At 40.8% G+C, this 144,179-nt stretch overlaps 3 protein-coding genes and 1 non-coding gene across 7 annotated transcripts; 2 read left to right on the top strand and 2 right to left on the bottom strand.

Annotated features, from left to right (window-relative positions):
- Nucleotides 1–388: 388 nt before the first annotated feature.
- ELOC (elongin C) lies at nt 389–24,037 on the bottom strand. 4 transcript variants are annotated; one of them, XM_027561206.1, is made up of 5 exons: nt 23,831–23,871; nt 22,224–22,270; nt 12,907–12,960; nt 10,748–10,891; nt 389–4,756 (listed from the first exon to the last, which is right to left on the bottom strand). In XM_027561206.1, the coding sequence occupies exons 3-5, from the start codon at nt 12,908–12,910 to the stop codon at nt 4,566–4,568; spliced, it is 339 nt and encodes a 112-aa protein (XP_027417007.1). In that variant the 5' UTR covers nt 12,911–12,960; nt 22,224–22,270; nt 23,831–23,871; the 3' UTR covers nt 389–4,565. The 4 variants fall into 4 exon arrangements, with proteins under 4 accessions (XP_027417007.1, XP_027417006.1, XP_027417005.1 ...); XM_027561205.1 differs by lacking the exon at nt 23,831–23,871 and adding an exon at nt 23,658–23,736; XM_027561204.1 differs by lacking the exon at nt 22,224–22,270 and having other exon boundaries at nt 23,831–24,037.
- A 5,692-nt stretch (nt 24,038–29,729) lies between these two features.
- Nucleotides 29,730–37,765, top strand: TMEM70 (transmembrane protein 70). The gene is made up of 3 exons (XM_027561207.1): nt 29,730–30,031; nt 31,331–31,436; nt 36,906–37,765. Exons 1-3 carry the CDS (start codon nt 29,831–29,833, stop codon nt 37,361–37,363), a joined length of 765 nt encoding a protein of 254 aa, XP_027417008.1. The 5' UTR covers nt 29,730–29,830; the 3' UTR covers nt 37,364–37,765.
- Nucleotides 37,766–44,654: 6,889 nt separating this feature from the next.
- Nucleotides 44,655–77,573, top strand: LY96 (lymphocyte antigen 96). Its single transcript, XM_027561208.1, has 5 exons — nt 44,655–44,903; nt 60,416–60,505; nt 66,055–66,183; nt 76,446–76,498; nt 77,442–77,573. The coding sequence occupies exons 1-5, from the start codon at nt 44,792–44,794 to the stop codon at nt 77,538–77,540; spliced, it is 483 nt and encodes a 160-aa protein (XP_027417009.1). The 5' UTR covers nt 44,655–44,791; the 3' UTR covers nt 77,541–77,573.
- Nucleotides 77,574–135,467: 57,894 nt separating this feature from the next.
- On the bottom strand, nt 135,468–135,540 carry TRNAE-UUC. Its single transcript has one exon. It is a non-coding gene; the product is annotated as a tRNA-Glu (tRNA).
- Nucleotides 135,541–144,179: the final 8,639 nt, after the last annotated feature.

A 144,179-nucleotide genomic window follows, 5' to 3' on the forward strand; every position in this document is an offset into this window, starting at 1 on the left:
ATGGATGGAGGAGCCTGGTTGGCTGCAGTCCATGGGGTCACTAAGAGTCGGACATGAGCGACTTTCACTTTTCACTTTCATGCATTGGAGAAGGAAATGGCAACCCACTCCAGTGTTCTTGCCTGGAGAATCCCAGGGACGGGGGAGCCTTGTGGGCCGCCGTCTAGGGGGTCGTACAGAGTTGGACACGACTGAAGCGACTTAGCAACATGCTGCTGGCATGGTAACTGGTTGCATGAGAAAGCTACTCTTAATTCCTTTAATTATGTATCTTCTGCCTGGCCACTCATCTTTATTCAGTAGTTTTAGATCAAAAACACTGACTGTTGCAAAACATTTAAAGAAAAGAATCTAAAAAAGAAAGAAAAGCATCTCCCAACACTGAGGCTATTCAAAAGAACATTTATTATAAGCTCTGAAGTCAGTTCCAGAAACATTTTTGAGCAACAATAGCCCTACTAAGTGAAGGATGATGTTCATTTGGATAGAAATGTCATATACCTTAAAAAGCATTTATTATAAGCATTTATTTTAATGCATCGCATGCATTAACTCCCTATCCTAATTCCACCATTTCAATAACATGACTTTTCTGAACGTAGCATTCATAGGATGTTTCTAGAATCTAAGCACCATGTTTGTTCTAATTTGAACTATGATCTGGGTCTAGAATCGCACTGTAAATTAGCCTGTAACCTTGGACTAACCTAACTAATCCTCACTAAAACAAAAATCAAAAAGGAATATATTGGCTGATTCAAATGGTTGCTATAGGAAAAGAAAGAAACATGCATTTTCAAAAACAGCTGTATAAAATTATGGAAAGACAAAAATGGTCTTTAATGGTCTGAAGAAAATGTATTTTACAATTCAAAATTATACTTGAGATGGATGCACAGACTCTTGAAGTTTTCAAGAGCAGAAATGATACAGTATATACTAATTCAAAAGAAAAATACATTTGTAAATTTGCATCAAGATTTCATATGCCTAGTTAAAATTCTGATGTATTAAAAAAAAAATCATAACACTGGACCTGGGCCAGTTGGTATGCATAGGCAGATTTTATCACAAGCTTTACTTCATGATATAAAAGGTTCAAACGGAAAAATTTTAGACAATTCTGGTTAAAAAGTCATGAAATTTGAATTTTTCTTATCACAACCTATCATCTTATGCATACTTCTGTAAATAATGAAGCAACAGATGCTGTCACAAATAAAGGTCTTAGCATATATATATCTAGATAAATGTAACACTTTTGTATTAAAAATGATGTAAGCATCTAGAAAGGGGAAAACTCCAAATACTGATACAGTTGTGTCCTACATTAAGACCAGGAAGTTCTACCTCAAAGCAACTTAAAAATTTTCCAAATTAAAAAAAATGTGTGTGTGCAGGGGGAGGAAATGAGAAAGGAAATGGAGTATTCTACAAGGCATTTTGAAACGGTCTTGTTTTCAGCTAAAGAAACATGGCGCAAGTAAAAAAATTATGTAACTAATTCAGGATAAATTAATAAACTTGAGCATAAATGAAAACTGAATTTTGGATTGACCTGGCATTGCATATTACTGTTAGGGGAACAGCATATAAATTTCCCTTTGTATCACAAAGTTAGTGATGACCATAGCTAAAATGGAATTTTCTTTATATAGCAGGCAATAGAAAACAAGGATTCTAAATTAATCTAGGTAACTTATTTAGTACTGATGTGTAATATTTAATGCCTAATCAAAAGCAGCAAAAATTGAAATTTATAGACTGCTACTTAGAAAATGCAGCAAGAAAGCTTTTTTCTAATTCTTCTGATCTTCTGTAATGTTACAATTTTAGATTTAAGCAACATCAACAAACACAATCTTGTTTGTTCATTAAAAAATGTGGCCAACATAACCTTATCGATGTGTGGTCTCCTAATTTCCTAGATGTGAAATTAAGACCCAGTCACTTGCTCAAGATCACATGGCTTATCAGCACAAGACATTAGACTTTTTAACTCTTAGTTTGGTGCTATGATCTACCAGAATCTTTTAGACCCATAATTTGTTTAAACCAACAAACCACTGGGTATCATACTTAAGAGTTTAATCTAATAGGAATACAAAATCTTAGCACAAATGACTGGCCTGGAATTAAACCAGATTAAAAATTGCAAGTAAAACACTATATAAAATTGATGGTATCTATTGATTTCCAGATCTTATGTTTTACCAAAATTAGATAAAACTAAATAGAGGCTCAACTTAGCACTGCGAAGTCTAAATATATCCCAGCTTTGTTAATTTGTACGAATTTTCCTCTACATAGGTAGGAATTATGAGGGTTAAACACTCTTCAATCTTTAACAGCAATTTTACAGTATTTCTCAGAATATCTGTACTATTTTGAAAGAATAATAAATTCAGCAACATGATTCAGAGCTAAGATGACAGCTCCATACATAGCATGATGTCTCTAAACGTCTATTTTAACAAGAGCTAAATTTACCGCTTATAGTAAACTGTATCTCTCAATATTAACAGGTCTTCAAGAGGAGACTGTTATCTGCCAATAATAATTGTAAGAAAGATAAGCAATCTAAAAGCATAAATAATCTAGACAATACAAAATGAAATACTAACTGAATAAAACAAGAGGATTTTGTGGTGCTATTCTCTGTGCAGAAAAAAATATCGGGGATTTGCACATAATTCGAAAAGTAAACTAATTACCAAGGTTAGAAAACCATTAAGGTTTCAATACTATATAAAATCATCTGTTAAATTTAACCAAATAAAAATTCCTACTATCAGTCATGTGACAGATGTACTGAAGCAAATAGTTTCATACATCCTCAGAAAAACAGAAAATTAAGGCTAAAAAGATCAAACACCAAGTGTTCATTAAACCTTTCAGTCAATAATCTTTATTAACATGCAAGTGTCATTTGCCACAAGATACACAGTTTTCCTAATCTTTCAGTTCTTTTTCAATATTTTAAATTTGAGGTTACTTCTGGATCTAACATACAAAGTAACCTACTAAAGTGGGTCAAAGTTAAACTTTATTCTAGCTATTACCTTGACCTTTAAGATCATCACTTAGGTTTATAATTGGCATTATTTGTCACCAAGTAGCAGAATATAATTCTTGTACTTGATAATCTTCTATACTAAAATATGTACCAGTATGTCTTAAGAAGTTACTAAAATATATGCAATTAACATTTATATTTAACTGCTTTCAATAAGCTGGAAAGTACAATGTTAGGTCTTCTAAGTGGAAAAATTACTTTTATAGATCTTGGTTGTTTGTGGTCTTTGCAAGTTCCAGAAAAACTGGTCCATATTAAACCAGTCTCAAAGAAGCTAAAGGTTTTAATTTATAGACCCTGTAGTGACAGCTTTGTTTTGCTACTAAGATAAAGACTATAGTAAATCCAACGCTAGTGCTTCTTTTCCCATGACTAAGCAGAGACACTCTTATAGTTCTTAAAAAAAGTTTGTCTTAGTATAGAAGCTGAAAGGCCTCTCTTCTAAGTTTGACTTCAGCAGAAGACCCAGATTATGACATCCTGTCTACTGGGAAATGCGTTAAAAGAAGATGATAAACCTTATCAAAGTGCATTATAAGATCTGCACTGCATCTCTTCAGGTTTCAGTATTTTATAACATTTCAGCCGAGTGGAGGAAGACTAAAATAGTTCAGAGAAGTCTTGTTCTTAGGATCTAGATGAAGTTCAGGAGTCTTTTAAAGCATATTTAAATAATGAGAAGTGTACCTACAAGGGACTATTTAAGAATGAATATTGTAAAGGAAACTTTATAGTCAGTGAAAGTACAGTACTTTGGATTGGCCGAAATGCACAATGTACATGAAACCAAATGCACGTGTAATTTACTTGTTGACCATGTGGCTATGGTTCAAAAAGTCCCTGCTCCAAAAGCTGTACCTAGTACTCTTTCAAACTGATTTTAAATAAAGTTTTTTAATTGTAGCAATAAACAAAAAGACAAGATACACTTAAAACAATACTGCAGTTTATCAAAAGACACATAAGAAATTTCAACTCTCATGTCTTTGACAGTTATAAAAATCAGTATTTTGGCTAAGTTATAAACATGTTTATAATGCAATTATATGCAATTGCATAACTCTAGTAATGCTAATGACAGCTATAAGATCAGAATAGGTTTTTTAAAAAAAACACTAAAAACATAAAAATATGTAGCCCCATTATTTACCTGTAGAACGTGTTCAGTTTATGCCTAAATTTCAGCATTTATTTTATCATCACTTCTCTAATTAAAAAAAATCACATCCAAAGGATAAGGCAAAACCACCTACGAATTGGTATATTTGTTTATTTCTCAATTTGTGAAAATGTCCTTAATTCGTTGATGTAGCAAACAAACTTCAACTCTGATTGCTATGCAAAAGAACAGAAGATAATCTGCTTTGCAATGAACTTTAAAGTTCAACTGCACACAGGCAACATGCTATATATGAAAAAATTACTAACTGAACTACAGGTATTAAATACTGAAAAAGAGTTAACAGTTTATCATTATAATTTACTTTATTTAACAATCTAGGAAGTTCGCAGCCATCAGCAGTTCCAGTGCAATTTCAGGTGCAATTGGGAATTCAGGAATCTCCGTGGAGCTGTTAGTGTAGCGAACCTTGTAGGTAAAATACATGCATACTTTCGATAGCACATGTGAAGGGATCTCTCTAAAATTGACTTCATTAGTTTCATTCTCCGCAAACTGACCTGGAAAAGAAAAGGAATTTGTGATATATGGGCTGAACTGTGTTTTCCTCCAAATTTCTATGTTCCTCCAAAATTCCTAACTCCCAATACTTCCAAATGGGACTATATTTGGAGACAAGTATTTAAGGCCCTGGACCAACTTAATTGGTATCCTTATCAGAACTTTTCATGTCATGTTTTGACTTTAGACTTCCACCTTGTTCATCTGCAAAGAGAATTTTGGCTGTTTGAAAATTCTTAACTTTATCATCAAAGTGCTAATCCAGTAAAACAAACCAAGAAACTTCCAGTCATTTGGAGAATGGAGTAAGAAATGGCAACCCACTCTGGTATTCTTGCCTGGAAAACACTATGGACAGGACAGCCTGGCAGGCTACATTCCGTGGGGTTGCAAAGAGTCAGAGATGACTGTGCATGCACACGTACACATATGGAGAAAGAGATAAAGTAAATTAAAATTCCCCAAAATAAAATATGGCAAGAAACTTAAACTCTATAGACATTGCCAGATAGAATGTAAAACAGTATAAACCTCTTTGGAAAACAGTCTGACACTATCTTATAAAGTAAAATATATACTTATAGCCCAAAGAATCCACCTGCAATTCGGGAGACCTGGGTTCAATCCCTGGGTTGGGAAGATCCCCTGGAGAAGGGAATGGCTACCCACTCCAGTATTCTTGCCTGGAGAATTCCATGGACAGAGGCGTTTGGCAAGCTACAGTCCATGGGGTCGCAAAGAGTCAGACACGACTGAGGGACTTTCACTTATCAGAACGGAAGGTTAGGTTGCAGACACACAGAGGTTAGACAACAATGTGAAGACAGGGAGAAGACAGCTGTCTACAAGGCAAGGAGGGAGGCCCCAGAAGAAACCAACCCTACCAAATCTTTATTCCCATCCTTTGGAACTGTGAGAAACTAAATTTCTGTTTAAATCATCCAGTCACTGATATTTTGTTATGGCAGACTAATACAGTGCAAAAAGGATAAACCCAACTTGCATCAAATGAAGTAGCTAGCTCTGATTTCTGAGCAGAAACATAAAAAAAATACTATTAAGATTTAGTCTAGGTCAAGAGTCCCCAACTTCCAGGACCTGATGCCTGATGATCTGAGGGGGAACTGATGCAATAATAATAGAAATAAAGAGCACATTAAATGTAATACACAAATCATACCCAAACCACTCCCCCACCCCAGCCCCCAAGTCTGTGGAAAAATTGTCTTTCACAAAACTGGTCCCTGGTGCCAAAAAAGTTGGGGACCACAAGTCTAGGGAATCGAGTATTTATGGATAATCAGGAGCTCTGTGCTATGTTGCCATGTAAATATAAACAATAAGTGAAACACTAATTTAAAAAAATCTTTTCAAGGAAGTAAATCCACTGTTTTCCTCTTTAGTTTTTAAAAACATGACCATGTTAATGAGATCTCATAAGCCATTATATTTCTCTTTAATAACAGTTCATAAATTATTTTTAGTGATCTCTAAAAATTTCTTTAGCTATACAAACTTAAGATAATTTACCCTTTATTATTGGGATAAAATATTTTCTTGACCGTCTAGCATTAGCACTGTGCACTGAATAAAAAAAGACAGGAAAATGTACTTTCTGAGAAGAGAGCATTTTAAAAGTTTTCTATTAACGTCTATTGGTTAGGGGTAGGCTGAGGAAAAAGGAGAGAAGGAGCCAACAAATAATTCACAGCAATGAAGTTAGCTTTTCTTTCCCAATAACTACAACTCTCTTGCTTGGACATATGCATGAAATATTACCAATAGGCAGTTGTTAAGCCTTTGACACCAGATCACATTAGTGCTTTTTTTTGAGGTGAAATGCACATAACATAAAAGTCCCCATCTAAGATGTGTAATTCAGAGTAGATTCACAGTGCTGAGCAGCCAACCACTCTTATCTGGTTCCAAAACATTTTTGTCACCCCAGATAAAACCTTGTACCCTTTAAGCAGGGCTTCCCAGGTGGCAGTAAATTCTCCAGCCAGTGTGGGAGACCCAGGTTCAATCCCTGGGTTGGGAAGATCCCTTGTGTAGGAATGGCAATCCACTCCAGTATTCTTGCCTGAAAAATCCCATGGACAGAGGAGCCTGCTGGGCTATGATCTACGGGGTACAAAGAGTAGGACACGACTGAACAAGTGAGCACACATGCACACACCCTTTAAGCAATTATTTCCCACCCTCCACCCCCAGTCTCTGGAAAACACCAATTCACTTTCCGTCTCTACGAAATCATCTATTCTGGATACTTCATACAAATGGAATTATACAACATTTGATCTTTCGTGTCTGGCTTCTTTCACTCAGTATAATGTTTTGAAGGTGCATGTATCAGCATTACATTCCTTTTCACGTAAACGTGAAAATTGGTTTTAAGTTAAAGGAGATCAGGCCTACAAAATAAGCCAAAATTCTCTAATCTTAAGTTTTAACTAAGATTTTGTTGGCATTCATGAATTTCCCCCCTCAAGTACATCGTCGTTCTGTCTCGTAGAAAAGTCTAAAGCCATGCAACTCGGGAGCAACAAGTGCCGCTAGCACCCACAGTGGGGTCTCTAAGTACCATTTTCCACTTAAAAAAAAACCCAACCAACCAAAAACAAAAAAATCAGGGCTCTCTAGAAAAAGTTGCTTTCAGGATTGAGAAATAATGTACAAAATGAACCTGAGAACTGTTGTTATTACAGAAAGCAGTGGATATCCAAGACTAATAAAGCCATGTCACAAGGACGCAGAAGCCAACTTGATGTGCCCCCTGTGGCGTAAAAATGGAGCAAATGGAGCAATCTGAACATCAGTGAAAATGACTGCACAGGACTGAAAAATATCCAATATATATGCATACATGCAAACAAAACAAACATTCTTTACTATTGGAAGATGCTGGAGAACCAATTTGCTACTCTGAAAAATTACAAGGGAAAAAAAAATTAAGTGTTTATCCGTTTTTCCCCCCTGTACAGATTGTATTTCAGGGTAACCAAAGAGTTCTTTATTGGAGAATTCTAAGTAATAAATGTAGAAGAAACGACAGAATTAGAAAATCCCTGTTTTATAATTCTGAATGAAGTAAATTTCAGCAATAGCCCCAGTGAATGCTAAAACTATTATATGAAAGACTGACTGGGGAACTGCTCATGGACCAATCAGCTTGATAACTCTGGAACCCACTAACCAGTCTTGGCATTGCTAAAAGACACAATACAACAGGAATACAAGACTTCTACCTATAAAGTACTCTTGTTAGAGAGATGAACTGGATTTTAATCAAGCCTCCAGAGATCTAATTTTGAGTTTTCAAGATGAAACATGACTTAAGTCTAATCTGGATGTCGACAGTATACAAATAACCTGTCTCTAGTAAGACAAGGAAAGAAAAAAAAGAGTTTTGCAGGGGAACAATCATAGATTTCTGCAAGTGAAATGGCATTATGTCAGGAGTTTGCTTGAAATACTCTTAAAAAAAAAGTCAGAATAGATGAAACGAGATTGGCAAAATACTGATAACTACTGAAGCTGGTTGATGGGTACAGTAAGGTATGTTATGCTATTTTCTCCACATCTGGGTTATGTTTTAAAATTTCCATAGTAAAAAATATAAAAAAGGGATTGCAAAGGATCCCAAATAGCCAAAACAATTTTGAAAAAGAAAAAGGGGCTTAACACTTCCTAATTTCAAAACTTACTACAAAGCTGCAGAAATCAAAACAGTGCTATACTGGTATAAGGATAGATACATATACCAACAGGAAAGAATTGAGAGTCCAGAAATGAACCTACACACTTACAGTCAACCGATATCAACAAGGATGCCAAGACCATTCAATGGAGTCAAGTATGGTCTCTTCAACAAACAGTAATGGAATGTCCACAAGCATGAATGAAGCTGATTCATACTATATAAAAAATTAATAATATCAAGGACCTAAATGTTAGAGGTTAAACTACAGAGCTCATAAGAAAACATAAGGGTAAATCTTCATGACACTGAATTTGGCAATGGATATTTAGACAGGACTCATAAATCACAAACAACGAGAGAAAATAAACCGGACTTCATCACAATAAAAAAGGTTTAGTACATCAGAAGACACTATCAAAGGACTGTCCTGGTGGTCCAATGGGTAAGACTCTGCCTTGCCAACTTGGATGAGAAGGAAGTTTGGGGGAGAATGTATACATGCAAACGTATGACTGAGTTCCTTTGCTGTTCACCTGAAATGATCACAACATTGTTTGTTAACTGGCTATCCCCCAATACAGATTTTAAAAGTTTAAAAAGAAAAAAAAAGAATCCGCCTTGCAATGCAGGGGATGAAGGTTCATTTCCTGACTGGGGAACTAAGATCTCACATGCCTGTGGAGCACTGAAGCCCAGGCACTACAACTGCTGAGTCTACTAAGTCCACATGCCACAACTAGAGAGTTTGTGCTACAACAAAAGATCTGCCATGTCGCAACGAAGATTCCATGTGCTGCAGTGAAGATCCAATGCAGCAATCCTCTCAGAAAAAGATACTATCAAGAAAAAACACGGCCTACAGAATACAGAAAATATTTGCAAATTATGTATCTGGTAAGGGTCTAGTGACCAGAATTTATGTGCTGTGTTTAGTTGCTTCAGTTGTGTCCAACTCTTCGCGATCCCACAGACTGTAGCTCACCAGGCTCCTCTGTCCATGGGGTTTCTCCAGGCAAGAATACTGAAGTAGGTTGCCAAGCCATCCTCCAGGGGATCTTCCCAACTCAGGGATCGAACCCAACCCAGGGGTCTCCGGCATTGCAGGCACATTCTTTGCCAGGTGAGCCACCAGGGAAGCCCAAGAATACTGGAGTGGGTAGCCCATCCCTTTTCCAGGGGATCTTCCTGACTCAGGAATCGAACTGGGTTCTCTGGCATTGCAGGCTGATTTCTTTACCAGCTAAACTACCAGGGAAGCCCCCCAGAATTTATAGAGAACCCTTAACAACTCACAAACACAAGTCAATTAAAAAATGGGCAACAGAATTGAACAGATGTTTCTCAAAAGAAGATATACAAATGACCAAAAAGCACATAAAGGTATGTTTAACATTGTTAGTCATTAGGGAATTGCTAATCCAAACGACAATGTAAAGAGATACCACTTCACACTCACTAAGATGGCTAGAATCAGAAAAATAGAAAATAACCAATGTCAGAGAGGATGTGGATAAAGTAGAACCCTCAAACACCGCTGGTAGGAATGTAAAATAGTTCAGCCACAGTGCAAACAGTTCAGCATTTCCTCAGAGTTAAGCATAGAATTACTGTATGCTCCAGAAATTCCAATCCTCAAGAAAAACTTTCTTGAGGTAAAATGTTAAGAATAGATATTTGGGGAAAAAAAAAAAAGAATAGGTATTTGGGAGGCAGTAACTTAAATAAACTTCACATGTAACCAGGAGCACATATCACCACAGTCCTTCTATGGTGAACTCACCATGGAAAACTAACATAGGGAAAATGATCCTTCCTGTTACAAAATAAACAATTTGGTCTTAATAAAACTGCAGTAAATGACTGAAAACAGGAAATAGCAGATGCCATTTTCCCCCCAATGCAACGTAGAGAAAGTGTTAGCTGCTCAATCATGCCCGACTCTTTGCGACCCCATGGACTGTAGCCCGCCAGACTCCTCTGTCCATGGAATTCTCTAGGCAAGAATACTGGAGTGGGTTGCCATTCCCTTCTCCAGGGGATCCTCCCCACCCAAGGATCGAACCCAGGTCTTCTGCAGTGCAGGCAGATGCTTTATCATCTGAGCCACCAGAGAATGCAACATAACCATGCAATAATTAATGTTAGAACAGTTATTGTTCTAACTTTTAATGTTAGAACTGTTCTCTCTTTTAATGTTATGAGCTATTTAATTCAACTTAAATCACACTCATCAAACACTGAAAGTGAAGATACAGTATATTAAGAGGAAATAAAGAAATGTACCTACCTGGGCCACTCAACATGGCTTTTATTGTTCCTGATGTTAGCGCATGTTCTCTCTTTACAATAAACTCATGACCATCTGAAGATATCAATTTGACATACATGGCATCAGGGCCCTCACAGCCACCATAGGTTTTCTCTTCTCCATCTAAAGTAAGGAAGTAGTAAAATGATTTCTGACTCACAAAATGGATTAAAAACAAACAGGTTTACCAAAGTTAGTATTTGAATAGTTCAGACCTGGACCATTTCCCGAGATTTTAAAGTTTTTAACTTCTTGTATAACTAGTCTCTAAATATTTTGGCCACACAGTTTGTGGGATCTCAGTTCCCCAACCAGGGATTGTACCTGGGCCATGGCAGTGAAAAGTGCTGAGTCCTAACCACTGGCCCATCAAGGAACTCCCAAGTATATTTACTTTAGATGAAAATGTACCAGTGTTTTCAAGGGAATAGTAACAATTTGTGAACATAGCAGCACATTCGAATTTAAGACTAAAAGAAAACATTCAAATAGTAAAACTTTAAACCTGTCACTTGAAATACTCATTTTAAAAATAAAATGCATACGGTGTTTTGGAATAGATGTTTGTAGGCCATGTGAGTGCAACTTCTGACAAGCCCATATTCTCAAAATTAGGGCTTTCTTTACTTAAAAAATGATCAAAACATTTTACTGCTCAGTTTAAATTATTGCATGAATACTGAAGTAATGAATATAGGCAAGTATTTTTAAAAATTCAAAGCACAGGTGAGGTAGCTAGCAGCTACCTCCACTACCACCATGCTGGCTTTAGCCAGAGGAGTTTGTGCAATATAATTTTTTGAGGGAGTATGTACTTTTATACATCTGTTTACAATCTTTTCTCACATACATAATTTTACAAGTTTGTATTGACAGAAATTTAATTTTTATGATTACCAATATTTGAAAGAAAACATCTTAAGGCTTATTCTAAAAACTCAGGAAGCCTTAGTGAGAAGTACAGAAGCTGAAGCACTGTTTAATTACAAACATACATTTACTCATTCATCTGTTAATACAAATTCCTAAAACTGAGATTAATAAAGATCAAAATTACTTATGTTCTACCACTGCCAAAATTGTTTAATCTGAATATAATTGGGAGGAACCATTCAGACAAATCTAAACTTAAATGTGCCAGGAAAGACTTCACTCTTCACCCAATCTCTAAAGTAGGAAATTATTTAAAGGAGACAAAGAGATAAATAAATACAGTAAGTAATCCTTGACTGGATCCTTGATTTAAAAACTGTGAAGAACACTATTGAAGAAACTGAAATTTTGAATATGGACCAAATTAGGAGATGTATGCTTAAGGATTTAGTATGGAGTTTTATGTGCTGCATGTTCAGTTGTGGCCAACTCTGTGACCCCATCGACTGCAGCCCACTAGGCTCCTTTGTCCATGAAATTCTCCAGGCAAGGATACTACAGAGGTTTGTCATCTCCTACTCCAGAGGATCTTCCCAACCCAGGAATCGAACCAGAGTCTCCTGTAGCTCCTGCATCGGCAGGCAGATTCTTTACCACTGAACCAAATGGGAGGCTCCTTGAGTATTACATGTACAACTAAATAAATAATACAGGCAAAAAGGCTTATGTGTGTTTTTGTATGTATATGTGGGTATATAAACACACACACACAGGAAAAGCAAATATGACAAAACATTAACTGGTAAAGGCCACAGTGTATTATTCTTACAATTTTTCATAGTAAAAAGCTGGGGGACTCAAAAATGCAAGTAACTTCTAAATCTTCGACTATTCAAGCATACAGATTTTTAGCAGTTTTTGCCAACCTCTAAGAACAAAAATAAAAATAATTATCAAGTATTTAAATTTATACGTTTAGTGGTTTTGGGTTTTTTTTTTTTTGGAAACAAAACCATTTTCAATGTCGTTAGGAGAATTTCTAATTTCTTAAGTAACAATTACTCACTAGCAATCACAAATTAAATCTGGCACAATAATGTTACTGATCTGGCTTTCAGAAATATATAGTAAACACAGCTGTTGATACGAACAACTAATTTTCAATCCACTCTATTTTCTTACTTGCATTCACCGACTCTGAAGGTCTATCTTTGAGAAGAAAGCTTCAACTAATTGAATGACAAAATTACTTTTATATAACTTACCCATTATGTTCTTATGAAATTCTACTTTGCGTCCACAGGAACTTTAGTAGTTTCCTGAAAATATAACAATGCTATATTGAGATCAATGCCAGAATAACATGTTTTCGCCCATTATTATTTAATACATCATTTCGTGTTACAAGTGCAAGGACTCGGTCTCTCTCAGCTAGGTAAATTTCCCAGTCACCACAATAGGGAAGAGTATCAAGTTTCTGAACATCTGAGAAGATGATCACCTGCAGGACAGGGAATTCTAAATACAGATTTGTCTCCTACTCTTTTAAGGTAACTATTCTGACAACAGTTTAAACATACAGATGTTGTTCATTAGGAGCCGAACTGAACTTGAAAGAGACTCTTGGCTTTAATCATCTTTGTATATTATATCTGCTAGACACTGGTAGACACCAAAGCAAGTATTTGCTAAATGAATGACAACATGATCAACCCAAGGATGTGACTTTCATGAGAATAAAAAAGATAAGGCCTGCTCTCTTCTTAGGTAAGCGTGCACATCTATAATACATGTTCCATCCATTCTGCACAGAGGCTACCAAAGTTCTGAGATTTAACAGTGAAGGAGTTTAAAATTAATTCTTGAGAAATCTTAAATTTTACAAAAGAAATAACTGCTAAAGGAAAAGAGCTCATATTTTCAGCAATTTGTATTTTAACAGCATTTCTTCAAAGAAGATTTTATTTGTCCCATTATTTTTATGTCATTGCCAGGAAAACAGCATATTCTAATTACCCTGTTCTCTAAGAAATTTCTGACCAATAAACCTATGTCAAGGTAAAGTGTTAGTTGTTCAGTTGTGTCTGACTCTTAGCAACCCCATGGACTGTAGCCTTCCAGGCTACTCTGTCCATGGAATTCTCCCAGCAAGAATACTGGAGTGGATAGCCATTCCCTTCTCCAGGGTATCTTCCCAATCCAGGGATCAAACCTGGGGCTCCTGCATTGCAAGCAGATTCTTTATCATCTGAGCCACCAGGGAAGCCCTAAACCTATGTAATCCCTCACCTTAAAAAAATGATACCATTGACGTACAGCGAGGCTGAATGATTCGTTCCAGGTAGTGACAAAGTAGGAGTAAAAATTAAATGTTAGTCTAGAACCCTCTCCAAGAATGGAGGGAGATATTTAAGGGGCTATGTCTAAAGCAGGCAATATAACATTATTACCAAGTTGAGGGTCTAATGAGTATAAACACTGCACTAAATGCCTTGCATACGTTATCTTATTTTAAAACAATACTTCCACAGGGAAACTATCATTACCATTGTAGAGACTAGCAAACACTAAGAGGCTGCTCTACTTGCTCAAGGTTTCCACAGCTTAAGTGGCAACATGAGAATTTAAACCTAGATAGGTTTGCTTTAGAGCCCACATTCCCTTCCATTATTCCATAAAGCCATGGTAATAAATTTCGGCTCCTATTAAAACTTCTTTTCGACTACTGCTGAGAGGTGCCGATATAAATCCTTAGATAAGTTATTTAAAATTTAAAACCAGTACTATGTCTGCTACTGCTAAGTCACTTCAGTCGTGTCCGACTCTGTGCGACCCCAAAGATGGTAGCCCACCAGGCTCCCCTGTCCCTGGGATTCTCCAGGCAAGAACACTGGAGTGGGTTGCCATTTCCTTCTCCAATGCATGAAAGTGAAAAGGGAAAGTGAAGTTGCTCAGTCATGTCTGACTCTTGACCCCATGGACTACAGCCTACCAGGCTCCTCCGTCCATGGGATTTTCCAGGCAAGAGTACTGGAGTGGGGTGCCACTGCCTTCTCCAGTACTATGTCATTACGGTAATAACAGTAAGCTATTTAAAGAAGTTTTCAGTCATTATTAGTTTCTTCTGTTCATTTTATGGTAATAATAGTAAGCAATTTAAAGAATTTTTCAGTCATTATTACTTTCTTCTGTTCATACTGCTTTGTACTCATCCTAAAAAACACACACACACACACACAAAAGGAAAAAATGCTAGAAAAGGTAGAATTTCAAGTGCTAACTTTTCTTTAAAAAATCTCCAGAGTAAAAGCTTTAGGATGTTTATTTAACTAGCAGTAGCTAAGCAACCATGAAAAGTCACACCTCAGAAGCCTTCTGGGTAGCAACAGTTTTTCTATGGACTTCTTAATATAGTAAATAAATTCCATAATTTATACAAGGGTTAATGGCTGAGTGGGAAAGGGAGCTCCCCATGACTAACAAAGAGTAAATCAACATCAACAAGAGTAGACTCTGATACCTAAGAAGTTAAAATAATTGAAATGATTAAATTTGGACTTAACCCACAGATAACCTATATAAATCTAAGTTTGGGGTTACAAAAGCTCAGTGTGAACATTTACTCTGTAACTGAGCAAGTTTCAAAATAGGAATTAGGTAGGTAAAAGGAAGAGATTAAACAGTGGAAGACATGAACAGTGGAAGACATGAACAAAGGCTTGATGTCATTGTGTTTTAGAGAGTCATATATAAAATTACTTTTAGCATTTTTTTTTTAATGTTTTGGTAAAAAAACAGAAATTCTGGTGAGCCTAAGGCCTGTACTGAAGCCAGTTTTCAGCCTAGTGTCACTGAACACCAAAAAGATCTTTTAACAGCCCATCCCTTATTTGAAATGTTACCTTTGTCATGCACTATATTACTACATACACTATATTACTACTATATTACTATCATACGCTGTATCATACACTATATTACACGGATTTCTAGACTGTATTCTGTTCCATCAATCTTGTTTATACCTGACCAATATTCCCACTGTTTTAATTACAATAGTGTGATAAATATGCTTTTGCTAAAGAGTTGGGCAAGTCCCCATTTTGTGATCACACATTTCTTGTTAGGTCTACTTTTAGCACTTTACAGTTCCCATTATGAATGAGATCTGTCTTATACTATACTTTCTGAAAGGCTATTGCTGGTGTTTTAAAGAAAACCTTTTAAACTCAGTAAGTTGATCTTGTATTCTAGCATCTTAACCGAACTCTCTTACTAGTTCTAACAGTTTTTCAGCTGACTTGCTTGGATTAGCTAAGTAGATGAGAGCAACAGCTGCAAATCTACAGCTCTGTAGATGTCTAACGCATTACTCACAAGAATATAATAGCAATTAAAGAACCAAATGTTAAAACAAACAAACACACACCCACTGAACTCCAGAAACATATCAGAAGAAAAAAATACAAATAGCTCACAGACCCCTATAAAAATGTTTGGTTCCAAAGGAAACATGAAAACTAAAATATTACACTGATGTATAGAACAGTCTTTTGGACTCTGTGGGAGAGGGAGAGGGTGGGATGATTTGGGAAACGAGTGAGTCGCCAGTCCAGGTTCGATGCGCCAGTCCAGGTTCGATGCACGATACTGGATGCTTGCGGCTGGTGCACTGGGAAGACCCAGAGGGATGGTGTGGGGAGGGAGGAGGGAGGAGGGTTCAGGATGGGGAACACGTGTATACCTGTGCTGGATTCATGCTGATACATGGCAAAACCAATACAATATTGTAAAGTTAAAAAATAAAAAAAAGAGAAAAAAAAACAAACTTGCTAAGAACCATGATTTGAACAGGAGGGGAAATGGGTAATATGAAACAAAAATAGTATAAACTTACAAAATATTCTGGGGCAGTGAAAAGGATTAAGTTAAATATATGTATGTAATAACATGGAAATACCACTAAGATAAACTTAACTTTTCTAAAAGCAGGTAAGAATGATAGGTATAGTTTTATGCCATTTATGAAAAATAAATGATTTCTTACCTATTAAACTCATGTTTTCTGCAGGAAAATATATAAAAATGACCCTGAATAGCCAAAACAATTCTGAGAAAGAAGAACAGAGTCAGAGGTGACATATTCCCTAATGTTAAACTACACTACAAGCTGCTGTGCTGCTGTTTAGCCACTCAGCGATAAATGGAGTCTTACATGTACGATGCAGAAGGCATGCTATGCTATGCTTAGTTGCTCAGTTGTGTCTGACTCTTTGCGACCCCATGGACTGGAGCCCGTCAGGCTCCTCTGTCCATGGGCTTCCTCAGGCAAGAATACTGGAGTGGGCTGCCATTTCTTTCTCTATACTACAAACTACAGTAATCCCAACAGTATGTAAAAACAGTCTCACAGACTAATGGCAGAACAGAGAGCCCAGAAATGAGACCACAGTTACATGATCAATTCATCTATGTTAAAAGCAGCAGAAATATTCAGTGATAAAAAGACAGCCTCTTCCATAAATGATGTTGGGAAAACTGGGCAGCTTATATGCAAAAGAAACAAAACTGAACTTTCTCACACCATATACAAAAATAAACTCAAAAGTGCATTAAATACTTAAAACGTAAGACCTGAATCATAAAGCTCCTAGAAGAAAACATAGGCAGTACATTCCTTGACACTGGTCTTAGCAGTATTTTGGGGGATATGTCTCCTTAGGCAAGGAAAACAAAGCAGAAGTAAACAAATGGGACTGCAGCAAATTAAAGAAAAAGCTTGTGCAAAACAAATGAAACTGTCAACATAATTAAAAGGCCACCTATTGAGTGGGAGAAGTTTGTAAACAGTATGTCTGATAAGGGGTTAACACCCCAGATATGGGGTTGGCCAAAGCTGAAGCTCCAATACTTGGGCCACCTGACGTGAAGAGTCAACTCACTGGAAAAGACTCGGATGCTGGGAAAGACTGGGGCAGAAAGAGAAGAGGGTGACAGAGGATGAGACGACTGGATGGCATCATCAATTCAATAGACATGAGTTTGAGCAAATTCTGGGAGATAGTGAAGGACAAGGAAACCTGATGTGCTGCAGTCCATGAGGTCGAAGAGAGGAGGACACAACTGAGTGACTGAACAACAACAAAAAAGTTCACTAACATCTTATGGAAAAACCAGAATGAACTTTTTGGCCAATCCAATATTTAAAGAATTCATGAGACTCAAAATAAAAAACCCCCAACCAACCCAACTGAAAAATGGGAAGAGGACCAGAATAGACATTTTCCCAACGAAGACACACAGACAGCCAAACAACACATGAAAAGATGCTCAACGTCAAAAATCACCAGGGAAATGCAAATTGAAACCATAATAAGATACCATTTGAGACCTGTCAGAATGGCTATCCTTATTTTTGACAATGAATAACAACAAGCACTGGCAAGGATGTGGAGAAAAGGGAACCCTTACACAGCATTGGTAGGACTGTAAATTGATGCAGCCACTACGGAGAACAGCATGGAAGTTCCTCAAAAAATTAAAAATAGCACTACCATAGATCCAGAATTCCACTTCTGCAGATTTTTTCTAAAGTCAACAAAAATGCTAATTCAAAAAAATGCATGCACCCCTGCATTCATTTTAGCATTATTTACAATAGTCAAGATGTGGAAGCAATTTAAGTGCCCATCAACAGATGATAAAGACAGGACATACACAATTCAAGATTACTCATACAAAAGAGTATTAGTCATAAGAATGAGATCTTGCCACCTGTGACAAGATGGATATCACACTAAGTAAAATAAGTCAGAGAGTGAAAGACAAAAACTGTATGATCTCACTTACATGTGGAATCTAAACACCAAAATGAATGAACAAACATAACAAAACAGAACCAGACTCACAGAACAAACCAGTGGTTGCCACATAGGAACTGGGTGGAGGAATGAGTCAAACAGACAAGGGAGATTAAGAGGCACAAAACTTGGGAGGGGACATACATATACCTATGGCTGATTCATGTCGATATTTGGCAGAAACCAACAAAATACTGTAAAGCAATTATCCTTCAATTAAAAAAAAAAAAAAAGAGGTAACAAACTTCCAGTCATGAAACTTCTGGTCATGAAACGTGGATAAAACGTAAAGCATCGGGAATACAGTCAAATATTTTAACATCTTTGTATAGTAACAGATGGCACTAGACTTATCATCGTGGTGATCATTTTGTAATGTATAGAAATACTGACTCATCCCTGGTGGCTCAGACAGTAAAGAATCTGCCTGCAACGTGGGAGACCTGGGTTTGATCCCTGGGTAGGGAAAATCCCTTGGAGGAGGGCATGGCAACCCACTGCAGTTATTCTTGCCTGGAGGAGCCCCATGGACAGTATTCTTGCCTGGAGAAGCCTGGTGGGCTACGGTCCATGGGGTCACAAACAGCTGGACACAACTAAGCGACTAAGCACAGCACATGCTGTACATCTGAAACTAATGTATTATTGTAGGTCAATGACACTTCAGTTTTTTTTTTTAAAGAGCACTGAAATACATGTCTGAAAGTACTAGTTATCTCTAGTCATTTAGAAAACTATAATTTAAAACTGATTTTTTAAAAAGAAACAAGTATGTGGAACTAAGCTGCTTTTGAAGGAAACAATGGTCAGTCAGCCTGATAATTTGTTCTTAACAATAATGTGTAAGAATATGACTGATTTGAAAAATGAAGTAAATTACATTAACCAAAAATTATCTAATGTTATTAGAGAGGCTTTGGCCATTAATACAAATTGACAGAAGTTACACAATTCTAGTTTGTAAAAAGACATTAGAATATTTTGCCTAGAATATGCTTATAGTGTTGCTGAATTTATGTCTCAGGATGATATAAAATGCTCATTCTGGGACTTCCCTGGTGGTCCAGTGGTTAAGACTCTGAGCTTCCAATGCAGAAGACATGGGTTCAATCCCTGATAGAGGAACTAAGATCCCACAGGCCACCCAACACAGCTGAAACATTAAAAAAAGAAAAAACATTTTTTTTCTATCTTGAGACTCAGATAGGTTTAAGTAATAAGACTTCTGTTTCTTCATCTCCCAAATGAGGAAACTGGACTAAACTGTGTCTAAAGTCCGTTCCAGCTCTACTATTTTATGACTGAACCCATCTGAAATTCACCCTCCCTCTACAAGTGCCCATAATTCCCAATTTCTCATCTTTATTAAACAGAGTGGCTCCCACACAGCACAGAACTCAAGAGCTTCAGAGCGCTGTGTGTTCCACTGAGGCTGTCCTGTCTGCCACACCCTGTAACCAATCTAATCTCCCTCTCAGGCAATGATGTCCAAACTCCTTTGTCTTAGTCTAAAACGCAACAGCAAAAGGGCTTCCCTGGTGGCTTAGTGGTAGAGAATCAGCCTGCCAATACTGGAGACACGGGTTCGATCCTTGGGTTGGGAAGATCTCCTGGAGAAGGAAATGGCAAGCCACTCCAGTCTTCTTGCCTGGGAAATCCCACGGACAGAGGAGCCTGCCAGGCTCCAGTCCACAGGGTCCCAAAAAGCGGGACACAGCTTAATGACTAAACAACAATTATACATTCTATGCACTATAAAAACCTTTCAACGATGGACTAAAAATAAAAAACAAATACAAAGGAAAGCCAGAGCTTGCTTCACTCCATTGTTAACATGAGGACTGGCACCATACACACCTCACAGTCTTTATACTTAACTCCCTGACCCTCCTCTGATGTAGTTAACCCACCCAAAATCCCAATCCTGGCCAAACCCAATTCTCCACCTAGCTCAGGCCTCAAATAAAAAAGCTCAACTGGCTAAAGAAAAGTCACAACCATTTTGACTGGTCTCTATTTTAAACCTATTTTAAACAGGGACTTGGTATCACAGTAATCCCCTTAACTAACTATTAACTGGCTTTCCTACTCAGAAAATTTACAGCTCTTAAACCTCCCACATTCCTCTCCTCCCTACCCTAACCACTTCACTTATGTCACCAAGAAAACAGAACAAATCACTTCAAATGCCTTGTCTTTTCCACCTTCATCCTACCTGCATACCTATATACCATATACTCTGTCCATTTTCCTGTTTCAAAAGCTGCATAAAAATCATCCTTCCTACCACAGTGATCCAAGAACTTTGCTCCACCCCTATTCCCATCAACACATCAAATGCTGTAACATCATCAAGACCACCCACTTCTCCATAACCCACAATAATCAGTCTTTTTAGACTACTAGTCCAATCAAAGTGCTCTTGTCAGATTTCAACTACTCAGTCACTAGGTCAATTTTTAATCTTCATATTACTCTTTTATAGTTGACTCCAACCTCTTTTCTTCCATTAGTATTACAGATGCCACACCCTCCTGGCCTTTCGGTTCCCATCACTGCTCCTCTAACCAGAGTGCTCCCTTCCCAGCCATCTGCTTCTTCTCCATTAATACTCTTGATGTCCTCTGGTCTGTAGTTTTAAGTACCACCAATAAAACACGACTCCAGGATTATCTCCCGAGCCTGACTTCCGCTCTGAGCAACAGTAGGGGTATTCTATTGCCTACTACTGCACATATTCTGAGCTGTATAAAATTATCAAATTTAGTACACTCTATACAGAACTCCTGTTTTATCCCTTAGAAACCAGTGCACCCTCCCCAGTCTTCCTCATTCCAGGAGATGGTGCTACTGTTCTCCCAGATGTTTGGGCAAAACAAGGTGATTCTTCCAGATTTTTTGTCCTGGGGTTAGTAAGACCCATTTGGCTCCATCTTCAAATTATACTCCGAATCAGACCGCTTCTCACTTCCAACTCTACATCTCTAGTTCAAGCTACTACAGCTCAACTACAGCTCAACTGAACTACTACAAGCTGCCTTAGGAGCTGGTTTCTCCACTTTCCTCCAACTCAGTTTGCCACTCAGCAGTTAGTCATCAAAAGCATTCCCCTATACAAAATCCCCTAATGGCTTCTCATTACAAACAGAACAAAGACAATAAAGTTCCATTTCATTTACTGCTTGCTAACCATTCTGTTCTCACCTCCCATCACTCTTCCTTACGCTCCAGCCACAATGACCTTCTAAGTACTGTAATGGGTCAAGTTCATTTCTCTTAAGGTCTATGCATTTGCAGTTACTGCTCTCTCAAAAACTCTTCCTTCAGCTCTTCATTATTTTGGTCTCCAGGCAAAACCTTAAGTCTTCAGAGAAGCAGGTCTTCCTTGAGCACTTCTCTTTCAAAATGACACACTCTCACCCTAGTCACCCTAACTTAATCTAACTCTAAATCTAGTTATATTCTCTTTACATTTATCGCCATCTGAAACTATGTTTGCTTACTTAATGTACAGTCTCTTTCCTCAAGCTCCAAGAGGGCAGGCTTCATGTATAGTGCCTAACATATAGAAGATGAAGATGCTCAATAAATATTTGAGTGAATGGCACTGTAGTTTTCTTAATCACCAAAGCTTGAAATCACTGATGAGATTTTTCTGATCTTATTTAATAATAGAACAGTAAACATTTAGGACGGATTAGCTAAAATGCATTAATACATACCAGTGTAAATACAAAGACTTTTCAGATATTTTCTAATACTGAAAAATCTACAAAAAGAAAAAAAAGATAAACAGTTACACCTTGTTTTCAATGTGTGGTTGAGTGCCTCTATTTTTTTCATGTTTTGAGTGTATTTCTGATTTGTAGAAGTGTCGAAACAGGTTGTGTGCTGGAGTTCCTTCAAGACAAAAACAAACCCAGCTTGGTCTAGGCCATTACCTGTTTCCCATCTGTAGTTATTCGATGAAGTCATGTACATGACCGTTCTGTAGCAATAAATGCGCCATTTTTATTAAAAAAAAAAAAAACCAAAAAAGCAATTTATAGGATACAAATACTTTAGAACTTGATATATAGAACTGACTCTAACTTCTGACTACAAACTATTGCCTAATCATATTACAGAATTACTATAATGAAATGAAACTAGCATCTTCCATTTGAAATAAATTTATATATATATAACTTGGAATGGTAGTTACTGGTTATTAGGTCGATCTCATACTTAAGGAAAAAAGGACAGTCATTTAAAAATTAAGAGGCCAAAATCATCACTGGCAATAAACACTTAATATCCACGATGACAGGGGCCATAGTTGTCTCTTTGCCATTGTATCTCCGAAATGAATGAATCCACGTGTGAACAGTGGTGTTTTAACATCATGAATTATACCACAATTACAATGTAAACGAGATCGGAGATGTCTCATTTTAGTCCACTAAACAAAACAGGAAAACTACCTGGCGATGAAAAAGCAAATTTGGTAGTTTGAAAATAAGGTTTTAAAACTCTAAAGGATTTCGGTTGTTTTCTATACTGAAGGCGACGCAGAGTAGAAATGCTCGCACTAGTAACTCGAACTCCATAAACTAAAGAGGTCCACAGGAGAAACTTAATGGCCACCGTACTTGACACTGGAGGCCTCCATCAGATAAGACTGGGCGGCAGATGCTCGACAGACCCAAACCACCAAGTCGGGCAGAGATTACCCAACAAGTTGCCCCGAAAGTAAAGTTCTCGGGGTCCCGCTACAGGAAAGAGCGAAGGCCCTCTTCTGTGAGTGGGGACCGGCTCCAAGGAAAGGACGAACCTGAGTGCACCCGGGGAAAGCAAAAAAGGAAAAGCCACAGGGCTGCCATGTTCCTAACTCCACCCTCCTCACGCTCAACCCAGAAGAGGCCCAGTCTCGCCAGCCGCCGCCCCTCCTTCCTCCCTTTTCCAAGCCCACCGAGCGGCGCCAGGGAACGTCCCGCCGCCCTCCTCTCCCCTCCCCCAAACCAGGAGCCGAAGCGGCAGGGCAAGGTTAAGCTTCCGTTCCTTCCCCGCCCAAATGGGAAGGGGTGGGAAGTGGGATGGCGAGAGCACTCAGTACGAGCCTCCCCCGTCCGCCACGCGGGCCCAGAGCTCCGTTCCCACCCCAGCCCGAGACTCACTCGTCAGCTCCGCAGCTACCGCAGCCACCGCACCGGGTCCCCGCGCACCGCCACAGCCCCTACACCAGGGCCGCCCCCCCACCCCCAGCTGCCTGCCGCCGTGGGTTCCGGGGCAGCAAGAGGAATCACTTCCGCTGGGTCACAGATGCCTTCTATGCGCGGGAGATTAGTACCTGGTGAGGCGGAGACGCTCCGAGGCCGTTGCTTGCCGGCGTCTACAGGAAGTGCGCAGCGCCCTCCTCCCTTCTTCCACGGGCCAGCCTACGAGGACGGCGGTGCCGGGAAAAGTCTCAGCCAATCCTATTTTGGGTCTTCTGATTCCCAGCATGCAGCGCCGACCCTAATCTGATTTCCGAAGGGACCTCATCCTTGAAGCGGTGCTGGGAGTGGAGGAGGTCGGGGGTCCGAGGCACCATTGCATCCTGGGATTTGTAGTTTCTCTAGCGGGTACTGCCGTGTTAGGCGGAGTCAGCGCTGCAACCTGGAACTTGTAGTTTCTTACGCCGAGTCTTAAAGAGTCTGGTAATTTTGGAGGTTGTCCCTACCCCTCCTTTGCGGGTAAGCCTAGACGTAGCAGACGTCCGCAGAAGAAAGGTCGGAAAGTGGGGGTGCGGTTTCTGTGCTAACAAGACCGTGCTCTTTATGAAGCACTTTCTGTCTTTTGTGAAAAGTTGCAGAGCTTATTGAAGAGCATCTCGGCAGCTCGCGAAATCGCTGGCCTCATTTCCTCTCTTCCCGGTACTTTTCAGTGTTTACTGAAAGCAACCACGCCCCCCACCCCCACTCGGAGGCCTTCACCCCGTCGCCTGTCTCCCCCCCAGGCAATCATTCACAGAAACTACGGCCACCAGTACCCACTTCTGACACCATCTTTGTCATTGCACGCCCCCTCTGCCTCTCCTTCCTCTGCTCTCTCTCCCGCTGTCTCCTCGGCGCACCATCTCCCCACTCCTCCCATCTGCCTATCCTTTTTACAGATCTTACCTCCACTTAAGATGGGGTTCTATCCTGAGAACTCATGGGAAGTTGACAATATCAGTGGAAAATGCACTGGATAGACGTAACCTATTCAACACAGTTTAGCCTACTTATATCCAACCTGCAGTTGGGCAGAGATCATCAAATACAAAGCTTATTTTACAATAGAGTGTTGATTATCTCAGGTAGTTTATTGATTACTGTACTGAAAGTTAAAAACAGAATGATTGTAAATATATAGGTGGTTTACCCTCCTGATTGGGTAAGTGATTAGAAGCTTCAAAACCGAGGAGAGAGTATTATACTGCATCTTTCATACTGCATATAGCCCAGGAAAAGATTAAATAAGATTCCAAATTGTGTACGGTTTCTTCTGAATCTTACAGCTTTTTCACCATCATAAAGTCAATTATAAATTGAACTATCATAAGTCAGAGCCGCCTTTATCTGCTTTCCTGTGGTGAAATTTAGGCACCCTTCCAGGAAGAGTGAAACAGCTAAATAAAGTTCGCCCTCTGTTTACCGGACTGAAGCATGAAAAGAATGTAGGGCCAAGACTCTCACCATTGCAAGTTGCTCAACTAGGACTGTTGTGTAATGATGTCCACAAAAGGAAAACACAGGCGACCCAGAGTTTGTTGACCTAATTAGTGACTTTTGCCTGAAAGACACTTTTACTTCATTTGGCAGATTAAAAAGTGTTGCAAAAGCAATACCGGACAGACTGTTGGAGGTTAATTTTTCCCAGCCTTTGCAAAAATAATTAAGGTTTTTTGGTTATAAATGGCACCCCACTCCAGTACTTTTGCCTGGAAAATCTCATGGATGGAGGAGCCTGGTAGGCTGCAGTCCATGGGGTCGCTAAGAGTCAGACACGACTGAGTGACTTCACTTTCATTTTTCACTTTCATGCATTGGAGAAGGAAATGGCAACCCACTCCAGTGTTCTTGCCTGGAGAATCCCAGGGTTGGGGGAGCCTTGGTGGGCTGCTGTCTATGGGGTTACACAGAGTCGGACCCGATTGAAGCGACTTAGCAGCAGCAGCAGCAGCTCAGAGGAGAGGCAATGGGCTAAGAAGAGGAGGCTGTGGGCTCATTTTCGACTGAACTTTTCCTCCTTTACTTCAGGAGTGTTGTTTTCTCCCCTTAAAACTTCCCTTTCCTCATTGCCTTTGTTAGTTGCCTAGAGAATGATAGAATTTTTCAGGTGAGGATGCTGAGGCTAACTAATGCCAGATTTAGGGCTAAAATCTAGTCAAGGATTGTTTTTTAAAAATGCAAAATTTACTTAGGGCATTATTTATTATGTAAATAATAATTTATTATTTACATATAGTAAATGTATAATACATGGTTATAAAAATGTAGAAATTGCAGATACATTTGGTGTTTTAATATACTTTTACGTAGACTATATTTACATGTATTTACATGGTTCTTTATACTATTTATTTTCCTACTTAACAAACCTCAATAACCCACACTTTTGTAACCCAAATCTCCACAACATCATTTTTAATGTCTATAGAATTACATTGTCTAAATGTACCGTGAGTCACTTAAGTACTTCCTTAAATGTTGGACATTGACCTTATTTTCATTTTTAAGTCACTTTATGTAATGCTGTATTCAGGATCTGTAGAAATCTTTGACCATGTTTCCGTTTCTTTAGAATATGAACATTTTAAAAGTTCTTGATTATCTACTGACAAATTCTTTTGCTAAAAGACTCTCCTGGTTTAACTTCCAACCCACTATAAAGAAGTATTTAGGGTTCTTATCAAATACTGGCTTTACCAAAAATTTTCTTTTCTTTTTTCCATCACACAATTCTGTCCTTAAGCTTAAATTAAAGGAGGGGAAAAGGCGTGGTGGATGGGAAGGAAAGACAGCTAAAAACCCAACAAAAATTACATGTAATAATGGTGGCCATACATTCTACAAGGGATACCCATTTTCAATTTTTCCATGAGCCTCCATCTTAAAACCCTCTCAGATGGTATGAATGGCGAAATCAAGGATTATTTTGTAAACAGCCTTAGTATCATTCTAAAATCCCACTCAAGTAGTATATATTTAAAAAACATCTCTGAACTACTAGAACTGGGAAATCTTTAACCATGAATAATAGTTTCATATAATTCTATAGCACAAAAATTTCAGAATATGATCTCATTTCAGCTATTTAGAAACTCTGAGCAGACCAAGTAGTATTTCCATTTGCCCACAGTTTCTGTAGGAAGAAACTAAGCTTAACAGAAGATAAAAATTCAGGTTCTCTTAATATATTGTTGAAGTAATCATACAAAGAGGCATTAGACTGAGATGGCTCTGATGTCTTGGTAGATTAATGAGCAACCCCATATTCAATCCTGTGAATACCTCAAAAGTAGGAACAACCAATCAAAAACATCCAATGAGATTTTTCTCAAATAATGCAACAGCATAAGCTATAACAATCAATTTCCTTGCTTTGCATGTGCATCATCTTCTAGCTCCTGTCAGTGGAGTGCTCATGACTGTTTCAAGTTTGATGTACGATTGGAATAAAGTTTTGCTCAAATAAACTCTCAAATTTTAGCGTGCCTCAGTTTATCTTTTTAAAGCTATTAAAACTATTAAAAAACACTATGTGAACAGCAAGTTTAAATATGTATCAGTACAAGAATGGCTAATTGATGTTTGTAATATGCACTACACTAAAGAATATTTTGGGTTTTTTTTTTTTTTTTTTTGGTCTCAGGTGATCTGGAATCTTAGTTCCCCAACTGGGGATAGAACTGGCAGTCCTTGCATTGGAAGCACAGAGTCTTAACCACTGGACCCCCCAGGAGAGTCAAGAGACGTTAAAAGGTAAGCAGAAGATAAAGAAAATAAAGTTACAATAGCCAAGCCATGGAAACGACATGTCAAGAATACAGGAGTGGGTTGCCATTTCCTTCTCCAGGGGATCTTCCCAACCCTAGGATGGAAAACACATCTCTTGCATTGCAGGCAGATTTTTTACCACTGAGCCGCCTGGGAAGTCCACAAAGGAATATTACTCATTCATAAAAAAAGAACAAAATAATGCCATTTGCAGCATCATGGATAGAACTAGAGAGTATCATACTAAGTGAAGTGAGCCAGAAAGAGAAAGACAAATACCATATGGTATCATTTATGTGCAATCAAATATATGGCACCAATGAACATATCTATAAAACACGCTCAGACAAAACTACTATATTTAGAATGAATAAATAACAAAGTTCTACTGTATAGCACAGGGAACTATACCCAGTCTCCTGGGATAAACCAGAAGGGAAAAGAATATGAAAAAGAATGTATATATGTGTATAATGGAGTCACTTTGCTGTACGGCAAATTAGCACAACACTGTAAATTGGCTATACTTCAGTAAACGAAACAAAAAAGAAAGTGAAATTATCCATAAAGAGATAGTATTATTTTATCCTTCTAGATACCCAGAAAAAGGTAGACAGGATTTGGAGTTGTGAAGGTGGTACTAGTTTAGACTATTAGTTTGTTCCTCTCTTATGCAAATAACATTTTGAGTAAAACATATGGTTCTGAAATAAACAAAAGAGCGTATTGACTAGTTGGATGCTCATCTCTCGATACTCAGCTGAACCTGAACCTCTGGGCCTTCTCAGGCTAAATTAATCATTCTGCATCTTGGGCTTCTGTAATATTTCATAAATTGGTATATTTCAATTATAATAAAACATTATATTTCAACTTATTTTTTAGGGTTGCCTTCACTATGTGTTAGGGGAAGCATACTGGCTGAAACTGCCCACCCTGGCCAGGCACTATAGTAACCATTTGTGTGAGCTGTTTTATGACACGAGGTCCTGGTAAGGAACGTGGAACTAACAAGCCACCACGACCAGAAGAGTTGGGGAAAAGTCAGGAGACACCACATGTCTGACCACTTCCCAGAGTCCTTCTTCCTGGCATCCATCTTCCTTGAGCAATGCCTGAGCCACCAGGAAGGACCTTGAGTCAGAATGATTGGCCAAAGACAACCTGGAAATTTATCCTATCACCTTAAAACCCCAGACTGTGAGCCACATGGCAGAGCAGTTCTGGGTTTCCTTACCCTACTGCTCTCCACCCAGATGCCCCTACCCAATCATCTTTTGCTTTCCCAGTTCATGCGTGTCCTCGGGCAATTCATTTCAGTGTTAGACAAGCGCCCTCTCTCCTAACTTGGAAGGGATTCTACTTCCTGCAACATAAAGCGCTGTGGATTCCCAGTTTTATTCAGTATCTTTATAGCCTCAGCTTCTGAGTTAGTCCTGGCAATAGGCAAGGCACTCAATACCTCTTTAACAAATAATAAACTATCCGGTACACGAATAAGAATGATTTCAGAAAACAAATTTGACAAGTATCAACAATGAGCAAATTCTACTTATCTTCTACCAACTCATTGGTTGGATCAAATTACCATTCATTTTTGTGCAAACGTGTAATGTATTATTCCTCTGTGCCAATAGATTAGAAACATTTTCCATAAAGAAAATGTTTAAGGGAGCCTAGAAAATGACACCCAGGAGAATGAAACATTTAACTCGGGCTTCCAGGATTTGTCCTTTGAGCATGGCTCTCCCCTCTATCCTTCCACACTGTTATAAAGAGGCCAAGACTCTAGCCTGCCTGGCATCTCCGTCCACGCCTAGAGAATCCCAGGGACAGAGAAACCTGGCAGGTTACAGCCCATGGGGTCGCAAAGAGTCGGACACGACTAAGCGACCAACACACACACACACACTCCCTTCAGTTCTTCCACACTGTTATAAAGACACACACACACACACACACACTCCCTTCAGTTCTTCCACACTGTTATAAAGACACACACACACACACACTCCCTTCAGTTCTTCCACACTGTTATAAAGAACCCCACACTCCGACAAGGGGAAGCAGCATGGAAGCTGGGCGTGTGCTGGTCCCCGCAGCAACGGTCTGATCCGGTGCAGAGCTCAGCGCGGAGGGAACGCGCGAGGTTGGGCACGTTGCAGGCGTGCCGAATGTTCTGCGCACGCGCCGGCGGCCAACCCTGCCGGTGGGCCTTCTGGGGGATGCGCCTGCGCGGTTCATTCCAGCCGGGACTGGTGAGAAGCCGCGGTTTAGGGTGTCGCGGTGCCGCCGCAGTGCGGTCGCCTTTCCTGGTTGGGTGTGGGATGCTGTTTCTGGCGTTGGGCGGCCCGTGGGCGGCCGGACTGCGGCTCAGCGGGAAGAGGACAGCGCTGTGGGCTTCCAGCGCGCTCCGAGACCCCAGGGCGGCTGTCTCGAGGGCGGCCTCCTGCAGAGGCTCCTCAGGGCGCGTCGGGGGCACGGGGCTGTCGGCTGCCGCGCCTGTTCTGCGTCGGGTGCGAGCCCAGGTCGGCGGATAGAGGGCTTCGGACCCGTGTGAGGGCGGGGAGGGGGGCGGGTGGTGGAAGTAGCATCCGGCCTGGGGAGCCCGGCTTCCCCGCAGCTTCTCCCCTACTGCCCCGCGGCTCCTGTACGGAAGGAGCCCAGTCCCAGGCTGGCGGGAATAGTATGTTTGGGCCTCGGGACCAGGCCGGTGCATCCCGGGGTTCACAGCACCCGCGGATCCAAGTGCCCCTTGGAAAGTGATTATTTTCTGGGCGGTTCCAGTCACTTTACAGATGGTTGCAAATCCAGCGAGGACTCAGTTTTTTCTGTCCTTGAGCCTTTTCTGTCCTTGAGCGCAAGCTTGTAAGAACTAATCTTCAAGGAAGTTAGATGTGCCACGTGGAGATGGAACTGAAAAAACTCGGAGAACCTCTGAGTTTTTTCAATTTTTTATTAGGTGGCCCTATTTTTAGGAGTTACTATGCTCCCTGGCGGGGGGTGGGGGGTGGGGGGTGGGGAGGGCGGGCGGGAAACGGGATAAAGACGTTAATCCTTCTTATTTTAATCTGAATAAATTGTCTCCTAATCCTGCCCTGTAAAATATTAGGATTAGCAAACATGCCGAAACTTGGAAAGCCAGTGCGGGAATTGAAATCTAATTAAATTTCAGCCTAAAGGAATTAGGCATGCCTTTTACATCTTCAAGAGGGTGTGTAGTGAAAGTCATTTTCAGAGGTTCTGGGAACTCTTGTTCCTGTGAAATTTGATGTAGGAGTTCAAGTGGAAATTTTTCCTTATAAGGAACAAGGAATGGATATAAAGAGTTTGGGGAAAGAATATATATATATATATTAATAATAGCTGTGGTATAAATATTTTAGAAGTATTAAAAACTACCTGGGCTTTATAAACACTGAATCTGCAGTGTTTTGCTTAAATAAAGTGATGTGTGTTTTTTTTTAAACAAAAACTAATGTATTTAAATCTTTGCAATTGAGTGATAGTGACATGCAATAGAAGAAACTACTCCACTAACTTTTTACTTGTTTACGGTCACACTTTATCTAACAAGCTTCTAGCTGGCATGCAAACGTAGGTCTTTAAACTCCCAATTCAGTGTCTACTTGTGAGTGGGATTAAGGAAAGCCTTTCTGTTACTCAATTTGAGTTCTTTAGCTCTAGATTATTTGGAAGAATTCCTTAAATCACCCCATATGAGACATTCTCTTTATTATATTTTTCAAAATAAACTTAAAAAAATTTAAAAGTTGGTCTAAAATGCAATTTATTATGCACTCACATCATGGTCTCTCTTTCAATAGATACCTGTTTGTTGGGAAAGAGGTGTTCGATGTTCACATACACAGCTTGACAAATCAGAAGATGGAAGGCTGATTTATACTGGGAATTTGGCCCGAACAGTATTTGGTGGGTAATCATAAATGAGGGTACTTCCTTTTTTCAACCTTTTGAATATAAAAAAGGTTCTGAGCATATGATACTTACTATTTTTATTGTTGTTTAGTTGCTAAGTCCTGTCTGACTCTCTTAAGACCCCATGGACTGTTGCCTGCCTGGCTCACTGTCCATGGGGTTTCACAGGCAAGAATACTGGAGTGGGTTGCCAGTGTTTCAGGGGATCTTCTTGACTCAGGGATCAAACCTATGTCTCTTGCATCTCCTGCATTGGCAGGCGGATTCTTTATCCCTGAGCCACCACCTCAGTTGCAAGACAGAGGAAAGGTTATAAGATTTAATAAAGGATTTGGAGGTTGAGACCTTTGCATTTTTAGGAAATTTAAATTTTTATTTATCTATTCATTTATTTATTTGGCTGCCTCAGGATCTTTGTTGTGTCATGTGGGATCTTTTCTTGCATTTGGTCTCAGTAGTTGCAGCAGGCCCCCTGCAATTGCATCTACAGTCCCCTTAGTTGCCCTCCCTGCATGTGGGATTGTAGTTCCCCACTGCGGATTGAACCTGAATCTCCTACATTGCAGGGCAGATTCTTAACCACGGGACCACCAGGAAAGTCCCTTTAGGAGGCTTTTAAAAGGTTTTTGAAGACTCTTACGACTTTGTGGTCTTATGACTGAGCACAAAGATTCATCCTTTGGTCACCTCTCAGGATGTTTAGCAACAAAACGTATATTTATATAATGTTTGAATATTCAGAGAAGCAAATATGAATGAATACTTAGTAGTTATTTTGGGTGAGTAGACATTTACTCTATAGAGTAATTATGATTCAAAGATATATTAAGTCTACATTTTTTAGATCTTAGAATTTTCAGCAAATGTATTTACTTAGTGACTTTTGCACATGGTAGGTAGGGAGTTATGGAGTAGGAAAAGACAGTGTATTAAATAACTACAAATTTAAAGTTGTTTTGTCTCCTTAGGTCATAATTCAGTATGTAGTATGGGATAATTTAGAAACGAAGAATGTAGGTATGTGGTTTGTTCAGGTTTCTGAGGTGGTATTTCATTTCAATAATCCTTATATAAAAAAGTATAACCTGAAATATTTGGAGGATTACCTTACAGCCACAAGATTTCAGTGCCCCATTGACATGTGTGTTTTTGATCATGTTGATGTTACTTGGTTGTCTGAAATTTAACCTGAAAATCTGTAAGTTCCCAAGTGTGTGTGACATTAAAATTGAGTATATTTAAAATACAACTTCAGCTAATTTAAAACTTTTTGGGAATAAAGACTGATTATAGTCACTGTTGGGAGGAGTTCTTGAAGAATCAGTTTTGGATGGTAGTAATTTCTTCAGAAGTTACAACATGAGTTGGTCTTTGAGCCTGTGTCAATCTCTGGATTGAGCCTTGGATACCTGGATTGATGCCCTTGAGATGTGTCAACTGTGACCCCCATGATACCCTTCTTTATGAACACAGACACCATTCGTTCAAATGAAGGGAAGGTTTATCCATTTATTTCATGTCCCCGCTTGACTCAGTTCTGAACTGAAGAGAATATAAATACGAATTAATTTTAGTGTGTGTGCTAAGTTGATTCAGTCATGTCTGACTCTTTGCAACCCTATGGACTATAGCCTGCCAGGCTTCTCTGTCCATGAAATTCTCCAGGCAAGAATACTCGAGGGGGATGCCATGCTCTCCTTCAGGGTATCTTCCTGATCCAGGGATCGAACCCACATCTCTTATGTCTCCTACATTGGCAGGCAGGATCTTTATTACTAGCACCACCTAGGAAGCCTCCTAATTTTAGTATGGTTATAATACAATATTTGTGGAGCAGCAAAATTTTGCATGGTATTCAAAGTTCTAGAATTGTAGCAGAATTTGATGTTTGAGTTCCTTCCATATTAAAATAGAAAGTCATTATATATGCTTATCAGGAATTAATAATTTTTCTGTGTAAAACTGAGTGAGAGGCATTGACATAGAGGTACCATTCCTGGAAATTCTTTAAACTACCAAATTGGATCCTACTGTAAAGACATTTGAGGGGACTTTGAGTTGGCAGTTCTTGTTAATTCAGCAACAAAAATTACTGATGTCATTGTATTCTCATTTTAAGATGAGTAGAATTTGAACATAAAGAGGTGTGAAAGCGGGACATCCCATGCATGGAAGTCGTATGAGCAAAGACATCAGGATGGGAAAACCCAGAATATGTTTAGAAATAGCAATTACTTCAACCTGAGCAACTGATGCTTGGCTTCCCTGATGGCTCGGTAGGTAAAGAATTTGCCTGCAATGCAGGAGATGCAGGTTTGATCTCTGGATCAGGAAGATCCCCTGGAGAAGGAAATGGCAACCCACTCCAGTATTCTTGCTTGGAGAATCCCATAGACAGAGAAGCCTGGTGGACTACAGTCCATGAGGTTGGAAGAGTTCGACACAACTTAGTGGCTAAACCACAACCACCACCAGGCATAATAAAGTATATGTATGTATTAGTTTCCTAGGGCTTTTAAAATTCATTTTCACACACTTCGTGGCTTAAAACGGCAAAAATTTATTCTCGCAGTTTTGAAGGCCAGAAGTCTGAAATCACAGTGTTGGCATGTACATGCTCTGAAGGCGCTAGGGAAGAACTCTTCTTTGTCTCTTGCAGCTTCTGATGGCTCGCAGCCATCCTTTGTGTTCCTTGGCTTGTAGTTGCATAACTTCAGTCTCTGCCTGCTACTTCACAAGGCCTTCTCTGTGTCTCTGCTTGTCCTGTTCTGCCCTGTTAAGGACACTCACATTGGATGTAGGGTCCACCCTAATCCAGGATGATTTCATCTCAACTTTTAATTGTCTGCAAAGACCCTGTCTCCAAATAAGGTCACATTCTGGGGTTCTGGGTGGATGTGAATTTGAGGGATACCACTCATACTACTATAGTGTGAAAAGAATAATGGGGAAACAAGAGGTGGTTTTTCTGCAGAAGACAGCTTCAGATCAGATCAGATCAGATCAGTCACTCAGTCATGTCCGACTCTTTGCAACCCCATGAATTGCAGCACGCCTGGCCTCCCTGTCCATCACCAACTCCCGGAGTTCACTCAGACTCACGTCCATCGAGTCAGTGATGCCATCCAGCCATCTCGTCCTCTGTCGTCCCCTTCTCCTCCTGCCCCCAATCCCTCCCAGCATCAGAGTCTTTTCCAATGAGTCAACTCTTCGCATGAGGTGGCCAAAGTACTGGAGTTTCAGCTTCAGCATCAGTCCTTCCAAAGAACACCCAGGGCTGATCTCCTTCAGAATGGACTGGTTGGATCTCCTTGCAGTCCAAGGGACTCTCAAGAGTCTGGTCCCCATTAAATCCCATTTGTACCAATGTCATGACAACTACTTGTGAGAAGAAGAAATTATTTTTAGATTACTGGTACAAACAAGAAGCCTTCAACCAGCAGTGATGTATGAGAGTGACTGTTGTGTTACAGCCTCATCAACATGTATGGTATCAGATTTTTTTGTTTTTGCCAATTTGGGGGAAAAGTAATATCTCACTGTGGTTTTAATCACATGTTTCTTATGTTAGAAGTTTAGCATCATTTAATCTTTTGCAATCTTCCCTGCTGGCTCGGATGGGAAAGAATCTGCCTTCAGTGCAGGAGACCTAGGTTCTATCCCTGGGTTGGGAAGATCCCTTTGAGAAGGGCATGGCAACCCACTCCAGTATTCTTGCCTGGGGAATTCCATGGACAGAGGATCTTGGTGGGCTATAGTCCATGGGGTCGCAAAGAGTCAGACATGACTGAGCGTCAACTAAAACACACACACACACAATCTGTTTAAAGGCCATGTGCATTTTTTGTTTCATTGAACTTACTCATTTGTTTATTGGGTTGTTGATCTTTTTCTTCTCATATACTGGCAACCTTTTATATCTTGGGTATGTTAATCCTTTGTGATACAAGTTTGTAGTATTTTTCTCATTCATTTCTTTATTTTGTTTATGGTATTTATGTCTGTGTACATTTTAAAAACGTGATCAGATTTATCAACTTTCCTCTTGATTGCCTCTGTATTTTAAGTCATAATTAGAAAAGTTTTTCTGTTCTCAGATTATAAGGCCTTCACAGGTATATAAGGCCTTCACAGGGCTTCTTATAGCTTTCTTATTTTATACACCTAGATCTCTGGATTATTTGGAATTTTCCAGGTATATGATATGAGGGATCAATTGAATTTTATTTTTTTCTGTGTGGCTATCCAGTTGCCCCAGCACCACTAGTTTTAAATTATATCTTTACACTAAATTTCCATACGCAGTGAGGTTTCTAGATTTTGTGCTTTTGTTCCATTGATCTGTTCAGTACTGAGCCTATACAACACTATTTTAATGTTTTAGTATCTAACTCTCCCTCTCTTTTTTGCTTCCTTTGTTGTTCCAAATTAACTTTATAATCAGCTCATCTAGGATTTCAGCTTGTCCATTTTCCAAACAGATGGTGTTCAATCATGTTAAAATTATACATTCAAACTAAGAAAATTTTCATTTTAAGTTATTTATTTACTGTGGTAAAGTAGACATAATGTAAAAGTTACCATTTTGACCATTTTTAAATATATAGTTCAGAAGTCAGTGATTTAAAAAAAATCTTTCTAAGTAAAAATATGTCACTATTTTAACTTGAGTGTTTTTCCTTGATAAGGAAATTTTACCTCTCCCACACGTTTCTTAACCACCAGTGGGGAGTTTTTGTTTTTAAATTTGCTATTTTAATGTTGGGCACTTAGCCTGATAAAGTTAGGCCTGTATTTGAGCATTTTGTTTTAGATCTGTGGAAGTACTTGTTAACGGAGCATTTTATTTGATTATCTGCTGACTGGAGTAAGTTTTATAGTATTCATAAGGATTTTTGAGTAATATTAAATCTTTAATTGGGTAGTGCATTTTAATAGCCAACAGACTCGACCCTAGAGTCAGATTGTCTGGGTTTGAATCCCAACACCACTATTTGGTGAGGCTTCCCTAGTGGCTCAGACGATAAAGAGTCTGCCTGCAATGCTGGGTCAGGAAGATCCCCTGGTAAAGGGAATGGCTACCTACTCCAGTGTTTTTCCCTGGAGAATTCCATAGACAGAGGAGCCTGGTGGGCTATAGTCAGTCCATGGGGTCGAAAAGAGTTGGACATGACTGGTGACTTTACATTTTCACATAGCTATTTGGTAGCTTTGTGACATTGAGCAAGTGCCTGATATTTTCTCATCTTTTAAATGGGAGTGATGATGATGATAATTATACATTTATCTTACAGGAATTTTTTGTAGATTTCATGAATAAAATATGCAGAGTGCTTAAAATAAAGCCTGGAATATAATAAGCACTATATTGGTGTTTTGGTTTTGTTGTTTTGGTAATGATATGGTAGGAAGAAAGAAGAATTAATGGGATGGTATTAATCCTCTCCTATTTTCTTTCTTTAGGTGTGAAGTGTTTTTCTTACTCTACAAGTCTGATCAGCCTTGCGTTTCTACCATACATTTTTGCACAAAATAATGTTATATTTGGAAGTCTCCCTTTGCAAATCTTATTTTATGGCACCATAGGAAGCTTTACAGTGATCACTCCAGCACTGCTTCACTTTCTTACAAAAGGCTATGTCATTCGCTTGTACCATGAGGCCAGAACAGACACTTACAAAGCCATTACTTACAGTGTTGTACTTTCGGAAAAAAGTACAGTATTTCACCAGAATGATGTGAAGATTCCAAACAGCACGCATGTGTTTACTACGTTTTATGCTAAAACGAAATCATTGTTAGTTAATCCAGCACTCTTTCCAAACCCTGAAGACTATAACCATTTAATGGGTTATGACAAACCATTCACTTTTGATCTGGAAGAAGCCAGTGAAAAGAAACAGCTTAAAGAAGAGAAATGAGTCTGCTTTTTGTCATGCCACATGGCATGTGAGATTTTAGTTCTGCTACCAGGGACCGAACTGATGCCCCCTGCATTGGAAGGGTGAAGTTTTAACCTCTGGACTGCTGGAAAAGTCTTGAGTTTGTTATTTTTATGTTTGTGCTTAAACGTGATTTGTGTTCCAGTGTACGATAATTGCCTTTATGTTTGATTTTGTTAGTGACTGATTGTTAAATAATTTAAGTTGTATCAGAACTTTTAATTCAGAGACTTGTGTTCCTTTATAATAAAAAAAGTTATGTTTGAAAAAGAAAACATGTAACATTCTACCATTTTGTTTAAAAGGGTGTGAAATACATGTATATGCTGATGTATGCATGGTTAATTTTATATAATAAATGAGTCTCACCTGGGAATTGGGTATCAGAAGCATGTGGGAAAGTTATTTTTCCTTTGTGTATGAACTTTTCTAAGGATATAGATACTACCTTTTCCCACAGTAGAAACTCTAAAAATTCACACGTTATAGAAAGCAAGTGTTAATCTGCTTCCTTTGGCTCTGAATACAGGTTTTTGCCTATCTTCTCTGACATGGCTGCCCATTTTAAAGATTGTATACAGTAGAGTGTGGTTAGCTTGAAGGCAAGTGGTTACCTGAGGAGTTTGTCTTCAGTGGTTCTGCTTGTCTCTCCACATGTACTCTCCTTTGGTACACTCTATCACACATAGGGAAAATCCTATCTACTTTGGTACGATCGTACCCATACAGATGGATAGTACCTTTTATAAAATAGCAGTCTTCATGCTAACTTACCACGTATTGGCATTTTAAGATTTTTACCTCTAATTGTAGAAAGTTGGTTCTTGTGAAGGATTTTCAGCCAGGAACAAATGGCCTCACATCGTTATTTAGATTGGTAATGCTGATTATGTGCCTAGAATGCATTGGGTACTGAGCAAGTTGCCAGAGTCACAGTTAGGAACAAAACACCCAGTCTGTATAAAGCTGTGTAATAGCCATCACCTGCCATGATGGTTAATCTAATCTTTATGGCTTAACTGTGTATGAGAGGGAGGTGAACACTGAGTCTACAGAGCTACCCAAGGCCTCCTATCACCTGCTACAATAGTAAATCTAATTTTTATGATTTCCTTCTGTGTGAGGGAAGTGCATGGAGAAGCAGTAGGAGCATCACTGCTGCTGCTGCTGCTGCTAAGTCGCTTCAGTCATGTCAGGAGCATCACTAGTTCTTGGAAAGATGAAGTGTCAAGTTGTTAGAAGGTTACAGGAGACAGCTTAAGGTAGCAAAGTGCTCTTTCTGAGATTTAGAGCCTGCCCTCTGCTAGTATCAGCCAGCCTGTGGTCCTAGTAGAGGGCGGGCTGTATTCTCAGAGATGAACAGGCTGCCACCACCTCTGGCCTCTGCTTGGACTTCTCTGCCTGCCTGCCCTTCTGTCCTCTGTCACCTAGGTATACATGTGTTGCTGTCTTAACAATTAATGTGGTTTATATCTTTCTGTAAAAAGGTATTCCATAGTCAAATACTCATTATCAAACATTAGATACATAGAAGAAAACAGCACTGTTAACATTTTAAAGTTTTCTCTTGAGGGTCACTTTTTTCATAATTTGTTTTGAGTACATCATACCTGTTTCTTTAAATGTCCTGTATGCTGCTGCTGCTGTTGCTAAGTCGCTTCAGTCGTGTCCGACTCTGTGGGACCCCATGGACGGCAGCCCACCAGGCTCCCCCATCCCTGGGATTCTCCAGGCAAGAACACTGGAGTGGGTTGCCATTTCCTTCTCCAGTGCAGGAAAGTGAAAAGTGAAAGTGAAGTCGCTCAGTTGTGTCCGACTCTTTGTGACCCCGTGGACTGCAGCCTACCAGGCTCCTCCGTCCATGGGATTTTCCAGGCAAGGGTGCTGGAGTGGGGTGCCATTGCCTTCTCCGAAATGTCCTGTATACGTGCAGTCATTTTGTCTCCTGTGTAGTGGAGTGAAAAAACTTATTTTTGTTAGTATCAGAATAATTCCTCAGAGGACAGCATGGTTGCTTAAAAGACTGCATGAGAAAGATGTCTTCTCAAGGGCACGATTTGGACTGAGACCAAGCTTAGAAAAGGATCAGCATATGTAGGATACCATGATGATTCATCAGTGAAATAAGTCTGCAGAAGCAACTCAGGCCAAGATAAGGGGAAAATACATGCACATCCCTCCATGCCACTCTACTACCCTCCCCCGGCAGAGTAATGCTGGAAAGATTGAGACCCTGATGAATCTCCTACAATCTATGGGAAGGATATTGAGTAAGGTTTATTTGAGTCTCAGAAGACAAGGTGATTCCTTTGAACATCTGGGTTACATCAGATAGCATACCCTTGACAGTAAAATGTAATCCTTCCCCTCGGTATATTAATAATTACATCACGTTGAAAGATAATAGCAAAAGTAACAAAATGGTCATTAGTTATGAATGACTCGTTTGTTAAAATTGTATTAGGATTTTTTCAGAAAAAGGATGGTTATCCAGATTCAGCAATTACCAATTTGTGGTCAGTATTGTTTCCTCTAGACCTCCTGCCCTCTACTTTTATTTGGGAGCAAGTTGCAGACATCATAGCATTTCTTTCTTAAATATTTAATTTTGTAATTCTACAAGTGAAAGTGTTGGTCACTCAGTTGTGTCGGACTCTTTGTGACCCCATGGGCTATAGCCCATCAGGCTCCTCTGTCCATGGGATTGCCCAGGCAGAATACTGGAGTGAGTTGCCATTTGATTCTCCAGGGGATCTTCCTGACCAGGGATTGAACCCAGGTCTCCTGCATTGTAGGCAGATTCTTTACTGTCTGAACCACCAGGGAAGCCCCTTATCTACAAGATAAGGACTTAAATAGCAATACCATTATACCTAAGCTGTCCCTAATCCCAAAGTTATCAAATATCCAGTCTACCAATTTCCAATTGTTTCATAATTTCCCCCCTCTGTTTGGATTAAGATCTAAGTAAAGTTCTCACCTTATTTACACCTACTTTTGAAATGTCTTTTAAGACTCCTAATCCGTGGGCCCTTCTATTTCTTTCACTTTGTTTTTAAGCTGTGCCACGTGGCTTGTGGGATCTTAGTTCCTCAAAAAGGAGTCAAACCAGGACGGCCAGCAACGGAAGTGAGGAATCCTGACCACTGGACCAGCAGGGAATATCTTCTTTTTTTCTTCCCCTTGCACGTCATCTGTTGAATAAACTGAGTTTTTCGTCCTATACATGTTTTCACAGTCTAGATTTTTTTATTATATTCCCAAGGTGTAGTTAATATTTCTCTGTCTACTGTATTTGCTATAAATTGGTAGTTGGACTTTAGGCTTCATTAGACTGAGGTTTGATTAGTTAGACAAGAACTAATTCATAGCTGATGTTTGTATTAATTATCTATTGTTGTATAACAAATTGCCCCTAAAATGTGGTTTAAAACAAACACAACTGCACAGTGTCTGTTGGTTGGGTATTTGGAAATGACTCAGCTGAGTGGGTATGGCTCAGGTTCTCTCATGGGGTTGCAGTGAAGATATCAGCTGATGCTCCTGTCATCTGAAGAACTGCTTCCAAGGTGGCTCACATATGTGACTGACACATTTTTTTGTTGTTTAGTTGCTTAGTCCTGTCCGACTCTTTTCGATCCTATGAAGGGCAGCACGCCAGATTTCCCTGTCCTTCACTATCTCCTGGAGCTTGCTCAAACTCATGTCCACTGAGTCAATAATGCCATCCAACCGTCTCATCCTCTGTTGCCCCTTGTCCTCCTACCCTCAGTCTTTCCTAGCATTAGGGTCTTTTCCCATGAGTCAGCTCTTGGCATCAGGTGGCCCAAATATTGGAGCTTCAGCTTCAGCATCAGCCCTTCCAATGAATATTCAGGGTTGATTTCCTTTAGGAGTGACTAGTTGGATCTCCTTGTTGTCCAAGGGACTCTCAAGAGTTTTCTCCAGCACTACAATTCGAAAGCATCAATTCTTCGGTACTCAGCCTTCTTTATGGTTCAACTCTCACATCTATACATGGTGCTGGCCTTTTGGGAGGAGATCTGGTTTCCTACTGCATGGATCTCTCTTTAGAGCTACTGTTTGAGTGAAGTCACTCAGTCGTGTTCGACTCTTTGCAACCCCGTGGACTGTAGCCCGCCAGGCTTCTCTGTCCATGGGATTCTCCAGGCAAGAATACTGGAGTGGGTTACCACTTCCTTCTCCAGGGTATCTTCCCAACCCAAGGATCGAACCTGGGTCTCCTGCATTGCAGGCAGACGCTTTATCCTCTGAGCCACCAGGGAAGCCCATAGAGCTACTGTTTGCCCCAGAGCAATTGATCCAGGAGAACAAGGTAGAGGCTTTTATGATCTATTTTGGAAGTTGCACTTTATCATTGTGCAATATTTTCTTATTTACTCAGTCACCCTTATTCATTGTTGGAGGGGACTACACAAGAATTTGCATACCAAGAAGTAAGGATATTTGGGGGCTGTATTAGAGATTGGCTACCACCCTGTTCATCCATTGAGAGGTATACGATGTGTTCTTATCTCTCTTTGTGATATTAGCAACCTCTGATGTGTTTTCTAAGTTCACTAATTTATTAGATATTACAAAATGGTTCTATTCTATCATTCCTTTTTCATGTACTAGCTCTAATACTTCTAAAAGAGAAAAGAGCATGAGAAGGCAAGGGAAACGTGCCTCTCTGTACTATTTGGTTACCAGTAGTTCAATCTCCATAGAAAGGTCAGGATAAATGCTTGATTCTTTCCCTTTATCAGTTTTCAAAATACAATTAGTTTCCTAGTACCATTGGCTGATTAGACTTTAAACAAGTATTATGAGCTCATGGATTTGAATACATTTGATGTATTTCAATACACCAAAGTTACTGTCTTATTAATGATCATACAGTCTACAGGCAGGCTGAATGTTTAAGTCTGGAAGCTATGAATGTTACATTAAATGCCAAAAGGGATTTTATAGGTGGATCTTGTGTTGGGAAGATTGTCCTGTACTGTCCAAATGGTTGCAGTAAAATCACAGGGTCCTTATAAGAGGCAGGCAGGAGATCAGGGGAGAAGGTGATGTGATGACAGAAGCAGAGATGATGCAGTGCTGAATTTTGAAGATGGAGGAATGAAAGGATTGCAGCCCACAAGCTGAAAAGGCAAGTTAATGAATCGTTCCCCTGGAGATTCCAGAAGAACTAGGTATGTTGACTCCTTGCTTTTAGTCCACTGAAAGTGATTTGGGAGGGTAGCACTGAAACGTGTATCTTATCATATGTGAAGCAGATCGCCGGTCCAGGTTTGATGCATGAGACAGGGGGCTCAGGGCTGGTGCACTGGGATGACCCTGGGGGATGGGATGGGGACAGAGGTGGGAGGGGGGTTCTGGATGGGGAACACATGTGTGCCCATGGCTAATTCATGTTGATGTATGGCAAAAACCACTACAATATTGTAAAGTAATTAGCCTCCAATTAAAATAAGTAAATTAATTAAAAACTGATTTGGACTCCAACCTTCAGAATTTTAAGAGATTTTTTTTTTCCTGGCTGCTCCAGGCGGCTTTAGGATCTTAGTTCTCCAGCTGGGGTTCAAACCTGGGCCCTCAGCAGTGAAAGTACAGAATCTTAACCACTGAACCACCAGGGAATCCCCCATTTGCATTTTTTGGGGGGGGATTTGTGCTGGGTTTCTGTTGCTGCGAGGTTTCCTCTAGTTGCAGGGACATGGGGTTACTCTTGTGGAGCACCAGCTCTAGAGCACATGGGCTAATAGCTGCGGCTCCCCGGCTCTAGAGCACAGGCTCACCAGTTGTGGCACACAGGCTTAGTCACTCTGTGGTGTGTGGGATCTTTCCAGATCAGGGATCAAACCCATGTCTTCTGCACTGGCAGGCAGATTCTTTACCACTAATCCACCACGAAAGCCCCCATTTGTTTTGTTTTTAAGGCATTAAATTTGTGGCTATTTGTTACAACAGCAATAGGAAACCATTCTTTGGTCAATGGGACTGTCATCAGATTGGTTATCTAATACAGTAAGATGTTCTAGGTATATGATCTTCTTATACCTTTTCTGCCTCAGACCTGAAACAGCACTTTCTCTAGAGTCTTTATTCCTTTTAGTGGAACTAAGATCATACCTAGTGTGTCCAGAAAAAAAAAAAAATCGGTTAAGATGGTAAATTTTCTGTGTTTTTTCCATAATATAAAAATGTATTTTAAAAGTCGGGGGAAGAAAGAGGACACACCCATGCAGGCTCCTAGTCCTCTCAGAACACACTGAAAGGAACAAAGACTCTAGTGTTAACTGTATTTGCCTTGTTGTGCAATAGGTCTCTAGAACTTTTCATCTGGCCAACCTGAAACAATACCAGTTGAGCAACTCCCCGTTTCACTAGCCCAACCCCTACCCCATGAATTTTTGCCTTAAAAAAACCAAATGGTAAAGTAGGACCATGCCTCAGTTAAAAAAAAAAACTTTTACAAATATGATTATTTTCCTCTAAACTTGTAAATTTGAAGGCTCTGACTCTATGCTATTTTTGGCTACTAATCCACAGGCCATTGTCCTTTAAAGGATTTCAGGTAGCAAAGTATCTAAAGGGTTAGCTGTTTTTCTAGAGCAGAGTGAGAGGTTTGGAATGAAATACATTCCACACCCAAAATGATGACTATTTCAAGGTATTCCCTTGAAATTCCCTGTAGTTGGCTAAAGTGAGGGCATTCTCAAGCATGGTGGGACCCATGCCCATAATGCAGGACTCTGGCTAGTGTCCTGTGTCTGAGGTCTCATCCAGCCAGTCTCTACCCTTTGGCTCAACCTGTCGCCGAGCAAAAACACTGTGCATGAACACTGTTCAGTTCAGAGCTGACGGTCCTGCTCTCTGGGCTGTAAGAATTGATGTATAAAGATCGTGCGGGAGGGAATTCCCTGGCTGTCTAGGACTTCATGCTTCCAAGCCAAGCAGCACAGCCATAAATAAAGAAAGAATAGGAGGGTGTGCTTAGGGTTTAAAGAAAAAAGAAAAAGAACTTGGGAGAATAGCAAGCAACACAGAGGGATAAAGAGTGCTGGGCTTTTGAGTTTCTAAAGAAGACAGGTTTTGTTACTATTGACCAGGAAGTACCTCATTTTGTTTTTAAAGCTCTGTGCTCTCATTTGTATCACATGGTCGAAGAGTACATTCTAAATCATTTTCCTCTCCTCTCGCAGGAAGTGCTCAAATATTAAACACACACACGCGCGCACACACACATTCAAAAGAGGAAACAGTTGGATAGGAACTCAAATCATGTGACTGATGACTAAGTTACATTTTTTTCCCTTTACTAAAAATAAAGGGGAAGAGTCTGAAGATTAGTTACAGATTCTCCTTACATTTTTAAAGTTTTGGAGAGATTGAATCATGTTTCCATTTGTGCTTTTTTCCACCCTGTTTTCTTCCATATTTACTGAACCTAGGGAGAATCGTTGGGTCTGCAACTCCTCTGACGCCACCGTTTGGTACGACTACTGTGGTAAGTACAAAGGCGAAAACAGGTCAACCATTCCAAGGGTGTTTTCACAGGAACCTTCCTCTGCTGTCACCAGGACACAGGAAACGACCGTGTGTTCCAGCTTTTGGGGAGGCTGCTGGCAGCAAAAGGGATGTCTGGTTCCTGCCCTCTGTGGATTTTCTCCATCCATCATAGACCTCATGAGTCTCTGAACTGCGTTTCTCTTGACTTCCAAGCACTTCTGTCCTTTCCTTTGGTCAGCTATCTTTACCTTGAACCCAGTTTCAGATTCTTCCCTGTTCTGGCAGAACATCTGCTTCTGAGATTTTTGTCTCAGCCCAAGACTGGGGGCTTCCCTGGTGGCTCAGATGGTAAAGACTCTGCCTGCAATGCAGGATACCTGGGTTCATCCCTGGGTTGGGAAGATCCCCTGGAGAAGGGAGTGGCTATCCACTCCAGTATTCTTGCCTGGAGAATTCCATGGACAGAGGAGTCTGGCAGGCCATAGTCCATAAAATTGCAGAGTCAGACACGATTGAGTGACTAACATAAGATTGACTGGTTCTTCTTGAGAAGGTAGAACAGTCCTAGCTGCTTCTTGGAATTGGTTCTATCTCCAGGCTTTGATTTTTTTTTTTTTCCTCTAGCACCGTGTTGGGTGTATAACAGGCGTGTTCAAGTGTTCCAGGCTGTTGTGTTAAAGGCTTTTGGTAGAACCTCCCTAATTGGGTGTAAGGCTGATTCTGTCAGTTACTATCTGTGAGATCGTCAGCAAAGTCTCAGCCTCTCTGTGCTCCAGCTTTTTAATCTGTAAAGTGAAAGTGATTTTCAAACCCATTTTGCAAGGATTATTTTGAGGTAGAATTTTCAGCCCAGAGCCACATAGAAACAATAACATTAATTACTTAAAAAAAGAAATCAGCCACAGTCGAATGCTATTCACTGGTTGGATCACTGTTGTTTGTTTTGTTCTATCTTGTTTTGCTTCCCCCCTTTCTCTACAAATATCTGCTGGTCTGAAAGCACAGCTTTGGAGCTTGACCACTGTTTTGGTTTGGTGCTTTACACCAAAGCACCATGGGTTGGTTGGCCTTTTCTACCGACTAGCAATATCAGGAAGTCTTAAAGGGATGCTCCTGAAAATACTGGTTAGTTGAAATTCTCATGGGAAAAAAGGATTTATGGTCTAATCATATGGGGGAGATTTACAAATGTACTTTGAGTTCTGAGAAGTTCTGCAGTAAATAAATCTATTTAATCTCCCAATTTTCAGTTTTATTTTCTCTAATTTTTTGAGTGTGCCAAATACACTCTGGCAAATATTAATATAAAGTTACTCCTGGGGAATTAGAAGTAATCCCAGATGTGGGAACAAAGTCTAAGTGTGTGACCAGTCTCAGACTGATGGCTTTTTTCCTGTTTGTGATTGTACTGAATTCCTGCTCAACTTATCCCTGAAAATTCCCCATCCCGGGAGGTCAGTTCACACTCCTGTGTCCCAGGACCTCCTCAGTGCACTCAGCCCTCTTCTCTCTGCTTTGGTGCTGAGAGAACCAAAGACAGAACCTTCTCTCTGCTCCACACACACTGATTATACCACCTTTTCTGTGCTGTGTTTCATATGGCCTTTATTTATGTAACACTTTATACTATCTATCTAGCTTTTTTAAAAAAATATTTTTTGGTGTAGACCACTTTTAAAGCCTCTATTGAATTTATTACAATATTGCTTCTGTTTGTTATGTTTGGGTTTTTTGGCCTCAAGGCACGTGGGATCTTAGCTTCCTGACCAGGGATTGAACCCACACTCCCTGCATTGGAAGGTGAAGTCTTAACCACTGGACAGCCAGGGAAGTCCCAATTTATTTAACTCTTAATCTTCTAGTAACGCTAACTCAATTTGTCTTTTAATTTGATTTTTTTGAGAAAGGATCTTCTTTTCTTAAAAAAATTTATTTTATTTATTTATTTGGCTGAGGCGGGTCTTAGTTGTGGCACTCGGGGTCTTTGATCTTTGTTGCGGCATGTAGGTTCTTTTCAGTTGCAGCATATGGAATCTAGTTTCCTGACCAGGGATCAAACCCAGGTGCCCTGCATTGGCAGCTTGGTGTCTTAGCCACTGAACCACCAGGGAAATCCCTTGAGGAGGGATCTTACCTGCTTCTCTCCAATGCTGAGAAATTTCATGGTCTTTTTCTGTTGCCCCACGGATGTAGGGATCATGGGGAGCAGGTTGGGGCACACAGCTACAGCAAGACTCTCCTGGCTGCCAGGCCTCTCTGACCCTCCTCATCTGTGCCAAGATGGAAGCGGATCATGTGTTAGAAGCATTGATCCCTCCAGTGTTATTGTCAGGATGTTGGTGACAATAACTCAGTCCTTTCTGTGAGCATGATTCCCATTTGGCCTAACTACTGGGCTTACATGGTGTACCTGTTTGCCAGGGCTGCTGTAACTAAACAGCACAGACTGTGTGGCTTAATCAGCAGAAATCTATTTCTCACAGTTCTCGAGGTGGGAAATCCAAGTTCAAGGTTTAATTTCATTCTGAGGACTCTCTCCTTGGCTTGTAAATGACCATCTTCTTGCCATGTGTTCATATGACCTTTTCTCTGTGTGCGCTCATTCCTGGGGACTCCCTGTATGTCTAAATCACCTCTTCTTCTAAGGTTACTGATGACATTGGATTAGAGCCTACTCTAATGGGCTCATTTTAATTTAATCATCTCTTAAAGGCACTGTCTCCAAAGACAGTTGAAGAAGGAAATGGCAACCCACTCCAGTATTCTTGCCTGGGAAATTTCATGGACAGGGGAGCCTGGTGGGCTACAGTCCATGGAGTTGCAAAAGAGTCAGATTCAACTTAGCAATTAAACAACAACCAAAGACAGTCACATTCTGAGCTTCTAAGGATTAAAATGTCAACATATGAATTTAGGGAGAGCACATTTCAGCCCGCAACATACAGAAATGGGAATAATTGGCTGTTTTATTCTCCAGCTCTGGAAAAGGCAGAAAACATGGCTGTGCGAGTCAGTCCACACAGTCCTGGACAGGCACTGTCCTGTAGCCTAGAGTTGTTAGACTCAGTTGTAATGTGTTTTTGGCTGTAGGTCATCCTGAAATGTAAGGAATTCATGGATTATTTAATTTAGCCAGTATTCACTGAGCATCTGGCATGTGCTTGTTCTAGACATTGAGGATAATGTAGCAGTGAACAACAAAAGTCCCAGCCCTCCTGGAGTTTTGATCAGTGAAATATTCAGCATGTCAGATGGTGGTGACTGCTATGAGAAAAGAGTAAGGTGAGGGAGGGGATAGAGAGTGCAAAGATGGGAGTGGGGGTTGCATTTTAAGTTAGGATGGCCAAAGAGGGCCTCACTGAGGAGGTGACACGTAGCCAGGACAGGAATAGTAAAGGGAGTGAGCCACGACCATACCCAGGGGAAGGGGTGGGGGAAAGAGCAAGCCCAGTGGCCTAGAGGTGGTGAGGAAGGAATAGCAAGGAGGCCAGTGTGGGTGCCATGGAGTGAGTGCTGGGGAAGCAGTAGGAGATGACCTCATAGAAGGGAACGGGAAAGGAACGACAGCTTTGTAAGTCAGGAGATGACTTTACCTTTTACTGTGAGCAAAGCTTGGTCTGTCTCATGGATTGGTAATCTGTAAAATGGCAAAGGTGGAAGCAGACAACCTGTGGGGAGACTTGCAATAGTCCAAGTGAATGAGAGATTGGTGACTCAGGCCAGAGCGGGAGCAGTGGAGGTGATGAGGTGGGGTTGGTGCTGGAAGTCCCCTACATTCAAACCTTCAAATTGCAAACTTTCAGAGATGCGAACATGTGTTCCATCAATGTCAGGCATGAGTGAAATTGCAGCTTTCCCTCCATCTCCTGTTGCTGACATTCCTTCAGCTCTGATGTCTCCCACCTCCTCTCCGTCCTCAGTAACTCTTCTTGCCTGTTCACTCAGTGCCAGCTCCTATATGCCAGCCGATGTATGGTACTACTGTACTTTTCAAGGTACTATGCTGCTGCTGCTAAGTCACTTCAGTCGTGTCCGACTCTGTGTGACCCCATAGACGGCAGCCCACCAGGCTCTGCCATCCCTGGGATTCTCCAGGCAAGCACACTGGAGTGGGTTGCCATTTCCTTCTCCAATGCATGAAAGTGAAAAGTGAAAGTGAAGTTGCTCAGTTGTGTCCGACCCTCAGCAAACCCATGGACTGTGGCCTTCCAGGCTCCTCCGTCCATGAGATTTTTCCAGGCAAGAGTACTGGAGTGGGGTGCCATTGCCTTCTCCACAAGGTACTATACTACAAGATAAAAAATGTTTTATTTTTTGTTTGCTTTTTATGTATTATTTGTGTGAAAAGTATTATAAACCTACTACAGTACAGTACTTTATCACCAATCATGTTAATTGGGTACCTAGGCTAATTTTGTTGGACCTAAGAGCAAATTGGACTTATGAATGCACTCTTGGAACAGAACTTATTCGTATGTAGGGGACTTACTGTCTTCTGAAGATGGAGCCACTGGACTTGCTGACTGATTGGATATGTGGTTGCTGCATGGTCCTCCCAGCTAACTGTGTGTATCTTGGCATCTGATCTTCCCTCTCTTCCCCCTAGCTCCCGACTCCAGGCAGGCCAGCCTCTTGACTGACCTTTATTTATATTTCTACTATTCTCTAACCTGAAATATTCTGTATCTTTCTGTTCTTTGGAAACCTTTGAGGTCCATTAAAAGTCCTACTTGCCTTACAGAGACTAGTCAAGTAAGTTGAATTTAATTCAGTTTATTAATGTCTTTAATAGGCATTATGTTTAGTTATTTTAGTTATTATGCTGAGGAATGCTGAAGAGGCATATTAAGTTATAGCTGGTATGGGACTTCTCTGGTGATCCAGTGACTAAGACTCAGGGGGCCTGGGTTTCATCACTGGTCAGGGAAATAGATCCCACATGCCACAACTAAAGATCCCATATGCTGCTACTAAGACTTGGTGCAGGCAAATAAATATTAAAAAAAAAAAAACCAATATAGCTGGCATCCTCAAGGAACTCCTGACTTTTGTCTTACTTATGGGTGTTAGTGTAATAGAGGGCTTCCCCCAGTGGCTCATCGGTAAAGAATTCGCCTGCATTGGAGTAGTCACAGAAGATTGTGGGTTCGGTCCCTGGGTTGGGAAGATCCCCTGGAGGAGGGCATGGCAACCCACTCCAGTATTCTTGCCTGGAGAATCCCATGGACAGCGGAGCCTAGTGGGCTACAGTCCATGGGGTCACAAAGAGTTGGACACGACTGAATTCACACACACACACACACACACACACACACACACACACACAGTGTAATAGAGCACTGTTGTGTGCATCCCTTGGTATGTGGCCGGTTGGCCTTCGTGGTTACTTGCCTCACCCGCCTCTGAGTTGACCGTTAGTGGTCCTGCTCAGCCATTGGTCGGTGCCGCAATGGCCCCGCCTCCAAGTGACCAAATCAACCAGTGACCATTAGTGGTCCATTCAGCCAACAGGCGGTGGAGTGGCGGTTGTCTGGCTGAGTCTGAGGTAAGAGGCGGATCCCAGCCTTTTCCCCTCTCCCTTGGGGGCCCTCTAGCCCACCCAGCCTTGGGCCAGAGTGAGAGCTGGGACCCAGGAACAGGCTGGTGGCTGTGTCCTGCCAGGCTCCAGAGTCCTCACCAAGGCCACGCACTGGCCAGGCCTAGGCCTTGAAGCAGCGGTGAACCTCTCCTGCATCCCCATCCCTGTGGCCTCGAGGCAGCAGCCGTCTGCCTGGGATGCAGTCTGGGGACTTGCCCCCTACGCCTGGGCGGCCTGAGGGCAGATTGGATTCTGGGCGTTTGCCTCCCTCAGCGATGGCGGCTGGGCAGCATCTGGGGACCTGGCCTTGAGGGAGCCTGCAGCTGAGATTCGCCTCCTTTCAGCCAGGACTGGACTTCGGCGGGGTAGGAGTTGTCTGGGGACCTGGCCTTTCTTGTCAGGACAGAGAATCACATTCATTTGATGGAGGTTTATAGGAACATGCTTACCTGACCATTACCTGACCTGAAGAGCAAAGGCTCTGACACTAAGACCTTTGCAACAACTACCCACAACCCTCCTTCTCTTTTCTTAGAAAAGGGCTTTCCTGAGAGCTTTCAGGGAATTGGGATTTTTAAAGGCATGAGCCACCCGTCTCCTTGCATAGTCCTGCCGTAAACTTTTTTCTGCCCCAGACTCCAACGTTTTTGTATTTACTTCAGTTCAATTCAGTCGCTCAGTTGTGTCCGACTCCTTGCAACCCCATGGACTGCAGCACACCAGGCCTCCCTGTCCATTATCAACTCCCGGAGTTCGCTCAAACTCATGTCCACTAAGTCGGTGATGCCATCCAACCATCTCATCCTCTGTTGTCCCCTTCTCCTCCTGCCTTCAATCTTTCCCAGCATCAAGGTCTTTTCAAATGAGTCAGCTCTTTGCATCAGGTAGCCAAAGTATTGGAGTTTCAGCTTCAACATCAGTCCTTCCAATGAACACTCAGACTGTTTTTGTATTATTTGGCTTCATTGTGCATTGGGTGCATGGACTTGCATTTCAGTAACAGTAGGAAGGTTAACTATACATATCACCAGGATTCGTCTATTATTCTACAGACTCAGCATTCCACTGGGAAGTCTAATAGCCGTTTGGAGCTAGGACTTTTCATTTATACTCCTTTCCACATCTGTTTCTTCCGAAATCTTCCTCATGACATTATCCACCTAATTCCTTAGCCCCCAGACCAGAGGTATCCCTAATTATCTCTTTCCTGTAACTTTCACATTGGATTTATCAATGACTCCATTTTCATTTTCCCCAGAACATATTTTAAAGCCAACTACATTTTTTTTTTGGCTGTGCTGCTTGTCTTGTGGGATCTTAGTTCCTCAACTAGGGATTGAATCCTGGCTGCAGTAGTAAAAATACTAAGTTCTAACCACTGGTGCATGTATGTGTTCAGCTGCTGGCTTGCCAGGGAATTCCCCAACTACCTTTTTTATAAATTTAATTTTTACTTTATATCAGAATATAATTGATTTACAATGCTGTGCTAGGTACAGCAAAGTAGTTTGGTTATATATATACAAATATTGATTCCTTTTCAATTTCTTTTCCCATATAGGTTATCACAGAATATTAGGTAGAATCCCCTGTATACAGTAGGCCCTGTTGATTATCTGTTTTATTTTTAGCATGTGTATATGTTAATCCCAAACTCCTAATTTATCTTTCCCTCCTACCTTTCCCGTTTGGTCATCATAAATTTGTTTTCACAGTCTGTGAGTCTGTTTCTATTTTTTAAATAAGTTCATTTGTATCGGTTTTTTTAAGATTCCATATATAAGGGATATCATATGATATTTGTCTTTCTCTGTCTGACTCACTTCTCTTAGTTTAATAAATGTCTTAAATCCATCCATGTTGCTGCAAATGGCATCATTTCTTTCTTTCTTATGGCTGAGTAATAGCCCATTGTATTTATGCACCACATCTTCTTTATCCACTCCTCTGTCAGTGGTCATTTAGGTTGCTTCCATGTCTTGGCCACTGTAAATAATTAAAGCCAACCATTTTTCACTGTCCACTGCTCACCACTTATGCCATCCTCATCTCTTTTCTCTGGCCTCTGCAACATCCTCTTAAACTGGCCTCTCTCCATTTTAATTCCTTCCCCCATACAATCAGTTCTCATCATGGAGACCAGAGAGATCTTTTGAAAATGTAAATAAGTTACATAAGACTATTTTGATTGCTTAAAACCCCCAGTGGTTTTTCGCTACAGTTAGAGTGAAACCCCAACTTTATACCAAGGCCTCTAAGACCCTTCAAGATGGCCCTGCCTACCTGTCTGATTTCTATGATTCCCACCACCCCCCCATTATTTTCCATTTACATTGACCTATATTATTATTATTACTATCATTATTTGTATTACCAACATAATAAAACTCACACTTTTAAAGTGTACAATTCAATGATATTAAATACATTCACATTGCTTTGCAACTATCACCAATTTTCAGAATTTTTCATCATTCCAAACTGAAACTCTGTACCCATTAAAAAGTAACTCCCCATTTCTTCCTCCCCTTAGTCCCTGATAACCTCTACTCTACTTTCTGTCTCTGTGAATTTGCCTATTATGTGTATCTCATGAAACATTATTTGTATATATATGCATGTATGTTTATTTTTGTGGCTTGAACATATCAAAGTCATTGTCACCTCTGAGTCTGCGTTCCTGATCACAGCGTCCACAGAGTTGGTTGCTTCCTGTCACTCACTTAATGGATACTATAGTTGAGGTATCTCTACCCACTGCCACTCCCCCAACTTCTCTACCACATACTCAGTCTTTCTCTCATGGCCGGGTTAGATTTCTTTACTAGAATGTGCATTTATCAATTGTTCATTGTTCCTGTAGTGCCTAGAGCAATATTTGGTGCTAAGAAGTAAATAAGCACACATTTATTATTTACAGTGTGCTATGTGCCAGAGTCATGCAAAATGAATAGAGACGTGCTTCCTGCCCTCAAGACTTGCACTATTTTTACGAAGAAGAATGATGTGTGAGCAAATAACTGTAGTAAACATTTTGAATGACCATTCAAGGATGATCAAGTACTGTGAATGACAGTGTGTTTGTGGCTGTTGGGCTGGGAAGGTGTGGAGGAGTCAAGGAAGGTTTAACAGAATTGTTGATATTTGAGTACATATTGAAGGCATATGAAGGAGTTTACAGACTGATGAGGACAAGGGCATTCCTGTCAGAAGGAACTGCGTATTTATGTAATGGAAATCCTGTTAAAGGAGTAAAATGAAGTGCTGTGATAGTTCAACTCCAACCAAGGCTTTCTCTTGTGATCTCCAGTGGTACTTACTGCCAACACTCAGAGTGGCACTGATTTCATTTCATGTGCTAACTGCAGTTGCCTGGGATGTTAAGAAGGACTCTTAAGGCAGAACTCAGGGGAAAAGTGCTACGATGGATTAGCAATGCTGATACATTTGCAGGGGAACTTAGAGGCTCTTATTCTATGCTGGACCTGGTCACTACTTTCTATATTTATTAAACCAAATGTAGAATTTTACCATAAACATGGTGACTTTAAAGTAATAAAACTATTTTCCATTAGTTCCCAAACCTTTGCAAATAAATGAAGAATCACTTATTATACACTGTTATGTGATTTTTTTTTGACTCTTACATCTAATTTTTTTTAAATGTATGGTGGTCTTGTCTTTCTAGAAAAATCTTAGGCTTCCTGATGTAAAGATTAAGGTTACATTTCTATACTCCACCCTGCCTTGCTGTGGTGCTGGCTCAATACTGAGCACCAATAGGGGTATTCTGACCATTTGTCTGATTGGATTGACTTGATAGTTTCATCATAATCAGACCAACTTCAGACATTAGGAACCTTAACTGAAAGTAGAGAATTGCCCTTATGACAGTTGGTACTGGTAATTCACTGCTTTTAACTTGTTCCCAGCTTTACTCCAGGGTCTTGATGGTTTTCTACAAGCTTATCACTGAGAAAGAAGAGACACATTGCACTGTGCTTGGCAATGCATATGAAAGTGCCCATGTTGATTCAATACCATGTCAACCTTTTCAATGGCAAGAAAATAAATAAGTATACTAATTATGCAAACCTTCAAAAATCTAGGTGGAAAAGAAGACAATAAGGCACATAAGTCAATCAGTTAAGAGTTAACCACTATGAACAGTTTGTTATTTTGGTAAATATTCTTTTAGATATATAATAACATGTTAAAAATAGTAAAAATGGAATCATATTGGGTATATTGTTGGGTAACCAGCAGCTTTAAAACCTGATAGTATGCCACAAACCTCTATATCATTAAATATCTTAAAAATTTATTTAAATGACTTTGAAAGTGAAAAGTGAAAGTGTTAGTCACTTAGTCTTGTCCGACTCTTTGTGACCCCATGGACTGTAGTCCACCAGGCTCTTCTGCCCATGGAATTCTCCAGTCAAGAATACTGGAGGGGGTGGCCATTTCCTTCTCCAGGGGATCTTCCCAACCCAGGGATCGAACCCGGGTCTTCTGCATTGCAGGTGGATTTTTTACCATCTGAGTCACCAGGGGTTTAATGACTTTACATTAATTCAATAAATAGATGCACAATATTTATTCAGTTGGGTTTCTCTGGTAGCTCAACAGTAAAGAACCCGGGTGTCAAAGCAGGAGACCCCTGGATCAGCAAGATCCCCTGGAGAAGGAAATGGTAATCCATCCAGTATTCTTGCCTGGGAAATACCATGGACAGAAGAGCCTGGTGGGCTACAGTCCATTAGGTTACAAAAGAATCGGACGTGACTTAGTGACTGAGAATTAGTATTTATTCACTCACCTCTGAGCATTTTTTAAAAACTTGAGGTATAATTGCTATATAACATTATAATAGTTTCATGTATACAATGTGATCTGATATCTGTATAGACTGTGACGTGAACACCATGATAAATTTAGTTAGCATCCATCACTTCACATAGTTGGGCTTCCCAGGTGGCGCTAGTGGTAAAGAACCCACCTGCCAATTCAGGAGACATAAGAGACACATGTTCAGTCCCTGGGTTGGGAAGATCCCCTGGAGGAGGGCATGGCAACCCACTCCAGTATTCTTGTCTGGAGAATCCCATGGACAGAGGAGCCTGGTGGGCTACAGTCCATAAGATCGCAAAGAGTTGGACATGACTGAAGTGACCTAGCACACACACCTCACATAGGTTACCAGTCTTTTTTCTTATGCTGAAAACTTTTAAGATCTACCTTTTTTTCTGAAATTCCCTGGCAGTCCAGTGTTCAGGACTCAGCACTTTCATTGTGGTGACCCAGGTTCATCCCCTGGTTAGGGCACCAAGAATCTGAATGCCACAAGCATGTTCCTCCTACAAGCCCCCAAAAGATCTATTTTCTTAGTAACCTTTAAATATGCAAAATAGTATTATTAACTATAGTCACCCAAGCTATACATTATATCCCCATTACTTACTTATTTTATAACTGAAGTTTGTATCTTTTGACCCCTTCCACTCATTTCTCCCACCTTCGGCCCCCTGCTTCTGGCAACCACAAGTCTGTTTTCTGAGTTGGTTTTTGTGTGTTTTCTGTGTTTGTTTGTTTTTCAGATTCCACATAAAAGTGAAGTCATATAGTGCTTATCTTTCTTTGTCTGACTAATTTCACTCAGCATAATGCCCTCAAATTTCATCAGTGCTGTTGCAAATTCAGGGTGTTTTTCTTTGGTCGTAATTGTCCCAGGAATGAGCATCTTTCATCAAGTATTTGTCAACATCCATGATTTGGTGAAATGACTGTTAATATAGCTCCTTCTGTGAGAATTTTATTGCAGGGAAACTCAATTCATTGAATGAGAGATGTTAACATTAATTTTTAAGGGTTGCATTTAGGGGCAAATTAAATAAAACTGGTTTAGTCTCTTTCTCCTCCTCCTCGGTGCTTTTATAAGTTCTTCTTGAAATTTCTTATTTAGGAAGATTTGTTTATTAACTCATTCATTCATTCATGTATTCAGTCTCTTAACATTTACTAGAACTCTACTTGATGTGTATTTTCTATTTTTAACCAGTGAAACATACAAAAAGGTGAGGAGAGTAGAGAAAAGAAGAGCAATGTAGAAAAGAACAGGCTAAAAAGTATGAAAATGGAACAAGTAATTTTATGAAAATATGTTTTGAGGAGTTCACCCACTTCCACACAGTTTAAAGTAATTCACTACCTTCAAACTACACCTTAACAATATAAGGACCAATGTAAGGGCACTAAAACACTAATCTATTTACATTATAGGGAGTTTTTTTTTTTTTGGTATTTGTATTTGTACAGAATTTTAAATTTTATTTTACTGTGGTAGGAACACTTTACATGGACTCTACCCTCTTCAATTTTTGAGTGTACATTATTGTTGACTGTGGGCATGAAGTTGTATAGCAGATCTCTAGAGCTTAGTCACTTGCTTGACTGAAACTCTATGCCTGTGATTAGTTACTCCCCATTTCTCCATCCCCTAAGCCCCTGACAACTACTAGCCACTCTCTGATTCTATGAATTTGACTGTTTTAGATACATGGAATTATGCAGTATTTGTCCTTATGTGACTGGTTTATTTCCTTTAGCATAACGGAGAAGGCGGTGGCAACCCACTCCAGTACTCTTGCCTGGAAAACCCCATGGATGGGGGAGCCTGGTAGGCTGCAGTCCATGGGGTTGCGAAGAGTCAGACATGACTGAGCGACTTCACTTTCACTTCTCACTTTCATGCATTGGAGAAGGTAATGGCAACCCACTCCAGTGTTCTTGCCTGGAGAATCCCAGGGATAGGGGAGCCTGGTGGGCTGCCGTCTGTGGGGTCGCACAGAGTCGGACACGACTGAAGCGACTTAGCAGCAGCAGCAGCAATGTCCTTGAGGTTCATTCATATTGTAGCATATTGCAAAATTTCCTTTTTTAAAAAAGATTAAATAGTATCCCACTGTATGTATATACCACATTTTCTTTATGCATACATCTGTTGATGGACATTTAGGTTGTTCCCACACCTTGGATATTGTGAATAGTGCTACAATGAATGTAGGAATGCTAATGTCTCTTCAAGATCCTGATTTCAATTATTTTGGATAAGTACTCAGAAGTAGGTTTGCTGGATCACATAGTAGTAATATTTTCAATTTTTTTCTGAGGAATCTCCATATTGTTTTTTATAGCAGTTGTATCATTTTGCATTCCTACAAGCAGTGTGCAAACATTCCAGTTTCTCCACATCCTTTTCAACTTTTTTTGATAGTAGCCAATCTGACTACTATCAAAACAAGAAAGAGGAGCGAGGTGACATCTCATTGTGGTTTCATGATTTGCATTTTCCTGATGCTTAGTGACAGGCATTTTTTCATATACCTGTTGGTCATTTGTATATTTTCTTTGAAGAAATGTACATTCAAGTCCTTAGCTCATTTAAAAATCAGATTGTTAGTTTCATTACAATTGAATTTTTGGAATTCCTTATATATTTTGGAGACCCACACTTTATCAGATATATGGTTTGCAAGTATTTTCTCCCAGTCCATAGGCTGCCTTTTCACCCCGTTGATTGTTTCCTTTTCTGTACAGGAGATTTTTGGTTTGATATAGTCCCACTTGTTTATTTATATTTTTGCAGCCTTTGTTTTGGTGTCATATCCATTAAATCATTGTAAAATCCAATGTCATGAAGTTTTTCCCATGTGTTTTCTTCTAGCGTTTTTATAGTTTTGAATCTTATGTTTAAGTCTTTAATCCCTTTTGAACTGGCTCTTGTTTGTGGTATAAGATAAAGATCCAGTTTCATTCTTTTGCATGTTTTCCCAGCACCATTTGTTGAAGAGACTTTCCTTTAAATATTGTGCATTTTTGGCATCCTTGTCAAAGATTAGTTTGCAGAATATATGTGGATTTATTTCTGGGTTCCCTGTTCAGTTCCACTGGTCTATATGGCCATATTTTTGACATTACCATACTATTTTGATTACTATAGCTTTGATATATAGTTCAAAATCAGAAAATGTGATGCTTCCCGATTTGTTCCTCTTTCTCAAATTTATCATCCTTATGGTTCCATATGAATTTTAGAGTTGTTTTTTCTATTTATGTAAAAAAAAGTCATTGAGATTTTGATAGAAATGTATTGATTCTATAGATTGTCTTGCATAAAATGGACATTTTAATAGCATTACCTCTTCTAAACAAGGAAGTGAAGTGAAAGTCACTCAGTCATGTCTGACTCTTTGCAACACCATGGACTGTAGCCTGTCAGCTCCTCTGCCATGAAATTCTCGAGGTCAAAATACTGGAGTGGGTATCCATTCCCTTCTCCAGGGAACCTTCCCAACCCAGGGATTGAACCCAGGTCTCCTGCATTGCAGGCAGATTCTTTACCAGCTGAGCCACAAGAGAAGCCCAATGAACATAAGATTTTTTTTTATTTGTTTGTGCCTTGTTTAATTTCTTTCATCAATGTTTTGTAGTTTTCAACATACAAGTCTTTTACCGTCTTAAGTAAGTTTAATCCTAGATATTTTATAATCTTGGTGATAGTGTAAATGGCATTGTTTTCCTAATTTCCTTTTTGTATAGTTCATCACTAGTATATAGAAATGCAACTGGTATTTTGTATTTTGATATTGTATTCTGTAGCTTTACTGAATTTTTTTTATTAGTTCTGACAATTTTTAATGGAGTCTTTAGGGTTTTCTTTATATAAAATTTTCCATCTGCAAACAGAAAATTTTACTTTTTCCTTTCTGGTATGGATGCCTTTTATTTATTTTTCTTATGTAATTCATCTGGCTAGGATTTGCAGTACTGTTGAGAGTGAGTATCCCTGTCTTGCTCCTGATCTGAGAGGGAAAATCTTTCAATTTTTCATTGTTGGGTATGATATTAGCTATGAACTTTTCATATATGGCCTTCATTATGTTGAGGCCATTTCCTCTAATTATAGTTTGTTGGGAATTTTTATCATGAAAAGGTGTTGAATTTTGTTGTCTATTGAGATGGTCATGTGATTTTTATTCTTCAGTCTATTAATGTGGCATATCGGTTAATTGATTTTTGTATATTGGACTATCCTTTGCATCCCAGGTAAAAATGCCTTTTAGTCATGGTGTGTAATCCTCTTAATGTGCTATTGAATTCAGTTTGCTAGTATTTTGTGAGGATTTTTGCATGTAAATTCATCAGGGATGTTGGCTTATAATTTTCTTTTCTTGTGGTGTCTTTGTCTGGCTTTATAATGCTAGCTTCATAAAATGAGTTTGGAAGTGTGCCCTCTCCTCCATTTTTGGGGGGACAGTTTGAGAAGAATTGGTGTTAATTCTGACCTAAATGTTCGGTAGAATTCTCCTGTGGAGCCATCTGGCCCTGGACTTTTCTTTGGGAAATTTGCAGTTACTGATTCAGTCTCCTTACTAGTTCTAAGACTGTTCAGACTTTATTTATTTAGTCCACTGGGGATCTCCTTGGAAAATTTGGGGCTCTGAATGCATAAACCATCTCTTCCCTTCTGAGTGAAATTAAGGGGTAGGGTATCTCTTCCTCATTATGCTAAGCCAGGAGCAGTGTCTCTGGTGAGAGATGTCTTGAACCTCACTATTGACTTGGTGAGTCTGGTTTTACATTCTCCGGGATGCACGAAACTGTTGGCTGGTTTCTGATTTCTCACAAAGGGAAATTGTCTATAAATTATTGCTGTATTGGTGTGTTTGTAGGGGGAAGGAAGACTTTATCTGCCCTCTGGCTGACTTCACTCTTCTGGGGATGACGATATTTTTAACTACTCTCAATTTTGCTCATTATAAAATTTTAATGGAAAAGGTAGTTTTGAGGAGGGGGCCCTGATATTCAGAATACTTATCATAAATGACGTAAAATTATTTTAATTTTATTGACATTTTCTTTATTCTATTTAGATAACTTGAAATTTCCTGTTTCAATACGTTCTGAGCCCTGTATAACATTGAAGGGAAGCCGTGGAATACTCTATCTCTACTACATTCCAAGTAAGTCCAAAATTTTGTTCTTGTAGATCAATTAAAGGGGCTCCATAAATATCAGTGATAAATGATGAAGTTCTAAATGTACGTGTATTAGTTTTCTATTGCTATGTAACAAATTATCATAATTGTAATGGCTTAAAACAACGTATATTCTTTATCTCACAGTCTTTGTGTGTCGGTAGTCTGGCCATGGCTTAGCTGTGTCAGCTTTAGAAGGTCTCTCCCCCAAGGCTGCAGTTAAGATGTTGGCCAGGGTTTCTTCTGAAGGCTCAGCTAGAAAGAACCCACTTCTAAGCTCAGGTGGTTGTTGACAGTGTTCAGTTTCCATCTGGCTGTTGGCCAGCTTTCAGTTCCTTGCCCTCTGGGCCTCTGCAACATAGTTTCTTGTGTCCTTGAAATTAACAAGGGGGACAGTTAGCTAACAAGATAGAAGTCACAGTCTTATATAGCCTAATGATGAAAGTGCCACCCTATTATCTTTGCTATTTTCTAGTTTTTAGAATCAAGTCACTAGGCTTGCTCACACTCATGTGGAGGGATTATATAATGGCATGGTAAAAATGGAAACAATTTGAAACTTCTAACCATCTACTATCTATATCCTTGGTCAGTTATTAGCTATTCAGCTGATAAGTAAAGTTGGGTTTTCATTAGTCAAAGATTTGTATATGAGCAGTACTCTTGCCTGGAAAATCCCATGGACAGAGGAGCCTGGTAGGCTGCAGTCCATGGGGTTGCTAAGAGTCAGAAACGACTGAGCAACTTCACTTTCTCTTTTCACTTTCATGCATTGGAGAAGGAAATGGCAACCCACTCCAGTGTTCTTGCCTGGAGAATCCCAGGGATGGGGGAGCCTGGTGGGCTGCCGTCTTTGGGGTCGCACAGAGTCGGACACGACTGAAGTGACTTAGCAGCAGCAGCAGCAGCAGCAATCCAGGACTTCTTTTTTCCCAAAAGGTGAACTTAAAAAAAAAAATACGGTGATGATGATATGAAAAGAAGCAATGCTCTTTGTTTTGTTTTGTGTTATTTCTTCTTTTTCCTCTTTATGATTTTATTTGCTATCATCTTAGTAAAAGTTAATTGGATGATGGTGATAGCATTGGGCTGGATCTAAGGCTCCATGAAAATACACAAAACTTTCTTCCTGGGGCTTCTCTGGTGGTCCAGAGGTTAAGAATCTGCCTGCCAATGCAAGAGACACGGGTGCGATCTTTGGTTGGTCAGACAAGATCCCACAAGCCACCGTGCAACTAAGCCTGTGCACCACAACTACTGAATCCGTGCTCTAGAGCTTGTGAACCCGTATGCCTCTAGGGCCCATACTCTGCAACAAGAGAAGCCACTGCAACGAGAAGCCCCTGCTTGCCACAGCTAGAGGAAGACCACGTGCCGCAGTGAAGACCCAGCATAGCCAAAAAAATCCCCCTAAACCAACTTTCATCCTTTCCTACCAGTCAATTGTGGCCTGTAAAGATCCCAGGAAACTTCAGTTGTAATCATCATCATTGTCATTATTGTTTTTCATCATCACCATTATCATCTACGTCCTAGCTTATATTTGGAGTTTATACTTTAAAAAATTGCTTTTATATATATAAGCTTAAGAAACATTTATTCCTGAGTTTAGTTCTCCAGCTTATAGGAAAAAGGGTAGTTGAGAATCCAGAAATGATAGACAATAAACTTACATTTTAATTTTCCTGCATCTAATCATTTAACCTGTATCCTGACACTGTGTTTCTGCATTAATTTATTCATTTAAAAATACTTAGTAATTGTGTAGTTTATTTCAAATATTATGATATGTACTGTGAATTCATTGATAAATAAGACATTCTCTTGACCGTCAAGAATCTCTCAGTGCAGTAGGAGAGACAGAGCTGTAGATAATATATTTTGCTATTGCTATTTGCTAAGTCACTTCATCGTGTCCGACTCTGTGCGACCCCACAGACGGCAGCCCACCAGGCTCCCCCGTCCCTGGGATTCTCCAGGCAAGAACATTGGAGTAGGTTGCCATTTCCTTCTCCAGTGCATGAAAGTGAAAAGTGAAAGGGAAGTCGCTCAGTCGTGTCCGACTCTTCTCGACCCCACGGACTGCAGCCCACCAGGCTCCTCCACCCGTGGGATTTTCCAGGCAAGAGTACTGGAGTGGGGTGCCATCGCCTTCTCTGAGATAATATATCACCGTAAATGAAATGATAGCAATAAGGCTTAGTGGTAGCACAGAGGAAATAATAATGAACTGTTTGCTCTACTTTCTTAGCCAAGGGTGAAAGCAATAATCTAAACTTATTTTTTTACTAAAGTGTAGTTGATTTACAATATTATAGTAATTTCAGGTGTACAACATGGTGTTTCAGTACTTTTATAGATTATAATTCATTTAAAGTTATTACAAAGCAATAGCTATATTTCTCTGTGCTGTATGGTATATCCTTGTTGCTTATTTTACACATAGTAGCGTGTATCCCTTAATCCCCTAAAATAATCTAAATTTTTGCCCAATGAAAGCTTTACAATTTCTTCCTCTTTTTCTCAGGTTTTGTTTTCTGGTCTGTGTGGTGTGCTCTACCCCACAGACCACAGATGCCTTTGTGGTATTTGTGTGTGTTTGCAGAAGTGATTATTTACATAATGAATGACCTCATTTTCAAGTAAGCCCATTGCCCTTAGACACAGGAAGCAGACCTTCCAGATCCAAGTGATAATAATACAACACAGTTTTACTTAGGGTTCTCTGAAACTCAGATACCAAGAAAGAATTAGACATACAAGGGATTTTTTGCAGGGTATGGGGGTGGAGGAGGGAAATTCTTATGAACAGTAAAGGAAAGAGGAAGCCAGAGCAGGCAAGGAGAAGATTCAGACTGAGATATTGGATTGGCCTAATAGTTTTGAAATGAGAGAGAAGAAAGGAGAATTTGATAGGATGATCATCAGATTAAAATGAATCCTTGAGACACCATCAGCAAGGTAAGTGGGGAGCCTTCTCCATGTCACACGTGTCCCATGACAGGCTGGAGTGGACTGGTTCTAGTGCCACCGTCATTACAGGAGCCGACTGTGAGCGTCTGGTCTCTGAAAGTGCAGTAGCTGGAGGCTATCTGCCTACTGCCCTCCTCCTCATAGATTCTTTGGAAGGGAGTTTTGAGCAGTACAGCTCCAAGGCCACCACAAATACTTTAATCATTTAGTAGATATGACATTTATGTAACATTATATTAATTCAGTAATTAAAGTATTATTTGGTCATATTTTTTATAATGCTTTCTTTTTATGACCCGCGTTTCCCTAGAATACACTAGAACATCTATGTGAAATTGTGGGCCATATTAATAGAAATCAACCATATTTTTGTGGCCCTATCTCTACTTAAATTCAGTAAGAGCTATAACTGTAATCTTGAACCAAAAATAGGTTAGGAATGGAAATTATTTATTTTAAGACTTTGTAGCCTTGCTAATAGAATTGTGTGTCACTATTAACTAATTGACAAATACAGCTGGATCATACACCTTCCTCAAAGTTATTTCCAGAAGTTCCCAAAGTTGTCATGCTGCTGCTGCTAAGTGGCTTCAGTTGTGTCCGACTCTGTGTGACCCCATAGACGGCAGCCTACCAGGCTCTGCCATCCCTGGGATTCTCCAGGCAAGAACACTGGAGTGGGTTGCCATTTCCTTCTCCAATGCATGAAAGTGAAAAGTGAAAGTGAAGTCACTCAGTCGTGTCCAACCCTCAGTGACCCCATGGACTGCAGCTTACTGCAGCTTACCAGGCTCCTCCGTCCATGGGATTTTCCAGGCAAGAGTATTGGAGTGGGTTGCCATTGCCTTCTCCGATAGGTGACCTCAAAAAAAGTCCTCTTCACCGAAGCCCCAAGAGCCACCATGTCCCAATCTCTCACTCCAATATCCATACTGATATCCCTGATCTGCTGAGGCACGCAAGTGATACTTCACTTCAACCACTGTTCACAGTGACCACCGTGAACTCTAACATGACCACAGTGATGTCTAAGAGCAAGAAGCTTCTCAAGATGTAAAGTATCGAGATGTCAAAGCAACACTTTCTTTCTTGGAATCACTGAAGCGTAGAACCAGTGTGTTCCACACACAAATGGAAGAAGGTTCTCTGTTCTGCATCATCATTGGATGCCATGCTACCATGTGCCTTTATCTCAAGACATCCCCCATGGAAATAGGTCTTCAGCTTCCATAGTCATTCCTGCTTTGAGAAAGGTTCAGGTCCAAGTCCATGGAGTGGACCATGGGGGCCACTATTTGAAACAGACTGTATGATGTTCTCCTTCTCTACATTTAACCCTGGAAGTAGAGAAATGGAGACAAACAAGGAAGTTTGCTGGTACTATAGGCTCAGAGTAATGAGGACCTGCATTAAGATAGTGGTAATGGGGATGAAAGGAGGCCAGTAGAATTTACCAGGGAGGCCAGTAGAATTTACCAGGATTAAGAATTCTAGTGATGATTTGGTAATGAAGATGAGGAAATCAATTTGAGATCTATTGGGGGTGGTAATAAGTGACATTTGAGTAGAGATACTGAATGAGCACAGAGGACAGGTGCTCAAAAGAAAAGCTGAAACAAAACACGATGATTTAGAAGTTATTACCCTTTGTGGTATTTAAAGCTGGGAAGAGTGTGCAGTGTGAAATTAAGAAGCACTGAAGTTAAAACCCTAAGAACAATGAGTCAATGAGCTAGACTGGGGAGAGGAGTCAGAATAGTTCAAGGACGACACGGAGAGAGTGGCAGCACCAACACAAAAGGAAGAACAGTGTTTTGAGAAAGGAGGTGACAGTTCTGTTAAGCATAGTCAAGTTCAAGGTAAAGATAGAAAAATTTTTGTTTTACTATGGCTGCAATGAGTCATGGTGACCTTATTAGGAAAGTATTTTCCACAAAGTAGTGGTTACAATACTTGTTTTCATTATAAAAAAGATTGTACATCTTGTCCAGTTGGGCCAACTGAATAACTTAGAAGAGATGAGCCAAATGCATTTCTTCTTGGAATTTTCCATGTTCATTGGTAATAAGGAGATTCATAAGGAAATAATAAAAAGTTCATCTATTTAAGTTGTAATCAACGGGTTCAATTTTATCCTCCAAGAAATCTTTCATCAAAACTACTAAAACATGGGCATGAGTTGATTATAATTGTTATTTCCTCTCCCTTCCCTTTCTTTTGAATCTCCTAGTGAAACTGTGACAACAGTTGGAAATTTTGTATTTTCAGTTTGATAGTTTTCTCAAAAATATAGATTCTTCTATTGTTTGGCATAGCACAGATAATTCTCACTGTGGAACATTCTATTTGATTACAATCGACTAGTGGGCCTCTCAGAACTACAGTTTTCTCATCTACAAAATAGGATAATGATATCCATATTACGGGTAGTTATGATGATTAAGTGAAATAATGTAGGAAAAGCACAAGGCATATTTTAAGTATACAGTCAGTGTTGGTTATTAAGCATTTATAAAAAAATACCTTATTTGAAGGGCTAATGAATTTTTTTTCTCTTTAAGGAAGAGATATAAGGAGCTTGTATTTCAATATCTATCTATCTACTAAGTCCATGAATTTCCCATTGCGCAAAGAATTTATTTGCCGAGGATATGATGATGATTTTTCCTTTTGCAGAGCTCTGAAGGGAGGTAAGCATTCAATTCACATTACTCTCAGAATAGAATATAATGTCTTATGAGAGTGCTGTGAAAATTAAATACTTTAAAAATGTGAAGTTCCTTTTCTAATAATAATTGTTCATTTCCACCCAATGTTTTTCTTTTAGCAGGCTAAACAACATTTTACAATTATGTTATTGGATTATTATTAAGATGACACTTATTTCGGTGTGTTTGAAGAGATATTAAAATTTTTACCTTGTTTAGATTAACACTGTACGTTTACCTTTCGTTATGGCTCTTGTTTTCTAAACATTGCATTTAGTATTTCTCATAAAAACACAGCAGCTTCTTCTATGCAGTTACAATGATTCCTTCAATGTCTTTTCTTCCTCTTTCTCACCTGGAGTTAGTCACAGAATCATAAAATTTCAAAGTTTAGGACCTTAAAGATCACTTATTGCAAACCTATGAATTTTTCCATAGTAATTTTTAAGGTAGTATTTTAAATAGTTAAAAAATTCTATATATTATATTTTCACATTACTTAAAATTGGAAAGCATAAACAATTAGAAAAGTCTACCCCAGGTTAGGGAACTAAGATTCCAAAAGACAGCAGCATGCCCCCTTCCCCAAACAAAATGTTTCTAAGTGAATCAATCTCTTGCTACACAAATGAAGCTTTAAAATGTGTCTCCCAACCAACCATCTCTCCTCATCTCTAACTTGTCTGCCACCCCCACGCCACATACAGATTGTGGAGGTGGCATTGTTATGAGTCTGGGTTCAGAGTTATAAAGACCTGAGCCAGTGTCCCAGCTGTTCTGCCGACCAGCAATGTGGCCTTGGGTGTTATTTAACTTCTCTCAACCTCACTTTCCTCCTCTGAGAAATGGGGACAAGGAAACCTATTTTATGTGGCTTTAAGGATAAAATTAGAGAATCTGTGTTTAAAAAAATTTTTAGTAGAGTGCTCAGTGTGAGAATTCAAGAATTATGGTGATTAAGTATGCATTTTTGTTCCTGACTTTATAGTCCTGTCATTTTTATAAGGGAGGAAACCAATGTCTGCAGTGGTTCAGCAATGTGCCCTTGGTCTTTTGGAGATCTGGTAATGGAGTAGCCTCTAGAACTGCTTTTCCACTGGACCATACTTTCTTTCTCTTTGAAAGAAATCCCTGGGAATTCTCTGGTGGTTCAGTGGTCAGCGCCCTGCACTTCCACTGCAGGTAGCGTGTGCTTGATCCCTGGTCAGGGAACCAAGTTTCCACAAGCTGCATGACATGGCCAAAACCCACCCCCCCACCCCACCTCCCACCCCACCCCCCAAAAAACACCAAAAAAGCAACAATGACAACAAAAGAGTGAAAGATATTCTCTTGGCAGATTACTGTTTATAAAGTGTCCTTTTCTCTCATACAACAGTTTTACAATTACTTAATCTCTGTGGGATTATGTTGACATTTATATGAATTTTCGAAGTCTCACTTTTTTATGATTGAAGATGTATCAGACTCAACCCAGACTGCCTGCTTCTTCCCACTTCCCCTCCTTTCCTTCCACAAACATCTGTTGAACTTAATCTGAGAAAATCATGATTTCGGGTGTGGTGATTCAAAGTCTATGGGTAGGTTCTCTTTCTTCAGGTCACCTTGTTCTGGGAAAGATAGTCATGGTAACAAATGTTACAATGAAATGTCATAAATGCTAGTAGATTATATGCTCTTAGTTTTAATTGCATAGTTATCAATTTACTGTGACAGGAGAACTTCATGAGGCTTCAGAGACTATTTTATTAGAGTCTTAAATCTAAGAACCCTAGAGAGTAAGAAAAAAGGACATACCCTGAGATGAAACAGCATATGCAAACTTGTTTAGCCAGGAAAGAATACAGTTTATTTGGAGAGTAGCTTTTTCAAAAAAGTTGATATTTAATTATTTGGCTCACTGGGTCTTAGTAGTGGCATGTGGGATCAAGTTCCCTGACCAGGGATCAAACCCAGGGCCCCTGAATTGGAGTCTTAGCCATTGGACCATGAGGGAAGTCCCTGGAGAGTAGCTTTTTTGTAGCTCGAGCAGAATGTATTTGTGGGAAATTGGAGATGAACCTAGAAAAGGGGCCAGGGTAGCGTAAGTCATGGGTTAAATACCAGCCTGAATCTTGTTGTTAGTGGGTAGGGGTGACCCAAGGAGATTTCCGTTTTTGCAGATAACTAGTGTCCCTGTGGAAGTGTTAGCCAAGATAAGAGGCTAGGCAGGAAATTCGGGCAGTCCTCACTGGGGCTCCTGTTGCAGCCAGGGGAAGTGAAAATAAGTAACAAATTGCTTTGTTCACTTTCTGAGGAGGGGCCAGCTGGTTCCTTATATGCAGTGAGAGTAGACGATCCCCTGGAGAAAGGAATGGTTACCCACTCCAGTGTTCTTGCTTGGAGAATTCCATGGACAAGAGGAGCCTGGTGGGCTACAGTCCATTGGATAGCGAAGAGTCAGACACGACTGAGCACCTAACACACTGGGGTAGGACGGAGGAGTTACTTACGTAGTTTGCCTACTCCTTTGGTGGTGTTGAGTGCAGGGGACAAAAGCAGAATACCCTGTTTTTGCTCCCAACATCCTGTTTTTGCTCCTGGCTCTTCAGAAGTGGCAGTTGGGTTTTTTGGCCTTTTTGTATCCTATTGTCCATAATTTGCCCCAACTGTGCATGCCTGCAATTATTTTTAGTCCCGTATAGTTTCTGTCTGTCTTGTTTCTAGAGGAGATATTTGTCCAGGTGTAGGTACTACAGCAAAGGTTCCCAGGTCCCAGCCTGTCTCAGAAGGAGGTGGGTTTTGGCTGAGGTAAGAAACTTGGATGGAAGGAAATGCAGCTGGGAGGCTGTGTAAGGGACCATGAAGGAGGCCCTGGGAGTAAAGAGAAGGAGACGAAAGAGTGTATTTTGGGAGACAGGAGTGGTGGGACTGCTGACTGATTTGATGTGGCAGGTAAACATCAAATAAATCAAGAACTGCTCCAGGGTGTTGATTGGATGGATAGAAGTGCCATGATTGGAAATGATGTGTGTAAAAGGAAGGGACAGATTTTTAAAGAGAAAGACAGTGGGTTCTGGTTTGGCATGTTGGGCTCAAGGAATTTGGGAACATTCAGATAAAGAAACTCACTTGGCAGCTAAGTACATGGGCCTAGAGATCAGGACATTCCGATTTAAGAAGCACTGATGTTATCAACAGACCTTTGAAAATTTGCAAATCAAATGAGTAAGGAAAATACTCAACGACTTGTTGCTGTTACAAAGGTCCTACATTTTTAGGATGTGATACATAGAGAATATGGGCAAGTGAATAAACTGTGGAAAATTCTTAAAGAGATGGGAATACCAGACCACCTGACCTGCCTCTTGAGAAATCTGTATGCAGGTCAGGAAGCAACAGTTAGAACTGGACATGGAACAACAGACTGGTTCCAAATAGGAAAAGGAGTATGTCAAGGCTGTATATTGTCACCCGGCTTATTTAACTTATATGCAGAGCACATCAAGAGAAATGCTGGGCTAGAGGAAGCACAGGCTGAAATCAAGATTGCTGGGAGAAATATCAATAACCTCAAATATGCAGATGATACCACCCTTATGGCAGAAAGCGAAGAGGAACTAAAGAGTCTCTTGATGAAAGTGAGAGAGGAGAGTGAAAAAGTTGGCTTAAAGCTCAACATTCAGAAAATGAAGATCATGGCATCCAGTCCCATCACTTCATGGGAAATAGATGGGGAAACAGTAGAAACAGTGGCTGACTTTATATTTCTGGGCTCCAAAATCACTGCAGATGGTGATTGCAGCCATGAAGTTAAAAGACACTTACTCCTTGGAAGGAAAGTTATGATCAACCTAGATAGCATATTCAAAAGCAGAGACATTACTTTGCCAACAAAGGTCCGTCTAGTCAAGGCTATGGTTTTTCCAGTGGTCATGTATGCACGTGAGAGTTGGACTATAAAGAAACCTGAGCGCTGAAGAATTGATGGTTTTGAACTGTGGTGTTGGAGAAGACTCTTGCGAGTCCCTTGGACTGCGAGGAGATCCAACCAGTCCTGGGTGTTCATTGGAAGGACTGATGTTGAAGCTGAAACTCCAATACTTTGGCCACCTGATGCAAAGAGCTGACTCATTGGAAAAGACCCTGATGCTGGGAAAGATTGAGGGCAGGAGAGAAGGGGACGACAGAGGATGAGATGGTTGAATAGCATCACCAACTCAGTGGACGTGGGTTTGGATGGACTCTGGGAGTTGGTGATGGCCAGGGGAGCTTGGTGTGCTGTGGTTCATGGGGATGCAAAGAGTCGGACATGACTGAGCTACTGAACTGAACTGAACTGAAGATAAAAATTACACATAATCTTTCCACTTCTTACACATAAACACACACACACATCTTCATTTCTTTCAAAAACACATTTTTGAATAAATAAGGGGATATTTCAAAGGCATTTTAAATTTAATGTCTGTTAACCCTGTTTTTGGAGAAGGCAATGGCACCCCACTCCAGTACTCTTGCTGGAAAATCCCATGGATGGAGGAGCCTGGTGGGCTGCAGTCCATGGGGTCACGAAGAGTCGGACACGACTGAGCGACTTCACTTTCTCTTTTCACTTTCATGCATTGGAGAAGGAAATGGCAACCCACTCCAGTGTTCTTGCCTGGAGAATCCCAGGGACGGGGGAGCCTGGTAGGCTGCCGTCTATGGGGTCGCACAGAGTTGGACACGACTGAAGTGACTTAGCAGCAGCAACCCTGTTTTCAGGATTTCGCTAGGGTTTCTGTAACAAAGTACCAAGAATTGGATGGCTTAGAACAGATTATGGTCTAACAGCTCTGGAACTAGAAGTCAGCGACCAAGGTGTTGGCAGGATTGTGCTTCCCCTGAAGCCTCTTGGTTAGGAAGGATCTGTTCCAGGCCTCCCTCCTAGCTCAGGGGGCCTGAGGAGATTCTTGCCTTGTAGATGACCATCTTTCTCCTGTGTCTCCTTGTGTGGTCTTCCCTCTATACGTGTTGGTCTGCCTGTCCAAATTATCCCTCTTTATAAGGACACAGTCATATTCAGTTAGGACCCACCTTAATTACCTCATCTTAACTTGACCATCTGCAAAAATCCTATTTCCAAATAAGTCTGTGCTCAAGGTACTGGGGGTTTGGGCTTGAATATCTGTTGGGGGGACACTTTGCAACCCATAACACCATCTGAGGCTTGGGTCCTATGTGCTGCATAAGTGCAGGGAAACCTGGACTGGACCACCAGTGAGCTACGTGGTACCTTTTGGGAAGAGCAGAGAAGGGTCTAAGCTGAGGTTCTGTCTTCCTTGTCTCTGACTCTGCCTTGTTTCTGTCTTGGCTTCTTCAAGAGGCTTCACATTAACTCCCTATAAGAGGAGAATGGGAAATATATCTTTCTTGGAAATAAAAGCAGCTGAAAAAGAGGGCTGCCCCACAGAAGAGGTTAGAGCTCCTTCTCACCTGACCTGGTAGACATTCAGGCAAATTTCCCAAATAGAAATTTGGGGGTTACTTTTTTTTTGGCTGCACCATGCAGCATGCAGATTCTTAGTTCCCTGACCAGGGATCAAACCCATGCCCCCTGCAGTGGAAGCACGGGGTCTTAACCATCAGAAGAGTCCCTTGGAAGCTACTCTTGATTTCCTCCTCAAACTGTAGTCCCATCCATCACTCTCTCTTACGAAGCTGGCAGTGTTCACTTCACAACCAGGGCCGTATACTCAGGAGGTCTTCACATTTGGGCTTTACTATTCTGGGATTGCAATCTTGAGATTCTTAGTCATTTTATCTTTGAGTGTGTGTTTTGTACACAAAGTGTGATGGGCCAGTGGTATATGTGCCCACCTACCCCGGACAGGTTCTTGGCTTCCTGCTGTTCACTGCCCTGTTAGCACCCTGGTCCCTTCCTGGCATCCCCCATCTTGTCCCATCTGGTGGCATCTGTTACCCTCTACCCCTGGTGGAGGCCTGGAGCTGGGAGGGTCAGGGTCAGGCACAGTGTCATGCAGTGTCTGGGGTGGGGTATGGCAGTGACCACCCCACCTGGACTGGCTGCACCATGGCACTGTTTAGTGGGTGACTAGATGAGGACCAGATGGTTTCCCCTACAGCAGGTAACTTATGGAGGTATTTTATGGAGGTTGCAAAGCCTTTGAGGGTCATGTGTGGGTCTGCAGGCCTGTGGTAGAGAAAGATGCCTTATTTGGCTTCCCTGCCCTCCTCTGGAGTATGAGGCAACCAGTTGTCAGGGCTACAGTTTGCACAGGTTTCCCCTACCCTCACGCCATCTCCCATCATTATGGAGCAGCCCCTGGGTGCATGTGAACTTCTATATTTACCTTGCGACTGGTGCAGGGAACATTCTCAGATTCTTCTATGCCTGGAGGACCTTCTCAACCTCCTTCTGAATTTTCTGAGTCTGGCTTGTAACAGTTTCTTCTCACCAGCTTCAGGCACCTTCTGGGCATGAGCCATGAAATACAAATTGTGAAACTTCAGTGATTCTGCCTTGGAGTTAAATGCTCTGATATTTGTGTTTACAATTGATATTATACAATATAATGAGGAATGGTAAAATTCATGCTAATAATTTAAAATTTTGTTTTATTTTGAATAGATTAAATAGCAAATTAAAACTATGGCAGTAACTGTGGTTAGCACTGCTGTGTGGTTTATTTGTAAGTTGCTAAGAGAGTAGATCCTGAAAGCTCTTATCACAAGGGAAAAAAAAACTCTGGTTTTATGAGGTGATGAATTACTGTGGTAATTATTTAGTGCCATGTGTAAGTTAAGTTATTATGCTCTACACCATAAACTTATGTGCTGTGTCAATTATATCTCAGTAAAACTGAAAGAAAAAAAGATTTAAAAAGTATCATGGCAAATCTATAGGGAGAAAGAGAGACTGTGAAAGAAAGGAAAAACTTTATATTTTAGTATCTTTAATGGATGTTTCCCCAGCTTTCTAAATAAGTACCCCCTCCCACTTTCTTTTTTTTTAAAAAATATGTTTAATTGCTTATTTGGCTGTGCTGGGTCTGTTGTGGCCTGTGGAATCTAGTTCCCTGACCAGGGATCAAACCTGGGCCCCCTACACGATAAGTCTTAGCCCGTAGACCATCAGGGAAGTCCCTGGGTCCCTATTTTCATTTTGTGCTTAGCCTTGCAAATTATGAAACTGGTCTTAGAGCCAGGTATGCAGGGACCAGGTAGTACCAAGAGCTGGAAATTCAGAAGTGACCAAAGTACCGCCCCTGTCCTCATGGAGTTTGTAGAGCAGTGGAGGAAACAAGATGGTCACCAAGTCATGAAAGAAGATAAAGATGAGAATGAAATAAGGTTCATTTTACAGTATGTGCTCTCAAGGAAAGCAGCAGGATAACTAGGTAGAGCATGATGAGGGAGGTTACCTGAGGTGGAGGTCATGAGGGGCCTTTACCTCCTGTCTCTTCACCGTTATCACTGCCTCCTGGGCTCTGACTGGTCTCCCTGACTTTCAGTGTCCCCTTAAATCCAGCTACTGTACAGTCATGTGACTCAACTCTCCAAACAAAATCTGACTAATTCACACCCTTGGTTGTTTCCCCATCACCACCATTCTCTTCCCGTGGAGTCTAAGTCAATTCATGCTAACTTCTTCAATTTTACTTCTTCGCACTCCTGCTGCTTCTTTGCTTTAATGACACTGAGCCCCTTTCAGGCATACCTGTAAACTATCAGAATATTGATTTTCACCTTCCTGCCTTTGCTCCTCTTTTCCCAACCACCTGGAATATACCCCCTACCTACCTTCCCATTTTTTATGTCAGTTCAATTGTCATAATAACATTAACATCAATGAGAATATTAACAACATCATTGACAATACCATCATCATTTTTATTCACAAGATGCTCTGAGGGTTGTAGAAAGGAGTAACATTTAATGTTATAATAGATAACATTTGAATGTTAATAATATTTAATGAGACATTGTTCTGAGCACTTACATGTATTAACTTCTATAGCTCTTGTCTACAAAGAATGTCACCTGCCATATCAGTAAACAGAGGATATTGTGGCCATTAAGCCATCAGCCACTGCAGCTGCTCCCACCCCTTCCCTCTAAAGTAGACTGTGAGGGGATTGAGGATGGAGAAAACAAGATACTGGCCCATGATACTGGCCCTCAGATCTAGGGCATGTCTGAGGTACATATCAAAGGAAAGATTCGATGAGCATCTTCCCATACATAGAAAAGTGCTAAATTCATGAACCTGAGATGTCTAGATTTTCTTTAATAGAAATCTTTTGATGTTCCAACTACCTCGGTGTTTTTTTTTTTTTGCAAGAATTCCTATGTATTCTCGCTCCTCCCTTATCTCTTTGGAGCAGTCCCTCTGAGCTATCTGAGAGGCCATCTTCTGGGCTTAAGTCCTCAGTATGTCTACTGCATAAAATATAGTTCTCAACTATAGGTTGTGCATTTTTTTTTACTCGACACCCTCATAGTAATCCTATGAAATAGACATTATTATCCATTGTCATTTTGCTGAGGCACAGACAAGTTAAGTGACTTGCCCAAGGTCACATACTGAATAAGTTGAGGAGCTGGGATTCAAACTCGAGCAGGTCAGGCCGCAGAAGCATCACTCTTAATAAAAAACTATCCTGCCTTCATCCTTACTGCACTTTTCATCACACGGTGAATTTGTACTGGTTTATTTGCATGTCTGTGTTCCAGGAGACTTTAACTTTTTGATGGGAAGGATGGTATTGTACTAAGCGTGTCTCTCCTGGTGCAGAGTAGGCTTTCAATAAATATTTGTTGAACTATTAAATTTGAATTCAATTAATCTTGAATAAAAGATCCTAAGATCATTAAGATATGGTCACTTTACTGAATTCAAGAGCCAATTTTCTCAATGTATGAGCACCCCTAATAAGAATACCCCCAGAAGCAAATAAATAAATCCTTATTTGGGAAAAAGAAGGTACAGATGCAGACATTATCCAATCATTTGCTATTAAGGATTGTCTTTAGCCAACTCAGGGAACAGTAATCATTATAGTTTGCATTTGGCTATTTTTATTACTTTAAAAAAGATTTTTGGGGCTTTCCTGATGGCTCAGTGGTAAAGAATCTGCCTGCCAGTGTGGGAGACACAGGTTCAGTTGTTGATCCCAGAAGATCCCACATGTTTCAGAGCAACTAAACCATGCACCACAACTATTGAGTCTATGTTCTAGAACCCATGTGCCACAAGTGCTAAGCCCGTGTGTGTGAACTACTGAAATGTGCATGCTCTAGGGCCCATACTCTACAGTAAGAGGAGCCACTGAACTAAGAAGCCCACAACTGGGGAGTAGCCCCCACTTACTGCAACTAGAGAAAAGCCTGTGCAGTAACGAAGACCCAGCACAGCCAAAGATAACAATAAGTAAATTCAAATTTTAAAAAAGATTTTTGGTCACTGTTGCTTTTGTTAGAGATTCAAAGCATTTTTCTTTCTATCCCTGCCCTTTAAGTTCACTCCTTTGTTGTTTCTGACCGGGTCAGTGGTTTTCCCTGAATTTCTAACTGTTTCCCACAGCTTCTGCAGGGCCAGGCCCATGACTATGCATTTCAACAGTGACTATATACCTAGGCTTCTCAGTGGTGGGGTTGAAAGGAGCTTTGATATCCTGGCTGCCTCCCAAAACTCTCCTCCACCTTTAGGAAGATTTTTCTTTATCATTTCGTGCTGAGACGCAGCAACAACAGAGATGCACACGTGTAACGTGGGATGAAGCATATTAGCACTAGCTTGTTCATCATTCATTTATTACTGAGACCAGTGGGCCTTACAAGTTTGTGTCCACTAGGGGATGAGATACAGGCTGATACTGAGAGGGGCTCAGGGTGGCAGAGGAAGCCACGGGGGAATCATAGACAGGGGATAAGATTTGTTGTTTCTCTACAATTTTGCTTGGATTACTTTTGCCAGTAGTAAAATTATAAAAGGTACATATCATACTGTGTGTGTGTGCTAAGTAGCTTCAGTCGTGTCTGACTCTTTGCAACCTTATGGACTGCAGCCCACCAGGCTGTTCTGTCCGTGGGATTCTCCAGGCAAGAATATTGGAGTGGGTTGCCATGCCCTCCTCCAGGGGAATCTTCCTGACCCAAGGATTGAACCTGTGTCTCTTACATCTCCTGCATGCATGTCATACTACAAAAAAACAAAATTACCTAATATTTGCCAATAACTTTTTGTATTTTGGTTGCAGAGACTGTGAACACAACAATACAATTCTCCTTCAGGGGAATACGATTTTCTAAGGTATTGTTCAAGTCGTTTCGTACTTCTTTAATGTTTTGTTGTAACAGATGTGTTAAGAATTTGAGAAAAGCAATCCACAACTTCTAAAAATATTGATTCAAAATTAAGATGTTCAAAATTTTTTTTTTAACTTTTGTTGATTTTGTATATTTTGCTATTTATTCTTTCTGTAGAATATGGAAAAATAGAAAACTTACACCAAAGGAAACCTTTTCTATTTATTTTTTAATAATTTTGTTTATCTACTTTTGGCTATGCTGGGTCTTCGTTGCCGTGCAGGCTTTTCTCTGGCTGCAGCGAGCGAGGGCTACTGCCTAGTCATAGTGTGCAGGTGCCCCGTTTTGGCGGCCTCTCTTGTTGTGGAGTGTGGGCCCTAATGCAGGTTTCAGTAGTTGACACACGTGGGCTCGGCAGTTGTGGCACACGGGCTTAACTGTTCCGTGGCATGTGGGATCTTCCTGGACCAGAGATCAAACCCATGTCTCCTGCATTGGCAGGTGGATTCTTTACCACTGTGCCACAAGGAAAGCCCAAGAAAACTCTTTTTAAATTCCAACGTATATTGCTAAAAGTAATGCAAATGCTCACTGTTAATATGATGAGTGATCTTTGGGTGAAAGCATTGTTGTGACCATTGTGTGTAACTCAGTAACTGCCTCCATGAGTAATAATGATGGGCAATGTTAGATATTTGCATTAGAAGTGCAATGAAACTTTGTACATTTCACTTTTGGTTAACTATTTTAAAATAAACATTAATAATACATATTCTTTACCTATTTTGTTTCAAATTATCAATATTTCTAATGTTTGAAAATTTCATAGGCTAGTCTAGAAAACTGAGAAAGTATTAAGTAGCTTCCTGCTAGTAAGACAAAATTCTTATAAAAGTCTTACAAGATAGAAGCATCTAACATTTTATATTACTTGTATTTCATTTTAGGGACAGTACAACTGTATTACAGAAGCCATCGAGGGGAACACTGAAGAAAAGCTCTTTTGCTTGAACTTTACTATCATACATTACCCTGATTTCAATTAGAATAAATCAAGTATTTGCTTTTGTTTTTCAAAAGTTTTATTCTTCACTTAAAATATTTTTTACACTGTATATTTGTTTGCTAGGTCTGCCATAGCAAATACCACAGACTAGGTGGCCTAAACAAGATTTATTTTGTTCTGGAGGCTATAAATCTGAGATCCAATTGTCAGCAGATTGGGTTCCTTTTGAGGCCTCTCTCCTTGGCTTGTAGATGGCCTTTGTCTCCCTATGTCCTCGCATCATCTTCCCTCTGGGCATGTGACCCTAATCTCTTACAAGGACACCAGTCATTGGTTTAGGGCCTACCCGAGTGACATCATTTTACCTTACTTGTCTCTAAATCTAGTCACCTTCAGAGGTACTGGGGTTAGGACTTCAGCTTGTGAATTATGAGAATTCACAATTCAGCCTGTATCACACAGGTAATAAATATAATCTCTCCAGTTGCCCAACTTCTCTCCAATTTCTGCATCTGCTTTGGAACAAGTTGCCAGCATTGGTTGACTGGACTCCTCTGCTGCCTCCTGACTGACCACCCTACACCTGGTCAGGTACCTCAGGTAAGTTATCCTTCACAGAGGCAGTTTCAATAATACTTTCAAAATACAGCTCATGGCGCACACGGAAGAAAACAAAAACAAGCCCCTCCTAAACGGGGTTTTTGATCCTGTTTGGGCTAAAGCTGGACTCTTTTGGAGGGTCTGCTAGTCCCTCCCCCCCTTTTCCCTCCCCAGCCCCTTTTCCCATCACCCTTCCCTTGCTCTCTGTGTTCGAGAATGTGCCATACTCCCTCCTACTCCAGAGCCTTCACCCACAGAGTTCCTTCTGCTTCAGTTACATGCATGCACCCTACTTGACCCTTATCCCCTATCAGTAATAGGTGTGGATCTTCATTGGCTCAGATGCTACTTTCTCAGGGAATTCTCATCAGGTAGCATACAGTACACCTATTACACTTTTGATACTGGGCAGGGGCAGTCCTGAGTAAAACTGTACAGAAACTGTGTCACGTGGAGCCAGGCTTTGAATCTCCTGTGGCTTTCTTGGTCCCCCAGATCCCTTTCCTCCACCCACCTTTACCTCATCCAGGCAGGGGCTGGCTTACTTTGTGATAATGCTTTTGTTGACCTAGGTTACTTCCTCCAGTTCTTAACACTCTTTTTGTCATCACAGGCAGGGTAGTCAGCTCAGTTTTGCTTACCACTCTTGACTAGCACCTAGCATAGTACTTAAGCTTGAATTTGCTCTGAATCCATATTTGTTGAATGGTTAAACAAACATTTTCTTCTTATAAAATATTCAAATAATACATTATCTGTAGAACAGTATTCACGCACTCATTTAACGAAAATTTATTGAGCACCTGCTATATGTCAGGCTGGATGCTGGGGTACAGCATTTAACAACCCAGGTAAGAAATATTCCAGTTCTTATTGAGTTTATATTTTTGTGGAAAGAGACTGGCAACTAAGTTACTTTAGAAGCAAACACAGTGTGCTAAGCACCGTAAACAACAATAAAGCAGGGAAGAGGGTAGGGATGGAGGTGGGGAGGTGATATGGTTTTACTTTCAGATAGGGTGGTCAGGAAAGGCCCCACCAAGAAGATGATATTTGAAAGAGATGAGGGAGCAGCCCATGTGGCTTTTTAGAAGTAAAGGCTTTGTAGTTGAGAGAAAGCTGATTTCAAGGGCCCAGAGTTGGAGTGTGTTCTTCCTTGAGGAGGAACAGGGAGCTGTTCACACGAAGGGCATATGGCGAGATGCCGTTAGAGAGGTGTGTGTATTGGGGGTGGTAGGCATGTGCTGTGGAGTTTGATGGGCCATTCTTAGGACTTTGACTGTTGCTCTGAATGAGATGGAAAGTTCCTGGAGGTTTCTTTGAGAGAGAATGACATTGGCTCACATTTTAAAAAGGCAGCTGTCTACTTAGATGTGGGAAAAAACAGGGAGCTTCTTGCGACCATCTAAGTAGGGAAGGAAGGAGGAGGAAGTTGAGAGGATTTTGAGTAATCCATGTGAAAGGTGATGGAGGAAGTGGTGATAAATGATCTAAGCTGGATATATTCTGAAAGTTGAGACAACTCCAAAAATACTTCTGCTGATGAGTTGGATGGTAGAGTATGAAACAAAGAGAGGAGTCAGGGATGATTCCAAATGGAAGGATAGAGTTGCCATTACTTGAGATGGGGAAGTCAGGGAGGAGCATGTTTTAGGGGAGAAAAATCAAGAACTTTGTTTTGGACACTTTGAGATACCTATTAATCCAAGTGGAGACTTTGGGAAGGCAGTGGATAAATGAATTTGAAGTTCAGGAGAGAGTTGGAGATGGAGATGGACATTTGGAAGTTGCCAACATGTAGAGAGAAGGGTTGACAGAGAAAATAAGAGGTCCAAGGATTGAGCCTTGGGATTCTCTTTCATCGGGGGTGGGGGTGAGAGGTTTAGGAGAAGTCAGCAGAAGAGAGGGAGTGGCCATGGAAGTAAGAGAAAACCTGGAATGCTAGCCTGTTGGAAGTCAGGTGAAGAAGCTCTTTCAATGATTTTGATCTGCTCATCTGTTAAATAAGATGAAGACTGAGTGCTGACTTTTGGATTTTGCAATGTGGGGGTCTGTGATTTGATAATATCACCAATAGAGGGTCCCCAAACATTGATTGCAATCTTGTGCCATTCAAATCTGGGGGTCATTATTAAGCTCTTTCTCTCTCTCTCTCCTTTTTTTTTTTGCCTTTTCATACTGTTAAAACTCAACATTCAAAAATCTAAGATCATGGCATCTGGTCCCATCACCTCATGGCAAATAGATGGGGAAACAATGGAAACAGTGACAGACATTGTTTGTTTGGGCTCCAAAATCACTGCAGATGGTGACTACAGCCATGAAATTAAAAGACACTTGCTCCTTGGAAGAAAAGCTATGACCAACCTAGACAGCATATTAAAAAGCAGAGACATTACTTTGCTGACAAAGGTCCGTCTAAGTCAAAGCTATGGTTTTTCCAGTGGTCATGTATGGATGTGAGAGTTGGACTATAAAGAAAGCTGAGCCCTGAAGAATTGATGCTTTTGAATTGTGATGTTGGAGAAGACTCTTGAGACTCCCTTGGACTGCAAGGAAATCCAATGAGTCCATCCTAAAGGAAATCAGTCCTGAATATTCATTGGAAGGACTGACGCTGAAGCTGAAGCTGCAATACTTTGGCCACCTGATGCAAAGAACTGACTCACTGGAAAAGACCCTGATGCTGGGAAATATTGAAGGCAGGAGGAGAAGGGGATGACAGAGGATGAGATAGTTGGATGGCATTGGTTGGTCGGACTCATATCTGACTTGTTGGACATGAGTTTGAGCAAGCTCCGGGAGTTGGTGATAGATAGGGAAGCCTGGCGTGCTGCAGTCCATGGCATCACAAAGAGTCGGACATGACTGAGGGACTGAACTGAACTGACTATGCTCTCTGTGGTGCCCTGTGTAATCCCCACTCACCAAGGTTTGAGGTAGGAGGGCAGGTCTTTACCCACCTCTTATTTCATCCCTTAAGGGGAGGGGCTTGGGGATGAGCGTCACAGCATAGCTTCCTCTAAAAACACTTCCATAAATCTTCCCCTTTAAGATCCTTCCTTGCCAGAAAGATCCCTTGACCTTTTTAATACTTGAGGTAAATTCTTTATATGCTTGATGTAAATATTTTTTATGTACTTCATGTGTGATAGCTCTTTCTGTAACTGTTGAACTCTTGAGAGGATTCCAGAGCTGCAAAATCGGTGATCAGATATTCCCTACTCCCTGATGCTGCCTGGTGTATGCTGTAGTCCTGGCTCCATGGATCCTGATTTGCTAGATCAGCTAGTGTGGGGTGATCTCCAGGGAATTATCGGTCCATTTGGGCACTTGACTGAAGTTGGCTCAGTCAGACTACAGGAAGAACTAGAATTCCACGTCTGTCTCAGTGGATATAAGCCAGAAGGATGTTGCCTCCATTTGTGCTGACAGTCATCTGATGACCATAAGGGGAACCTGACTTTGGATGAAGCCAATACTTTGGACAGAGGAATAGAGAGTTAGAAAGCACCTGAAACTCTGCAGACACTTGAGTCATTGGATTAACTAAGCCAGACCCAGCCTACCTCTGAACAGTCCTGCTATTGGTTTAGTGGGTTGGAATCAGAACTCTATTACTTGCAGCTGAAAGCATTCTAGTTAATTTATAGCTACATGGTCTGACTCATCCTGGAAGTCAGCCTAATTTCAGATTTTATCCCTCCCTTTGTTCCCTTCTGGCTTTCTCCATTGTTTTATTTTTTAAATTTTATTTTTAGAATTAATTTTTAAAAACTGAGGTGGCATTGACTTATAACATTATATATTTCATGTGTTCAACATTATATGTCTACTTCTGTATACCCTACAGTCTGCTCTTAACCAAAGATTTAGTTTCCATCTGTGTGAATATGGATAACCTCTTTTACCATTTCACCCTCCCCACCTCTCCCCTTCTGGTAACCACTACTCTGTTCTCTGTATCTACAGTTTGTTTTCATTTTTCTTATGGCTTTAATCCTTCCATTGCTGACACTGTGTGGCAACTTACCTATTATGCATACTGGGCACAATGCCTAGGCTTTCAAAAATGTTTTAAAATTTTAATTTCCCTTAAAATAAGAATTTTAAAAATGGGTATAATAACAATGAATATATAATAATGAATCTAGTCCAGGTTATATTCATCTTTATGCCAAGGCAGTTTTAAAATATACTTTTTAATATATGTATTTTTTATGCAGAATGGGGGCCTGTGAAAACAAAAGTGGTAGGATCCAGGGAAGTCATAATGTGGCTCTGGTGTGTGGTTACTACATTCTCTGCTTTGGGGACTTTTGCTAATATTAGAAGGTTGCTAGGTGAATAGACTTCTTCAGTATTTAGTTAATGCCTCCTGTTTTCCAGGCACTGTGCTTGGCTTTAAAGATATACATGGAAACAAAGCAAATAAGAATGGTTCTTCTCTTCACAGTTTTTGATCTAGTAGGAAAATCTTACAACAGAACAAGTGACTATTGTAAAATATGATGCGGGGGTCATTGCTGGAGGGGAAGTATAGTGTGATAGGGCAAGAAACAAGAGGAGAACTGAATCCAGTCTGCTGCTAAGTCGCTTCAGTTGTGTCCGACTCTGTGCGACCCCAGAGATGGCAGCCCACCAGGCTCCCCCGTCCCTGGGATTCTCCAGGCAAGAACACTGGAGTGGGTTGCCGTTTCCTTCTCCAATGCATGAAACTGAAAAGTGAAAGTGAAGTTGCTCAGTCGTGTCCAACTCTTCGTGACCCTCTGGACTGCAGCCCACCAGGCTCCTCCGTCCATGGGATTTTCAAGGCAAGAGTATTGGAGTGGGTTGCCATTGCCTTGTCTAGGGGATAGGAAAAGGTCTCCTGGAGGCAGTGACTTGGAGGCTGAGAGTTGGAAGTTGAGTTTGAAATTAAAGTTCTATATTCCAGGCATAGGAAAGGGAAGTGACAGGTTTAGAAGTGAGGGAGGTTCAGCATATTCAAGATGTTGAGAATGTTTAATGATATGACCAGCCAATAGTTCCTGATGTTTATCATGCCAGATGGTGGCCACTTTTATAGACATTTTGCAAGTAAAAAAGCATTAATCCTCACAGCAATCTAAGAGATAGATATTAGTATTATCCCCATTTTACAGATGGGACATATAGAGAAGCAGCACAGAAATTAATGTAACTTGGGCAAGGTTGTATACCTAGTAAGTGGCAGAACTGGGGTTGGGTCCTGACAGTCTGGCTCCAGGTTTAGGTTTCTCATCTTCTTTTCAGGTGCAGCTGGGAGGTAGAAGGTAAAAAAGAGAATTGATGGAGGTGAGGCAGGAGACAGCACTGCACTGCTGTGCTGTCGTACTCCTGACCCCCATCCCTGCTCCTTCATGACCTCCATGTTTGTCTCACCACATCCATCACATCTTCTCTCCTGGGCCATTGCAATCACCCTCTTAACTGACATCTACTATTCTACTCTTGTCTCTCATTCCCCAAACCCTCCAGTGGACCATCTAGTCATCCTTCGAATGAAACCCTTCCATATGGACCATAAGACCTGACATCTTCATGTCTCCAAGTCCACCCTTCCAACTTCACGGCCTACTTCTCTCGGCATCTTTCATTTGATTCTGGCCGCATGATTTCCTTTCTTTTCCTCCAAAATGTTTAACACATTTAAATCTCAGATCTTTTCAATCTTCCTCCCTTGAGCATGGAATGTCTACCAGATAGTCACATAATGTATTCATTTTTTTCATTCAATTTTCTGCTCAAATTTAACTTCTTCAGAGATGCTTTCCCTGATCAGTCCATATAATATTGAACTCACTTTCTGCTACCTTTTCTAGATTACACAGCATATAATATCTATTTACTAGTTTATCATCTGATTCTGCCACTAAAATATACTCACTGAGGGCAGGAGTTTTGTTTTGGTTATTGTTCTATGCTCTGGGCTTATAGAACCTAATAACGCAGGAGCAATTCTATCTTGCTTCATTCTCTCTTTCCTAGGCTCAGACAGACACAGAAGGTATCAGATAGGAAGCAGCATCTTTCAAGCTCTATGAAAGTCACATGCTAATAACTGTGCAGCTGACAACTAGGAGCCTGAGTTTCTGATACTGTTATGGAGTTGGATGTCATAGCAGCTCTAGACTGCCCACTCCTGTCTTCTGGTTTTGAAGACCTTAGTTGGGTTCCTCTTACACGTAGCCAGGCTTCCCTGGTGGCTCAGCTGGTAAAGAATCTGCCTGCAATGCAGGAAACCTGGGTTGGGAAGATCCCCTGGAGAAGGGAATGGCTACTTCACTCTAGTATTCTGGCCTGGAGAATTCCATGGCCATGGAATAGTCCATGGGGTCACAAAGTGGACACAACTGAATGACTTTCACTTTCACTTACATGTAACCCAAACCCAAACACAGTCTTAACATATGCAGCAACTGCTTATTATAAGGGCATAAGGAGAAGAATTCAAAGACCACTGAGTTTTCAAGTTAGTGTGATGAGGGAGAATCACAGTGCCCCAAACATAAATAGGACCATCTAAGAGAGGAGCTAACTTTAATGGACTAGTAAGGGATAATATATATAAAATCCCTTACTGGTCCATTGCATATTTATTTTAAATATAAATAAATATATAAAATCATTAGGTGTCTTTCAGTTTGAGTTATGGATGCTGGGGAGTCACCTTGATTTTACTGACAGCTCATTTACAAACCTCTCTTGCAGCATGGATGATAACTTTGAAGAGAAATGTCCAGCTAATTGGATTGTAATGTCTTGGTAAGAACACCATGTTCTGGGAGCACAATTCTTTATTTTACAGGTGAAATAACCCTTCAATTTCTTCAGTAAATCAGACTTCATCAATGCTAGTTGGGATCCAAGATTGGCTCCTTGGGCAAAGACCCTATGTAACAGTGAGTTTAGTCAGACAGAAGCTTATTTGTCTCTCATCTAGGACCAATGTGGCACCCTGACGACCCAGGAACCATCCAGCTGGCCCTGGATGGTCAGAATGGTCCAAAAACTCTTCACTATATCTGTGAACTAGATAGCACCTTTCTATTAGCAATGCCATTTAAAAGAAAATTTTGTAAGGTCATCAGACATCACTTTTTTTGCTTATCACTGCTATTTCATTGCTCATAAAAAGTAAATGACTTGTAAGAACATTGCTTAGATATTGACTTTTTATTCTTTCTCTTGGAGTCATTTTAGGATTTTCAGTATAATTGTCCTTTGAATTTCTTCATTGTGTTTTATACTATCCTAACTGGCTTAGTCGGAGAAGGCAATGGCACCCCACTCCAGTACTCCTGCCTGGAAAATCCCATGGACGGAGGAGCCTGGTAGGCTGCAGTCCATGGGGTCGCTAAGAGTCGGGCACGACTGAGCGACTTCACTTTTACTTTTCACTTTCATGCATTGGAGAAGGAAATGGCAACCCACTCCAGTGTTCTTGCCTGGAGAATCCCAGGGATGGGGGAGCCTGGTGGGCTGCCGTCTATGGGGTCACACAGAGTCGGACATGACTGAAGTGACTTAGCAGCAGTAGCAGCAGCAACTGGCTTAGCTGGACTTCGCAGGTGGCTTAGTGGTAAGGAATCCACCTGCCAATGCAGGAGAGGCAGGTTTGATCCCTGGGTTGGGAAGATCCACGGGAGAAGGAAATGGCAACCTATTCAAATATTCTTGCCTGGGAAATCTCATGGACAGAGGAGCCTGGTAGGCTACAGTTCATGGAGTCACAAAAGAGTTGGACACAACTTAGCTACTAAACAACAACAAACTGGCTTAGTTCGTCTCAGATTTCAATTTGTCCCATATGTCCCATGATTAATAAAAGTTTATGAGGCTGAACTTTTCCCTGCATTTGAACTATTTTATGAGCTCATATTTCTCCTACTAATCTTCTCCCTTGCCCCCTTCAACTGATTGGTTTCACTTTCCAATGAATTCCTCAATTGAGTTTTATAAGAATTATTCCTGGAGATTTCCATGTTGCCTGTGAAAGTAAATTTCATTTGTAAAGTTATAAAGTAATCTGCAGCTATTACATTGTGCTAGCTTTCTGAAGTTATTTTAAAAGATGCTCTTGGTTCTTCTTAATTTTCATCTCTTCTCCAGTGCATAAATGTAATTGTTTTTAGAAACTTCTTCTTGATCTACAAACATAATTCAAGGAAATACTGAAAATGACAATTCTTTTATTAATTTATGACAGCATTGTAACTTTTATGGTGTTGTCTTAAAAAATAATCACAACCTAAAATTTGAGAGATATGTTTTATTTGGTGGGAATTTTTAGGACTTTAAGTGTGGGGGACTTAAAATCCTAAAAGCATCTCAAGTAACCCTGAGTGAAATGCTCAGAGGAGGTGAGGGGAGGAGCCAGGTTATATGGAAGTTTTGCAACAAAGGGCAAGTAATCTGAACATTGAAAGATTATTGTTAATTAAAGAAAACCATATATTCCAGGGATTCCCTGATGGCTCAGATGGTAAAGAATCTGCCTGCAATGTGGGAGATCAGGGTTCTATCCCTGGGTCGGGAAGATCCCCTGAAGAAGGAAATGGCAACCCACTCCAATATTCTTGCTGGAAAATCCCATGGACAGGCGAGCCTGCTAAGCCACAGTCCACGAGGTTGCAAAGAGTTGGACACGTTGAGCAACTTCACTTTCATTTCATTTCATATATCCCAGTTTAAAAAATGTAGCGCTTTTCTAAGTATGGGAAGAGGCAGGCTTCTGGGGTTACCAAAATCATTTCTTTCACATGCATTTCAGCTATGCTGGGGCCGGTATCCTGTGCTCCCTTTGGAACTCCCTTGGGTTCACTGTTGGGAGTGGCTGCAATCTGATGGCTGTTAGACTGCAGGTATTTTTCTCCTTCCTGAGTGCTCTTAGGCTCATATTGGAGGGCTGAAATCGCTGATGACTCTGACATTCTTATTTACTGATACGGCAGGAAATATTTCATTTCTCAATGGAAAGTCCCACAGTTTGTGGAAGTAACCTTTCCCTCACTGTTGATTTCCTTTAGGATTAAGAAAAGACCATGATCATAATGGTTAATTTGTATGGCCCTGGGCACCTGAGGTTAGGAGATTTACATGGATTGCTCTGCTTCATTTCAAACGAGCCAGAAGGCCCAGGTTAACAAAAGCCAGGAGAGGCTTAGATGGTGCTCACCCTATGCAAAGTTGATTTCTTGAGGTAGGTCAGAAGATTCAGGTCAGTCTCACAAGTCCTCCTGCAGAGCCGCATTAATGTAAACCTCTCCTGATATTACTTTAAGATGAGCCTAGTTAGAAGGTTTTAGATGACCTATTTGCTGTATTTAATTTAAATTGTTCTTCATAAGGAATTGTCAAATTTCAAAAAACAACAGGTGGAATGTTCTGTGAAGCAATTCTATAATTGAAAGATATTAATTCTTATTACAGTTAGAATTTCTCTTTAGAGTAAAAAAACAACAAAAAAAGTAAGCCTCTTTATTGCAAAATAGTGTGTATCATTGTAACAGTTTCATAGTTCATAAATGCAAAAAGCAAGTGAAATTCTCTTTTCATTTCTTTCTCTTCACTGCTTCCCCAAAACCATTTTTACAGTTTAGTGGGTCACATTTTAGACTTTAGTTTTATATGTCTATTACTCTATGCAAACTATTTTTATATTGTTGTTCAGTTGCTAAGTCGTGTCCTACTCTTTGTGACCCTATGCACTGCAGCATGCCAGGCTTCCCTGTCCTTCTCTTTTCTCGTGGAGTTTGCTCAAATTCATGTCCATTGCATCAGTGATGCTATCTAACCATCTCATCCTCTGTCATCCTTGTCTCCTCCTGCCCTCAATCTTTCTCAGCATCAGGGTCTTTTCCAGTGAGTCAGCTCTTCGAATCAGGTGGCCAAAGTTTTGGAGCTTCAACTTCAGCATCAGTCCTTCCAATGAATATTCAGGCTTATATACATTTATATATATATATGTGTACAAACATGCAGGCTTCCCTTGTGGCTCAGCTGGTAAAGAATCCGCCTGCAATGCAGGATATCTGGGTTCAATCCTTGGGTTGGGAAGATCCCCTGGAGAAAGGAAAGGCTACCTACTCCAGTATTCTGACCTATAGAATTCCATGGACTGTGTAGTCCATGGGGTGACAAAGAGTCAGGCACAACTGAGCAACTTTCACTATATAAACATGCACATTTTTAAATATGAAATTACTTACATATGTTTTTTAATTTGAATCTGAGAAATATTTCCAAGTCAGTATATATAGAGAGCTACCTCATTATTTTTAATGGTTGAATAAGTTTCTATTGTTTGGATGTACCATAATTTAGTTACCCATTTCCCTAGAGATTCAATAGTATAGGATATAGCATAGATGTAGAACATAGTGGTAAACCCTAAACAAATTCTTATCTCATTTAATTCTCACAAAATCCCAAGAGGTAGATTGTCTTTATTTTATAGGTGAGGAAACTGTGTTTAGTGAAGTTAAGTAACTTGCCTAGGGTTGCACAGTAGATGGAAGATCTAGGATTTAATCTCTGTATTGTAAGTCTCCCAAATCTGTGAGGTGTTGCCTATCATTTTGGTAGGTTTATGAATATTTTAGATTTTTTTTTGTTTTTGTATCTTTCTGCACATAGTTTTCTATAATAAGTATGTATTGTTACCATACGTAAATTCAGATAGCCAGTGGAAATTTACTGTATGACACAGGTGATCTCAGCAAGGCAGCAGTGAGTAGTGGAATAAAACAAGTTCTTAATTCCCAGCTCAGAAATTAGACCTGGGTAGCCTGGATGAGAACCAGATATCCTAACCACCAGACCAGCAAGGGCTAGAGGCTAGAGTTATTTTTCCCTGGATCTCTGCCCCTAGTGAAAAGTACATTTATCACAGAAGTAGAAACTGTAAATGCAGGTGCAAAGTTTATTATTAGAGATGTAGCACAACAACAAGTGGGAAAGCATACAGAGAAATGGGTTGTTTAGCTAAGATAAAAGCAAGGCAGAGATGCACACCCAGAGAGAAAGAGTGTGGGCATCTCCCCAAGTGAAGAGGAGTGCAGTGAAGAAGAGGCTAAGTCATTTATGTAAGGTGAGTTCTTCTGGGTCTTTGCCTTCCTTCAGGCCAATTATCTGGTTTCTTTTTCCACATCTGACCTACCCTGGGACCCTCCCCTGGTTGCACATGCACCTTTCAGCCAGGATGGATCTCGAAGCAAAGGCTTCTGGGAGGAGCAAGGCTCATTATGGCCTGGTGTTATCCCTTGACTTTTTGACCCACAAGGAGCCTTTCTGCGCATGTGTAGTGTCTCCCTTGTCCTAAAAGAGGAGGAGATCTCTTAATCCTTTACTCACACAGCATTTTGCCCCTCTTTGTCCTTGCCATGACTATTACTTAAGGTGTTTACAAGAGACAAACACTGGCTATTTACCCGGTTTCTGTTGTTACTTCCATTTCAGAGGGCAAACAGGAGGCTGATTGTAAATGCCTTAACTGGAGCCCACCTATCTCTTGTCTCAAGAAATGCTAACAGTTGTAAGTATCCAGGGTGAAGCCTATTTCTTTGTGCCCCATGAAATGTAAACAGGAGGCCAGTTGTATCTATCTCCTACATCACAGGGAGCTCTGTGATAACTTAGAGGGGTGGGATGGGGTGGGAGGTGGGAGAGAGGCTAAAGAAGGAGGGGACATACATACACCTATGACCAATTCATGTTGATATATGGCAGAAAGCAACACAATATTATAAAGCAATTATCCTCCAATTAAAAATAAATAAAATTTTAAAAGTATGAATTGATGTTTATATTCAGATAAAAATGACATTAAAAAGACTGTTTCATTAATAAGCACCTAAGCCCACTGACTTATTTTAAATTTAAGGAACTCTTAAGCACTCCTAGTCAAAAGCAGTGAAAGAAACAATGTGACAATCATTATGGATAATGTTTGAAGTAAATCATGGCTCTGTTTATTTGTATTATACAGCATTTTAAAAGAATGAGATTGATGTAGACATAGATGTACTAATATGGATAAATCTCCAAGAAATATTAATAAATTAAGCTGCAAAATTTCTCCTGAAATTATATGGTATATTAACAGTTCCTGAGTAGCCAAAATAATTTTGAAATAGAACAGAATAGGAGGACTCCACACTTCCTTATTTCAAAATGATTTATAAAGCCACAGTAATAAAAACAGTGTGGTACTGGCATGCTGCTGCTACTGCTGCTAAGTCACTTCAATTGTGTCCGACTCTGTGCGACCCCATGGATGGCAGCCCACCAGGCTCCCCCATCCCTGGGACTCTCCAGGCAAGAACACTGGAGTGGGTTGCCATTTCCTTCTCCAATGCATGAAAGTTAAAAGTGAAAGTGAAGTCGCTGAGTCTTGTCTGACTCTTAGCGACCCCATGGACTGCGGCCCACCAGGCTCCTCCGTCCATGGGATTTTCCAGGCAAGAGTGCTGGAGTGGGGTGCCATTGCCTTCTCCAGTGGTACTGGCATAAAGATGGATAAATCAGCCAGTAGAACAGAATAAACAGCCCAGAAATAAATCTTTGTCTATACAGTCAAATGACCTTCAATGAGGATGCCAAAACTACTTAAAGAGGAAAGGACAGGACGTCCACGTGTAAAAGAATGAAACTAGATCCATACCTTACACCATAGACAAAAATTAAAAATGTATTAAAGAACTAAATGCAAAACTTAGAACTATAAAACTACCAGAAGAAAACGTAGAAGCAAAACTTCGTTACTTTGGACTTGGCAATGATTTTTTGGATAAGATGCCAAAAACATAAGCAACAAAAGCAATAATAGAAAAATGGGATAATCTTAAAAACCTTTGTGCACCAAAAGACACAGTCAATAGGCTGAAAAGGCATCCTATGAATGGGAGGAACTATTTGCAAATAATATTTCTGACAAGGGGTTAATAGTCAGAATATGTAAAGTACTGTTTTTGCTGTTGTTATTGTTGTTGTTTAGTCACTCAGTTGTATCTGACTCTGCAACTCCATAGACTGTAGCCCACCAGGCTTCTCAGTCCATAGAATTCTCCAGGGAAGAATAGTAGAGTGGTTGCCATTTCCTTCTCCAGGGAGTCTTCCTGACCCATGCACTGAAAATGCATATCCTGCATTGCAGGTGGATTCTTTACCACTGAGCTACCTGGGAAACCCATACAAAGTACTCCCTCCTACAATTCAACAACGAAAACTCCATCAATCTGATTTAAAAATGGGCAAAGGATTTGAATATTTCCCTAAAGATGACATACAAATAGCCACAAGCATATGAAAAGATGGTCAACGGGATTACATCAGAGAATGTAAGTCAAAACCACAATGAGAGAACACCTCACACCCACTAGGATGGCTACTAACAAAAAAAAAATGTGTTATTTGTGACATTATTTATGAATGTGAAGAAACTGGAATCCTATTGCACTTTTGGCAGGATTATAAAATGGTAACAACTACTATGGAAAAAAGTAAAGAAGTTCCTAAAAAATTAAATATAGAACTATCATATAATCCAGCAATCCTGCTTCTGGGTATGTATCCAAAAGAAATGAAAGCAGAGTCTCAAAGAGAATATTTGCACACCTACATTCAGAGCAACATTAATTCATAATAGGCAAGAGCAACTCAGATGTTCAACAGATGAATGGAGAAGCAAAATGTGGTATGTACATACAAAGAAATGTGATTCAACTTTAAAAAGGAAGGAAATCTTCCAGGTGCTATAACGTGAATGAACATTGAGACATGCTATGTGAAATAAACCCATTGCAAAAAGAAAAATGCTCTATGATTCCATTTATATGATGTATCTAAAGTAACTAAAATCCAGAGAATTGGTGGTTACCAGGAGTTTAGCAAAGGGAAAAGGAGAATTGCTTAATGTGTATATTTTCAGTTGCGTGAGATGAAAAAGTTCTGAAGAGCTGTTTCACAACAATGTGAATATTCCCAATTGTACACTTAAAAGTGTTTAAGATGGTAAGCTTTATGTTTTGTGTCTTATACCACAATAAGAACTTTTAATCAAAACATTGAAAATTTTGTGGCTTATAAATATATATGCAAATGCAAAAATAGTAAAACTCATATTTATTTAGTACACTGTAATTTAAAACATTGGAAATAGTGTTGGTATTCTACTTCTTCATAAAAGATGTTTATGCTGCAGACAGACATATACGGTATGATACATTAAGAAAAGTAAAAGAAAAAAACCTACCAAGTATACAGTATGCTTTTTACAGGGACATATATTTATTTAAGTTTTTTTTTAATTTGTTGCAATATCACTTCTGTTTTATGTTTTGGTTTTTTGGTTGCAAGGCATATGGAATCTTATTTCTCCAACCAGGGATTGAACCCACATCCCCTGCATTGGAAGGTGAAATCTTATTCACTGGACTGCCAGGGAAGTCCCACTGTGGGTGATGGTTCAGTTCAGTTCAGTTCAGTTGCTCAGTTGTGTCCAACTCTTTGCGACCCCATGGACTGAAGCACGCCAGACTTCCCTGTCCATCACCAACTCCTGGAGCTTGTTCAAACTCATGTCTATTGAGTTGGTGATGCCATCCAACCATCTCATCCTCTGTCATCCCCTTCTCCTCTTGCCTTCACCATCTTTCCCAACATCAGGATCTTTTCCAATGAGTCAGTTCTTCGTATCAGGTGGAGCTTCAGCTTTAGCATCAGTCCTTTTAATGAATATTCAGGACTGATTTCCTTTAGGATTGACTGGTTGGCTCTCCTTGCAGTCCAAGGGACTCTCAAGGGTCTCCTCCAATACCACAGTTCAAAAGCATCAATTCTTTGGCGCTCAGCTTTCTTTATGGTTGAGCTCTCACATCCATACATGACTACTGGAAAAACCATAGCTTTGACTAAATGGACCTTTGTTGGCAAAGTAATGCCTCTGCTTTTTAATATGCTGTCTAGGTTGGTCATAGCTTTTCTTCCAAGGAATGTGTGTATTTTAATTTCATGGCTGCAGTCACCATCTGAAGTGATTTTGGAGCCCAAGAAAAGAAAGTCTATCACTCTTTGCGCTGTTTCCCCATCTATTTGCCATGAGGTGATGGGACCAGATGCCATGATCTTTGTTTTTTGAATGTTGAGTTTTAAGCCAGTTTTTTCGCTCTCCTCTTTCACTTTCATCAAGAGGCTCTTTAGTTCCTCTTTGCTTTCTGACATAAGGGTGGTGTCCTCTGCATATCTGAGATCATTGATATTTCTCCCGGCAATCTTGATTCCAGCTTGTGCTTCATGCAGTCCAGGATTTCACATGATGTACTCTGCGTATAAGTTAAATAAGCAGGGTGACAATATACAATCTTGATGTACTCCCTTCCCAATTTAGAACCAATCCATTATTCCATGTCCAGTGCTAACTGTTGTTTCTTGACCTGCATACAGATTTCTCAGGAGGCAGGTAAGGTGGTCTGGTATTTCCATCTCTTTAAGAATGTTTCACAGTTTGTTGTGATCCACATAAAAGGGTGCTTCAAGTTTTTAGGAATAAATTCATGAATTACATATATAAAAAAGCCTATAAAGATATAAAACAATGTTCATGCTCACTTATAAGGAAGACTGAAGTTAAAACTGTTGCAGAAAGGGGGACTCCTTCCAGGGCCCGAAACTGGGTTCTTGTCCAACATTCAGAAATGAATTGTCCAAGAAGACACATGTGCTGACAAAGCAAGAGATTTTATTGGGAAAGGGCGCCAGGGCAGAGAGCAGCAGGGTAAGAGAACCCAGGAGAACTGATGTTAGGGTAGGCACACTGATTGAAACCGCCCACCCAGTCCAGGCACTATAGTAACCATTTGCATGAGTTGTTTTAAGACAGAAGATCCTGGTAAGGAAAACAGAACTAATAAGCTACTACAAACTGGAAGAGTTCAGGAAAGGTCAAAAGGAGACAGCACATGTCCGACCACCTCCAAGAATCCTTCTTGCTGGCATCCATCTTGGCTGAACAAGGCATGCACCACCAGAAAGAACTCTGAGTCTGAATGAACGGCTAAAGACAACCCGGAAACTAATCCCATCACCATAAAACCCGAGACTGCGAGCCATGTGGCAGAGCAGTTCTGGTTTCCTTTACCCTACTGCTCTCTGCCCTGGCGCCCTTTCCCAATAAAATCTCTTGCTTTGTCAGCACATGTGTCTTCTCGGACAGTTCATTTCCTAGTTTTAGACAAGAGCCCGGTTTCAGGCCTGGGGAGGGGTCTCCTTTCCTACAATAAAACTGTATTGAGATACTATTTCTCCCTTTTTTAGGTTGGCAAAGATTCAAAAGCTTGATGATATATTCTGTTAGTGAGGCTAGGAGGAAACATTGCTGCTGGGAAGGCAAATGACACCAGGCTTACAAAAGGGAATTTGTCAATATCTAACAAACCCAGCAGGGGCTTCCCTGGTGGCTCAGTGGTAAAGAATCAACCTGCCGATGCAGGAGATGTAGGTTTGATCCCTGGGTTAGGAAGATCCTCTGGAGGAGGAAATGGCAACCCACTCTAGTATTCTTACCTGGGAAATCCCAAAGACAGAGGAACCTGGCAGGCTACAGTCCCTGGGGCTGAAAAGAGATATGACTTAGCAACAGAGCACAGGAGAAACACACCCAGCCATCTACTTCTGGGTAGATTCAATATAAACATGTCTCCAATAATACAAGAATAAATGCACAAGGTGATTCGTTGCAGCATCCTTTGTAATTGGAAAATATTGGAAACTACCTCAGTAACCAAACATAGAAGACTGGTTGAATAAACGTGGTATATACATATGACAGAATTGTATGAAACGGATTTCTATGAACTGAAAGGAAGTGATTTGCAGGATATATTAAGAGTAAAAGGCAAGTTGCAACGGAGCTCGTGTGCCACAACTACTGAGCTTGTGTGCTGCAATTGCTAAAGCCCAGGCCCCTAGGGCCGGTGCTCCACAAGAGAAGCCACTGCAATGAGAAGCCTGTAACAAAGAGTAGCCCCCACTCACCACAACTAAAGGAAATCCAGGTGCAGCAACGAAGACCCAGGGCAACCCGAAGTTTAAAAAGAAGCAAGTTCCTAAATGTATGTAGAGTATGCTTGATGCACAGGAAAACGTAAAACATGATTTAACCTCTTAAAGAATTGTATAGTTTCTAATTTTAACTTGAGTATTAAATGTTCTTATACATAGAGAGTTTATAGAATATGAATCAAAATTAGAGATGAACCCAAACCCTCACTTTCCATTTTAAAGTAAAGTTTTATTCATAGAGAATAGCAGAATGTTAAGAGTGTAAAAGAAATTTTTCAAGCTGACAATCCACTGAGTGTAAGACAGCTGAAATACAGGAGACAGAAGCCATTTCTTCTTTTTTATTAAAAGTAAGTTAATGTGGTTAATTCATGACTGCTCAGTGGAGTAATTTGCAAAGAGGGGGAAAAAGTGGTCATCTTTGCATTTTTAAAGGGGAATTACAAGGCAATGGGGTTTTCCTGGTAGCTCAGCAGTAAAGAATCCGCCTGCCAAGGCCAGTTGCATAAGTCTAAGAGTGTCTCAGCTTTGGATCATCCCTGAACAAGCTGTTATATGCTTGTTGCCCTCTACCCAGACACACCTCTTCATCTTTCTAAGAAGAGTACTGTCTGGTGATCTTTGTTCCCTAATAACTGCTATCAGGAATAGATGTGATTCTCCATTCATTCAAAATATCTGTCCTGAGTTCCATTCAGTGCCAAGTGCTGTGCATGGAGAATAAAAATAGAAAACACTTCCCTGGCTGCCATGCCTTCACGGGTCTTGTCAGTTCAGAAATTAGAGAGGATAAAAAGTGAATCAAGCAAAGATCAAATGGGAAAGAGTGGCTTGATGCACTAACACTACCTAAAAATAAAAATCCCTCGGGGAACAACAGGCGAAAACGAAAACAAATAAAAACACAAAGGCTACCAAAAATGCCAATGACAAGAATAAAGAGAATGTTCCTTTCTATTTGTAGCACAGTGACTCAAAATTAAACATAGACACTTGCATTTCTAGGTCTATTATTCAGAACATGTTATCTAAGTGTGAATAAATTAATGAGAAACTTTAAAAGCCTTTAGCGCTTATGCTAGGGTCCCAGTGGAAAACTTGATGCATTTGAATTAGGATAATTTAGTAAAGAAACAGTTTACAGAGGCCCAGGTGTGGGGAGACCATGGAGATTAGTGTAGGACTCCAGGGCTAGAAGAAGATGGGCTCTGTTACAGCTCTAGGTTAAGGATAGGGGACCAGGGACAGGAACTGGGGGGCAGAGTTCTGTCTGATGTAAGCTGAGATTCCCCTACATCCTTTCTGCAGCGAGACTAGCCAGAAGTAATCCCACAGGGAGGGGCTGCACCCTGCTACCTCCCTCAGATCCCAGTGGGGCTCCCTGATGGCTGAACACAGAGGAACCAAAAAGCAAGGAAGCAAGCTGTCTTCATCCTTACAGGTCAGCTCCCAGGGCACAGAGGAGGGTGGAGAAGGGAGAGGTGAGCGGAAGATGTCCAGAACAACTCCATGATAGGAACTTGCATGTCAGCGTTGACAGATAGGGATCACCTTCCCAGCCAACGTCTGACAAAATCCTATTAATAGGATGGGTCATTTCATGGTTACTGAATTTGGATGGCACACCTTGCCAGAACATCCACCAGAACTTCTGCCACGTATTAGGGGCACATTTCCCTAGTCAGTAAGGCAGGGTGATTTAAAGAAAAAGGATGCACAGACTCCATTTAACAGTCATGAATTAACCACATTAACTTGCATCACTTTTTTATCCTAATTTCTGAACTGACAAGGCTGTGAAGATGTGGCAGCCAAGGAAGTGTTTTCTATTTGTATCTTCCATGAACATGTGAGAAAAACCACTTCCATACTAACAATAGACAGGAAGCTCTCCTGAATGTATTTTTCGTACTGTATGATCAATAATAAAGACCAGGAAACCCTTACTAAGAAAGTCAGGCTGTTCTTTCCTCTGTTCATGGAATTCTCCAGGCAAGAATATTGGAATGGGTAGCCATTCTCTTCTCCAGGGGATCTTCCCAGCCCAGATATGGAACCCAGGTCTCCTGCATTGCCAGCACATTCTTTATCGCCTGAACCATCAGGGAAGCCTGTTCTTAAAGAAGGCTTTGCTAAATGGTGAAGGGCAAGTTACGAATTTGCCTTCATAACCTTTTTTCTTTCAGCAATACTCTGTCTCCTTTCCTACATGGCTGTTTGTGTGTTTGTTGTGTGTTAGAAATTCGTGGGCTTTTGGGGTTGGTGAGCATGTTTCCTGACCCATTCATCCTCTGGGGATTTTCTACATGAAAAGATTTTGTTCTAATTTAATGGAAGAACCAGTTTTCTCCCCCAGTTCCTGTCCCTAAGGAGCCCCCTGGAACAACAGCACAGAATCAGAGGGTTTAAACAACATCATTTGGCCTCTTTTTTTGAGATAAGCACTGTTTTGTTTTTTTTTTTTCATTTTAATGAGTATCCACTGTCTATGACCACGCATTCTATTTTTATTTTTTATGTTTTAAAAGTTTTTATATTGAAGTATAGTTGATTTACTATGTTGTGCCAATTTCTTCTATATAGCAAAGTGGCCCAGTTATACATACATCTATTCTTTTTCATGTTGTTTTCCGTTACGGTCTGTCACGGGATATTGAATATAGTTCCCTGTGTTATACAGTGTTTATCCATCCCGTATATGATAGTTTGCTGCTGCTAATCCCAAACTGCCAATGGTTCCCTCTCATCTGCGCACCCCTTTGGCAAGTTTGTTCTCTCTCTCTATGAATCTATTTTTGTTTTGTAGATATGTTGATTTGTATTGTATTTTAGATTCCACCTGTAAGTGATATCATATGGTATTTGTCTTTGTCTTTCTGACTTACTTTGCTTAGTATGACAATCTCTAGGTCCATCCATGTTGATGCAAATGGCATTATTTTCTTTCTATGGCTAAGTAGTATTCCACTGTATGTATGTAACACATCTTCTTTATGCAGTTACCTGTCAGTGGACACTGAGGTTGTTCCCATGTCTTGGCCATCGTGAATAGTACTGCTCTGAACATAGAGAGGGGTACGTGTATGTTTTTGAATTATAGTTTTGCCTGGATATATGCTCAGGAGTGGGATTCCTGGATCATATGGTATCTCTGTTTTTAGTTTTCTGAGGAACCTCTATACTGATTTCCATTGTGGCTGTACCAACGTACATTCCCACCAACAGTGTAGGAGGCTTCCCTTTTCTCCTCACCCGCTCCAGCACTTGTTATTTGTAGACATTTTAATGATGGCCATTCTGACTGGTGTGAGGTGGTATCTCATTGAAGTTTTGATTTTGACCATGCGTTTAAAAATACTCACTATTGCTTATATATCATGACTTAAATAAGTCTAGATGTGTTAGTTGTATTTTACCATTTGACTTCTCCACACAGCCGAAGAGGCAAGTCAAACGGTCTGCCCTCACAAGTGCTTCTGGCCCCATAGCTTATGCGTGAGCACAGAGCTGACCAGGCGCCTTTCTCCACTAGAAATAGTAGGGAGACTCAGTGTGTTGTGACTGAAGGATGGACGATCTCAGCGGATCAAATTGCTGGCCTAGTTTTGAAAGCCGGGTAAAGCATCATGCCGGGTAACATGATCTTTGTGCACAAGACACAGGAGAAAAGCTTTCTGCTACGAGTCCAGTGACAGAGAACTGGTAAAGAGACTTTGGGAGTACTGGTCAGGCCTGGCTGCGCATCCTGGCTCAGCCACTAACTGTGTGACAAATGCCTCCATTTTCAACTCTGAAATACAGCTGATAATAATATTGACCAGCACAGGTGGTGGTGAAGACTAACAAAGCAATGCATTAAAGTGCCCTTGTTTGAGATGCAGTAATCTCCCCACAAATGATGGCTGTGAGGATGGCTCTGATAATCAAGATAATTCAGTCAACCAATATATTGAGTCAGAGTCAAGTCCATTTAAAATCTCAGGCATCTTTCCCATTTGCTTCCTTTCTTCTATTTTCATGCTGCTACTTAAAGTGAAGTCACAGTCGTGTCCGACTCTTAGTGACCCCATGGACTGTAGCCTACCAGGCTTCTCAGTCCATAGGATTTTCCAGGCAAGAGTACTGGAGTGGATTGCCATTGCCTTCTCCAGGGGATCTTCCCGACCCAGGGATCGAACCCGGGTCTCCCACATTGTAGGCAGACACTTTACCCTCTGAGCCACCAGGGAAGCCCTACTTAGACCAGGCTTGAATATCTCTCTCTGCTTAACTGGTCTTTCTGCTTCTAGACTTGACCCCTCTTACCTGTCCGTCGCTCTGCAGCCTCAGGTTCTTTGTTCTCATGCCCTTCCTACTTACTGCATCTTTCAATGTAGTTCTAATTCTCCATCTGTCTTACCCACTTTTCTAGCTCTTTTTTCTTTCTCCCTCCCTGCCTTCCTTCCTTCTTGCTTGTGAAATACAGCACACATGCAGAAAAATGTATAAAATCTGTACACAGTTTAAGGAACGCTCATAAATTACTCTCTAGGTGAAGAAATTCAATGCTGTTGCTCTCCAGCACCCTCCACACTCCCATGTGCCCTTCCTTGGTTACAAAACCCACCCTCTCTCCAAGAAGGAACCACTATCCTGACTTCTGTGATAATGTTTTTGCTTTCCTTTTTAGCTTTGCCACCTATGTATGAACCACTAGACCATATACCTCACACTACTGAATCCAGTATTTGAGAATATCTGAAGTGGAGATGTGCTTATAATGATGCCCTGGCAAGGTTTAATTGGCAGCGCTTTTTTTTCTTTCCTAGGAGAAGAAATATAAAATAAAAATACATAAGCATAAAGTAATGGTGTGTACTACCATCAGTGGTACCTTAGATTTGATGTAGACTAGTTTTGCTTATTTTTGAACCATATGATTGAAATTATACAGTGTGTGTTCTTTTTCATTTTTATTATTTTTTACTGGAATAATATAGTTGCTTTACAATGTTGTGTTAGTTTCTACCGTACAACATTGTGAATCAGTCACATACATATATGTATAACCCCTCCCTCTAAAGCCTCCCTCCCACCCTCCCATTCCACCCCTCTAGGCCATCACAGAACACACAATGAGCTCCCTTGTACGTGTTCTTTTACCTCTGTCTGTTCTTGGATCAGCAGGATGTTTCTGAGACCCCTTCACTTCGTTGCTGCAAGCAACTGTAACTTGTTCATGTTGCATACTACAAACAACATTGCCATGAACAGTCTTCTGTGTGTGCCCTGGGCTCACAGGGTTTGCAGCACTAGGCAAAGGCACCATAATTTCCCTCTCAACTATTGCAAATTTTTTTTTTCCCGTTTTTGGCTGTGCCATACTACTTACAAGGATCTTAGTCCCCCAGCCAGAGACTGAACTTGGGCAACGGCAGCAAAAGCACTGAGTCCTAACCATTGGACTGCCAGGGAATTCCCTCAACTATTAAAATATTACCCAAACGCTAAGACTAACCTTAATCCCAACTAGAGCAATGTGCTTGAAACACAAATCTGATCATCTTATTCTCCCACTTAGAACATTTTAATGACTTCCAGCTGTTCTTAGGCTAAAGCTCAACATCTCTGATACAGCTTTCAAGCCCTATAAAACCCAGTATCAGCTTTCGCCATCATTCTTACCCACTTTTTTCTCAAGGCTCTGCAGCTACAGTGGTCTTCTTCCAGTGTCTTAAACAAGCCTTGCCCAGGTCACTTTTACCACCCCACCCCAGCTGGTTAAATCCACCCATCCATCAACCTAAGCTCTCACCTCAACTCTTCATATAAACCCACCTTCTCAGACCCTGCATAGGTCCTGGCTATGTCTCCTCAGAGAACTCTCTTTTATTTTATTTTTTTTCAGCTTATTTTTTATTGGCCGAACTGTACTGGCACATGGGATCTTTGTTCCCCAAACAGGGATTAAACTCATACACCCAGCAGTGGAGGCGCAGAGTCCTAACCACTGGACCACCAGGGAAGTCTCTTCTTTCTAGAACACATATTTGTTAGGATTGAGATCTGCTGCTGAAACAGAGATTCTGATGACTTTAGTATGATAGAAGTTTATTTTTTGCTTACAATACAGCGTGTGCCTATGTAGCCCAGGACTTGTCTAGATGCTCCATGTTCTCGGGATCCCAGGGTCCTTCTAGCTCCTTGCACTGATGTCTCTAGACTGTTAGCTACCAGCCTGCTCTAAGATGATGTACCACCATCTCACATTCCAGCCACTGGAAGGGAGATGAAGGCGGGGAGGGTACAATCACTCTTTTTAAGTGCATGACTCAGGAGTTGCCCTTGTTACTTTTCCTTACCTCTCACTGATCAGAACTTGGTCATGTGGCCACGCCTAGGTGTAAGGATGGCTGGGGAAAGTAGCCTTTATTTTGGCTGCCATATGCTTTGGTGATGAACCTGGAGATCTGTTCCTATAGATGGAGTGAATGGATATGGGGACACCTAGTGGTCCCCATGGCATAACACCCAACCTTGACTTCAATGCTACGTTAATTACTTCAATTATTTGATTGACGTCTATCCCACCAGACCATAATCTTTAGAAGAGCATAGACCATATCTGTTTTTGTTCACCATTGTTCTCATCATCTATCCCTGTGTTTGATATATAGGAAGGTCTTAATAAATATTTGTTGACTGCCTGAATGAATTAAGAGATTGGGTTTCTGACTCCCTCTTGCTATTTCCCGTGTCACATCTGACACTCCAGCCAGACCAAACCACTTGTAATTTCCTTAATTCATTCTCTACTTAAAAAAAATTTTTTTTTGCTAATATAGTAAGTAAAAATATTCATCTCACTGTTGAAATTTCTCTGATTTTTGAGATTACATACATTTTCATGTATTTCCATTTATACTTCCTGTTTTGAGATTTGAAATGACAAATTCTAACAATATCCTTTGAAGTGCACTAAGAGTTTAACACAGTAGATTTTAGTCAAAGTTAGGCAGCAGATTCAGGCACTCACTTGATGAGGAGTAAACTGTAATGCTTTCATGCAATTCTACCTGAATGCTATTTCACAAATCTGAGCTTTCCACAAGAGTTAAGTAGCAAAGAGTTAAAGGTTACATTTCCTGTTTAGAATCTCGAAAGTTGGTGTGATGTTATGATTTATAATAAGAAATCTATGAATATATTTGGTCTTCCTCTCATTTCTGGCACAGAGCTCCTAAAACCCTTGGCATTTCCTAAGTGTTAAGAGCAATTAAAAGAAATAAATCACTGCGGATGGTGACTTCAGCCATGAAATTAAAAGACGCTTGCTCCTTGGAAGGAAAGCTATGACAAATCTAGACAGTGCATTAAAAATCAGAGACATCACTTTTCTGACAAAGGTCTGTATAGTCAAAGCTATGGTTTTTTCCCACTAGTCATGTATGGATGTGAGAGCTGAACCATAAAGAAGGCTGAGCACTGAAGAATTGATGCCTTTGAACTGTGGTGTTGGAAAAGACTCTTGAGAGTCCCTTGGACTGCAAGGAGATCAAACCAGTCAATCCTAAAGGAAATCAACCCTGAATATTCATTAAAAGGACTGATGCTGAAACTGAAGCTCCAATACTTTGGTCACCTCATGCAAATAGCTAACTCACTGGGAAAGACCATGATGCTGGTAAAGATTGAAGGCAAGAGGAGAGGGTCACAGAGGATCAGATGGTTAGATAGCATCATTGACTCAATGGACTTGAATGTGAGCAAATTCTGGGAGATAGTGACGGAGAGGGAAGCCTGGTGTGCCACAGTTCATGGGGTTGCGGTCAGACATGAACAACACAACAACAACAAGAGCAATTAAGGTGTCTTGATACTCATAAAAAGCCCCTTTCAACCACACCTGAGCTTATGTTAATGAAGTGCCTTTGGAAAGGAGGGGAGAGGGGCTGGAGGTTGGCCAAGGTCCAGTGGCCAGTGACTTAATCATGTTCTAAAGGAGATCAGTCCTGGGTACTCATTGGAAGGACTGATGCTAAAGCTGAAACTCCAATACTTTGGCCACCTCATGCGAAGAGTTGACTCATTGAAAAAGACCCAGATGCTGGGAAAGATTGAAGGCAGGAGGAGAAATGGACGACAGAAGATGAGATAGTTAGATGGCATCACTGACTCAATGGACATGGGTTTGGGTGGACTTGGGGAGTTGGTGATGGACAGGGAGGCCTGGTGTGCTGCGGTTCATGGGGCCGCAAAGAGTCAGACACGACTGAGTGACTGAACTGAACTGAACTGAACTGAAGTAATGAAACCATATAAAAATGCCAAAGAAGGGCTCCCAAGAACTTTTTAGGTTTTTGAACCAGAACTCATCTACATTTCAAGTTCCCAACTCTGTAGGGGCAGAAGGTCCTGGATTGGTGACCTCACCCTGTGTAATCTCTTCATCTGGCTGTTCATTCATATACATTAATATCCTTTGTAAAAACCATTAATATCCTTTGTAAAAACCATTGATATCCTTTGTAAAAACCATTAATATCCTTTGTAATCTAGTAGGTAGACTGGCTTCCTGAGTTTTCTGGGGTACTCTAGCAAGTTAACCCAAACTGAGGAGGAGGTTGTGGGAACTTCTGATTTACAGCCATTGGTCAGAAGCACAGGTAATAAGCTAGATATACAAGTGGCATATGAAGTGGGTGCAGTCTGGTTGGACTTGGCTACTAACCTGTGGAATCTGATGCTGTCTCCAGGCAGATAGTGTTAGAACTGAATTAAATTTGTGGGCTACTTTGTCTGTGTCCTCTGAGAATTAAATTAGTTTCTTGATGGTGTGGAAGAAACACACACATTGGGGATGGTATTTTAAATTGCTATTTGAAGGAATATCCATGTGTTTCAGCAGTCAGTAAAGATAAATGTTGTACTGATCACTGAATAAGTCTAACTAAGACATGGTGTGAACGACAGCCAACTCACCCATAATCACCTATCCCCACACCACCCAATACTAGATACAGATGTTTTACTTTTCATCTATTAAGAAATAAATAAAAGTATTAACAATATAAAATGCTATATTTAATATGGACACACTGAATGAAGCTATATGAAAAAAATGGAAATAATCAAGGGTGGTAGGATTTAGATTTTAGTACTACTATTTTAACTTTTTTTTTGACTGGGCTGCTCAGCATGTGGGATCTTAGTTTCCTGATAAGGGTTCCAACTGGTGCTCCCTGCACTGGAAGCATGGAGTCTTCACAGCTGGACCTCCAGGGAAGTCCTTATTTTAACATTTAAAAAATATTGTTGCCATATTATTACTAATGAAATATGAATTTCATTACTAATTTAATTACTAATTAATTAATTACTAATGAAATCATAGCACCATTACCATCACCAAAACATCACCACCACCATCAATTCTATTAGCAATGTCCTTTTAAAAATACACAAGACCTGGGAAATCCCCTGAGGTCCAGTGGTTAGGACTCGGCACTTTCGCTGTCAGGGCCTGAATTCAAACCATGGTCAGAGTTCAGTCTGTGGTGGGGGAACTAAGATCCCACAAGCCATGCGGCATGGCCAAAAAAAATCACGCACACATACAAGACTTATAAGGTATTATGGGTAACAGAGAGAAGAAGAGAGGTTGTTCTAAATATGAGTACAAATGTGGCTGATGTGCGGAAGACACATTTTCCTGTATAAGATTTAATTATAATTCTGAAGGCCAAGAGAGGAAGCAATAATTCCATGGAAGGGAAGTGACAGGCTTCTATTTGCTTAGTGTTCAGGAGCAGGTCTGGTATTGACATTACTGCTGATGAGAACAGCATGCTTTCAGACAAGAGTGGGAGCCAGGCTTCTATGTGCAGATACCTAGTACAACATCAGCACTCAGGAGCTCAGCAGTTTGCTCCTGCTGTAAGTTGGGCACCACAGAGAGTGACCTCTTAATAAACTGTTCAGTGGCTGCTCAGAAACATGCCTAACTGTAGATGACCCAGTGAGCCTGTATTTCCCACTAGTCATGTAGTTTAGGAAGCTTCTCTTTCATAATGTCAAAATCTTAGCAGGGTTCAATTTTGCTCACTTCTCCATTCAAATAACTGGGTTTTGAAGTTCAACTATTGACTGAGTAAAGTTTACTCATGTGGATGTTTAGAGAGGCTGAATATGCAGAAAGAGAAAAGAAAAAAAAAAAGACTTGGTAATATGGTTGGGGAGAGAAGATTATTTCAGAGATGGGGAGGAGATTTTGGTAGATGGGCAATTTTGGCCAATAAGAGGATAATCACATGAACATGTGCATCGGAATGTGTGTGTGTGGTACACCAGAGTAGGGGGTAGTGGAGGTAGCACATAAAAGGGGCTAAGAAAAGAGACTTGTGACATAACTGCCTCCATCACAATATTATTAAAGCACTGGCTGCAGCCCCTCATAAACAGATAGATGTACCTGGAAAGCTGTAACTAGCTTCTTCCAGTTTAGCCCAGCTTGCCCTGACTAGGCTGATCCATTTCTGACCCTTCATTTCCTAGACTGATGGAAGACTACTCCTCTGGTATTGGAAGGAAGAAGGGCTAAAAAGACAAGAAGTGGAAAATGCTGTTTCTAGGCAGTGGGACCTGGAAACCAGGCATTCTTTCTGGGACAGACTTGAAGCATTAAGTTCAACTACAGTTGGAAAGAGAGTGGTAGCAAGGGCTCCACATGGTTCTAGGAACGCATCTAGAAAATGAGTTACCTGGGAGTGATGGGAGCTTGATTCATGTGAGACTTACTTCTCTGGCATCAATTGCATCAGCATAAAGCATTGTAAATTCAGATCCTGAAGAGGGCCTGTAGCATGTAAAATAATAGCGAGCAGTGTGATTATTGTCAATAGAAGAACACAAGGACAATTACAATTTACTGTTGTTTTTGTTCAGTCCTAAGTCATGCCTGACTTTTTGAGACCCCTTGAACTGCAGTGCACCAGGCTCCTCTGTCCTCCACTATCTCCCAGAGTTTGCGCAAATTCATGTCCATTGTGTCAGTGATGTTATCTAACCATGAGTCCTCTGTAACTCCCTTCTCTTGCCCTTAATCTTTCCCGGCATCAGGGTCTCTTCCAGTGAGTTGGCAGTTCACATCAGATGGCCAAAATATTGGAGCTTCAGCTTCAGCATCAGTCCTTCCAATGAATGTTCAGGGTTGATTTCCTTTAGAATTGATTGATTTGATCTCCTTGCTGTCCAAGAGAGTCTTCTCCAGTACCACAATTTGAAAGTATCAGTTCTTTGGCGCTCAGCCTTCTTTATGGTCCAACTCTCACATCCATACATGACTACTGGAAAAACCATAGCTTTAACTATACAGACCTTTGTCAGCAAAGTAATGTCTCTGCTTTTTAATATGCTATCAATTTACTGTAGGGGAGCAAAATTTGCTGCCCCCCAAAGTTGTATCGATATGCAGATTATTTCAAGCTGAGAACAATCAAGGCCCAACGGACTCAAGAAGAAACTTTGACCTTCCTTCTAACTGCCTAGAGAATGTGGATAGAGGACTTGTTCCAAAAAGGGGAGCCATATATATATATGGTATATATATATATCATATATATACATACTATTAATATATATATGAACTAGGTGTATGGACAGGGAGGAACCTAGCAAGGTCTGTTAAAATTCCTCTCTGAGTCCCACTATCCCTGCCTGGCCCAGCAAATATTGGTTGACCAAACATTTGCTTTTCCATCTCCTTGTCAATTACCTTTATGTTGTATAACGTAGCTCACACCTTTATTTCTTTAGGAAACTTTGCGTAAAATCCACATTCTATGAACAGGCACTTCACAAAAGAGTGCTCGCCATATTTAGGAAATGCAACTTGAAACCAGAATAAGATACCATTATAACTTCACCAGAATGGTTAAAATGAAACTTATCGACAATTATGAGTGTTGGAGAAGACATGAAGCACTTGGAATTCTCATATTACTGGCGGGAAGTATATTGTAAGAATACCTTTAAAGCTAATCATGTACAACTTATAACTCAGCAGTTCTACTCTACTCCTGGGTATATGCCCCAAACAAATGAATGTTTAGTTCAGCAAAAGACATGTATTCATTGCAGCTTTATGATAGTCCCAAACTGGAAATAATCAAATATTCTTATAATAGTCTCAAACTGGAAACAATCAAATATCAATAACCACTGAATGGAAGAATAATTTATGATGTATTTGTGTGTGTATGTGCTAAGGTGCTTCCATTGTGTCCAACTCTTTGTGACCCTATGGACTGTAGCTCGCCAGGCTCCTCTGTCCATGGGATTCTCCAGGTAAGAATATTGGAGTGGGTTGCCCATGCCCTCCTGCATGGTATCTTCCCAACCCAGGGATCGAACCCAGGTCTGTGATGTCTACCTACTTTGTGAAGCAGGTTCTTTACCACTAGCGCCACCCGGGAAGCCCCTTGTGTGTGTGTGCTTGAGTGTGTATATGTGTATAAACACATATTTTTAATATAACAGAGTGCCTACACAGCAGTAAGAACCAAACTGGTTGCTTGCGACATCACAGATGAATCTCACAGACAGAAAAGCGAGTGAAAGGAGACATGGAACGGTATACCCTGTGTTATTCCATTTATACAACGCTCAAGAACAAACAGGAAATCTAATCTGTAGTGATACAAGTCAGAATAGTGGGTTGTTTGTTTTTTGTTTCATGGGAGAGTGTTAACTGGAGTATATGAAGAGGGGTTTGGGGGTGCTAGTAATGTTCTGTATTTCAATCTGAGTAGGGACTATAAGGAAGTAAACATATTTTAAAATCTTTGTACAATTAAGATATGTGCCCTTTATATCTGAGTTATAGCAACAAAGCAATTTAAAAAAATCCTACTTTACTTATCAGTACATTCGTAATTGGATTTGCATCTGTGTTTTTGATAAGGTAGTTCTGAGACTGAGCAGATGTAACCTAATAAGACACAATCATGTGTGAGTTTTATATATGATTAATTATAATGAAATTACCTTCACAGACTTATCTCTAGCACTCCCCAACATACACATTTCATTCCAGCCAAATTGGATTACTCATCATTCCTTGAACATTTCATCCTTCTCACTTCCTTTCTTTGCTCATATTCTCTTTATATTAATTTTTTGAGAGTTAAATCACATTGTAAATGAAGCTAGAGTTTCCTTTTGAAGGGAATCAAATCTTGTTAGATCCTTTGCAAAATGAAGAATCTCAAATTCTCATTATACCATTTATTTTTCAGAAAAACCTAGATTTTCATATATTGAGCTTGTTCAAAATGAAAATCATGTGATATAGAAACAATCAAGAATTGTAGCTAGCAAAAGTTAATAGGAATAATAAAAACACTCATGTTTTACCTTATTTATGCTGAAGCATTTGGAAGTAAATTATAGACAAAATAACAGTTGTGGTAAGTTACTTTTCCTCTCAAACTTGAGACCCTAAGATGGGTATTGTATTTTCTTTCTCAGCAATTTTATCATCCCAAACATCTGATAAGCTCTGAAAGTGTGTATGGCTCTGGATACACATTAAATGAAGATTAGGAATAGAGGAACTTGGACATGTGTAACCTCTTAGCCAAGGTAATGTTCTTGTTTTCTTTTGTGTTGTGTAATGTTGAGAGTGTTCCAGTCTCTGCCCCTCCACGATAATTTTGGCAGAAAGAGCAGGGTGCATACATGAATAGTAAAACTAAATTATAATTTTCAAAAGGTTACAAGGTATGGCTTTTGTGCAAATGTAAAATAAATATGTGATACATTTTATTCAATACATTAATTAATGAGAGAACCAGTAAGACGTTGTAACCAGTTCAAAGGGAATTTGAAGGACAGAAATGCAGAGGCAATCGGGACTTCTGAAGTGAGTATAGTACAGGATGCAAAACTAAAGGCCAATAAACTGAAATAATTGGGGGTCATCCTTTCTACAGAGGGGAAATCAGTTGTACCTCTATTGGCAAAATTCATTTGCATTGCTATGTACAGGAACATGTGCCTTATATCTTAACTTTTATTTCTATAGAGTTGAAAGATAGATGAATCAATAGACAGATGACCATACAGAATCAATTATCTAGGGAGGGTCTATATAGTGTTTAAAAACATGCCTATGAATTCTTTGATACTCCTTCCTTCAGGAGGTGGAGCTTAATTCCCGTCCCTTTGAGTGTGGACTGGATTTGACCACCAACACGATGGAAGTGATAGTGTGTAATTTCTGAGGTCAGGACATAAAAGACATTGCAACTGTCTTCTTCCTCTTCCTCTCCTTTTTCCTCCTCCTCTTCCTCGTCCTCTACCTCCTCCTCTTCCTCTGTCTCTTTTCTCCTCCTCCTCCTTCTCAGCATTATTTACATATAATTTTGTAATTCACACATTACACAGTTAACTTATTTAAAATATCCAGTTCAGCGGGTTTTAGTATATCCACAGAGTTGTGCAATCATTACCACAATAAATTTTGGAACATACTCATCAGTCCCTAAAAAGAAACCCTGTACCCTGTACCCAATCACTCCCCATTTCATTCAAACCTTCCCAGCCCCAGGCAACAACTAAGCTACTTCTGGTCTCTATGGATTTGTCTGTTCTGGGTCTTTCCTGTAGTTGGAGCCATAATGCTTCTCTGATGGAGCTGGAGCTTCTACCTGATTCTGTCCCTCTCAGGTCACTCTCTCTTGGAAAAGTCAGCCACCATGTTATAAAGATGCTGAGGCAGCTCTAAAGGGAGGCTTATGGATGAGCCATCTTAAAATGATCTGCTGCTCCTGTCAAGTCTCCAGATAATCAAAGTCCTGGCAGCATCTTCCCTGGACCCTCATGAGAGACTCTGAGCTCTCACCCCCTGGGTAATCCTCTCCTGGGTTCCTGACCCACAGGAAAAAAAAAAAAAATAGGTGTTTTAAGTTGCTAAATTCCGGGGTCACGTGTTACTCACTAATAGATAATGAAAAGAATATGCTACACCAGAATTCCACTGAAAGGACATCCAGGAATCTTTTATGACCATATGTAAGCCTTAGAAAACTTTTTTCCTTGACACTAGAAATAGATTCCTTAATTTGGGGGAAGTCTTAATATACGTGTATTTAAAAGCCAAATTTTATAATCTCTTTACAATCAGCATATATTTCTTAGGGAATTGCTCTTTTAAGATTAAGTAAGTGATTAGTTGGGGCTTGCCTGGTGGCTCAAATGGTGAAGAATCTGTCTGCAACGTGGGAGACCCAGATTGGATCTCTGCGTCAGGAAGATCCCCTGGAGGAGGAAATGGCAACCTGCTCTAGTATTCTTGCCTGGAAAATCCCAAGGACAGAGAGAGGAGCCTGGTGGAGTACAGTCCATAGGCCAACAAAGAGCTGGATACGACTGAAGTGACTTAGCACGCAGCAAGCACAAATGAGTAATTATCTTATTTAGTTTTTTAATAAATGCCATTCTGGGCAAATTGGCTATTTGTAAATGTAAGTTTGATGTACAATAGTTTTAGTTAAACAACTACTGTATTAAGAATTTTAGGAAAAATATAATTTTGTTGAATATACCAAGAAAAGCCAGTCAGGAGACTGGCTGAGCCCAGGATGATTTTAGAAATCTGAACCATCCATGTGGTCCTCTGACATTTTGTGACAACACATGTTCATGGATGTAGACACAAAGAGAGGATACATTTATATATCCCAGATAGAGGGAATGTGGTTTCAGGTAAAGGGTACAGCCTTGCGAGTCAGGGTCCCTGGTGTTTTAGACTCACTAGTGCCACCGACAAGCTGTGTCACCTTAGGCAAGTTATTTAAACTTTTTTGCCTTAGTCCCCACCTTCAAGATGGTTATGATATTCAAAGTGCCACATCGTCTGGTTTTTGTGATGATCAAATCAGTTGATGTATGTAAAACACCAAGACAGTGTGTGGCACATGTATAAACCACACCATGTATGGTTTGTGTCCACACTCTCATGCCTGGAGCGTGTCACGTGGCAAAAAGGACTTGGCAGTTCTAATCCAGGTTCAGTTCAGTTCAGTTCAGTCGCTCAGTCGTGTCTGACTCTTTGCGACCCCATGAATCACAGCACACCAGGCCTGTCCATCACCAACTCCCGGAGTTCACTCAAACTCACGTCCATCGAGTCAGTGATGCCATCCAGCCATCTCATCCTCTGTCGTCCCCTTCTCCTCCTGCCCCCAATCTCTCCCAGCATCAAAGTCTTTTCCAATGAGTCAACTCTTCACATGAGGTGGCCAAAGTACTGGAGTTTCAGCTTCAGCATCAGTCCTTCCAATGAACACCCAGGACTGATCTCCTTTAAGGTGGACTGGTTGGATCTCCTTGCAGTCCAAGGAACTCTCAAGAGTCTTCTCCAACACCACAGTTCAAAAGCATCAATTCTTTGGCACTCAGCTTTCTTCACAGTCCAACTCTCACATCCATACATGACCACTGGATAAACCATAGCCTTGACTAGATGGACCTTTGTTGGCAAAGTAGTATCTCTGCTTTTCAATATGCTATCTAGGTTGGTAATGACTTTCCTTCCAAGGAGTAAGTGTCTTTTAATTTCATGGCTGCAATCACCATCTGCAGTGATTTTGGAGGCCCCCCAAATAAAGTCTGACACTGTTTCCACTGTTTCCTCATCTATTTCCCATGACGTGATGGTGGCAGATCTTAAAATAGGGAAAATTATCCTGGTTTGTCCAGTGTGGTCCAATTGAATCACAGAAGCCCCTGAAGCAGAGGACTTCCTCTAGCTAGAGGCAGAATAGTAGCAGCAGAACAGGAAATCAGTGGCACCCTAAACCTGAGAATCTGCACTATTGCTGACCCTGAAAGGTAGGGGTCCATGCTCAAGAAATGGAGAGAAGCCCCCAGGATCTAAAAGGTGATGCTGGCTGACAGCTAGTAAGGAAGCAGGGTTCTGAATAAACCTGGTAGCGAATTTCCCCCAGAGCTTGCAGGTGAGAGCTCAGGCTGGTTGATAGCTTGATTTTGGCCTTGAGAGACCCAGAGAAGGGAAGTCGCTGAGCCCACTGGTCTACTAACTTACAGAATTGTGAGGGAATAAATGTGTGTGTTGGAGAAGGCAATGGCAACCCACTCCAGTACTCTTGCCTGGAAAATCCCATGGACGGAGGAGCCTGGTAGGCTGCAGTCCATGGGGTCGCTAAGAGTCGGGCACGACTGAGCGACTTCACTTTTACTTTTCACTTTCATGCTTTGGAGAAGGCAATGGCAACCCACTCCAGTGTTCTTGCCTGGAGAATCCCAGGGATGGGGGAGGCTGGTGGGCTGCCGTCTATGGGGTTGCACAGAGTCGGACACGATTGAAACGACTTAACAGCAGCACATGTGTGTTACTTGAGCTATGGGCTCCTTTGTGTTAAGCCACTGGAATTTTGAGTTTACTTGTAACCACCTCCTGGGCTTTTCAAGTGGTGCAGCCGTAAAGAATGCAGGAAATGTGGGTTTGATCCCTTGGTCAGGAAGATCCCCTGGAGGAGGAAATGGCAACCCACTCCGGTATTCTTGTCTGGAGAATCCCATGGACAGAGGAGCCCAGCAGGCTACAGTTCATGGGGTCAGAAAGAGTTGGACATGAGTGAGCACATGTACACACACACCTGTAACCAGTTCCTAGCTTATCCTAGCTAATGTACTAGTTTTGTAAATATAAATATTTACAAAATAGCCCCCAAATGCCATCTATTTTTTTTCTCCTATAAAAACATTACAATGAAAACAAAAATTAAATGAAGCTGGAAGTGTGTGGGAAAAGTTCTTGGCAGAAATACATGGAAATCAGTCAGTGTGTATTCATCCTTTTAGCTCATTAAACATATATTGAATATCTGCAAAAATATATTGCGCTTTGGGAGCACTGGATACAGAATTATATTATGTAGTCTCTACTTTTGATGAGCTTGTGGCTGAGTGGGGAGGCATAGTGAAGAGTGAAAGTGAAAGTTGGTCAGTCGTGTCCAACTCTTTGGGAGCCCATGGACTGTAGCCTGCCAGGCTCCTCTGTCCATGGGGATTCTCCAGGCTAGAATACTGGAGTGGGTAGCTGTCCCCTTCTCTAGGGGATCTTCCCAATCCAGGGATCAAACCGAGGTCTCCCACATTTCAGGCAGATTCTTTACCATCTGAGCCACCAAGGAAGCCCAGGAGTACTGAAGTGGGTAGCCTATCCCTTCTCCAGTGGATCTTCCTGACCCAGGAATTGAACCAGGGTCTCCTGTGTTGCAGGCATATTCTTTACCAGATGAGATCCCAGGGAAGCCTGGGGAAGCACAGAGGCAAGGGTAAACTGATGTCTATACTGTTTAGAGATGAAACAGTGGCATAAAGTCACATGATGGAGTGTGAGATTTTGTGATACAGGTCATGTGCTATCAACATGTAGAGAAGAGAAACTATCCAGGGTTGGGACTGGCTGTCAGCAGCTTCATGGATACACACGAGGAATATGCTCTTGGTTCCTCCTCGCCACCTCCACTTCTTTCTCATCTCTCTCCCTTGTTTTCGTCTATTCCCGGGTTCAATGCTGTCATCATATCATCACAGAATTCTGAAATCTAAAAGGAACCTTAGAGATCATCTACTTATGGATGAGGAAACACAATCAGAGAAAAGTGTGTCAACACAGCTAACTTCAGTAGGCATACAGTGAAAACTATTGCTCATTTGGTGGTCATTCATATATAATAATCCCACTCTAGTACTCTTGCCTGGAAAATCCCATGGACGGAGGAGCCTGGTGGGCTGCAGTTCATGGGGTCGCTAAGAGTCAGACATGACTGAGCGACTTCACTTTCTTTTTTCACCTTCTTGCATTGGAGAAGGAAATGGCAACCCACTCCAGTGTTCTTGCCTGGAGAATCCCAGGGACGGGGGAGCCTGTTGGGCTGCCGTCTATGGGGTTGCACAGAGTCGGACACGACTGAAGCGACTTAGCAGCAGCAGCAGCAGCATATATAATAATATGTGACGAATAATATTGATTAATAATTATAAAATTTAATTTTTATTGGTAATTGATTATTTCAGTCAGCAAACCACTGGTTTCTTAAATATTTTCCTTCCCCAAAGATAGGAGGCTTGTGTGTCAAGCATTCACAAGGCTTGCTTAGCAGATTCCTATAAGATTCTTTATTATGACCATTTCAAAACTTTCCACTCCCCTCCAGCCTGACCCAAACCCCATTATGTGACTTAAAATCACTGGTGGACCCAGCAAGAAACAGATAATACTCTCAAACCAACTCTAAAAGTTTAACAAAAGGATTTTCATAGAAGCCGTGTGCAAGATTTAAGAAAACCAATGGGGGAGAGTGCAGAATCTCAGAGGTAGTGAGAGTAGGAGAGCTATTGCCACCTTAATCCTGAAGATACAACCATGAGAAATGGTTACCGGAACACTGGGAGGGTAGTTACATGGAGAGGCAGCCTGGCAACATATATGGCCTTGGGTACAGGCACATAGCCCACACGCAGTACCAGGCAGGGAGAGAGCTGGGGGAAACATAACCACCTTCAGTCTACTCCACCCCTGCATCTCCTGGCAAGGTCTGTCATTGGCTGACCCCATCCCTATTTGGAGACAAGTGTTGCTGACTGAGTTTACACAGTTCAGCCTCCCAGGCTCAGAGCAGGTGGAGAAGATTGGAGGTCAAACAAGATATCCAGTGTTTCTTCTCTCGACCCAACAAAGACCTGTTTTTTTCTGAAAAGATTAAGCCTTTCAAAGTTTAGATGTTTCTGATTCTTTTTTCAAATCTTTGGATATTTATCCATCCTGTTTCTCTTTCACTCATAGCCCACAGAAAGTGTTCCTCTTTTTCAAGGTTAAAATCATTCTCTTCATCTAACTTCCACCCCTTCTTCCAGCGTGGGTGTTGGGAAGGTAAACAGTTGCTGCAGAAATTCTCAGTGTTCTTCTAGTAACTCAGGAGAGCATGTCAGAAAGTAAAACAAATACCAGAACTGGGACAAATTGGAATACATTCTAAGTCATGTTAAATAGCAAATCATCACCATACTTTAGTATTCTCCCTCTTAACAAATTATCTATGGCCCTCATCACAAATGAACATGACATAAGACTGAGACTGATGGGACCTAAGCAATGATTTAAAGGAGAGTTGTAACCTATATTTTAGAGCGATCATTGGCCATGTTAGAATGGATGAAAGGGCGTTGAGATTAGAGGGGGGACAACTGAGTCTTGTGGTAACCTGGATGAAGGCCATAGCAGCAGGGGTGAAGTGAGGGGCAGAAGGTGGAGATTTCAAGGAGGCACCCGGACAAAAAATATAAGGGAAGTGAGAGTGAAGGACAGGAATGAGTGCAGGATGACTCTCGAGTTTTTAAGCTGGGTTGCTAAGAGGATAATGCTTAGTATTTGTCAGCCAGATAGTGTCATGCTTTGAGCTGCAAGGAATAAAAAGACCAGCTAATAGTGGCTTAAGACAGTATTTGCCAACCAGTGTGCCTAGAACAATAGCGCACAGCAAGTGTGTTCCAGATGCTCTGAAATACTGACCCAATTAGTCCTTGGGGCAACCAGGTGGCAGCCTGGGGCGGCCTGGAGACCCTGGAGACAGTTACCTCTAGCCACGAGCATCCTCATCTGCCTACCCAAGTGTGTCACATGAGCATCACTTCTTAATATGTACTATGAAATAGAAAAGTTTGGGACTGGCTTAAACATTAAACCGCATAAATTCTGATTGAAGTTAGATTCTAGGATTGGTTAATTCAGTAGCAAAACACAGTTGTTAGGAACCCAGAAGATTTCCATCTTTCCATTCCTTAGCACGTTAGCTTTCCTCTTCACACTTGTTTCCAGATGATCCCTGGATATAGGTCAGTTGTTCCCATGTCTCTTGATTTGGGCTTTTCCAATGTTCTTCATGATGAGTTTCAGGTGATGAATTCTGACAGGAACATGTCGTTGTTTCCCCCCGGTGGGAGGAAATCTTTCTCAGAAGCTCCCCTATGAGACTTTGCCTTGTGTCTCTCTGGGCAGAACTTGGTCACCCATCCACAGCCAGGCCAATCCTGACAACGGGGAAGGAGATCATTGTGACCTGCTTGCCCAAGCCAGATACGCAGCCACATCTTCCTTTGGGGCTCAGCCTTCACAGTCATCTCTGCTTTACAGATCAGGTTCTCATCCTTCTACCTTCAAGTCCTTCAGTGCTTTTCCACTCACCTAAGCCCCAGATTTTGATCTGCATCTACTGTTTCTGGAATCTTTGCCACCACTACTCTTTGTTCTCAGTGTTTAGTCATGGTGAGCCTTTGAACGTTCTTCTGAAGAACCTTGCTCTCTCTACCTTCCGGTTCACACAAGGTATTCCTGTTGCCTGCTGTACTATGTGAATAATTCCTATTCCTATTGTCCTGTTGTCTGAAACATTATGTTACCCCTCTTTGATTTTCCGGTGGCACTAGTGGTAAAGAACCCGCCTGCCAAAGCAGGAGACAACAGATGCCTGGGTCGGGAAGATCCCCTGGAGAAGGGAATGGCTACCCACTCCAGTGTTCTTGCCTGGAGAATTCCATGGACAGAGGAGCCTGACTACAGTCCATGGGATTGCAAAGAGTTGGACACAACGTTCACCTTCACCTGCTTCTCTTGGGAATTTTCTCAGCCTTCAGGTCTTGGCTTAAAATTTACTACCCCCAGACATCCTGACCCTCAATTTGGTTGTTATATCACAACAATACTTTTCACTCCTTTTTTAAAAATTGGAGTATAATTGTTTTACAATGTTGTGTTAGTTTCTGCTGTACAATGAATCAGCTGTGTGTATATATATATTCCCTCCCTCTTGGCACTTCCCAGGTAGCACTAGTAGTAAAGAACCCATCTGCCAACGCAGGAGACAACAGCGATATGGGTTCAATCCCTGGGTTGGGAAAATCCCTGGGAGAAGGAAATGGCAACCAACTCCAATATTCTCGCCTGGAAAATCCCATGGACAGAGGAGCCTGTTGGGCTACAGTCCTTAGGGTCATAAAGACTCGAACCTCCCTCCCACCCCACCCCACCCCTCTAGGTCATCACAGAGCACTGAGCTGAGGTCCCTGTGCTATACAGCAGGTTCCCACTAGTTATCTGTTTTACAAAAGGTAGTGTCTGACCAAGTCGTAATCTCTAAAATATACAAATAGCTAATGTAGCTCAATATTAAAATAGGAAACAACCCAATAAAACAATCGGCAGAAGACCTAAATAGACCTTTTTCCAAAGAAGGCATACGGGTGGCTAAGAGTCACATGAAAAGATGCTCAGCATCACTAATTATTCTACTTTTCACTCTTAAATCATCTTTTTTTTGTTTAGTACCTAGAGAATAAAGTCTTTGAGAGGAGGGAACAGTGTTTGATTTCCCCCACTTTTGAACCTCAGTTTCTTGCATTGTGGTGTTTGATAACTAGTTGTTCCAAGACTGACCAACTGAATGAATAAAGTTGAGTCCGTCCTTGACCCCTGAGCACCTCATAGGCTCACCCGTCTTCAACATCCACCCCTAGGTGGAACTCATGACCAACTTTACTTCAGGTGACTCAAGCAGACACTTGTCCACCAATGTTTATCACACCATTATTCATGATAGCCCAAAGGTGTAAACAACCCAAGTGTCCATCGATAGATGAGCACTGAGCTGAGCTCCCTGTGTTATACAGTAGGTTCTCACTAGAATAAACGAAATGTGGCCTGCTGGGCTTCCTGGTGGCTCAGAGGGTAAAGCGTCTGCCTGCAACATGGGAGACCCAGGTTTGATCCCCGGGTCGGGAAGATCCCCTGAAGAAGGAAATGGCAGGCCACTCCAGTACTCTTGCCTAGAAAATCACATGGAAGGAGGAGCCTGGTAAGCTACAGTCCATTGGACTGCAAAGAGTCGCACACGACTGAGCAACTTCACTTCACAGGTGAAATATTATTTAACCATTAGGAGGAATTCTGAGCTTGCCTTTGAACACATGCTGCTGCTAAGTCGCTTCAGTCATGTCCGACTCTGTGCGACCCCATAGACGGCAGCCCACCAGGCTCCCCGGTCCCTGGGATTCTCCAGGCAAGAACGCTGGAGTGGGTTGCCATTTCCTTCTCCAATGCATGAAAGTGAAAAGGGAAAGTGAAGTTGCTCAGTCATGTCTGACTCTTCGCGACCCCAGAGACTGCAGCCTACCAGGCTCCTCTGCCCATGGGATTTTCCAGGCAAAAAGTACTGGAGTGGGCTGCCATTGCCTACACATGGGTGAACCTTAAAAATAATGTGCTAAGTGAAATAAGTTGGACACAAAAGGACAAATAATTCATGATTCCACTTATGTGAGGTACCTAGAGTAATTAAATTCATAGATACAGAGTGTAGAACAGAGGTTTCTAGAGGCTGTGGAGAGAAGCGAGGAGAATTTATTATTTAATGGTTAATGTTTAAGAGTTTCTGTTTGGGGTGATGGATAGTTTTGGAAATAGATAGTAGTGACGGTTGCACAGCGTTATGAATATAATTAGTGGCATTGAACTGTACACTTAAGAAACTGTTAGAAAGGCTAATTTTATATGTTTCACCACAATTAAAAAAATTGTTTTAAATACTGAATTACTTATAAGACAACCTCTTTTTCTACTCTCTTTCCTGCCCCTAATACAACTCATTCTTAATTTCTTTTCAGGTTTTGAGTCCTTCTGCTTTTTAAAAAATCCCTGATTACTGTTTTATCTAGGAATTCTCCTTTTCAGAGGCCCATAACAAAGTGTTCAGCATGCCAGGCATGTTTTACATGCTGTCCTGGAGGCTGGCAGCACAATAACCATTCCTCTCTGTTATGTTAGGCTTTTTAAGAATATAAATGGGTCCAGGTCACAGAATTTTATGGCTGGGTTGAATATTTTCCTTCTCCCCCACTTTGACATCTTGACAGGAATGAAAGTTTAAAGAAGATACAGAAAAATGGATAGTGAAAGCCTGTATCCTATCACTCAGGTAAAACCTTACTTGTAAATTTTCAGCTTTGCTAGTATTGCCAAATTGCTCTCTAAAATAGCTATACCAATTTCTACTTCCACCAGTAAGATGTGAGAGTTCTTGTATTCCATATCTTTGCCAATATTCGCCCATATTAACAGAGCATTTCTGGGGGTAAGGGTAGAGTGAGGGAGAGTATTGGCTTTGTGTGTGTATTGTGTTATTTATTAATTTAAAATTTTGAATTGAAGTATAACGTGCTCACAAAAAATGTGTTCACACCAGAGTAAGACATCTTGGTAAATTATCCTACGGTGAAGATGCCCAATTACCATCACTCAGGCTGAGTATGCTTTTTGCTAACTCTATGCAGAACAAGGAAGTCTCATGGTGATTTTACTTTGTTTTCCTAATGAGGTTGGTTATCCAATTTACATTCAGATTTACTCTTTTGTAAATTGATACCAGCAGCTAACACTTCTTGAATGCTTCCTGTGTGCCAGATATTCTTCCAGATGCTTTATTGCATCAACTCACTTAATCCTCACAGTAGTCCTGTGTGGCATGCTGGCATTATCTCCACTTTACAGATGAGTAAACTGAGGTAGTTAGATGGCTAGTCACTTCCCACAGTCACATAATTAGTCAGCAGTGAAGCCAGAATTTGAATCTAGACAGTTTGACTCGGTGTTTGGCTTTGTAGTCACTATGCTGTTACTATATAACTTCACGTACTAGTTATCTATTACTACACAACTTATTACTACTAGATACAGCAGCTTAAGAGAGCAAAAATTTATTAACTCATAATTTCTGAGTGTCAAAATTCTGGGCGTAGCTTAGCTATGTTGTTCTGTGTCAAGATCTCTCATAAAGTTGCAGTCAAGATGTCATCTGGGAGTGTGGTCATCTGAAAATTTGACTGGGGCTGCAGAATCTGCTTTCAAGATGGGTCACACATATGGCTATTGGATGGATGCCTCACTTCCTTGCCACATGGACCATTCCCTAGGGCTGCTTGATTGTCCTCATGACTCAGTGGTTCAGTTCAGTTCAATACGGTCGCTCAGGCATGTCCAACTCTTTGCGACCCCATGAATCGAAGCACTCCAGGCCTCCCTGTCCATTACCAACTCCTGGAGTTCACTGAGACTCACGTCCATCGAGTCAGTGATGCCATCCAGCCATCTCATCCTCTGTCATCCCCTTCTCCTCCTGCCCCCAATCCTTCCCAGCATCAGAGTCTTTTCCAATGAGTCAACTCTTCGCATGAGGTGGCCAAAGTACTGGAGTTTCAGCTTCAGCATCATTCCCTCCAAAGAAATCCCAGGGCTGATCTCCTTCAGAATGGATTGGTTGGATCTCCTTGCAGTCCAAGGGACTCCCAAGAGTCTTCTCTAACACCACAGTTTAAAAGCATCAATTCTTCGGCGCTCAGCCTCCTTCACAGTCCAACTCTCACATCCATACATGACCACAGGAAAAACCATAGCCTTGACTAGACGGACCTTTGTTGGCAAAGTAATGTCTCTGCTTTTGAATATGCTGTCTAGGTTGGTCATAACTTTCCTTCCAAGGAGTAAGCGTCTTTTAATTTCATGGCTGCAATCACCATCTGTAGTGATTTTGGAGCCCAGAAAAATAAAGTCTGACACTGTTTCTACTGTTTCCCCATCTATTTACCATGAAGTGGTGGGACCGGATGCCATGATCTTCATTTTCTGAATGTTGAGCTTTAAGCCAACCTTTTCACTCTCCACTTTCACTTTCATCAAGAGGCTTTTGAGTTCCTCTTCACTTTCTGCCATAAGGGTGGTGTCATCTGCATATCTGAGGTTATTGATATTTCTCCCGGCAATCTTGATTCCAGCTTGTGCTTCTTCCAGTCCAGCATTTCTCATGATGTACTCTGCATGGAAGTTAAATAAGCAGGGTGACAATATACAGCCTTGACGTATTCCTTTTCCTATTTGGAACCAGTCTGTTGTTCCATGTCCAGTTCTGATACAGTGGTTAGCATCTTCCAAATCAGGTAACCCAAGAGATAACAGAGAAATCGTGATGCCTTTTATGACCTAGTCATGGAAATAACACACAAGCCTCCCTTCATTCCCATCTTATTCTTTTTGTTTGAAATGCATTATCAAACTCAACTCACACTCAAGGAGAAGGAAATTAGCTCTACTTTTTGAAGGAAATATAGACAGAATCTGGGAGCAGATTTTAAACCACCACATATGCTGTCTATATTCCTAAGATTTTGTTTGTCTATTTACTTTGTCTTGTGTGATTCTTTTTTTTTAATTAGAAATTTTCTCAGTTTTATTGAGATATAATTGACATTCAGCACTTTTTAGGGTGTACAGCATAATGATCTGACTTATGTACATCATGAAATGATTGTTACAATAAGTTTAGTAAACATCCATTATCTCACATACATACAAATTTTTTCCCCTTGTGATGAGAACTCTTAAAATCTACTCTCTTAGCAGCTTTCTTAGATAACATACAGCAGTGTTAATTCTATATCATGTTGTGTATTACATCCCTAGTACCTGTTTGCATCATACCTGGATGTTTGTACCTTTTGACTGCCTTCATGCATCTCCCCCTTCCCTCTGGTAACCACAGATCTAATCAGTTTTTCTATAAGTTTGTTTGTTTATTTAATTTTGAAGTATAATTTACTTACAACACTATGTCTATTTTGTGTGGCTCTTTATATACTTCAGATATACCATTCTTTGTTGAATAAATGCACTGCACAAGTTTTCTCCCAGATCTGTTGCAAGTATGATTGGAATTGCAATGAATTCACAGATTACTTTGAGGAAAGCTAATGTTATACTATTGAGTCTTTCTATTCATGAATATTGTGAATCTATTTCATGCTCATGCTCAGTAGCTAAGTGGTGTCCAACTCTTTGCAATCCCATGGACTGTAGCCCTCCAGGGCCCTCTGTCCCTGAGATTTCCCAGGCAAGGATACTGGAGTGGGTTGCCATTTCCTTCTCCAGGGGATCTTCCCAACTCAAGAATCGGACCCTCATCTCCTTCATTGGTAGGTGAGTTCTTCAACACTGAACAACCAGGGAAGTGTATCTATTTATTTAGCTATACAATGCATCGTGTAATTTTTATGATTTTCTTCACTAAAGGCCCTATACATCTTTTGTAAAATTTATTCCTATTCTTAAAATTTATATTTCTAATTATTTTTGGCTATAGTATAATAATATAATAAATTTTAAAACATTGAGCTAATATCTAGCCATTTTTGTTGAACTCTTTTATTAAATTTTGGGCTTGCCTGGTAGCTCAGCCAGTAAAGAATCCACCTGCAATACAGGAGACCCCAGTTTGATTCCTGGGTCAGGAAGATTCCCTGGAGAAGGGATAGGCTACACATTCCAGTATTCTTAGGCTTCCCTGGTGGCTCAGTGGGTAAAGAATTTGCCTGTAATGTGGGAGACTTGTGTTCAATCCCTGGGTTGGGAAGATCCCCTGGAGAAGGGACTGGCTACCCACTCCAGTATTCTTTCCTGGAGAATTCCATGGACTGTATAGTCCATGGGGTGGCAAAGGGTGGGATATGACCGAGCTAGCCATTTTTGTTGAACTCTCTTATTAAATTTTCTATTTTCTGTATAGTCAGCTAGATTGACCATAAATACTGGCTTTTTGGTTTCTTCCTTTTTATTCCCTGTGGCTTTTCTTTTTCTTGTTTCCCTCTGTTAGCTAGGACTTCCAATATAATAATGCACATACTCACTCTTAAGAGAAATTCCTTTCTTAAGTACTTACTAAAGAGAAATTCTTGCCTAAGGAGCTATGTGCAAGAAGTTTATAAAAGCTTTTGTTGCTAGTCAATAAAAACCAAAGCAATCAGAATCAACCAAACACTCATACAAACAAAATAAAATAAAAGCCAAAGCAAGAAAAAAAAACAACCCAGAATTGGCAACAATATCCATTAATAAGAGAATGAATAAGTTGTGATATAGTCATTCAATGAAAAATTATGCAGCAGTGAAAATTAATGAATAAGACTATATGTGTCAGCACAGCTAAGTCCCAAAAATACAATAGGAGAGAAAAATGCAAATTACTGATGAATATATACCACATGACCATATGTTAAAAATACAAAATAATATTATATTTTGTAAACAACATATACACAAATTGTGAGGATCAGGACCAACTAAACATGATGTTTACCAGGGGAAGGGAATGCAGTTGGGGGGTTTCAGCTTTATTTAAGTGTTGTATTTCTTGTGTACAGTGGTGCATGAGTCTTGGTCATATTTTATCTTTTCCTAAGATATCACACAAGGACAAGAAAAAAGAGAATTGCAAAGTACTATACCAACAGATGGAGAAGGAAATGGCAACCCATTCCAGCATTCTTGTCTGGGAAATCCCATGGACAGAGGAACCTGGTGGGCTACAGTCCATGGAGTTGGAAGAGCTGGACACGATTGAATGACTAAATCACCGCCATGCAGACATAAACCACCTCCACCGTGCAGACAGAAGCAGCTGTCAAAGTAGAAAGATTAATCGCATGGGATCTGCTGTGAGACTATTTGGGTTTAAATTCTGGTGCTCCTCACTTACTATACAACCTTGGCCAAGTTCTGTAACTTGTCTATGCCTTAGCTTCCTTGTCTATAAAATGAATTTTAGTAACATTATTTATCTTTTTCTTTATTTTTTTTACTGAAGTATAGTTGATTTACACTGTTGTGCTAATTTCTGCTGTTCAGCAAAATGACTCAGTTATACACGTATATACATTCTTTTTTCATATTCTTTTCCATTATGGTCTATCCCAGGAGATTGGATATGGTTTCCTATGCTATACAGTAGGACCTTGCTGTTTATCCATCTAAATGTAATAGTTTGCCTCTACCAACCCCAAACTCTCATTCCATCCCTCTCCCTCACCCTCTCTGCTTTGGCAACCACAAATCTGTTCTCTGTGTCTGTGAGTCTGCTTCTGTTTTGTAGATAAGTTCATTTGTGCTACATTTTAGATTCCACATATAAGCAATATCACATGGCATTTGTCTTTCTCTTTCTGATTTACTTCACATAGTATGATAATCTCTAGTTGTATCCATGTTGCTGCAAATGGCATTATTTCATTCTTTTTTTTTATCGCTGAGTAGAATTCCGTTGTATATACGTACCACACCTTTTTTATCCATTTATCTGCCAATGGATATTTAGGTCATTTCCATGTCTTGGCTATTGTGAGTAGAGCTGCTGTGAATATAGGGGTGCATGTATCTTTTTACATTATAGTTTTGTCCAGGTTTATGCTTAGGAATGGGATTGCTGGATCTTACAGTAATTCTGTTTTCTATAGAACTTCCATTCTGTTTTCCATAGTGGCTGCACCAACTTACTTTCCCACCAATGGTGTAGGAGGATTCCCTTTTCTTCACACACTCTCTAGTATTTGTTATTTGTAGACTTTTTAATGATGGCCATTCTGACTGGTATGAGGTAGACAATATTACCTATCATAGGTGATATAAAGATGAGTACAAAGGTGAAATTGTTAACATGGTTTATGTGAAATACTTAGACATATAGGACAATTCGAATCTATCTGGGTAGCCTAGGTTTTTATTTGCTAAATCTAGCAACCCTGGATGTTAGGGAAGAGCGCTTGAGGCGTGAAGGAGAAAGCTGACTTTGGGGAGTATCACAGAGTTCAGTGTGGCCTAGCATAATGGGGCGGGAGAAGGCAATGGCAACCCACTCCAGTACTCTTGCCTGGAAAATCCCATGGACGGAGGGGCCTGGTGGGCTGCAGTCCATGGGGTTGCTAGGAGTCAGACACGACTGAGTGACTTCACTTTATTTTTTCACTTTCATGCATTGGAGAAGGAAATGGCAACCCACTCCAGTATTCTTGCCTGGAGAATCCCAGGGACTGGGGAGGCTGGTGGGCTGCCGTCTATGGGGTCGCACAGAGTCAGACACAACTGAAGCGACTTAGCAGCAGCAGCAGCAGCACCATAATGGGGTGGCAGAGGTAGATGTGCATTTGTATTTCATGTGGGGGTGACATGTGGAGGACAAAAGCATGAAGCGAAGCTGAAAAAGAGGTGGAATCCAGGTTTTTTAAGCCTCATATTTTATACTATGGAATTTGTACTTTAACCTGCTGTCATTAGAGAAGCATTGAGAGATTCAAGCAAAGCAGTGAAGTAACAAGAAGAGATGATTGCATTATGAGACTAATGTGCTGCCCATTGCACCAAGAAGGTACTCAGATTATTGTATTAAAAGGTCTTTCTGGAGGCAGAAGGGGTTGAAGCCAAGAAGCTGGGGGCAGGCTGACCAGCAGCTGCAGTCTAGGCAAGCAGTCTGGGTAAGAGGATGGAGGCTTAATGGAAACAGTGGAGACTTCCCTGGTGATCCAGTGGTTAAGAATCTGCTTTGCATTGCAGGGGATGTGGGTTCGATCCCTGATCAGGGAACTAGCATCCCACAGGCTGTGGTGTAACCAAGCCAATGTGGCAACTACTGATCCTGAATGATCTGGAGCCTGTGTCCGTGTGCCACAAAAGATCCTGTGTGCCACAACCAAGACCCGGTACAGCCAAAGAAGTAAGTAAAGAAAAAGAAAAAGAAACAGTGGAAGAAGAGGAGCACCCAGACTTAGTTACGCTCAGGAGCCCACCTGGCAGAACTTGAGAGCCCTTGGATCTGTTGGTGGTAAGGGAGATGGAAATGTCGCCGGGGATTCTGAGCCCAGAGCCTTGGCACTCAGATGTGCTGCCATATTAACCATGGTGAGGCATAGGCGAAAGAAGGGGTTTGGTGAGAGAGAGTGCCTTCCGTTTTGGGCATTCAGAGGTGGCATTTCCTGGAACAGAAGCAGGAGAAAGTTGGGGATTAGGGGTGGGAACCATCATTGTCCAATGTCGCTGAAGCCACAGGGTCCCTGAGATTCCCTCTGGGAGAGAAGAACCTGAGCTGAATATTTGAAGAACCAGAGAGGGACCTGGGAAGGTATCACTAAGTGAGGAAAGGCGTAACAAAAGGGGAGCCAGCTATGAAATTAGCCAGAGGTTAGGCTGAAAAGAGACCACTGGCTAGCTAGGGTGCTGCTGGTGATCTTGTGTGTGTCTGTTAGTTGCTCAGTCGTGTCTGACTCTTTGCGACCCCATGGACTGTAGCCCTCCAGGCTCTGTCCATGGGATTCTCCAGGCAAGAATACTGGAGTTTGGGTAACTGTTCCCTTCTCCAGCAAATCTTCCCAACCCAGGGACTGAACCCGGGTCTTCTGCATTGCAGGCAGGTTCCCAGTCTGAGCCACCAGGGATGCCCCCACTGGCGATCTTACAGAGAGCAATTTCAGCCTAGTGTTGCAAAGCAGAAGCCAGAAGGAAAGATAAATGCAAAATGCTTGGGGCCCAGAGATCATGCTTTTTTGAACAGAGAAGAGACTCAAAGGAGAGAGACGCTGAGTGATTAACAATGTGATTGTTCACAACTGACCGCAGCTGACAATTTCCTTAAACTCATTTTAGGTCATGTTCTGGAATGAGAGGCTGGTGCATGTTTAGCCAGTCTCTCCCCATTTTGTGACAAAATCAACTGATTCTGTTTCCCTCTTCTGAATATTCTTCTGAGAAAACAATTTTATGCATCTCTATAAATAATACATTTATATCCTAAGTCAGAAATTTTGATGTGAAAATTCTCAGCTTTTAATGAACTACTGAATTTTTCATGAGACTGTGCATTGTGGAAAACCTATTCAATAATACAAATCTTGAGTGATAAACACAAAATGTAGAGAATAAAATATAATTAAGGAGACAATTTTACCTCTCCTGTATGACAAACTGAATCCCTGAAGCATGACATGATTTCATTAAATAAAACCTCCTAACTCTGGTTCATTGTTGTAGCTCGGATTCATTCTACTGCCTTGCACAAGATAAATATTGGTCATCACCATTTGGTATTAATCACATGTTGCTTTGCATTTAAAATGAATAAGTTTTGTGTGGATGTGTTGATTCATTTTTGTGCATGTTTCTCTGGGAGGATCAAATAAAATTTCTGGATGTATTTTAAATAAGTCTCAGGGATGTAATGTATAGCATAGTCAGTAATGTGATAACTTTTGTGGTGACAGATGGTAATGAGACTTCTCATGCTGTCATTTTGTTGTGTAAAAACTATCAAATCACTATGTGGAACAATTGAATATATATAATATATTGTATATAATATTGTAAGTCAATTACACTTTAATTTAAAAATATAAATCAAGTGAATATGTTTAAATCTCACTCCAAATGAGGATGTTTCTTAAATGACTTTGCTTAAGACTCCATCACCAGATTTTTTTTCTATCCCTGAAGTCAGGATCTATAAATTATATTTCCTTGAACTCTGGATCTGGAATTTGGTAGGTCCAATAATGCTTATTGAATTATAGAGCAAATTACATTAACTATAAAATGGTAGCCCCCACATGTATATTTATGGCTAATACTAACTAAAAACTTCCTGTTGGTTTTTTGTGAATCCACTTTATCAGAATAAAGATGCTCCCTTTTGTTCCTAGGTCACCAAACTTAAAAAAAATTATGAATGATTGTTTGGAATTCCCTGGTGTCCAGTGGTCAGGACTTTGCGCTTTCACCACCAGGACCTGATTTCGATCCCTGACTGGGGAACCAAGATCCTGCAAGCCATGTGGTGTGGCCAAAAACACTGAATGATTGTTGAATTTTATTGTGACCTCTCTATAGATAATCATATATTTTCTCCTTTAATTTGTTAATATGGTAAATGACTTTAATTGTTCAACTAACACTAGATGATGCTGTGAAAGTGCAATATACCAGCAAATTTGGAAAACTCAGCAGTGGCCACAGGACTGGAAAAGGTCGGTTTTCAGTCCAATCCTAAAGAAAGACAATGCCAAAGAATGCTCAAACTACCGCATAATTGCACTCATCTCACACACTAGTAAAGTAATGCTCAAAATTCTCCAAGTCAGGCTTCAGCAATATGTGAACCATGAACTTCCAGATGTTCAAACTGGTTTTAGAAAAGGCAGAGGAACCAGAGATCAAATTGCCAACATCTGCTGGATCATCGATAAAGCAAGAGAGTTCCAGAAAAACATCTACTTCTGCTTTATTGACTATGCCAAAGCCTTTGACTGTGTGGACCACAATAAACTGTGGAAAATTCTGAAAGAGATGCAAATACCAGACCACCTGACCTGCCTCTTGAGAAACCTATATGCAGGTCAGGAAGCAACAGTTAGAACTGGACATGGAACAACAGACTGGTTCAAAATAGGAAAAGGAGTATGTCAAGGCTGTATATTGTCACCCTGCTTATTTAACTTCTATGCAGAGTACATCATAAGAAATGCTGGACTGGAAGAAGCACAAGCTGGAATCAAGATTTCTGGAAGAAATATCAATAACTTCAGATATGCAGATGACACCACCCTTATGGCAGAAAGTGAAAAGGAGCTAAAAAGCCTCTTGATGAAAGTGAAAGAGGAGAGTGAAAAGGTTGGCTTAAAGCTCAACATTCAGAAAACGAAGATCATGGCATCCGGTCCCATCACTTCATGGGAAGTAGATGGGGAAACAGTGGAAACAGTGTCAGACTTTATTTTTCTGGGCTCCAAAATCACTACAGATGGTGATTGCAGCCATGAAATTAAAAGACACTTACTCCTTGGAAGGAAAGTTATGACCAACCTAGATAGCATATTCAAAAGCAGAGACATTACTTTGCCAACAAAGGTCCGTCTAGTCAAGGCTATGGTTTTTCCTGTGGTCATGTATGGATGTGAGAGTTGGACTGTGAAGAAAGTTGAGCGCCAAAGAATTGATGCTTTTGAACTGTGGTGTTGGAGAAGACTCTTGAGAGTCCCTTGGACTGCAAGGAGATCCAACCAGTCCATTCTAAAGGAGATCAGTCCTGGGTGTTCATTGGAAGGACTGATGCTGAAGCTGAAACTCCAATACTTTGGCCACCTCATGTGAAGAGTTGACTCATTGAAAAAGATTCTGATGCTGGGAGGGATTGAGGGCAGGAGGAGAAGGGGACGACAGAGGATGAGATGGCTGGATGGCATCACTGACTCGATGGGCATGAGTTTGAGTAAACTTAGGGAGTTGGTAATGGACAGGGAGGCCTGGCGTGCTGTGATTCATGGGGTCACAAAGAGTCAGACACAACTGAACGACTGAACTGAACTGAAGCTAATTTTTACTCACATACCACAACTAACTTGGTCTTGAGAATCTTCTTGCTTTGTTTTGAATGAATTTTTTTTTTCAATGGTGAATTCAGTTTGCTAGTATTTTTAAACCAACTTTATTGAGAAATAATTTATGTAAAATACATCCATTTCAAGTATACAGTTTGAGGAGCTTTGATTAACTATATGCATTTGTGTGACCGATACTATAACCAAGATATAAAATATTTCCATTACCCACCCTCCTCACAAAGTTCTTTGTTTTCTTTTTGGTCGGTGTCCTTCAGTGCTCTGGCAATCCAATGGTCTGTTCTCTGTCATTATAAATGAGAGTTTCCTTTTCCAGGTCTCATATGAATGGAATTATATAGACTGTGCTGTTTCACCCAGTATAACGTTTTTGAGTCATCCATGATGAGTGTAACAGGAGTTCATTTCTTTTTTTTTTGATGAATAGTATTCCATCATAAAGATATATAGGCATACATTGTTTTATTACACTTCATTTTATTTATTTGTTTTTGCCTATGCTGGGTCTCCTTGCCTGCACATGGGCTTTCTTTAGTTGCAGCAAGCTGGGGCTATTCTTTGTTTGAGTTCACAGGCTTCTCCTTGCAGTGGCGTCTCTTGTCATAGAGCATGCGTTCTAGGCACGTGGGCTTCAGTAGCTGCAGCTTGTGGACTCTGTAGAGTACAGGCTTGGTAGTTGTGGTGCATGGGCTTAGTTGCCACGTGGCATGTAGGATCTCCTGGACCAGGCATTGAACCCATGTCTTCTACACTGGCAGGCAGATTCTTAACCACTGGACCATCAAGGACGTCCTTGCACTTCATTTTATTGAACTTTGCAGATACTGCATTTTTTTTTTACGAATTGAAGCTTTATAGCAACCCTCCTTTGGGCACTTCTATTGGTGCTGTTTTCCAACTGACTTTGTTCACTTTGTGTCTCTGTGTCACATTTTGGTAATTCTTAGAGTATTTCTAACTTTTCATTATGATTTATATTTGTTATGGTGATCTGTGATCAGTGGTCTTTGATGTTACTATTGGAATTGTTTTAGGGTACCATGAAGTATGCAATATAAGACAGCACACTTAATTGATAAGTGTTGTGTGTGTTTTGACTGTTCCACTGACCAGCTGTTCCTCATCTTTCTCCCTCTCCTCAGGCCTCCCTGTTCTCTGTGACACAACAACACTGAAATTAAGTCAATTAATAACCCTATAGGGTTTCCCTGGCGGCTTGGTGGTAAAGAATCTGCCTGCCAATCCAGGAGACACGTGTCAGATCCCTGGTCCCGGAAGATCTCACATGCCCCAGAGCAACTAGGCCTGTGCACCACAGCTTTTGAACCTGTGTTCTGGAGCTGGAGAGCCACACTACTGAAGCCCGAGTGCCCGAGAGCCAGTGTTCTGCAACAAGAGAAGTCACGGCAATGAGAAGCCTGCACATTGCGACTAGAGAGTACACTCTGATCACTGCAACTAGAGAAAAGCCCAGGTAACAACAAAGATCCAGCACAGCCAACAGAAATAAATAAATAAACCTATAAATAACCCTACAGTGCCCTCTAAGTGTTCCGGTGAAAGGAATCATTGCACGTCTCTCACTTTAAATCACAAGCTAAAAATGATTTAGTGAGGAAGGCATATTGAAAACCAAGATAGGCCAAAAGATGTGTGTTTTGTACCAGTCAAGTTGTGAATGCAAAGGAAAAGTTCTTGAAGGAAACTAAAAGTGCTATTCCAGTGAACACACGAATGTTGAGAAAGTGAAATAGCCTTATTACTGATATGGAGAAAAGTCTGAGCGGTCTGGATAGAGGGTCAAGTCAGCTACAACATTCTCCCAAGCCAAAGCCTAATCCAGAGCAAGAGCCTAACTCTCTTCATTTTGGTGAAGTGTGATTGAGGTAAGGAGGCTGCAGAAGAAGTTTGAAGATAGCAGAAGTTGATTCGTGAATTTTAAGGAAAGAAGCCATCTCTATGACATCAGAGGGCAAGGTGAAGCAGCAAGTGCTGATGTAGAAGCTATAGCGAGTTAACCAAAAGATCTAACTGGGATAACTCACAGAAGTGGCCACACTAAACAACAGATTTTCAACGTAGATGAAAAAAAAAAAAGCCTTAAACTGGAAGAAGAGGTCAGGTAGGACTTTCATGGCTATAGAGGAAAAGTCAGTGCCTGCCTTCAAAGCTTCAAAGGACAGGCTGACTCTGTTAGGGGCTAATGCAACTGGTGACTTTAAGGTGAAACCAATGCTCATGTACCATTATGAAAGTCCATAATCCTTAAGAATTATGTTCAGTCACCCTGCCTGTACTCTATATAAATGGAACAACAAAGCCTGGATGAGAGCACATCTGTATACAACATGGGTTTACTTGAATATTTTAAGCCAATTGTTGAGAACTAATATTCAGAAAAAAAGATTGCTTTCCAAATATTCCTGCATATTGGCAATGCACCTGGTCACCCAAGAGCGCTAATAGAATTTACAATGAAGTTAATGTTTTCATGCCATGTTATCATAACAAAACATCCATTCTTCAGCCCATGGATGGAGTAGTACTTTTGACTTTTAACTCCTATTTAAGAACTCTGTTTTTCAAAAAGCTATAGTTGCAGTAGATAGTGGGTGGATCTGGGCAAAGTAAATTGAAATCATCCTGGAAAGGATTCACCATTCTAGATACTATTAAGAATATTCATGAATATTCATGGGAAGAGGATATCAACATTAACAGGAGTTTGGAAGAAATTGGCTCCCACCCTCATGTATGACTTTGAGAGGTTCAAGACTTCAGGGGAGGAAGTAACTGCAGATGTGGCAGAAATGACAAGAGAATGAGAATTAGAAATGGAGATGTAACTGAATTGCTACACTCTCCTGAAAAAATTTAACAAATGAGAAGTTCCTTCTTGTGAATGAGCAAAGAAAATGGTTCTTGAGATGGAAGCTATTCTTGGTATGAAGTGAACATTTTGTGGCTTGCTTATGTCAGAAGAATTGTTGTGAGCTTTGTATCCATATCATCAGAGACATGGATGTTGGAGGGACAGCAGGCTGATCTCTTGAGTGCACAGTGACATTCCTTAACCAAGAAGAGTCTCTGTGATGTTCCTTTCTTTCTTTCTTTCTGTTCATACTGCACAACTTGAGGGATCTTAGTTCCCCCACCAGGGATTGAACCTGGGCCCTCTGCAGTGAAAGCAAGGACCTAACCACAGCATCTCCAGGGAATTCTCTAAATGATATTCCTTTAGCACTATATAACTGTTTAGTTCCTTATCAACCTTTTTCCTAATGCTTTTAACCTCCATTCAGTTCAGTTCAGTCGCTCAGTTGTGTCCGACTCTTTGTGACCCCATGAATCGCAGCACGCCAGGCCTCCCTGTCCATCACCATCTCCCAGAGTTCACTCAAACTCACGTCCATCGAGTCGTGATGCCATCCAGCCATCTCACCCTCTGTCGTCCCCTTCTCCTCCTGCCCCCAATACCTCCCAGCATCAGAGTCTTTTCCAATGAGTCAACTCTTCGCATGAGGTGGCCAAAGTACTGGAGTTTCAGCTTTAGCATCATTCCTTCCAAGGAACACCCAGGGCTGACCTTTAGAATGGACTGGTTGGATCAGTCAGCAGTTAATTCATTCATTTGTTGAAAAAAAAATAAAAAATTTTATTGAGGCTGTGAAATGAAGATTTTTTAATTAGTACTTTTATTCCTTCTGTATTTATTAGCTGGCTTTTTTTTTTCTATAAAATAGAGCCATTTGGCTCTACTGAAATATATTTTATACTAGAAAACCAGGGTAAATGTTTAATTCTTCCCCTTTACCAATTTTCACAGTAAGAATTTGGTTTAATAACTTCTTTAGATGGTGGTAAATGAGTTCCTCCTCCCTCCAGTTATATCTTTTTTAAATACACTGGAATTTTTGGTTTTAATATAGTCAATGTGTGCCATTAAACTATAATAATTACTTTTTGATTCCTATATTATCACTATTAGGCCCTTAAGATCCCCTTAGACTTACCTCTATGTCTTTTTGTTATGATTCCATTAATCTTTGAAAGTTTTCCTTGTTTCAAGCGCTACAAAAATGTGACAGGCTTACTTTGTATCCTTCCTGATTCCTTCCTTCCCTTTGTATCTTTCCTGGTTCCCCCTGGAACCAGGTGTTTCTCCAAGGAATCCTGATCTCTTTTCATGGGAAAGGGTTCTAGAGACCAAAATCAGGATATAAGTTGTTTTATTTTCTTGTTGGTTTAAGGGTGCATTTAAAAAATTAAAATATTTTCTACAGCACATTATAAAATTTCTTTTTATCAGGAGTGTTGTTCTGGGTACTAGTGTGCCATATTGCCAGAAATGAGAATTTCCTTACTGAATATCAGTTGTCAAGCATTTTATTACACAAATATTTAATTATCACATCGGTGAAGTATGGTAGGACTCTTATTATCATGCTCATTTTAAAGATGACAAAGTGAGACTGAAAGTAAGTGACGTACCTCAGGTACATGGCAGGGTGGCCTTTGGGACTAGGCGGTTGGACTTGGGAACATGGGCTTGTTACCACCATGCTAGGATGCTATTCAGCTGCTCAGAAGTGTTACTCACAGAGGACTTGGCAGGAAGTATCTTACATGGCATTAATTGCTTGGCAAGAATTTTTTTTTTTTGAGAAGCAAAACTTACAAAATAAGCAGAAACAGGTTAGAAGAAACAGATAAAGATGTTTCTGTAGAATTGGAAATTCATCCAAAATAGCCTTCTTCTCTCAGTATTGCCAACAGAGTTAACTCTCTGGTTATGGCACGTCAAACAATCCTCCTCTGGCTGCTCTCAAAAGTGAACCCACTTGACTCCAGAATGTCTTGTAATAAGAAAAAATGATATATTCAAAAGATTACATGTAAGTTTGATGTTAGTTCTCAAGCATAAAAATATAATGAATACTGTGTATCCTCCACCTAATTCAAGAATAGGATATTACCAAAAAGTTGTATCTGCTTTCCCCTACCTGAATCTCCTACCTCTCATCCTCAGGCCCACCATTTTAAATGGAATATGGCTTTAGTTCTAATGTGTATCTGTTTGGGTTTCCCAGGTGACGCTAGTGGTAAAGAACCATCTGCCAATGCAGGAGACATAAGACATGGGTTGGATCCCTGGGTCGGGAAGAACCCCTGGAGAAGGTCATGACAACACACTCCAGTATCCTTGCCTGGAGAATTGCATGCAGAGAGAAGCCTCAGAGCTACAGTCCATGGGGTCACAAAGAGTCAGACACAACTGAGGCGACTTAGCATGCACACGCGCCTGTATCTGTTTAAAAGCCCTATCGTTTGTCTTTGCTTGTTTTGTGCACTGTGTGAATGGCACATAGCCTTCTGTCACTTACCTCTCCCTTCTCAACATAATGTTTATTATTTATCCACAATATGTATAGCAGTGGTTCATTTCTCTGCCATTATCACGTTGCATTGTGTGGATATGCACAAGTTATTGATTTATTTTCCTGTTGGTGGCCACTTGGGTTGTTGCTAGTTTTTCATTGTTGTTGTTATTGCAGACACTGCTCTGATCTTATATATGCCTCTGGTATTCAAGTGCCAAGTGAAAACATTTCTTTGGGATGCAGAGTCAGAAATGCATTTACTGGGTTGGAGGGTATGTGAGAGTTCAACTTGTCAAGATGATGCCAAACAGTTTTCCAAAGTGGTTGTGCTATTTTACACCTTTACCAGCCATTGATCCACAGCTTGATCTCGTTAAACTTCTGAATTTTGCTAAACTCATAGGTATAGAATCACATCTTGTTGAAATCTTGGTTTGCTTTTTTGTCATTCTTAATGAAATGAGCTTATAGGCCATGAATTTTTCCTCTTCTATGAAAAGCCTGCTTCTTGCAATTTATTTTTCTATGACTATATATATATATATATTTTTTTTTGCCTTACTGCATGGCTTGCAGGATCTTAGTTCCCTGGTCAGGGATTGAACCTGGGCCCTCGGCAGTGAAAGTGTGGAGTCCTAACCACTGGACCACCAGGGAATTCCCCATGACTGCTTTTAATGGATGCATAATAATTCACCATATGGTTAAAATTGAATTTTAATATTTCTTTTACTATTTCTTCAATAGTTCATCATGATGAATTAAACTGACATGATAATCCTTTCTGTACATCCAAGGTATATCTTTCAAATAAGTTCTAAAAGTGGAGCAGGCTGAAGTGGCAGATATCCTCATTTTGAAAAGGATTTGGTACATGCTGACATTATGTTGTGAAATGGTGGCCATCTACATGGAGAGATTTTTCTTTTAAACCTGTGAAAAACCCTTTCAGCTTTATGGCTTTTGACAAAGTTGTTTTAAAACTGGAAAAGCTTGAAGGTACAGGGAAGTCCTGGGAAGTGCTGGAAGGGGGTGAAGCCGTGCTGAGGAAGGTAGGGAGCAAGCATGAGTCTGGAGGTGAGAGCGTGGCCCCATCAGACCTGGTCCGGCCAGAGGAGCAGAACCACTAGCAGAGGCAGACAGAGACTTGGCCCTGTCCAGTCAGGGGGACTAGTCGTGTGGTCTCTATAAGGCTGTTGTCTTTGGTCTGTCTGATTTGGGAGCTTGCAGGCTAGGGGACAGGCAGTCAGAAATTGAAGATAGATGGCAAGATGGGGAGAGTGTGGGAGGGCTGAGTCTCACAAGCATAAGTGAGAACTGAACCCATGTGAGTTCTTGTGGCTTCTCACCTGAGCGTTCCTTGTATGTTTGTCAAGGACCTAAACACGACACACACACCTGGCTCAAAGATCAGAGACCCTGAAGGTGGGAGGAGGAGGGTGGAGTATTCACAGGCCCAGCTGCTGCTTCCCAACAAAAAGTGAATCAGGAGATGTGCAACGTGTGTGTGTGTGTGTGCTGCTTCCCAACTACAAGGTGAATCAGGAGATTTGCAACGTATGTGTATGTGTGTTGTGTGTGTGTAAGCAAGGGTTTGTAGCTGCTGGCATGTAACAGTGTAAAAAGGTGCTTTCTTGTACATTATCCCATCAGCCTTCATAACAGTACTATGAAGTTGAGAGTGCTGTGTCTAATTCACAGGTGAGTCATATGAGATTCTGGAGGCAAAGAGGCTTTCTCATTTTTCCAGGGGGACAGGGAGTTGAGACTGCTTTGGGTCAGCCAGTTTTCATGGATATGACCAAGTGCTCTAGGAGGGTTTTTTGTTCCTCTAGGAATTATAATACGTGCAGTTTCCCTACAGCCTGTGGTTGCTCAAGTAGGCCCTTGCTCTATTAGGGGAAAGAAAGACTGATGAGCATATTATAATTTATACTAAAATAGTTTTAATAGACATCTAGACCTTTTTACTTTGTGACTTATTTTGGGAGTGTCAGCAATTTAGTAGAAATGTAGATGAAATAGTTTAGCTTTTTAAAGAAAATGGAATAGAAGGGTTAATGTACACTGTATTCATCTTTGATTTCTTTTGATTTTAGTTGACTGGAAGTTTCTTTTACTGAAAATGAGAACGTTTGGCTTATCATTTCCATTCTGGAAAAAAACAAATGTGTGGATGCTGAAAAGAGTTACTTTCTTATTTATATAATTGACATATAACATTATATTAGTTTCAGGTGTACAATATACTGACTCAATATTTGCACATATTGCAAAATGACCACCACAGTAAGTCTAGTAAACAGTGTTTTAAAACATAAAGTCAGTCCTAGTTTCTTCCACTAGTTGATGGTATGGAAAGGGAGGAGGGCTATGCACATTGCATTCTCTAGGAGCAGATACTGCCACACAGTCTGGGTGCAAGGTGATTAAAAAGGATCAACACCTGTAAAAGAAAGGGGCTGGGAAGCAGGGGGCAGCAAGAAAGAACCCACGTGACACAGGCCTGGCAGATCAGATCAGTTGCTCAGTCGTGTCCGACTCTTTGTGACCCCATGAATTGCAGCACTCCAGGCCTCCCTGTCCATCACCAACTCCCGGAGTTCACTCAGACTCACGTCCATCGAGTCAGTGATGCCATCCAGCCATCTCATCCTCTTCGGTACCCTTCTCCTCCTGCCCCCGATCCCTCCCAGCATCAGAGTCTTTTCCAATGAGTCAACTCTTCGCATGAGGTGGCCAAAGTACTGGAGTTTCAGCTTCAGCATCATTCCCTCCAAAGAAATCCCAGGGCTGATCTCCTTCAGAATGGACTGGTTGGATCTCCTTGCAGTCCAAGGGACTCTCAAGAGTCTTCTCCAACACCACAGTTCAAAAGCATCAATTCTTCGGCGCTCAGCTTTCTTCACAGTCCAACTCTCACATCCATACATGACCACAGGAAAAACCATAGCCTTGACTAGACGGACCTTTGTTGGCAAAGTAATGTCTCTGCTTTTGAATATGCTATCTAGGTTGGTCATAACTTTCCTTCCAAGGAGTAAGTGTCTTTTAATTTCATGGCTGCAGTCACCATCTGCAGTGATTTTGGAGCCCAGAAATATAAAGTCTGACACTGTTTCCACTGCTTCCTCATCTATTTCCCATGAAGTGATGGGACCAGATGCCATGATCTTCGTTTTCTGAATGTTGAGCTTTAAGCCAACTTTTTCACTCTCCACTTTCACTTTCATCAAGAGGCTTTTGAGTTCCTCTTCACTTTCTGCCATAAGGGTGGTGTCATCTGCGTATCTGAGGTTATTGATATTTCTCCTGGCAATCTTGATTCCAGCTTGTGCTTCTTCCAGCCCGGAGTTTCTCGTGATGTACTCTGCATAGAAGTTAAATAAGCAGGGTGACAATATACAGCCTTGACGTACTCCTTTTCCTATTTGGAACCAGTCTGTTGTTCCATGTCCAGTTCTAACTGTTGTTTCCTGACCTGCATACAAATTTCTCAAGAGGCAGGTCAGGTGGTCTGGTATTCCCATCTCTTTCAGAATTTTCCACAGTTTATTGTGGTCCACACAGTCAAAGGGTTTGGTATAGTCAATAAGGCATGGCAGAGTCTTGGACAATGCCTAGGACTCTCTGGAGCAAATGTTGGCCACTGGAGTTGTCTGTCCTGTGTCAGGCCAAGAAGCTGGGCTTTCTACCTACTCTCGAATGTGGGCTGCTTGGGAAGGGTGTGACCTTGGGTGAAGGGGCTTTGGCATCAACGTCAAGCTTTGCAAATGAGCTGCAGCTGCTCCTTGAGGGGATCTGGGTGGTGTTCCTCCATGGCTGGCACAGACCTGTTACAGATATAAAAAGACTTAAGGAATATTAACCACATGCAGGGGATTCCTGAATCCAAGAAACAACCATAAGAAGGTATCTTTGAAACAAGAGGGGAATATAGACTGGGTATCAAATGATAGTTAGGATTTGTTATTAATTTTATTGGGTTTGATAATGGTATTATGGTTATGACAGAAAATGTCCTTATCTGTTAGTGACATACCTTGAAGCATTTATAGTGGTATAATAAGACATCTAGAAAAACAATAACAGCAACAACAGTGGAAGGATTGCTGGTGAAACAAAAATGCTCAATTGTTGAAAACCATTAAAGTTCCAATGGCTTCCCAGGTGGCTCAGTGGTAAAGAATCCTCCTGCCAATGCAGGAAATGCTGGAGATGTGGATTCGATCCCTGGGTCAGGAAGATTCCTTGGAGGAGGAAATGACCACCCACCTCAGTATTCTTGCCTGGGAAATCCCATGGACAGAGGAGCCTGGTGGGCTACAGTCCATAGGGATTGCACAGAGTCAGACATAACTGAGCAACTGAGCACACACACACATTAAAGCTAGATATGGGCGCACGGAGGTATTTTATAGCATTCTATGCTTGTATTTAAAATTTTAAGCATAACAAAGATCATTTACAAAGAAGCAATTTTCTCTTGGTAAAAGAATTATCATATAGAGTTGGCATATGTTATTGGGTGTCTCATATTCTAGAGCTAGACAAATGAATCCAGAAAGAAGTCAAATTTGAGTATCATGTTGATCTGCCCTGTTCAGAAACCAAATATCCTGCAATGTCAGCTGAAAACTTTCAGTGGCGTTTGAGGATTTCCTTGTTGAGTGAGGCCAAATGCATAACTGGGAAAGGAGAGACTGAAATAATAGGATGGCAGGAAGGAAAGGGAGACAGAAAATGATTTAATTCTGAGAGTGCCCAGCCACAGTTCTAGGTGCTTTCCACACTTCCTCTCCTTGAATTCTCACGGTACCACCCTATGCTATTGTTCAAGATTTTCCAGGGTATGAGTCTCATTTCGCAAATTAGAGTATTAAGACTTAGAAATGTGTGAGCTCATCCAAGTGCTGGAGTAGGGAATTCCAAGTCAGGCGGTGTCTGGTTTCTAGGCCCTTGCACTGGGCCACTGGGGTTCAGAGCTGTTCACTTCTCAGATTCCTGACATCTGGCAGTGCTGCAGGAGAAGAGAGGGAAAGAGAATGGTCATGTCCTGGGTCTTGGGCAAGTTCCTGGGATAGGCCACCATGTGATGGTCCTTGGTTTTGTGCAGGAAAGAATTCAAGAGTAAAGTGGAAGCAAATTTATTTAGAGAGATACACATCCCACAGGCAGAATGTAGTCTCAGAAGGTGAGAGTGGACTCAGGGTATGGGGCTGTTTTTTTTTTTTTGGTGGCGTGGGGTGGGATGCTGTTAGTTTTTATGGATTGGGTAATTTCATAGGGTGGGTTTCCCAGGTGGCTGAGTGATAAAGAATCCACCTGCCAAAGCAGGAGATGCAAGAGACATGGGTTCTATTCCTGGGTTGAGAAGATCCTCTGGAGGAGGAAATCCCCTGGAACAGCAGACTCTCCCTTCTAGAAAATGCAAGAATTACACAACCTCCCTTGTCTACTAGGCTCCTGGCCAGACCTTCCACTGTCTGGCATCATCCTCTCTGCTCATGACACTCCATATTTCCCAAATCTAGAAAAATTAGATGAGAAGACAGAGAAAGATAGTATTCTGAATCCTAATCAGAAAAAGTTGTGAGATTTCCCTCTTCTCTGGAAGCATTTTCTGTTTCTTGTTGCCATTGTTTTTTGGCTTTTGCTCCTGACACTGTTTTTCCCTCCAGGCTCTTCAAAAGTTTCAGTTCTTTTTTTTTTTTTTTTTTGTGGTGGGGTGGGGTGGCAGGGGTCTCTTTGTATCTTTGGGTCCAGAGCTTGCCCCAACTCCACTTGCTCACAGTTATTTTTAGTCTCACGTAGTTTCTTTGTATTTTGTTGCTGGAGCAGAGATGTGTGCAGGTGCCCGCATTGCAGCAAAGGGTCCCAGGTGTGCCTTACCTTGAGATGTGGGCTCTGAGGTGAGGACAGCTGGGGACAACCAGAAAGAGAAAAATCAAGGAGGGCAGCTTTCTTCAAATTCCTGCCCATCACTATTTACATACAATGAGAAGGAGGGAGGAACAGAGGGTGTGCACCTGAAGTGAAGGGAAAGTCCATTTCTGCAGATGATGTCAGAAGTATTGCTCAAGCCCACTTAGTCTGTATGAAAGCAGGCCCTTCTTGCATCAGAGCGGGGTCAGGGTTGGGGGTGAGGGCTCTGGACCTGCCTGGGACAGGGCTCAGGGTTTCAAAGCAAGCTGGAAGATCTGTGCCTAAGTGGCTCTGCATTTAACTTGATCAACACTGGTTTATTCCCAGGGGCCTCAGTGTCTCATAAGAAGACTTTTTGTTCTTGTTGCTGCTGATGGCCTGCTGATGACAGCATTAAGGAATCCAGGGAGGAGACCTTCGGTAATAAAGTGACACTTAAAGTGCTTTCAGGTGATTTCTCTGAGCAGTTGTGGGGCTAGGAATTAATCTTTAAAATGCAGGTACGTGGCTTTGAGCATGTGTCAAGAGGGAACCTGCAGAACACTTTGGCATGAGGTTTAGCTAAGTGTAAGTTTTCAGGATGTTTATAGGAAAAACTTTCCACTGGGAATACTCTACTGTATCCGCTATCACTTCATCACAGCAGAGCCTATCCCTCCCACACTGCTACTGATTTACTGCTTCCCAACATTCTTCCAAAAAGCTACTTAGGCGCTTTTTGTTGTCCCGTGAGAGGTAAACCCTGAAGCCAAGGCTGGAAGTTCCCAGCAGGAAGTGCTGAGGCCCCACCTTTCTGATCTGGGTTTCGCATCTCTTAGAATGTTAGCTCTTTGCTGCCTCCTGTGGGTGTAGGTTTCGTTTCCATCACAGTCCTTTACTGCCCAGACTCACCTGGGGATGAGCAGAAGCGAGGTGAAACCCGTTTCAAGTCACAGCCCACCTCCTCTGGTTATGGACTTTCGTACATTTTTGGTTTGTGGTTTTCTTCAAGTAGATTGAGGGGAGTCGTGTCCCTTTGCTGTTCTGTGACAAGTCTAAACCGACTGGTCTTAGCTTCCCTCTCCCAGTTTTAGACATCAGAATCCCTCCCTTACTCTGTATCTCTGTGTTTTGCCTTCCTCCTCAATTAGTGATGCTGCACTTGCCAGGTGTGGTAACTGGACCGAGGAAGGGGTAGATGAATAAAACGTGGTTCCCTGGTTTCAGCAGCTCACAGTGATCTGGGGGAGACAGAAATGTGAGCAGCTCACAGTGAGTGACTCCTTCCTTACCTTCTTTCTGGTCCTCAGGGGGTCCTCCTCCCCTTCTCCCAGGGTGATTGCATCAGTTTTTTGGCCTAGCATGTTCCTGGACTGGTTTTAGTCAAATGTATAGATTATTTAAGAAATGTTAGTCGTCATTATTACTGTCATCATGCCCCGCGTCAAAAGCTTTAATGCCTCTAACTCCCAGAGCTCTTGGTTACCAGTAAAATGTGTGTAGAGAACAGGAACCTTAAGGAAAATGATAAAGTTGCAGCAGAAGCAGATATTTCCGATTTTAGTTTTTCTTATTTTAGTTATTAGTTAAGAAAAAAAAACACAGCCCCCTTATTGGATTAATTTGAAGCAAATCTTAGATATTCTAAAATGTATTTCACACAAAATGTTTATAAATATATATATAAATATAGATATATAAACCATTATATATATCTGAAAGATGAGGACTCTTTAAAAAGTAACCTCACTACCATTATCACACCTAAAAATGAACAATAATTTCTTAACATTATCAAATATCCAGTCAAATTTATCTGATTTTATCATCAGCTTTTAATTTTACAGTTGGTGTCTCTGAATCAGGATCTTTTGATAAGCCCTTATGTTGAGGTACCTCTTAAATATATTTTTTAATATGCATGTTTCCCCTCGTGTTCTTTATTTTTCCTCACAATTTATGTGTTGAAGAAACTGGATTCCTCTCCCAAAAGGATTTTTGATAGCCTGGATTTTGCTTCCCCTTGATTTTTAACATATTCCTCTATTCTCGATAGTTCCTTAAAACTGATAGTTAGAGCTAAACGTTTTAGGCCAAGTTTAGGGCAGAAATGCTTCATAAGTGGCGGCATGGACACTTCTATCAGGAGGCACAAAATACTTTGTGATGTGAGCGCCCTTCATGGCCATCATCACAACCCATTAGCTTGTTGTTGTTTAGTTGCTAAGTTGTATCTGACTCTCTGACCTCATGGATTGTCATGGACTGTAGCCCGCCAGGCTTCTCTGTCCATGGGATTTCCCAGGCCAGAATACTGGAGTGGGTAGCCATTTCCTTCTCTAGGGGATCTTCCCAACCCAGGGATCGAACCTGCATCTCCTGCATTGGCAGGCAGATTCTTTACTCCTGAGCCACCTGGGAAGAGGTTGCTGAATAGTATTATTTTAGTTCTATCATCTCTTCTTATGGCTTAACTAGAATACTTTTTATTGAAAAGAGAAACTTCTCTCATCAACATTTGGTTACTCTGAAATGTACTTGTATGGGAAAATAAAGGCTTGATTCTTTTATTAACAATTTTTAAAGAATTTAAATAATGTGAAAATATATAAATCCTCATAGAGAGAAGTTATGGCCCTCCTTATCTAACTTTTTCCTCCTTTCTTTGGTTCCTCTGACATCTAGAATTTCTCTTCTTCATAATTCCTCTTTTTCATCCAACTTTGAAGGGATTTGGGAAAGAACTGCAGGCTTATTCACACTGAAGTATAAATGACCAATAACTTAGTGTGACTATATCAGATTTTTTTATTGAACTTGTATCAATGTCTTAAATTAGAGAAATGAAATGACGCTTCTTGGATAAGAATAGCATTTGTATGTGCTAAATATTGTGTCTGCTACTCTGGTAAATACTTACATATGTTGTAAGGTGTTCATGTCCCCTCCCTCATTTTACAGATGTAAATAACAAGGCTCAGGTTGTTTAGCCTCAGCTGAAAAGTGGCAGAGGTGAAAATAAAACCTGAGTTGTGTGGCTGCAAAGCCAGAGTATTGAACCTGCCTTTTCAATACCATTTCAGGCATGAAATTGAACAGGAGGAGGGAGGGGTTAAGGGAGATGAGGGCTTCTTAAGATCAAAATCCGCAATATGAAGGAGCCAAGTTACTCACTGTGTTAGTGTGTAAGGCAGAGCCTGGCAGTCACCCACAAAACCAGAGATTTCTCCCCTCAGGAATGTTAACGTGGGGTTGCTTCTCTGCCGTTGCAGCAGCAGTAATGATGCCTGTCCCACTGCCCGAGGATCCTATTTACTTTTTCAGCTTCTCCTCCATCTTGTTCACTTGGTCCAGCCCTAACAGGAGAGTGGCCCTTTTGCTGTTCCTCAAAC

The sequence above is a fragment of the Bos indicus x Bos taurus genome, chromosome 14, assembly GCF_003369695.1.
Source record: "Bos indicus x Bos taurus breed Angus x Brahman F1 hybrid chromosome 14, Bos_hybrid_MaternalHap_v2.0, whole genome shotgun sequence".
Taxonomy (NCBI): domain Eukaryota; kingdom Metazoa; phylum Chordata; class Mammalia; order Artiodactyla; family Bovidae; genus Bos; species Bos indicus x Bos taurus.

Excerpts from the sequence above, each read along its gene's own strand:
- TMEM70 (XM_027561207.1), top strand. The coding sequence starts at position 29,831 with ATGCTGTTTCTGGCGTTGGGCGGCCCGTGGGCGGCCGGACTGCGGCTC. Across the intron at positions 30,032-31,330 it reads TGCGTCGGGTGCGAGCCCAG|ATACCTGTTTGTTGGGAAAG; the intron begins GTCGGCGGATAG and ends CTCTTTCAATAG. Across the intron at positions 31,437-36,905 it reads TTTGGCCCGAACAGTATTTG|GTGTGAAGTGTTTTTCTTAC; the intron begins GTGGGTAATCAT and ends TTCTTTCTTTAG.
- ELOC (XM_027561204.1), bottom strand. Across the intron at positions 4,757-10,747 it reads AGCCATGTTGAGTGGCCCAG|GTCAGTTTGCGGAGAATGAA; the intron begins GTAGGTACATTT and ends TTTCTTTTCCAG.
- LY96 (XM_027561208.1), top strand. The coding sequence starts at position 44,792 with ATGTTTCCATTTGTGCTTTTTTCCACCCTGTTTTCTTCCATATTTACT. Across the intron at positions 44,904-60,415 it reads CGTTTGGTACGACTACTGTG|ATAACTTGAAATTTCCTGTT; the intron begins GTAAGTACAAAG and ends TATTCTATTTAG. Across the intron at positions 66,184-76,445 it reads TTGCAGAGCTCTGAAGGGAG|AGACTGTGAACACAACAATA; the intron begins GTAAGCATTCAA and ends TTTTGGTTGCAG.